Source organism: Acartia tonsa, chromosome 6 (genome assembly GCF_053477335.1).
Source record: "Acartia tonsa isolate MP-2025a chromosome 6, ASM5347733v1, whole genome shotgun sequence".
Lineage (NCBI taxonomy): Eukaryota > Metazoa > Arthropoda > Copepoda > Calanoida > Acartiidae > Acartia > Acartia tonsa.
In genome coordinates this window covers 6,620,454-6,743,625 of record NC_137265.1, presented here as the reverse complement: position 1 = coordinate 6,743,625, position 123,172 = coordinate 6,620,454, and the positions used below count along the sequence as shown (strand labels likewise).

The 123,172-nt window shown below is 32.5% G+C and overlaps 5 protein-coding genes across 26 annotated transcripts; 1 reads left to right on the top strand and 4 right to left on the bottom strand.

The window, feature by feature from the left end:
* Window positions 1-1,549: 1,549 nt before the first annotated feature.
* LOC145321689 (endoplasmic reticulum metallopeptidase 1-like) lies at window positions 1,550-48,653 on the bottom strand. Of its 9 annotated transcripts, none has more exons than XM_080163219.1 (30): window positions 48,541-48,653; window positions 48,364-48,422; window positions 47,823-47,943; window positions 47,429-47,501; window positions 46,945-47,056; window positions 46,094-46,236; window positions 45,630-45,727; window positions 31,762-31,840; window positions 31,170-31,284; window positions 30,882-30,921; window positions 30,773-30,810; window positions 30,007-30,086; window positions 28,424-28,440; window positions 28,282-28,352; window positions 27,493-27,544; window positions 26,300-26,416; window positions 25,925-25,997; window positions 21,829-21,886; window positions 21,323-21,408; window positions 20,055-20,196; window positions 19,081-19,180; window positions 18,517-18,722; window positions 17,565-17,700; window positions 16,049-16,148; window positions 11,960-12,050; window positions 10,672-10,787; window positions 7,765-7,838; window positions 7,139-7,224; window positions 4,909-5,053; window positions 1,550-4,105 (listed from the first exon to the last, which is right to left on the bottom strand). In XM_080163219.1, exons 2-30 carry the CDS (start codon window positions 48,418-48,420, stop codon window positions 3,987-3,989), a joined length of 2,745 nt encoding a protein of 914 aa, XP_080019345.1. In that variant the 5' UTR covers window positions 48,421-48,422; window positions 48,541-48,653; the 3' UTR covers window positions 1,550-3,986. The 9 variants fall into 9 exon arrangements, with proteins under 9 accessions (XP_080019345.1, XP_080019343.1, XP_080019344.1 ...); XM_080163217.1 differs by lacking the exon at window positions 28,282-28,352 and adding an exon at window positions 28,211-28,281; XM_080163218.1 differs by lacking the exon at window positions 28,282-28,352 and adding an exon at window positions 28,140-28,210.
* On the bottom strand, window positions 48,649-68,927 carry LOC145321691 (serrate RNA effector molecule homolog). 10 transcript variants are annotated; one of them, XM_080163234.1, is made up of 24 exons: window positions 68,717-68,927; window positions 68,324-68,468; window positions 66,191-67,262; window positions 65,791-65,863; window positions 65,347-65,442; window positions 64,678-64,746; window positions 63,207-63,299; window positions 62,594-62,692; window positions 62,047-62,100; window positions 61,604-61,663; window positions 61,044-61,130; window positions 60,601-60,684; window positions 60,051-60,128; window positions 59,677-59,724; window positions 59,267-59,407; window positions 58,897-59,033; window positions 58,259-58,307; window positions 57,850-57,939; window positions 55,589-55,651; window positions 55,070-55,162; window positions 53,601-53,687; window positions 52,679-52,771; window positions 52,161-52,232; window positions 48,649-51,387 (listed from the first exon to the last, which is right to left on the bottom strand). In XM_080163234.1, exons 3-24 carry the CDS (start codon window positions 66,220-66,222, stop codon window positions 51,235-51,237), a joined length of 1,851 nt encoding a protein of 616 aa, XP_080019360.1. In that variant the 5' UTR covers window positions 66,223-67,262; window positions 68,324-68,468; window positions 68,717-68,927; the 3' UTR covers window positions 48,649-51,234. The 10 variants fall into 10 exon arrangements, 8 of the variants coding, with proteins under 8 accessions (XP_080019360.1, XP_080019357.1, XP_080019353.1 ...); XM_080163231.1 differs by lacking the exon at window positions 68,717-68,927 and having other exon boundaries at window positions 66,191-66,348; window positions 66,939-67,298; window positions 68,049-68,665; XR_013880378.1 differs by lacking the exon at window positions 68,717-68,927 and having other exon boundaries at window positions 48,649-50,994; window positions 51,104-51,387; window positions 66,191-68,665.
* On the bottom strand, window positions 68,927-71,427 carry LOC145321688 (dual specificity mitogen-activated protein kinase kinase 6-like). Its single transcript, XM_080163212.1, has 5 exons — window positions 71,345-71,427; window positions 70,888-70,984; window positions 69,999-70,076; window positions 69,604-69,686; window positions 68,927-69,005 (listed from the first exon to the last, which is right to left on the bottom strand). Exons 1-5 carry the CDS (start codon window positions 71,425-71,427, stop codon window positions 68,927-68,929), a joined length of 420 nt encoding a protein of 139 aa, XP_080019338.1.
* A 401-nt stretch (window positions 71,428-71,828) lies between these two features.
* On the bottom strand, window positions 71,829-76,456 carry LOC145321692 (dual specificity mitogen-activated protein kinase kinase 3-like). The gene is made up of 7 exons (XM_080163236.1): window positions 76,274-76,456; window positions 74,802-74,920; window positions 74,581-74,648; window positions 74,189-74,264; window positions 73,681-73,807; window positions 73,114-73,197; window positions 71,829-72,009 (listed from the first exon to the last, which is right to left on the bottom strand). Exons 1-7 carry the CDS (start codon window positions 76,312-76,314, stop codon window positions 71,844-71,846), a joined length of 681 nt encoding a protein of 226 aa, XP_080019362.1. The 5' UTR covers window positions 76,315-76,456; the 3' UTR covers window positions 71,829-71,843.
* A 7,168-nt stretch (window positions 76,457-83,624) lies between these two features.
* On the top strand, window positions 83,625-109,299 carry l(3)mbt (lethal (3) malignant brain tumor). 5 transcript variants are annotated; one of them, XM_080163208.1, is made up of 27 exons: window positions 83,625-83,779; window positions 84,279-84,321; window positions 84,773-85,087; window positions 85,272-85,435; window positions 87,405-87,784; window positions 88,473-88,749; window positions 90,114-90,179; window positions 90,557-90,663; window positions 91,720-91,901; window positions 92,214-92,286; window positions 93,262-93,345; window positions 93,695-93,816; window positions 94,251-94,364; window positions 94,562-94,677; window positions 95,153-95,278; window positions 97,059-97,138; window positions 98,293-98,404; window positions 99,028-99,165; window positions 100,394-100,462; window positions 100,770-100,862; window positions 101,564-101,764; window positions 103,861-103,901; window positions 104,180-104,234; window positions 105,056-105,257; window positions 106,324-106,430; window positions 106,774-106,878; window positions 107,269-109,299. In XM_080163208.1, the coding sequence occupies exons 1-27, from the start codon at window positions 83,714-83,716 to the stop codon at window positions 107,356-107,358; spliced, it is 3,528 nt and encodes a 1,175-aa protein (XP_080019334.1). In that variant the 5' UTR covers window positions 83,625-83,713; the 3' UTR covers window positions 107,359-109,299. The 5 variants fall into 5 exon arrangements, with proteins under 5 accessions (XP_080019334.1, XP_080019333.1, XP_080019337.1 ...); XM_080163207.1 differs by having other exon boundaries at window positions 94,556-94,677; XM_080163211.1 differs by lacking the exons at window positions 106,324-106,430; window positions 106,774-106,878; window positions 107,269-109,299 and adding an exon at window positions 106,231-106,317.
* Window positions 109,300-123,172: the final 13,873 nt, after the last annotated feature.

Sequence of the window (123,172 nt, the reverse complement as noted above, 5' to 3'; positions counted from 1 at the left end):
TATTAAATTACGTTGCCTAGACATAAAATTATAACCTTATCTTTGTCAGAAACTTAGATTGCCTGTAACTGATTACATTTTTACAATAAAAACACCACATTTCATAGTCAAAATCTATGAAAAAAATTCGATTTAAATTGCATTTTTAAACGAAAATCATAGCGGAAACGAAGGGGTAAACTAATACAAGCTTAGCTGTGATTGGTTGTTAAGCTGATTCAGCCTTCTGATTGGCTACAGTAAATTCGGTACAACGCAAGTAAAACTTAATTTTTTTTTAATGATTTTGACTATAAAAGTGGGTATTTTTATTGTAAAAATATAATTAGTTACTGGAAACCTAAATTTATGACAAAAATAAGCTTATAATTTTGTTTCTAGGCCACGTAGTTTAATTTTAAAGTTTTCAACATGAGCATTGCAATTCTTTCAAAATTTCAATTGTACATAAAATGTTATTTTAAAATGCCTAGAACTTTTTTGTTATAGAAGCTGAAGGCTTCAAATTTGGGGTATTTGGTCTACTTGTGGCAGTCTTTCAGCAGTTAAAGCGTGGTATTTCTTGCAGGCTTTCTTTAATATTATCCAAATAAATTCATATTCTGTTATATAAATTTAACTCTAACTCGTCATTAAAGAAATTTGATTGTTTACCTGTCCAGAGTAGACCTGGAGGCCTGCAAGACCTGAACTTGGAGGTCGATTTTAATTTTTTCTTCAAAATTGTTAGGGTAAAGCGGGGCGATCTCGGTTTTGAGGTGAAGTCGGTATTTTTTTGACCACCTTCATTAAATGACATTTTTCTCCATGTTCTAATCGACTGACAGAGAAAAACATAAAATCAAATTTGTTCCTTATTAAATTGCCTACAAAAAAGTATAAAATGAAATTTTTGTGAGATGAATTTTTAGGGTACTTATTGGGTCTTAAAGTCGGACGACAAAAAAATTTTTTTTCGATTTTTTTGCTTCGGTCAGAAAAACGGTAAGTTGGACAAAAACTGGTAAGAGCTAGAGCTTAGAGTCTTCAGGGGACTTATTAAGAATCTAATAGGCTATCCATTTCCGTTTAAAACTTTAAAAAAGCTTGTATAGTTTTTTCTTAAATCGACTAAAAGTGAAGCGGGGCGAATTCGGTTTTTTCACTTTTTATACTAACTTTTTCAATTTTATATAAAAAAGTGAAATTTTCGAGAAAAAAAGTCAAATTTCTCGTACTTAGAAAATTTTTTTTTTTTTTGTAGAAAAAATTGTCCGATCTTCATATTTTTTTTTGTGAATGCTCTTTATTACATTTAGCAACTTTAACCTTTAGGGCATGCTGTAATTAAATCACTATGTCATAGGTTTTTTGAAGCTAGAAAATCGACCACAGATTTTGCCAAACTTTTCTCTTTTTTTCAACTTGATTTTTTTAGGAAATTTTGCTAATAGAACTAATTTTTTTTGGCCAAATCTATTCAAAATTGCCTGAATTTTAAGGATCAGGCCTTTAAAGTCATAAAAAGTTATTTTTTCTAGTAGTATTTTTATGTTTTTTATCAAAAAAATTTTCGAAAAAAAAGTCAAATTTCGCGTACTTCGGAAAAATTATTTTTTTTGGTAGAAAAAATTGACCTATCTTAATAAAATTTTTTGTGCATACTCTTTATTACATTTAGCAACTTTTACCTTTTGGGCATGCTGTAATAAAATCAATACGTCATCGATTTTTTGAAGCTTGAAAATGCCCTACCGACTTCGCCTCAAGGCGGGGCGAAGTCGGTGCCGTTTTAGAGATCAATTTTGACAAACTTCCCAATGTCCTAGGTTTACGTCCCTTTAGGACCTGATCGACTTTTCCGAGATCTTTCTACTGGTCTTGGTCCCATTTATAAAAATAATTTTTACGATTTGCAGGTTCAAAAAACCGAAAAAAAGACCGAGTTCGCCCCGCTTTACCCTAGTAACATCCAAAAAGGTACATATTCTGTTTTATAAGTGGACCTCTAACTCCTAAAATAAGAAATTAGATTTTTTACCTGTCCAGAGTGAACCTGGAGGCCTGCAGGACCAGAACTTGGAGGCCTAATTTATTTTTTTCTTCGGATTAGTATGTTAATAAAATCCAAAAAGGTGCATAGGTATTTTGTTTAATAAGTTGATCTCTAACTCTTCAAACAAAATTTTAAATTTTTTTACCTGTCCAGAAACCACCTTCCAGCCTGCAGCACCTGAACCTGGAGACCTATCCAAAAAATCAATCAATATTAGTGAACTATTACCCAAAAGTAAACTTTTATCCCAAATAACCTTTAGTCTTACATTAATACCTAGCCTAATAATCATGGAGTAAGTGAAAGTGGCAAAACTTTTCCCTCCACCTTAAGTTAATTCTTTAATGAAAAATAACTGATATTTAAATCACAATCACAAACAATAATATATTTTAATGGATTTTCTTCATCTCTTTCTTACTGTAGAGCTTTATTCATTTTTGTCGTATCACAGTATCTTTTGATAGGTTATTGAAGGTTAGGTTAGATAAGATAAAGGTCATTGGTTGCCCCGCAGGGCTAGAGCCCCCCGCAGGGGCTAGAAATAGGAGAAAACCAGATGTGAAAATAAGACAAAACACACCTTAAGAGGCGTTATCGCAAAACTGACAATATTCGTTTTTTGTTATATAAATGTAATATTATATAGTATATATAGTAAATTTTGGTCAAATAAAGGTGAAATTATATAGTATATATAGTAAATTTTTGTCATATAGTATGATATAGTATCCAAATTCATCCTATATAGTATAAATAGTATATATAGTATGCAGTGGTCGCCCTGTTGGGAGCAAAGTTTGTTGTTCTTGGGTGCGTGAAAAAAAAAAACACCCAATGGACAACATACCTCCCTTCACTTTGACTAAATTGTGAGCAAACTGTGTAATTATAGATTGTGTCTGGACATACGATACATTTTTAATTTGATTCACTTTTTTGATTTATAACAAATAATATGCCCTTCAATGTAACATTAAACTTTGATAAAATCAGGAAAATAGATTTTTTATCTTATTTTCTAGTGTCCTAATACTAGGGAGTCAAATACAACAAAATTTAAGACGGAACTTTGGTATCTTTTTCATTAAGCTAATTAAAAAAAAAAAAATTTCTCCAAAATTAAGTACCTACAGTTTTAACAAAAATAAAAACATTCAAACAACGAAAAAATCAAAAAAGTTTGTGACTGAGGAAAACTAAACTCTAGAGTATATAATAAAAGAAAAGTTTGTTCTTTTAGATTCAAAATTGCAAGATTTTTAAGATAATTTCAACAAATTAGAATTTTTTAAAGCTAAGACCTGTTTTGATAAAGTAATATAATATATTACTTGAAAAAAGTCCTGTATAGATTGTCTGCAGCTTTTCAGCCAATGAGAGTATAGAAAAAACAGGGTTTAGTACTATAACCTATTTCAAACACTTTTAATAATACATTTTAAAGGATAGAAAAATCAATAGCTACCATATTAATTAATGGCTTCAAAGTGAAAAAAAGGTTTATCTTAATATTCTTTTTCTAAAAATTAATGTATTGTCGCATACAAGAGACATGGTACTTGTTTAGTCCCAGAATAGTTATTTTTCGCATCGTATTATAAACAAATTTCCGCGGATATTAAAATGAGAAATAAATAAGATCAAAGCAAATTTTGGTGGCCCTGAGTGGCCGAAAACCTGGGCTAACAAACTGGTATTAATTTTATGATTTTTCTTTTAATCTTCGTAGATAAATTTATATAATTTGATACGATAAATGATTTTTTTAGTATGGCTGAGAACTGGTTTTAATCCAGCGGATATTAATCGGCAACGTATCCATACTAAAAATAATTAAAATATATATCTAAGAATCTAAAAAAGTTGAGTTTTGTCCTGTATTGATGTGATGATTTCCAAGCTATTCAGCTAGTTGATGTATATAATATGCATATTTGTGAGTATTTCTTTAGAACTTGTAAGCTTTGTATGCCGCGGTCCATCCGACAGTATAGCTCCAGCCAGGGAATTGTGCAAGAAACTCTTTAAACTGGCTGGACTTCATCTGGGGTCCATGGATGTGGTGTCCTAAAAATTTTGTTTATCATAAGTTCTGCAGTATCATTGTCTGTAGGTATGCAGTGATGAGGGTACATTGGGCTGTTATGATACCAGTCCCCAAAGATTTATAATAACACTTTCTTATTCGTTGGCTTAACAACTTTAGGGACTTTTATTGAATTTTTAAAGATTGATTCATTAAGTAAAGCATCCAAACGTTTCAATCACTAATTTGAATCTACCGAAAGGGTAATCAATCGGGATATACATAAATTTATCGGCCATGACTTATCCCTTTAGATCCCTGGTAGGTGTGTCAGTAAATGGTGAGTTACATTTTTAGCACCTTGCGCAAATGCAAATTTTTTTTAATATAAATTAGGTTATTAATAATTCTTAGTAAAAAATAACACTCATACTTTTAACTTTTATAAAGTAAAAACAATAAGTCAAAAAGTTCCGTGAATCACGAAGTTAAATGTTTTGCTAAGTTCAAAAGAACACTTATTACAATCTATAGTATAGTTTAAATTATGTACAGTATACCTATCTATTGTACGTATTTTTTAGTTGAATAATTTATTTATATAAGAAAACAACTACAACTTAATTATTCTGTAGGTACCTAATCTGTGATCTTATTAGTTGCTTCTCCCCTTGCATCTAATGGAAGGTGGGGAGGTTAGGAAAATAGCCTAAAACCACACCAAAGACAATTATAAACCTTCTATGGAAAATAAAACCTATCCGGGCCTGCAATTTCCGAAAAAAAAAAAAAAAAACTTTTTTACACCACCATTATTACAAATTTATTTAAAAGCTGATAATACCTGTAACAGCCATGTCCAGCAGTTCATTGCCTTCATAGTGTGACCTGGGCACCTCCAGGTCCAGCCAGAACTCCCAGGATTCCAGGTTCTTACCCTGGCTGTGGAATATGTAGTACGTTGGCCGGCCAGCTTTCCAATCAGGACCCTGACAATCAATGTATTAAGTATAGATGTATAAACAAGACCACTGGGGACCTTTTCCGGCTGCTAAAAAAATGCTGTTTGCTTATTTGTAGCGAATTAGCTGTGTTAATATTTGCGACGCTATTGGCTGATATTCAAAGACCCTATTAAAAGTCGGCACAGGGTAAACGGGTCGGGACATACAGTTATCTAACTTCTTCCCCATATATTTTGTATTACTTTAACAAAACCATGTTAGCATACAGTTAAAATGCAGCTTTTGCGCTTATTCAAGAAAATATTTTACTTATACCTAAATATAAAAAAAATCACTAAGACAAAATGTTTAATTTTTCTGCATGTTAGTTAGTTTGCCACATAATGCTTTGGTTGATAATGATGTCAATAAATTAAAAAATAGTTCAAATATATATTTTTTTTAAATCGAAACTTTTCTATAATTAGGGTCGGTCCGTCCGTACCGGTTATCTATTTTCGTTAATTTAAACGGGTTACAATTGTCCTATCGATTTCAAACTTTGCATGATGATTCCCATAACAGTTAGGTACGACTCGCGGCAACTCTGTAATCATTACCAGAAAGTAATTACAATTTTGTTTAGTCTTAAGCATTAATATTCTTCTTATTTAGAACCGACACTCAACAAGGGTTAATGTTCGTTTGTCCTTACATTTCAGAGCTTCGCTATGTTGTCATCCTTGTTTGAATATGAATACTAGTCACAAGAAAAACTTCTATAAATTTTTAAAGATTCAATTTTATATTGGTATATACTGTGTTTACAATGCTAAAATGTATTTCTTGACTTGTTTATTTTTCTACTGATAATAGTGTATTTTTCTTCAATTTTCATACTTTTTCCTTCATTTTTTCTTCACAACAAAATAGTGGAAAATAATTTTTCTCGTATTCATTTGAATCCGGTGGATAGGAACCGGTTCTCATGAATACGGAAAAAATATGTCTAGCATCGTATTATATCCAGTTTTCTAAGAATATAAAAATGTACAATCATAAGATTAAAACCAGTTTTTTTAGCCGGTGCCTCCGGCACCTCGGGGCTAAAAAAACTAGTTTTAATCTTATAATTGTACATTCTATATCCGCGGAAAGCCGTTTATAATACGATACGAGAAATAACTATTCTCGTATTCATTCGAATCCGGTGGATAGGAACCGGTTCTCATCCATACGAAAAAACTATGTCTAGCATCGTATTATATCCAGCTTTCTACGAATATAAAAATGTACAATCATAAAATTAAAACCAGTTTTTTAGCCGGTGCCTTCGGCACCTCGGGGCTAAAAAAACTAGTTTTAATCTTATGTTTGTACATTCTATATCCGCGGAAAGCTGTTTATAATACGATGCGAGAAATAACTATTATATTCACTCGATGCGTCAGTAACACTTAATTCTGATAGGATATATGAAGTGTTACTATGAATGCTTTTTGTCGCAAAGAAAAAAATTAAATATGATGTAAATATACCTACAATTTACATTTTTTAACAAATTATAATAAAATAACAGATAAATAAAATATCATACTAGGTATAAAAAATTACTTTTTAAATTTCTTATAAGAAGTAAATAAAATATTTGTATTTTATTTAGGATTAAATCATGTAATGTACTTTTTAGTAACAATGCCTCGCTAAAATTCATATCTGAAAGTCTTTCTGTCTGTGCTTTGAAACTTTCTAATAACTGATATATGTCTGTTGTCTGGTTTTTATACTCTATTTGTATGCTTCGATATTTTTTGGATTCTTTTTCCTTCAGTAGGCTTAAAATTTATTTTTTGAAGAATATTTTTTTATCGCATCGTATTATAAACAGCTTTCCGCGTATATAAAATGTACAATTATTACATTAAAACCAGTTTTGTTAGACCCGAAATGCCGAAGCCATAGATAGTCTAACAAAAATGGTATTAATATTGATTGTATAATTGTACATTTTTATATTCGTAGAAAACTGGATATAATACGATACAATACAAGATTTTTCTGTATGGCTGAGAACCGGTTCTAATCCAGCGGATATTAATCGGTTTCTAAGCCATAATAGAACATTCCTACCTGTAATAGTTCTCCATTAGCAAGGGACCACTTGGTAAGTTGTATTCCAGCAGATGGGGAAATAAACACCCCCATATGGTCAGGGCCTACAAATCATATGTAAACGATTAAATAATTAAAATTAATACTTGCGAGATCTTAACTGAGATTTATTTTGGGAGGGTGGTGGTACCTTCCCCCAAAATAGTTATGAACCTCCCCAGAACCTATGAGGCGCTACACTGTTAAGGAGAACCATATCAGTTCAGTGATTAGCAAGATCCTTAGGGACAGACAAGACACAGAAACTGTTACTTTTATAAAAGGATGATTGCTTCCAGTGGACCAAATTGATCATTGGCACCATTCAATTTAGAAAATTGTGCCTTTTTAATCCTAACACTTACAATATAGGTGGGAAAAAATACACCTAGATGCAAAAATGATAATTTACCATTGATAACCAGGAGGGAGGAGACATTGGACTGTAAATGATACGTGTATCAAAATTCTCTCATTGGTAGGCTTAAAAACTTTAGGTTAAATCTTGATTGGCTGGTTTTTAAAAGCAGTTACAACTAATACTTACAACTAATAATTTAATCTACAGAAGGGTTAGGTTTGTTTATCATCATTAGAGATCTTACCCGAAGCTCTAAAGAGAACTCTTCGCATGTTAACGCTAAGGGCTTCTTGATGGACCAAAGTCAAATTCACAGAGCTAAAATAAAATAAATATTGATTTCTACATTGTGATGTGCATCATTACTTAGTTTTTTAGAGGGGATGGGGGTTACTTGGGCGATTAGGTTCTAGATCATTAACAAGTAAACTCAGTGCTGGAACAATCCTACCTCATCATTGGTTTATATATGTACAAATATTGGTATAAAAGGGCATGCAGCTTTAAGATAATTTCATAAGTCAGCTATAAATAGTTGAATTTCTTAGGATAAAGATGAACTTGAAAAATTTTGACGTCCAAAAATCTGCTACCTATCCTTTTAATTTAAAGGGATAATTTGTCTGACAGGCCATATGGGGTAATGAATCTATTGTTTTAGCCTACAAAAGGGTACTTCCATTCAGGGAGGGACGGGACATTGGGCTGTTTATTACACTAGTCCCCAAAGTTTTACAATAACGTTTCCTTATTCGTAGGCTTAACAAATTTGGGGACTTTTATTGAATTTTATTGTTGGTTTATAAAGTTGAGTATCCAAACGTTTCAACCACTAATTTTAATCTACAAAAGGGGTAATTAGGTTCATGATCATAGGGGATTTAAATCAAGGGGGGGGGGGAAGTTTGTACACTTATAGGAAATGAAATTCAGTACCAAAGATTGGGAGGGCCGTGTGGGCTTGTTTTTAAAGTTATCAACCTAATTCTTTTTGTAGGCTCTCTTATATGACTGGATATACACGTATTTCTTTGAAAATTGAATTTCGACACTTTCCTTCTAGGGGCTTGTGGAGCAATAGACCCCCCAAAACACTAAAAATATGAGTTCTGAACTTATTTTTAAAGATATCAACCTCATTTTTTTTATAATACTTTTTTTAACATAACCGAATCAACGAACCATTACAGATTTCATTTTAGGACTTTCCTTCTAGGGGCTTGTGGAGCAATAGACCACCCAAAACACTAAAAATATGAGTTCTGACCTTATTTTTAAAGATATCAACCTGATTTTTTTTTTATAATACTTTTTTAACATAACCGAATCAACGAACCATTACAGATTTCATTTTGGGACTTTCCTTCTAGGGGTTTGTGGAGCAATAGACCCCCCAAAACACTAAAAATATGAGTTCTGACCTTATTTTTAAAGATATCAACCTGATTTTTTTTTAATAATACTTTTTTAACATAACCGAATCAACAAACCATTACAGATTTCATTTTAGGACTTTCCTTCTAGGGGCTTGTGGAGCAATAGACCCCCCAAAACACTAAAAATATGAGTTCTTACCTTATTTTTAAAGATATCAACCTGATTTTTTTTATAATACTTTTTTAACATAACCGAATCAACAAACCATTACAGATTTCATTTTGGGACTTTCCTTCTAGGGCCTTGTGGAGCAAAAGACCCCAAAAAACACTAAAAATATGAGTTCTGTGCTTATTTTTAAAGATATCAACCTGATTTTTTTATAATACTTTTTTTAACATAACCGAATCAAAGAACCATTACAGATTTCATTTTCGGACTTTCCTTCTAGGGTGTAGTGGAGCAAAAGACCCCTAAAACACTAAAAATATGAGTTCTGACCTTATTTTTAAAGAAATGAAATCCGTAATGGTTTCTTCAATCGGTTATGTTGAAAAAGTATTATTTTTAAAAATAAGCACAGAACTCATATTTTTAGTGTTTTTTGGGGTCTTTTGCTCCACAAGGCCCTAGAAGTAAAGTCCCAAAATGAAATCTGTAATGGTTCGTTGATTCGGTTATGTTAAAAAAGTATTATTAAAAAAATCAGGTTGATATCTTTAAAAATAAGGTAAGAACTCATATTTTTAGTGTTTTGGGGGGTCTATTGCTCCACAAGCCCCTAGAAGGAAAGTCCCAAAATGAAATCTGTAATGGTTCGTTGATTCGGTTATGTTAAAAAAGTATTATTAAAAAAAATCAGGTTGATATATTTAAAAATAAGCTCAGAACTCATATTTTTAGTGTTTTGGGGGGTCTATTGCTCCACAAGCCCCTAGAAGGAAAGTCCCAAAATGAAATCTGTAATGGTCTGTTGATTCGGTTATGTTATAAAAGTATTATAAAAAAAATCAGGTTGATATCTTTAAAAATAAGATCAGAACTCATATTTTTAGTGTTTTGGGGGGTCTATTGCTCCACAAGCCCCTAGAAGGAAAGTCCCAAAATGAAATCCGTAATGGTTTCTTCAATCGGTTATGTTGAAAAAGTATTATTTTTAAAAAATCAGGTAGATATCTTTAAAAATAAGCACAGAACTCATATTTTTAGTGTTTTTTGGGGTCTTTTGCTCCACAAGGCCCTAGAAGGAAAGTCCCAAAATGAAATCTGTAATGGTTCGTTGATTCGGTTATGTTAAAAAAGTATTATTAAAAAAAATCAGGTTGATATCTTTAAAAATAAGGTCAGAACTCATATTTTAGTGTTTTGGGGGGTCTATTGCTCCACTAGGCCCTAGAAGGAAAGTCCCAAAATGAAATCTGTAATGGTTCGTTGATTCGGTTATGTTAAAAAAAGTATTATAAAAAAAATCAGGTTGATATCTTTAAAAATAAGTTCAGAACTCATATTTTTAGTGTTTTGGGGGGTCTATTGCTCCACAAGCCCCTAGAAGGAAAGTGCCGAAATTCAATTTTCAAAGAAATACGTGTATATCCAGTCATATAAGAGAGCCTACAAAAAGAATTAGGTTGATAACTTTAAAAACAAGCCCACACGGCCCTCCCAATCTTTGGTACTGAATTTCATTTCCTATAAGTGTACAAACTCCCCCCCCCCCCTTACTTCCAATGCAATTATATATAGAATTCTAGATGAATAAATGAAAACTACTTACTTGTAAAGTTTGGGCATTGGGGCGGGAAGCCAATGATTTATTCTTAGCATCGACGATGCAGGATAGTAGACAGGCATTCCACAGTATAGGTTGGCATCGCATTGTTTAGTAGTAATCTAAATATATGAATAATAGTATACAGGCATTCCACAGTATAGATTGGCATCGCATTGTTTAGTAGTAATCTAAATATATGAAAAATAGTATACAGGCATTCCACAGTATAGATTAGCATCGCATTGTTTGGTAGAAATCTAAATATATGAATATTAGTAGACAGGCATTCCACAGTATAGATTAGAATCGCATTGTTTAGTAGAAATCTAAATATATGAATATTAGTAGACAGTAGACTATAAAAGTTGGAAAGATTTTTAATCAATATAATAGATTTGAAATCTGTATAAAATTTTAAGGATTTTTTTATAAAATTAGTTTTTTATATAATTCTTTATTTAAAGGCGCAAATACAAATTAAGTTAAATAATTTTGAGATCTGTGATTGGTGGATTGAAAACTATCTGCGCTCTGATTGGAGAAGCTTAAGTGACGTACATCATTCAACCAATTAGAGCGTAGGTAGTTTCCAATCCAGCTATCCTATTGGTCAAAATTTATTAACTTAAATCGTATTTGCGCCTTTAAATAAAGAATTATATAAAAAACGAATTTTATAAAAAATCCTTAAAATTTTATGCAGATTTCAAATCTATTATATTGATTAAAAATCTTTCCAACTTTTATAGTCTAGTAGACAGGCATTCCACAGTATAGATTAGCATCGCATTGTTTAGTAGTAATCTAAATATATGAAAAATAGTAGACAGGCATTCCACAGTATAGATTAGCATCGCATTGTTTAGTAGAAATCTAAATATATGAATAATAGTATACAGGCATTCCACAGTATAGATTGGCATCGCATTGTTTAGTAGTAATCTAAATATATGAATAATAGTATACAGGCATTCCACAGTATAGATTAGCATCGCATTGTTTAGTAGTAATCTAAATATATAAATTATAGTAGACAGTATTTATCACATATTATAAACAGCTTTCCGCGGATATAAAAATGTACATTTACAAGATAAAACCAGATAATTTTAGCTCCAACATGCCAAAGGCACGGGCTAAAAAATAGTTTTAATCTTATGATTGTACATTTTTAAATTCGTAGAAAAATGGATATAATACGTTACTATAAATAATTTTTCAGTATGGCTGAGAAACGGTTCCAATCCACCGGATATTAAGCGATTTCGAAGTGATACTGGAAAATGATTACCTCGATAGCACTGGATATCTCTGGCACCCAGCCACGTAGGATATTTGGAGAATTTCTATCCAAATTCACCATAAAGTAGCCAGAGTCAGAACTGAAAAAGATATATTTTTTAACACAGTCGAGTAAAAATTGTAACATGTTTAACTGACAGGGGAAATACAACTGACAATGGATGTACAGTACAACTACAATCCCAATGATTATAAACTAGTGATGGCAATCCGTCGAATTTTTGGGCCGGATTCGGATTCCGGATTCTTAAAGAATCCGTCAAAAAAAAGTGGCGGATTCCAGATTCTTATTTTTGGCGGATTCCGGATTCTAGCAATATTTTAAAAGGATTTTTAAAAAAAAATTTAAAATTAAGTGCTACATAGTATGTCCTAAAAATCAATGTTCTTGGTGTTCTCTATAATTCACTTCATAGAATCGAACCAGATTTTAAAAGATATTATATATAATGATGAAAATCTTTGCCTACAAAGAGGAGGAGTTGAAAGAAAAAACTCAAGACGTTAATTTTAGCCTACCAAATAAAAATCCGGAATCCGCTATTAAAAAACGGATTCCGGATTCGGATTTCAAAATTGGCCAAAAATTGGGCGGATTCCGGATCCGGATTGCCAACCCTATTATAAACAAAAAGTTATTGAGTTTAAAAACTAACCTCCCAAGATTAAATAAAAAATACACAAATTTTTAAGTCAAAGAATTAGAAAACTGGTATGGCTATTAGTATAATTTTTGTATTGCATTGCATTACTTGTAAAATGATTAATCAAATGAAACTGAGGGGGAGGCGGATTTGACACTGGTACATTTTCACATTGTACCTCATTGAAGAAAATACATTGCCGAATTTAAGTACTGTAACTCTTTTGTTACTTTAGTTTTATGTTTTATTTCAAAAAGTGTAATATCCGCATTCACCCTTTATTAAGAGAATGTTCGTTGCTATTTTTAAAAAAATAAATAAATCTGCTAGGTAAATAAAACTGAAAGCTGTCACCGAAACAAGATTTAATATAAAAAAAACGTGAGAATTGGCAAAATTTGGAGACCATGAAAGGTACAAAATAATTCAAGGATAACATAATCAAAAACTGCAAGGCGAGCTAAAATAATAACTATTGAAGGGCTGTGGTAATATTTCTGTCCAAAAATATTGAATCAACCGAAAAAAAAGTAATTGTAAAGCCTATAAAAACAACCAAGTTTTTAGGTTGTTTTTGTTTAAAGAAAAGCTATCCTATTATATAAAGTAGTAAGATTTTTTTTGTCTGTAGCAAAGGATCTCGCTAACTGCTTAACCGATATGGTTATGACTCCCACCCCCCCTTAAAAAAACCCAAACATTTTCCTTCCTTTTCATTTTAAAAACTAAAATTGAAAGCAAATGTATCATAAAACGAAGTAACAATAATGTAGAAAATCTTCTAAATATATCTACAATTTTTAGAATATTATAAAACCAATAAAAAGAAATATTTATAACAGTTTACTAAGTCAGATATTTCAGAATGGTTTATGGTTCATTTGTCTTTTTGTCAACAAAGCTGCTCTAAAAGTTTTTTATATTTTACATCAAAACCAGGGATTTTAGGGGATAAGAAAATTAACGATAAATTGATAAGCAACCCCTAAAATAAAATAAAAAATATCCCTTCTGTAGATCTGAATTATTCGTTGAAAAGTTTTGACTCTACTATATTGGAATCAACCAATTAATAATCAATAAAAGGGATCTTGGACAAAGTAGCTTCAGACAAAGTAGCTTCAGACAAAGTAGCTTCGGACAAAGTAGCTTTAGGACAAAGTAGCTTGATTGCAAAGTAGCCTCCACTAATAATAAAGGTCATGGCCGCAGCTCGGCCCCCTGGCCTGCCTAACCGCGGGCGCTCGGCCCCCTAGCCTATAACCTAACCTAACCAAAAAATTGTAAAAACATTATTAAAACTTGTAAAAACAATATTAAAAATTGTAAAAATCTATCAACCACTTTTTGTAAAATCCACGAAATTCTAAACCACCTATGTATTATCAGTTGATGATATTTTTCTTAAATAAACATTCTGAGGCTAACATAGGTTAGGTTAGGTTATAGGCTAAAGGGCCGAGCGCCCGCGGCTAGGCAGGCCAGGGGGCCGAGCGCTGCGGCCATATTGGAGACTTTTTTTCTTAGGAAGCTACTTTTCTTAAGTAAATGTCCTGAAGCTACTTTGTCTGAAGCTACTTTGTCCAAGATCCAAAAAAAGTATTTAAAGTTTTAAGTGTCCAATGCCCCCCCCCCTAGATATACCACACTTTTCTGGGATCTTGCTGTGTCAAGTCTCAACTGTTGGGAATATCAAAGGATGACTCCATGCAAAATTTGAGCCGGATCCGGCCAAAACCGGCCGTGAATTTTATGAAAAACCGGTTTTTTCCGGTTTTTAGGGGGTATCTGTAAATCGATTCAGCTGGAGCAAAACCGGTTAGAGGTACAAAAAATTTTACTTCACATGAAATTTAGCCAATGCAATTGCCTACAAAATTGTACTTCATCATAAACTTGATTTCCCCTCCTAAATGTCCATTAAAACCTCGGAAACGGCAAAAATCGCCTAAAATCACGCCTTCGGCGGCAAATAACGGCTAAACGGTCAGCCGGAGGCGAATGAAACATAAATAAAGAAATGTCTGCCTCAAAAAGTTGTTCAACATCAAAGAGATGCTTGAAGTCTCTAAAACGACTCCTTCCCCTCCTTTAAGGGGAAAAACTGAAAAAACGTGATTTTCAAAAGTATGCCCACTTCGTGGGTGTGGGGGGCACTGAACCCGTCACCCCAGGGTCACCAAATATAAAGTCTAGGCGGCCCACAATGCTGAAGTTTCACCAAGTGAAAGTCTTATGTCATTATCTCTTATAAGAAAAAAGTTATTAATTAATTAAAATTTCAAATTGTGATTTTTTGATGGATTTCTTTGATGAAATGACAGGCCGGTCAATTTTTAGGCCATTTTTTGCGGTTTTTGGGCCGTCACGCCCAAACGGTTTGAGATAATCTCACGGGACCTTTTGCCCGACCTAAGCCTGGTTATTTGTAAGGTCTAAGAAAAAAAAAATCCCGGATTGGATGAAGCACGACGTCGCTGCGTGCCGTCAAAAATCGCTGGTCGGCTCATTTTGCCCCCTCAAACCCTCACCTCGTGCCATTTTTCTGTGTAAAGATTATAATTATAATCTTTTGCGTAAGTCTGTTTTTTTAGACTTAGGTTGGGCATTTGAAATTTGAAATTTTAATTAATTAATAACTTTTTTCTCATAAGAGATAATGACACAAGACTTTCATTGATGAAATGACAGGCCGGTCAATTTTTAGGCCTTTTTTTGCGGTTTTTGGGCCGTCACGCCCAAACGGTTTGAGATAATCTCACGGGACCTTTTGCCCAACCTAAGTCTGGTTATTTGTGAGGTCTAGGAAAAAAAAACAGTTTTCCCCTTAAAGGAGGGGAAGGAGTCGTTTTAGAGACTTCAAGCATCTCTTTGATGTTGAACAACTTTTGTTGATGATTTTTGGCGATTTTTGCCGTTTCCGAGGTTTTAATGGACATTTAGGAGGGGAAAGAGTTGTCCAATCAAGTTGATGATGAAGTACATTTTTGTAGGCAATTGCATTGGCTAAATTTCATGTGAAGTAAAATTTTTTGTACCTCCAACCGGTTTTGCTCCAGCTGAATCGATTTACAGATACCCCCTAAAAACCGGGAAAAAACGGTTTTTCATAAAATTCACGGCCGGTTTTGGCCGGATCCGGCTCAAATTTTGCATGGAGTCATCCTTTGATATTCCCAACAGTTGATACTTGACACAGCAAGATCCCAGAAAAGTGTGGTATATCTACCCCCCCCCCCTCCGTCCCTGATCTTAACAGACAAACAAGCAAAGGACATCAGGGATCTAAAGGGATAAGACAATGGCTAATAAATGGATGTACATCCCCGATGAAAATCATATTCGTAGGAAGCGGTTTATAATACGATGCTAGACAAAGTTTTTTCGTATGGGTGAGAACCGGTTCCTATCCACCGGATTCGAATGAAACTTACTTTTCCAGAGTCCCCTGCTTGTTGTAGAATTCTCTGTGGGTGTGCAGCACCAGCCCCCGGTGGGGGGAGTAGTTAGGACCTTCCACAGAATACGGAAATCCTAAAATGTTTTCATATTTAAAAAATCTAGTACAAAACATTAAAGCTGCGGCATGTATAACTGTATGTATATTAAGATATAAGTTGGAAGGAATTTTAATGTTAGAGGGAGATTTAAAATCTGCATCAAATTTTAAGGATTTTTTTTTATAAAATTCGTTTTTTGTATAATTCTTTATCTAAAAGCGGAAATACAATTAAGTTCATTGACCAATTGGATAGGTGGATTGGAAACTACATGCGCTCTAATTGGTTGAATGATGTACGACACTTAAGCTTCTCTAATCAGAGCGCAGATAGTTTTCCATCCACCAATCAAAGATGTCAAAATTAATTAACTTAAATTGTATTTCCGCGTTTAGATAAAGAATTATACAAAAAAAACGAATTTTGTAAAAAAAAATCCTTAAAATTTTATGCAGATTTCAAATCTCCCTCTAACATTTAAATTCTTTCCAACTTATATATCTTAATGTTTATGTATGCGAAAATGGCCGATAAATTAATGTACATTGTACATACCCAATGATGATACACTATCCGTTCTGTAGACACTCTGTTGACACTCAACTTAATGAACCAACCAAACAAATTTCAATAGAGGTCACCAATAAAGGAAACATTAAGAAGAAACGAACAAGCAAACGTTAATAAAAAAACTTTAAGGACTTGTTTATAAATTTACGATCAACATTCAAATGTCCCCTCCCTCCCTGTTTTTTAACCAACTTGAATACCTATCCAAAATTAATCCTAAACTAAACATATTCTTAAATATAAACACTTTAAAATATATATTGTAACTGTATGTCATTATATTTAAAAATTTCAAGAAAAGTAATTTTTAATAAGCAAAAATTAGGATATTAAATACCTAAGTAGAGACACTTACATGGAGTTAAACTAAATTAAAATATTTTATTAAAAAGTACATTAAAATACAGTATAAATAAAATATTTAAAATAAATTTGAAGTTAAATCAAATAGTGATTTAAATTGTTATAAGATAAGTCAGCGTTATTAGCTTCCAAGGGATTAAATATTTTTTATTAAAATCTTCATGTTTATTTCCTTTAAAATGAATTAAGAATGGACCTTACACCAGATTATCATTTAATCTAATAAAGTGAAGAGGAAAAACTTTTACCCTACCATCCCAATCACTTAGAATCAGAGAGAGAGAGGGGACAATGCGCTGTTTATTACACTAGTCCCCAAAGTATTATAATAACGTTCATTTGTTGGCTTAACTACTTTAACTTTAACTACATTAAGTTGAGTGTTCAAACGTTTCAACCACTACTTTTAATGTACTGAAGAGGCTATTTTGTGTATCATCATTGGAGGTGTACATCAATTTATCGGCCATTGTCTTATCCCTTTAGATCCCTGACTTTGAAAAGAAAATATCATTACCTAATTTAGTACCAGAAACAAGGACAACAGTGATCAAAGTTGTCATGTAGAGAGCTGTGATCAGATTCATGGGCTTCCGCATCACCATGGCCAGGGGACACAGGAACGAGATGGTGGCCAGGGTCAACAGAGCGGCCTGAAAAGGGTTGTTCATTTAAGTTTATATGAAGAAAAATGAAGAAAACTTTATTAAAAAAGGTTTTCATTGGAAGATTTTTGTGCAATGTTGACATAGTAAAACATTAGTAAAAATTAGCAGATTTTTTCTTTTTTTATTGGAAGATTTCTTTCTAAATAGCTCAAAACAATGCAACGAATATATAATCTTCATGGGAATCGTTCAAACTTTTTTTCCACAGATATATAAAAAAAATGTCAAACCAAAGATTAAGATAATCTGTATTTACATATATCTAGCATTTATTATACTTATGAAAACCATGTAAAATGAAATACCACCTCACTCAGTAAGATAATGAAGCAAAAAGTGCAAGCCATAAGCAAGAAGGCAACAAGCTATTTTAGGAATAGATATAGAAGATCTAGATTGTCAATCTCGCCCTATAACCCATCAAACCTAAAAAGGGATTCCTAGCTTACTTATATACATATTTTATTTGTATTATCTTATCATGCCTTATATTATACGAGCTAAGAAATTTTACACGATATAATTTACCAAAACAAACCTTTACCCCAAGAAATGCGACTATAATTAGCTGACTATGAACTTATTATCAGAATGAAATTAATAAATATCCAAATATGTACACTTTCTAAAAAATAATATGGCCAGATTGTTCCTTTAATGTTTTCCTATTGGTTTATTTAGAATGCGTGAATCTTGAATTTATGAAACACTTAAGAATTAAATAGAACGGTAAACTCTAATAAAGGAATACTCTGTTTTCAAATGATTAATCATGAAATAGAGTAGGTATAATTTTTTTACCTTATACCCGACAATAATATCTGGATTAAGGGCACTGCCCGCCCTCCCCATGATAGGTATGAACATAGCAAAGGTGGTCAGGATCAAATACATGTTCAGTATCAGGGGTATCAGCAGCGACACCAGGTGGATCAACAGCCAGGTCAGGTCGTGCGGCCGCCGTTTGGCCGGACTACGCTCGTACATGGACTCCAACAGAATGCGTCCTAAACATATGCTTTGTTTTAGGAAGTGATATTATAACTGAGTAAAAATATTAGGGTATAGTCCCTTTCGTGGCAAAGCCCCTTAATCTCGTATTCTTCGTAATTTCACAGTAGTTTTTCTCCTATTTCTAGCCCCTGCAGGGCCAATTGCCTAAATTTGCGGGGCAATCACCTAATTCAGTATAACTTAGCCTAAAATAACATATCAAAAGCCATTTTGAAAATACGACGAATCGCCCCTTAAGGGGCTTTGCCACGAAAGGGACTATACCCAAATATACAAAATGGTAGAAACAATGAATAATTTTCTATAAAGAATAACAAAACAAGTAAAATTATGATAAATAAAACTTCTTACCTAGTGTAGGGAATAGGACCCAGACCATACAGAAAAAGGAAGACTTGAGTTTAAAAATTGTCATCACAAGTGTAAAAAGTGCCCACTCGGCTCTGCTAACCTGTAACAAAAAAAAGTATTAAAAAAATTGAATCCAATATTTTTCTTCAATTCTTTTTACCAACTTCGAAATTAAAAGCGAAGCTTTTCTATAATTAGGGTCGGTCAGTCCGTCCGTAACGGATAGCTTTTTTCGTTAATTAAATTTAGGCATGTTAAAATTGTCCTATCGATTTCAAACTTTGCATGATGATTCCTGTAGTAGTTAAGTACGATTTAGAAAGCGTAGCAACTCTATAATTGTTACCTGAATTTCCGTACGTCCATTTTAAACATGTTGATTTTTTTGTCCTAAAAATGTCAGTATGTCCTTAAACATAATTCTGTTCTTAAGAAGTACAAGAGTTAATGTTCGTTTGTCATACCGTTTCAGAGCTTCGCTTTTAAGGGTGTTGTCGTCCTTGTTTACTCTACAACTTGGTTGGTTTGGAGTCAAACAAGATTTAAGCCAAAACATAAATTCTTTCCAAGACGTTTTTAAAAAGCACCATGGAGAAACCACTTGAAGGAATGGAGAGGGATAAACCTTTATAATGCCTACAAGAAGCTACACTGTAATTGAGAACCATATCAGTCCATCGGTTAGCAAGGTCTATAGTTATATATTACACACAGGCTGACATCATGTTACTTTTATATAAAGATAATACAACTTTTTAATATGATTTAATTAGCTTAATGGTTATAGAATTAAGTGGATAGGTATTATGACAGGGTAAAAATTGTCGTCAAGTTGCTAATCATTTATTGGCCAATTAGGTTCATCCGGAGGAAATTGGGTAAAGGGGGTAGATCTTTATTTTGGCCAACTAAAAGATTCACTTTATTATAGTACATGATAATCTGACGTAATAATAAATCCTTTATTAGCTTACCTCAAAGTAAAGAGACTCAATGACCCAGATACCATCAGTGAACTGGAAATACTTCTTCTGCTTGGGCAGGGCGAATACAAAGACGGCAATTACAGAACATAGAGTTGGAAACATGTAGAGTGGCAGTACCAACCAGGGCTTACTAAACATAGAATAATAATTACAGAAAATAGAGTTGGAAACATGTAGATGTATTCATAATATCCACCATAGTAGCTATGAGGGTCACCACTAGAAAACTAGCAACACTAGCTTACCTATACCAAGACATAAATGTATTCATTATATCCACCATAGTAGCTATGAGGGTCACCACTAGAAAACTAGCAACACTAGCTTACCTATACCAAGACATAGATGCATTCATAATATCCACCATAGTAGCTATGAGAGTCACCACTAGAAAACTAGCAACACTAGCTTACCTATACCAAGACATAAATGTATTCATTATATCCACCATAGTAGCTATGAGGGTCACCACTAGAAAACTAGCAACACTAGCTTACCTATACCAAGACATAGATGCATTCATAATATCCACCATAGTAGCTATGAGAGTCACCACTAGAAAACTAGCAACACTAGCTTACCTATACCAAGACATAGATGTGTTCATAATATCCACTATAGTAGCTATGAGGGTCACCACTAGAAAACTAGCAACACTAGCTTACCTATACCAAGACATAGATGTGTTCATAATATCTATCATAGTAGCTATGAGAGTCACCACTAGAAAACTAGCAACACTAGCTTACCTATACCAAGACATAGATGTGTTCATAATATCTATCATAGTAGCTATGAGAGTCACCACTAGAAAACTAGCAACACTAGCTTACCTATACCCAGACATAGATGCATTCATAATATCTTCCATAGTAGCTATGAGGGTCACCACTAAAAAACTAGCAACACTAGCTTACCTATACCAAGACATAGATGCATTCTTAATATCTACCATAGTAGCTATGAGAGTCACCACTAGAAAACTAGCAACTCAAGCTTACCTATACCAAGACATAGATGTATTCATAATATCCACCATAGTAGCTATGAGAGTCACCACTAAAAAACTAGCAATACTAGCTTACCTATACCAAGACATAGAGGCATTCATAATATCTTCTACCATAGTAGCTATGAAGGTCACCACTAGAAAACTAGCAACACTAGCTTACCTATACCAAGACATAGATGCATTTATAATATCCACTATAGTAGCTATGAGAGTCACCACTAGAAAACTAGCAACACTAGCTTACCTATACCAAGACATAGATGCATTCATAATGTCAACCATGGTAGCTATGAGGGTCACCACTAGAAAGCTTGCCACACAACCACAAACCTAAGATAATAAAATCAAATTGTTTATCATATGCGAAAACACAAGGGGAATAGTAGCGTTCACAATATTGCGTAAAAATGTGAGTAAGATTACAAAAGGCGCTTATTAGGTCAACCTGTTTTTAAATTTGTTTAATTTTACTATGTGTTTAGTCAACATTAAGAACAGTTACACTTAATAAGCGCCTTTGACTGGAATTTACTAACGTAACAACTTTACGCAATATTGTAAAAGCTACTATTCCCTTTTAAATAGTTAACATGTCGTCAATTTGTCTTTACGCTTTTAACTACATCTCATAATTAAATCGAATTATTGGTTTATAAGTTTGGACACTAATAGATTGGAACCAAGCAATTAAAATACAATAAAAGTACCCAAAGTTTTTTGAGCAAACGAATAAAATAAAGTTTGGCTGACCTGTACTCCAAAAGTAAAAAGAAGCTGCTTCACATAGATTGATCTACTCACTCCAAATCTAAATATTAATTTCATAATATAATTTTTAATTATCTTTTAAATTACGTCATGTTGTTAAAAGCGAAGCTATTCTATAATTAGGGTCGGTTAAAAGCGAAGATTTTCTATAATTAGGGTCCGTCCGTAACGGTAAGCTTTTTTTCGTTAATTTAGACATGTTAGAATTGTCCTATCGATTTCAAACTTTGCATGATGATTCCTGTTGTAGTTAGGTATGACTTAGAAAGCGTAGCAACTCTATTATCGGTACCAGAATGTCATTGTCCATACGTCCATGTTCATTTTTAACTATTTTAACAACTTTTTATGCGATATAATAATCCGATTGAACTGATTTTTGGAGTAGTGATTCCTATGCTAACAAAGTACAGTATTATAAACGAAGCATATCTATAATCAAGTCCTAAAAATGTAAGTATGTCCTTTAAACAGTATCCTATAATTAACAGTTTAGCAACAAATTTACGTAAAATTTTGTTATAACTAAAATACTTATATCCTGCTTATTCAGTTCTACGAGAGTTAATATTCATATGTCCTACCGTTTCAGAGCTTGGCTTTTATGGATGTAGTCATTCTTGTTGGTAATACTTTAAATTATATCATCTTTTTAAAGTTTTTTTTCTGATTAAATAAAATATACCTAATAATATTACGTTCTGCAATAAATGCATTAAGTTGCAATTAAATATGGCAATTATATTGAGTGGATACCTTTTAAATGTTTCATATATGACTAGAAAATTTAGTTTCATAATAACAAGGATGACAACATCCATAAAAGCAAATCTCTGAAACGGTAAGACAATCGAGCTGATTAAGAAGAGTATAAATGTAAAGATCTAAATAAGGGGGGGGGGGGAAGTTCTGACACTTTTGCGTAAACAGTGATTATAGGCTTTGTCTTTGGAGATAATGGATAGGTTATTTGGCAAAAAAGTTTCCTTTTGGGATGTAGTTTTCCTATTTTCAAAAAAATTTTGGATTCGGCCTCCAGGTTCCGGTACTCCAGGCCTCCAGGTGGATTCTGGACAGGTAAAAATTAAAAATTCAAGATAGAACATAACTTATTTAACAAAAGTTGGTACTTTTTGGATGGTATGAACTAATTTGAAGAAATTTTTGAAATCGGGCTCCAGGTTCTGGTACTGCAGGGCTCCAGGTGGATCCTGGACAGGTAAAAATTGAAAATTTTTAATTTTAAAGTTAGAACAAAACTTATTTAACAAAAGTTGGTACTTTATGGATGGTATGAACTAATTTGAAGAAATTTTTGGATTCGGCCTCCAGGTTCCGGTACTCCAGGCCTCCAGGTGGATTCTGGACAGGTAAAAATTGAAAATTCAAGATAGAACAAAACTTATTTAACAAAAGTTTGTACTTTATGGATGGTATGGACTAATTTAAAGAAATTTTTGAAATCGGGCTCCAGGTTCTGGTACTGCAGGCCTCCAGGTGGATCCTGGACAGGTAAAAATTGAAAATTTTTAATTTTAAAGTTAGAACAAAACTTATTTAACAAAAGTGGCTTCTTTATGGATGGTATGAACTAATTTGAAGAAAATTTTGAAATCGGGCTCCAGGTTCAGGTTATGCAGGTCTCCAGGTGGATCCTGGACGGGTAAAAATTGATAATTTTTACTTTAAAAGTTAGAACAAAACTTATTTTTACAAAAGTGGCTTCTTTATAGATGGTATTAACTAATCTGAAGAAAATTTTGATATCGGGCTCCAGGTTCAGGTGCTGCAGGCCTCCAGGTGGATCCTGGACAGGTAAAAGTAAAAAATTTTTACTTTAAAAGTTAAAACAAAACTTATTTTTACAAAAGTGGCTTATTTATAGATGGTTTTAACTAATCTGAAGAAAATTTTGAAATCGAGCTCCAGGTTCAGGTACTGCATGCCTCCAGGTGGATCCTGGACAGATAAACAGTAATTTTTTACTTTAATAGTTAGAAAAAAACTTATTTAAAAAAAGTGGCTTCTTTATAGATGGTATGAACTATTTTGAAGAAAATTTTGAAATCGGGCTTCAGGTTCAGGTACTGCAGGCCTCCAGGTAGATCCTGGACAGGTAAAAATTGAAATCCTTTACTTTAAAAGCTAGAACAAAACTTATTTAACAAAAGTGGCTTCTTTATGGATGGTAGGAAGTAATTTGAAGAAAAATTTGAAATTGGGCTCCAGGTTCAGGTACTGCAGGCCTCCAGGTAGATCCTGGACATGTAAAAATTGAATTTTTTCACTTTAAAAGTTAGATCAAAACTTTTTTTACAAAAGTTGATACTTTATGGATGGTATTAACTAATTTGAAGAAAATTTTGAAATTTCAAAATTTTCTTCAAATTACTTCCTACCATCTTTAAAGAAGCCACTTTTGTCAAATAAGTTGTTTTAACTTTTAAAATAAAATTTTTTAATTTTTACCTGTCCAGGATCCACCTGGAGGCCTGCAGTACCTGAACCTAGAGCCCGATTTCAAAATTTTCTTCAAATTACTTCCTACCATCCATAAAGAAGCCACTTTTGTTAAATAAGTTTTGTTCTAACTTTTAAAGTAAAAATTGAAATTTTTACCTAAACCTGGAGCCCGATTTCAAAATTTTTTTCAGATTAGTTAATACCATCTATAAAGAAGCCACTTTTGTTAATTAAGTTTTGTTTTAACTTTTAAAGTAAAAATTTCAGTTTTTACCTGTCCAGGATCCACCTGAAGGCCTGCAGTACCTAAACCTGGAGCCCGATTTCAAAATTTTTCTTCAAATTAGTTAATACTATCTATAAAGAAGCCACTTTTGTCAAATAAGTTTTGTTCTAACTTTTAAAGTAAAAAAATTCAGTTTTTACCTGTCCAGGATCCACCTGGAGGCCTGCAGTACCTGAACCTGGAGCCCAATTTCAAAATTTTCTTCAGATTAGTTAAAATCATCTATAAAGAAGCCACTTTTGTTAAATAAGTTTTGTTCTAACTTTTAAAGTAAAAATTTTCAATTTTTACCTGTCCAGGATCCACCTGGAGGCCTGCAGTACCAGAACCTGGAGCCCGATTTCAAAAATTTCTTCAAATTAGATCATACCATCCATAAAGTAGCAACTTTTGTTAAATAAGTTTTGTTCTAACTTTTAAAGTAAAAATTTTCAATTTTTACCTGTCCAGGATCCACCTGGAGGCCTGCAGCACCTGAACCTGGAGCCCAATTTCAAAAATTTCTTCAAATTAGTTCATACCATCCATAAAGTACAAACTTTTGTTAAATAAGTTATAAGTTTTGTTCTATCTTGAATTTTTAATTTTTACCTGTCCAGAATCCACCTGGAGGCCTGGAGTACCGGAACCTGGAGGCCGAATCCAAAAATTTCTTCAAATTAGTTCATACCATCCATAAAGTACCAACTTTTGTTAAATAAGTTTTGTTCTAACTTTAAAATTAAAAATTTTCAATTTTTACCTGTCCAGGATCCCCCTGGAGGCCTGCAGTACCATAACCTGGAGTCCGATTTCAAAAATTTCTTCAAATTAGTTCATACCATCCATAAAGTACCAACTTTAATTAAATAAGTTTTGTTCTATCTTGAATTTTCAATTTTTACCTGTCCAGAATCCACCTGGAGGCCGAATCCAAAATTTTTTTGAAAATAGGAAAACTACATCCCAAAAGGAAACTTTTTTGCCAAATAACCTATCCATTATCTCCAAAGACAAAGCCTATAATCACTGTTTACGCAAAAGTGTCAGAACTTCCCCCCCCCCCCTTGTACCCAAGTAAAATTTGTTTTAAAACTGCTTAGGTAAACACAGGACTATTTATGAACTCTTTTGGACGTACGGACTTTCCCATAACGATTATAGGGTTGCTATGGTTTCTAAACCTAATAGTTATAGAAATCATCATCCAAAATTCAAAATAGATACGACAATTCTAACATGTTTAAATTAAAATTTCTTTAAATTTTAATAAAAAATTAATTCTGCCGTTTTAAAGATCTTAGTGGACCTACAGAAAGACATTAGGTTAATTTGGTTTTTATATTATACCTGTAACTGTTCTTGATTTTATCAAATAACTTGTAGATGGTGAATAGAACAACTAGCATATTTACAGCCATTCCTAGTTGTATCAAACCTTAGTATTGTGCCAAGGATCTAAAGGGATAAGACAATGGCCCAAAAATTAATGTAGATCCTAAATGATGATACATACATATATATTGCACTTAGTGGTTAAAACGTTTAGATACTCAACTTAATGAACCAACTAATTAAAATTCCATTAATGTCCCTAAAGTTATAATACCAACGAATAAGAAAACGTGCTTATGAAGACTTTCGGGACTTCAACAGCACAATATCCCCTACCTCCATTTTAAAATGTTTCAAGAACTTGTCAATATACTAAGGTTTGCATCCTGCCTATCCATTCTGGGTAGTGGACCAGGACCAGGCCAAGAAAATCAAAGAAAACAACTCCACCCTCACTGTGGGACCCTGTATCTGCTAATACAGAACTCTGAGCTATATGCTGTACAACTAGAATAATGAAAATATAAAATAACTCCACTGTGAGACCCTGTATCTGCTAATACAGAACTCTGAGCTATATGCTGTACAACTAGAATAATGAAAATATAAAATAACTCCACTCTGAGACCCTTTATCTGCTAATACAGAACTCTGGGCTATATGCTGTACAACTAATATAATGAAAATATAAAATAACTCCACTGTGAGACCCTGTATCTGCTAATACAGAACTCTGAGCTATATGCTGTACAACTAGAATAATGAAAATATAAAATAACTCCACTGTGAGACCCTGTATCTGCTAATACAGAACCCTGGGCTATATGCTGTACAACTAGAATAATGAAAATATAAAATAACTCCACTGTGAGACCCTGTATCTGCTAATACAAACTCTGAGCTATATGCTGTACAAATAGAATAAAGAAATTATAATATAACTCCGCTGTGAGACCTTGTATCTGCTAATACAGAACTCTGAGCTATATGCTGTACAACTAGAATATAGAAAATAAAATATAACTCCACTGTGGGACCCTGTATCTGCTAATACAGAACTCTGAGCTATATGCTGTACAACTAGAATATAGAAAATATAATATAACTCCACTGTGGGACCCTGTATCTGCTAATACAGAACTCTGAGCTATATGCTGTACAACTAGAATATAGAAAATATAATATAACTCCACTCTGGGACCCTGTATCTGCTAATACAGAACTCTGAGCTATATGCTGTACAACTAAATACAATTTTGACATCTGTGATTGGTGGCTTGAAAATTATCTTCGCTCTGTTAGGAGAAGCTTAAGTGTCGCACATCATTCAACCAATTAGAGCGCAGGTAGTTTCCAATCCACCCATCCTATTGGTCGAAATTTATTTACTTAAATTGTATTTCCGCTTTTAGGTCAACAATTATACAAAAAACGAATTTTATAAAATTTGATGCAGATTTCAAATCTCCCTCTAACATTAAAATTCCTTCCAACTTATATATCCTATTATATTACATATACCATTACCCATGCCCCTCTATTCTTGCATAACTAGGTAAACAACATGGGATAAAATAAGTTACCTGCAAGCAAATTGTCCCCAGCTCTCTGAATACTTCCAGGTGGTATACTTTCCTGCAAATAAATAATTCAATTTTCACTTTTATTCATAACATGTGACATGTTTAATTGTCGCGAGAATAAATCTATAAATATAGATGTATAACCCTTGAAGGGGACCTTTTTCGTCTGCTAGCAAATTGCTTCATGCTCTTTTCTAGCGACTTGGCTGTGTTGTTATTCTTGATTTTCAAGAAAAGTCGGCAAAAGGTCATCGAGAAGAAGACATACAATTATTTAACCTCTTCCCCTCTCTCTTGGAAAAATTGTTATTGTTTGCAACTGTATGCACATCTCAATTAAGCAAATATGATTTGAAATTGTTACCTCGGTTAGGTATCATACTTTGTATCCATTCTTCATATAGTCAATATCCAGCCCTGGAATCTTACCTCTGTATCATACTTTGTATGGTATACATATGATATCCATTCTTCATGTAGTCAATATCCAGCCCTGGAATCTTACCTCTGTATCATACTTTGTATGGTATACATATCTATTCTTCATGTAGTCAATATCCAGCCCTGGAATCTTACCTCTGTATCATACTTTGTAAGGTATACATATCCATTCTTCATGTAGGCAATATCCAGCCCTGGAATCTTACCTCTGTATCATACTTTGTATGGTATACATATCCATTCTTCATGTAGGCAATATTCAGCCCTGGAATCTTACCTCAGTATCATACTTTGTATGGTATACATATCCATTCTTCATGTAGGCAATATCTAGCCCTGGAATCTTACCTCTGTATCATACTTTGTATGGTAGACATATCCATTCTTCATGTAGTCAATATCCAGCCCTGGAATCTTACCTCTGTATCATACTTTGTATGGTAGACATATCCATTCTTCATGTAAGCAATATCCAGCCCTGGAATCTTACCAAAATCTCGGAAAATCCTAAAAACATTAACTTGATAAATGGTTAGAATATAAGGCATGTATGTCTGTCTGTCTGTACCTATGTTCCTTTAGAAACGGGTTGGCCGATGGAGCTATGCTTATCAGAATAGCTTTATATCATTAAAGGAAGGATTTAGGCTCCCCCCCGACAGAACTATAAACTCGGCACCCTTGCCTGCCTAGCCGCAGCGCTCGGCTCTCTAGCCTGCCTAGCCGCGGGCGCTCGGCTCCCGTCCTGGGGGAGGGGGGGGGGGGGAAGAGGGGGAATATAAAAATGTTATAACGTTGAAAAATAAGAGTATAACGCCGGTTTCTTTTTAATTAAAAAATTAATTTATTTAAATCAGAAAAAGATTAAAAACAAATAATATCATGATATTAAATTTTAATAAAGAAGAAAGATATTATAAAATATTAAATTCATGAATGTATAATATTTAATAATTTCTTATTATTTTTGCGTGGTACAAAAAGATGGATTCATTCTATTATTAATTATAAAAGATTTTTTAATTTAATTTGAAAACTTAGTAATGACGCCTATCGTTTCTTTTCGAGTGTTATTATGTTAATTCATATTTTAACAAGGATGACAACATCCATAAAAGCGAAGCAGTGAAACGGTAGGACAAACGGACATTAACAATTGTATAGTGTCAGAACTGAATAATCATAATATAAATGTATAAGAGTCAAAGCAAAATTGTAAGTAAATTTGTTGAAAAACTGCTTGATTTAGGATAATGTTTATGGACATACTTACATTTTTAGGACTTGATTATAGAGTTGCTTCGCTTATTACATTATACTTTGTTGTCCTAGGAATCAATATACCAAAAATCAGATCAATCGGATGATTAGATCACTTAAAAATTTGTTGTTAAAAAAGTAAAAAAATCAACATGTTTAAAATGGACGTACGGACATTTTGGTGATGATTATAGAGTTGCTACGCTTTCTAAATCGTACCTAACTATTAAAGGAATCACCATACAAAATTTGAAATCGATAGGACAATTCTAACATGCCTAAATTAACGAAAAAAGCTATCCGTTACGGACGTACGGACGGACGTACGGACGTACGGACGTACGGACGGACGGACCGACCCTAATTATAGAAAAGCTTCGCTTTTAAAAATACATTCTCAAGGTATAATACTAAATTATTTAAACTTTGACTAAGAAATGAAAAAAATGAAGCTATAAATAATTCAAAATAAAAAGAGGGAAGCACAAAAAATCACGGATATACATTAGATAAACAGAAAAGTGAGTTTAAGAGCAGGTGTTTTCCGTTGTATTATGATTAAAAAATAAATTAAAATCAAAGAGATTTAATATGCGATGTATCATAGAGAAAAAAGTCATGAGACCTTCATAAAAAAATATTTTAGTAATTTAAAGCATACTTAGCAAGTTGTGTTTTTACTGCATGGTCTTTGGTAAGGGGCATCTTCACGAAGTCTATATTAAATTGCAGTCAGGAAAATCATAACTTCCAATTACGGACAGACGGATAAAATAAATAATAGAGTAACTATACTACTAAAACCTGTCCAACCTGAAATCTGTATCAGCAGGAATGACGCCACTCTGGAATAGTTCTTGTCCAATAACACTTGCAAAGGGATGTGGAGCAACCTAAATAAAAAGAAAGTCACTAAAGTTAGCTTAAACATATGTTAATGGTACTTTTCTATATTATAGTATATAATTTTTTTTTTAAGCCATATTGTACTTGAACGTGGAGCTTGAGCTGGCTCTAGTGGCTATACAAAATTGTCTCAATCGTCCTACTCCAGGACATTACTTAGGTCCAAACACTAAGAAACTATGTTCACACACACACAAAACCAAAACAGGAGGGTCCTAGAAGATTGTTCTTTTTAGGTTAGCTTTATATAGATGGTTTGATATAAAACCTTTACTTTGTTGTTTGAAAAATGAATTCACCTATTGTTAACCAATTAAAAGCTTAACATATGTTTAGGATGTAAAAATATTTTTATAAAGAAAGAAATTATTAGATGGTCATAAAAAATTTGTTTCAGACTATTATTAATTTGATTTATACGACTATACTCAGAAAACGCTATCTCTAAATAAGCTGCCACTAGCCATGAATGTCCAGGTCCTGTCTGGAACACACACACACAAACGCCCACACACATACCTCTGCGTAAGCTGCCACCAGCCATGGATGTCCAGGTCCTGTTTGGAACACACACAAACACATACCTCTGCATAAGCTGCCACCAGCCATGGATGTCCAGGTCCTGTCTGGAACACACGCACACACAAACACACACACACACACACACACAAACCTCTGCATAAGCTGCCACCAGCCATGGATGTCCAGGTCCTGTCTGGAACACACACAAACACACACACATACCTCTGCGTAAGCTGCCACCAGCCATGGATGTCCAGGACCTGTCTGGAACACCAGCTCTCGTCCACCACTTCCACATGCCTTAATAATCATTATATAAACACAGGGATCTAAAGGGAAGGGATAAGAAAAAAGCTGATAAATTGATCGTGTACATTCCGAATGCTAATACACAAAATTACCCCTTCTGTAGATTAATAATAGTGGATGACACGTTTGAACACTTAACTTAATAAATCAACCAATCATCACTCAACTCCCCAAAGTTGTTAGGCCAACGAATAAGAAAATGTTATAGTAAAACTTTGGGTACTTCTTGCCACGCCTACCTCAAGGTTGATGAAGGCTCTAATTTGATCCGCCCACACGTGTTGTGTGATGAAACCATGAGCAGCGGGTAACATATTTTCTTCCGCCCCGTTGAACAGAAATATCAAGTTATGCCTAAAAAAAAACTATTTCTCAGAATGTATTAAGCACTGAAGCAATGCCATTATGTTAGGTGAACTGTTTTAAAGTTAAGCTATTAGAATACAATCTTGGCAGTTAAAGAAGATGATCAAGAGTGTAAGGAAATGTGGCGTCCCTTGACAAGACATACCAGCAATTTTATTTTGGGTGCTACTCCCTTAGTTTTAGAGATAATTGAGTAAAATCTTTTTGGTTGAGTCAACAATTACCCAAGTTTTGGCATCTTTAATAAAAACGGCGTTGGGACAGTTTACCGGTAAACCGCCGTTTTCCGCGTTACGGACGTTCCGATCAAGTGAGTTATAAAGTAGTTCCTTTTCTTAAACTATGTACCTGAACTGCTTGTCAGATTGAGTGATAATCTCCAGGACCTCCAGCATGATTGCACATGATACTCACACACTCACACCTACACACACACACACACACACACACACACAAACTATGTACCTGAACTGCTTGTCAGATTGAGTAATAATCTCCAGGACCTCCAGCATAATTGCACATGATACAGCATCATCACTGGCACCTGAAAAATTTTGATTATTAAGATCTCAAGAAAGTACATACGTAAAGTTTCCACATATAAAACATAATATGCAAAAAAATAATAAAGTGTATATTTATAATCCAATAATCAGAATCCATAAATACAATAGAAATCTGGATAATCAATAATGCATTCGATTTCTCCAGAATGTCACCCCGTATCAAATATTTTTTTGACAGATTTTACTTAAAATTTCAAAATTACCTAATCTAATATTTTTAATTACAATAATTTATAATCTGAATTTTGTGCATTTTATTACTAGGTATTTTAATACATAATTTGGATTAAAGCCGCAGATACATTATGGTTAGGTCCTGTACATTTGAACAAATTGAAAAATGACAAGACACGTCAAACAAAATTATTATATACTTTGAATGTTGATTTAGTAAGTTGATAAATAAATATATTTCTAAATATAATGAAATTGCTACAGCTGTATTCTTTTGAGTCACAAATATTCTTGTTTAAATTTTTCAAATGTTACACAATGTGAACAAAATGCATTTCTAATAAATCTTTTGATGTGGATTAATTAAGTCTGGCAAAATTGTGGAGCTAATTACATTATGACCAATATTTTTCCATAAAAAAGTAAATATATCAAGGTAATTTCATTAAAAGTTACCTAGGAACTTTTCTGTTACTAAGTAGGTAATAACTTAAACACATTTTTTACAACAATCCTTACTTTCTATTTTGTAGTTTTATATTTAAGTATATTAACACAGAAAATTTTAAGAACTCAGAAAATTCTGTCAGTTACAAAAATTTAAAACTTTTGCTTTGAATAATGAATAATAAATAAACACACACGAAGGAAAAATTACTCTTAATCTTGAATGTCAACTAAGATTTTTAAAAGTTGAGCAAAGAAAAAAAGGCAAAAAGAAACTTTGAAGAAGTGTTGAGTATGCAGGGCATAGTAAAACAGCTTTCACGGATATTAAAATGAAAAGTTTTAAGATTATAACCAGTTTTGTTAGCCCCAAGGCGAGAAACGGTTCTAATCCAGCGAATATCAATCAGTTTCAAAGTAATACTGGAATAAAAAATTCTTGCTCTTTATTGTTATATGCATGCGTACTTGCAAATGCTCCTTTCATAATATAAAAATTTTCTAAATAAAAAAAGAAATTTTTTATTCTAATATATCTTTTATACAATAGTTTTGAATTTTGTCAATAAAAAAGCAAGTCATAAAATCTCTCTTCTTTTAATTTAAAAAGAAAGAATGTACACGTGTGTACATGCAAATGTTCCTTTTATAATATAAAATTTTTATAGATGTGACAAGGACCAAAGATGACAACATCCATTAATAAAGAAGCAAAAATGAAATCACAGGTAAAATTACGGACAAGGAGAGTTAAAGAACATTTGGTGGAATCAATAATACATTTTTGGAGAGAGAAAATCACGAAACCTCTCTCATGTAATTTTATAGCTTTTAATATTAATATTTTGTATGATGCCTGACTATGTTTTTTTGTTTGTTTGTCTGTGTGTATGTTTGTCTGTTTGTACCGAAGGATCTCGCTAACTGTTGAACCGATATGGTGTGTGTGTAGCCATAGTTTGGACCTAAGTAGTCATGGAGTTGGACGAGACACTTTTGAATGCTAGCATCAGTACAAGTACTTGACCCGCTGTCTCAAGGGACCTATTCTTTATTACCTCACCCTCGCCAAGTATGGCAGGTGTCCCAAATTAAGTCACCGTAATGAATGACGCTCTCCACAGAGGAGCTTGGGTAAGGGTTGCACTGACATTATGTACTTGACTATTGAGTATCCAAACTACCCAATTATCACCCTTCTTACACAACCAAGGGGAAGTTGCGTGAATGAACTGCGACTGAGAAATTTGAGTCGCCACATGGAGACTTGAACTCGAACTCTCACCACCGTAACTCAGTGCGTTACCACTGAGCTACGACGCCCAATATGGTACTTCTCATAGGACCAGAGAAGATTTTTAACTATTTTGGGATGGGTACCACCACCCTCCCCAGAGAAATCAATAAAAATAAAAAAAACGCCGCCCCTGCGGTCATTTTTGCAATTAGCTAAAAACATAACCAACACAATCTAGAGGCAAAAAAAATATTTTTGGTAGATCGCTGATTTTAAAAATAGATTGAAGAGAAAAAATTTTACATGTCCCTAGAGGCCTCTAGGGGCGTATTCGCTAGTAAATGAATAAAGGAGGAAAACAAGATCTAGACACCAAATACAATGTGTATAAAAGATTTAGAATCGTCATAGCCTACTAAAAAAAGCTCTCTGAATACAAAACTTGGATTTTTTCAACTTCTCATTTTTCAAAGTTTGTAAAGCGTTTGATTAATCAAATCAATGAGAAATAAAGATAAATGATGATATTTCAATGGTATAGAATAAGTCCAGGATTTCAATTGGGCTTTGTAGTACATGTTTATATGAGAATAGGCGAAAAATGTATTTGTTTAGAATATATACTTAATTTTACGGCATAGGTTATGTCACTTTATTTTTCTTTTATCTTTTTAAACTATTATTATCAAATATCAACAATTTAAGTTAAAACACTTAACAGATGTCAGCCGCAAAGTTTTGACGCGTTAGCTCTAAATTCAATAAATATTAACTTCATAAATATTACATGTTGTGTTTTTGCTACTTAAAATAAAAGTATGATCTAATGCAGTAGAAAATACTACTGCCGAGCCCTGTTTCTAACTCTATTATTTTCCTAAGATTTCTCTTTTTAAAATCTCAATATAAGGTGAGAGAGAAAACAACCACTATATCTATAAAAGAATGACTGACAGGAATTTTTAAACTTAAACTACTGTTTGCTTTGGGGATGCGAAGCATCTCTCAAAGTGTAATGTCGCAAAATGCAACTTTTATTAGTGAATATGAAATTGCACCATTATAAAAACTGGTTTGACTATGTTTAGGTTAGGTTAGGGAGCTAATAGATTTGATCCAGTTTGGGGTTGGAATCCCATAGGGTTAGATTTATAATTTATTTTAATTTTAGATTCATAAACTTAATTTCCCCTTTTTTACTTCACATTTAATTTTGTGTTTCTTAAGGTCTGATGCAAAAGTATTTTACGAAATTAATCAGTGAATTATTTGTTACTTGTTGAAATTGTATAGGTATAGTCAGATAAGGACGTGCATGCATTTATATTATCAACACAAACTAGATATACTAATAACTCTATAAAGTACTCGTTTTTATAGTTAGTTAAACTTAATAGCAATATTTCTTTAAGGTTTCTATGAATGCTTTAAAATGGTTAAAGACTAAGTATAAAAGCAGAGTTAATAAGCGCAATTTTCTACCCATTCATTTTCCTTTTACATAAAGTAGTAAAGTTTTTTATCAAGGGGGGGGGGTCGGATCTGACACTTTTGCGTAAACAGGGTGCACAGGCTTTGTCTTAGGAGTGAGAGGTTAGGTTATTAAAGAAAAAGTTTTTACTTTTGGGGTGTATTTTTCTTATATTAAAAATTTTTTGGATTTGGCCCCCAGTTTCAGGTGCTGCAGGCCTCCAGGTTGTCTCTGGACAGGTAAAAATGTAAAAAAAAATTTTTTTTTACCTATCCAGAGACAACCTGGAGGCCTGCATCACCTGAACATGGAGGCTAAGTCCAAATTTTTTTTTAAATATAAGAAAAATACACCCGAGAAGTAAACTTTTTTCTTTAATAACCTATCCTCTCACTCATAAGACAAAGCCTATGCACCCTGTTTACGCAAAATTGTCAGATCTGACCCCTCCCCCCTTGTTTTTTTACATCGGTCTAAATGTCCACTATGATCTCCTTAACGGCTAAAATGATCTACAATTTACAAATTACATTGAGATATAGTATTGAACAATGGCAGGTTGTAAGAAAAAAAACTTTCAAAGTCACTAATTCTCACAATTTTAAGTTTTTAACTAATACGAATTTTCGTTTTTTTTAGTAAAATGTAAAACTAACAATATTCAATATTTCACTCAAGTTAATAACAAGGAGAGCATCATTCAAAAAGACACCAACAGACATATTTTATGTTTATTTTAATAAAAATAGCTGAAAAATATTAACTCATAATTTCTCAATCCTATCACATAAAGTAATAAAGTGTATTTGCCTGTAGCTTAAAAGGGGGGAGGCGGTTGTGACACTTTTTGAAACCAAAACTATAAGTCAAAGGAACTCAACTAAAAAGAGTTACAGCACTGAAATTTGGTATGGCAGTTGCTTTAAAGAGGTACAATTGTGAAGAAACGGCGGTTTCGCCAACTTTTCTTCACAGTTCCACATTGTACCTCTTTAAAGCAACTGTCATTCCAAATTTCAGTGCTGTAGCTCTTTTTTAAGTTGAATTCCTGTAGTTTTGGTTTTAAAAAGTGTCACAACCGCCCCCTCCCTTTCAACACTAATGAACCGACTAATATCTACATTTTAGGGAAGCTTCACTAAAATCCCAGGATAGTTTAAGTGTATTTTATTTATTTTGTGTCCTTATTTTACTATTCAAATGCAGTGCCCCTAGATAGATGCTTTGGGCAAAGCCACAAAGGATATTTTTAAGAAGAATATGTTGAAGAGCGAAATCACTATCGGTCGTTTAAGAAAAAATCAAAAGAGCCAAAAAATCAGCCAAATGAGAATAATTAAAAAAACTAGTTTTTCAGACATCTCAATTAAAGCTGATTTAAGAGTGGCTTTGCTCCTGAGAAAACATGAGTAGAAAAAGCTTGTATAAGGCTTCCGTCATCATAAAGTTTATTAAATTGGCAACATTCTATTTACTAAAATATTTTCTTTATCTCAAGTGTAATATGATTTCATATAAAATTAGTATATTTAATTTTTTTAATTTCTATTGCCACTTAAGTACCTAATTGAGTTTACAAAATGACAATTCTAGTAAATAAGCATAAGAAAAGTCTGTTGTATGAAATATTTGGATATTGTTTAATGACTTGAATAGCAGGAGCAAGGAAAAATTCAGTTAGAAAATTGTAGACATAGATCTCATAAAAACTGACGTTAATGGACTACGTAGATACTGACTTTCTTTAAGCGCATTCTTGCCATTTTAAAATGTTTATATTTTAATTAACTTGTTAGTAAATTGTGTTTTAGCAATAATTCCAATGATGATAAAATTAGTATGCATGTATGTACTTAATGTAATTTAATACATCTCAAATGATAAGCCAAATAAGCCATAGAAATGCTTTAACTTGTGTCTCAATGAAAAAACAAGTAGATAAAGGTTTTAAGATGTAATTAGGTGTAATCTTAAGTCATAAAAAAATCCACAAATTCTGTATTATGTAATTAAGGGACCCTGAAGGGATAAGACAAATGCACATTCCCAATAATGAGGAACAAAATTATCACTTCTGATGATTACAATCATTAATTGAAAAGTTTTGAAACTACTAATGAACTAATAGTTATCAAAAGTAACCAAAGATTTTGATAACTAAGATAACGTGGTTGTAAAACTATGGTAACCAGTGTAATTTATACTCCATTATATTCTCCCTATCTGTATAGATTAGAGTATCAACTTTATTGTTCAATAGCAGAGAAAACTTTATACGAAATAAGAAAATAATTCTTTTCTTCCTTTATCATATATATATATACATACTAGCGGCTACGCCCCTAGAGGCCTCGAGTGGCACTTTAAATGTTTTTGTTTGTTAAAGTCTCTACGATAATTCTTTACGTACGATACCTCTTTATTGTACGTTGAAGTCTCCTGTATTTAAAATTTTTTCGATTTTTTTTGTCATTTCTCTTGGGAGGGTGGTGATACCCTCCCCCAAAATAGTTATAAACCTTCTCGGGACCTATGAGAAGCTACCCTGTAAAGGAGAACCCGATCGGTTCAGCGGTTAGCGAGATCCTTCGCTACAAACAAACAGACAGACATCATTCTACTTTGTATTATAGATATACATATAATTTGTTCATGTTCAATTAAAAAAATATCACTTGCCATTGTCTTTCCCCTCCTTAATTTAGAAAACGTAAAATTTCTAAATTTCTAATGCAACAACTTTGCACAATGAAAGTCAACTTAAAACTGAATAAAGTCAAAGTAAACAAAAGTAATGACATCACATAAAAATAATGGTTTTAGCAACGATTTTAACTACAAAATTACAGCATACTTTCTATCAATTTTGCAATAAAACCCTAATGTAACACTGATATAAATTAAATTTCTTTAGAAAACATCTTAAATTGACATGACCCCTTTCTCACCTTTTCTCTTAACCTCTACCAACTACCCCAATGTCAACTCAGGGAGAGAGGGGACAATGGGTTGTTTTCCTTACACTAGTCCCCAAAGTTTTATGATAAAATTTTCTTATTCATTGGCTAAACAACTTTAAGGACTTCAATAAAACTTAGATTTGTTGGTTAATTAAGTTGAGTGTCCAAACGTTTCAACCACTAATTGTAATCTACAGACGGCGTAATTTTGTGTATTACCGTTGGGGATGTACATCAATTTATTGGCCATTGTCTTATCCCTTTAGATCCCTGATGTCAACTTCATTGTTCTTATCCCCTCAACCACTTAAGCCTAGGGACAGGGTCATATATACTTTGGAAATATAAGGATAGTGGGTTGGTATACTTAACCAGATGGCATAAATAAAGGCATCTAAAGGGAGATAAATTGATAAACATTCACAATGATGCTAAACAAAATTTCAACTTCTTAGATTTAAATCATTGGTTGAAATGTTTGGACCAACCAATCAAATTCAATAAAAGTATCCAAAGTTTTTAAGCCAACAAAAGGCCTACTGTGGTTTTAAAACTTTGGATACCATTGCAATTAATTTACATTCCAATATTTATCTGGCATATATTTTTTGTTTCATTGAAAAAATTGTATTAGTTAAAAAAAGAAGTTTAATTTATTTTCAGATAAATGGTCTCTCTCCTCGTATGAATGAAATGATCAAGTGACATCCTTCCCCCCCCCCCCTCCCAACAATTTTGATACCCTTATTCTAAAACACCGGATTCATTCATTTTATTCTTTTATTTGTTTTTGCAATCAGATTCAACGTTTATTCTAATGATACAAGATTATGATAAATTAATCTTTCTTACTCGTTGGCTCAATAACTTTGGGGACTTCAGTGAATAGTGTTTTTATTAAGTTGAGTGTCTAAACGTTTCAGCCAATAGTTTTAATATACAATATCATTGGGGAGTTACAACCATTATCATCCATTGCTTATCCCTTTAGATCCTTTGCTTTAACCAAATTGCTTAGCTAGCTTCTAATGAAATTTCATTATTGAAATAATATAACCCTTTTGTCGAGTATTGGTTGTCTTTATGATAGATTCTTAAAACCAAGTCAAAAATTATATATAATAAGAAGAAAATAACGAAATAAAATCAAACAAAAAAGAATAAAGACAAAAAAAGAAGATAAAGATGCAGAATTGGGGGGAAAGTGGGAAAGATTTATAATGAAATTGAAAGGGCGTTTGTATTTAGAGTGTCATAACAATTACCCTGCGCCGTTTATTGGCCGGTGTGGCATTAATATCGCCAGACGAAAAAAAGACTAGACTAGTTATTTATCGCATCGTTTGAAAGACAGCTTTCCGCGGATATTAGAATGAAAAAATATAAGATTGATTTCAGTTTTGTTAGCTGCGAGGGACCGAAAGTCCGGGCTTATAACAATGGTAATGATATTATGATTCTTATTTATTATTCGTAGGAAATTAACTAAGGTTTGTTGTGGACTTATTATTGCAACTCTATGGGGCATCATTTAAAGTTGGGACCTCAATTAAGATTAAAGTAGGCGCCACTACGGTGTTCAATCAAAATTACAAAAAAATATCCTTTCGTATGAAGTGTGAAGTTTTTTAGTCTAAAGTTTAATATATCGGTAAATACTGAACATAATGAGTTCTCCTTTTCAGGAAAGCTTCACTTTGGGCCCGTGAAGGTTTTTGGCTATTTCATTTTGGGTTGGTTTTAGTTTATTTTCTTCTTCCTTTAAATGCAGAGCACCTAGATGTTAGGGGTGTATCTACTAGTGTTTTATTTGCAAATTTGCAACAAATAAAATTTCCTGTCTCTGGCTAAAATCATATTGGTATGATTGTATGAACACTATAAATTGTGCGTAGCCTAGTTGGTGCGCCTAGCAATGACAATTACGCGCGTATAGTAAATACAAAGATTCTCAAGAACAAATAAACAATAATAATATCCTATACGCTCCATTTGTCAATTGGCTAAAGATAATTCTACACTGGATAACTAAAGCAAAAAGGAATTCTATAGTAGTAATTTATCGCATCGTATTATACACAGCATTCCGCATCAACCAAATTGTCTGTAATTCGATGCTATACATTTTTTTAGTATGGCTGAGAACCGGTTATAATCCATCGGATATTAATCGGTTTCTATACAATACTGGAAAAGTAAAGTCTGTTCAAAACTCAAAAAGAATGAAATTAAAGTTTAAAAAATAGCCTAAAACCATCTCAGGACATATAAGAAGCTTCACTGTAAAGGGGAACCATACCAGTTCAGCGGTTAGCGAGAGCCTTAGCTGCATAAAAAAGGCTTACTACTTAATAATATAGGATGTAAATGTTGTAACAGAAAGGGGGCTTTAATCACGGTTCAAACAAAATAAATGGGACAATTGGATAAAATTTGTTTGTGCGCACGTCCCCCCAATTTCAGAAACTTAATGGTTTGGGTCGTGAGAAAACACGTACAATTTGTTGCAAAGGATCAAAGAAAGGGATATATCCCCTGAAATAGTTATTTTTAGAATCGTATTATAGACAGCTTTCCGCGGATATCAAAATGAAAAATTGGATTTATTTTTTTTATTTTAATTTTCGTGGAAAATTATCTGTAATACGAAGCCATACACGATTTTTCAATATAGCTTAAAATCGGTTATAATCCAGCGGATACTGTTCGTTTTCGAAGCCATACTACAATCTAGTATTTTGATATTTGAAGGTAAACTAGTAAAACAACATGCAATTTTTGTGATTTTTACCTTTTTATTTTATAAACATAAATTTTTATCCCATTCCCTGCTTACAAGGGGGGGGGAAGTTTTGCCACTTTCGCGTAATCCGTGATTATTAGGCTAGGTATTGATGTGAGACTATAGGTTATTTGGGATAAAAGTTTACTTTTGGGTAGTACTTCACGTATATTTAATCATTTTTTGGATAGGTCTCCAGGTTCAGGTGCTGCAGGCTGGAAGGTGGTTTCTGGACAGGTAAAAAAAAATTAAAATTTTTGTTTGAAGAGTTAGAGATCAAATTATTAAACAAAATATGCATCTTTATGGATATTATTGAAATACCAGAAGAAAAAATTAAAATCGGCCTCCAGGTTCAAGTGCTGCAGGCCTCCAGGTCCACTCTGGACAGGTAAAAAAACAAGTTTTTTATTTGAAGAGTTAGAGGTCAACTTATAAAACAGAATATGCATATTTTTTTATATTATTGGCATATTTGAAGAAATAATTAAAATCGGCCTCCAGGTTCAGGTGCTGCAGGCCTCCAGGTCCACTCTGGACAGGTAAAAAAACAAGTTTTATTTATTTGACGAGTTAGAGATCAACTTATTAAACAGAATATGCATCTTTATGGATATTATTGAAATATCATAAGAAAAAATTAAAATCGGCCTCCAGGTTCAAGTGCTGCAGGCCTCTAGTCCACTCTGGACAGGTAAAAAAACAAGTTTTTTATTTGAAGAGTTAGAGGTCAAATTATTAAACAGAATATGTATATTTTTTTATATTATTGACATATTTAAAGAAAAAATTAAAATCGGCCTCCAGGTTTAGGTGCTGCAGGCCTCCAGGTCCACTCTGGACAGGTAAAAAAACAAATTTTTTATTTGAAGAGTTACAGGTCAACTTATAAAACAGAATATGCATCTTTTTTGATATTATTGACATATAAGAAGAAAAAATTAAAATCGACCTCCAGGTTCAGGTGCTGCAGGCCTCCAGGTCTACTCTGGACAGGTAATAAATCAAATTTTTTATTTGAAGAGTTAGAGGTCAACTTATAAAACAGAATAAGCATATTTTTTTGTTATTATTGACATATTTGAAGAAAAAATTTAAATTGGCCTCCAGGTTCACGTGCTGCAGGCCTCCAGGTGCACTCTGGGCAGGTAAAACAATCAATTTTTTTATTTGAAGAGTTAGAGGTCAGTTTTTAAAACAACATTAGCATCTTTTTAGATGTTACATGTATATTTGAAGAAAAAAATAAAATTGGCGTCCAGGTTCAGGTGCTGCAGGCTTCCAGGTGAACTTTAGAGACTATTTTCAGGTATATTTCCTATTTATTTGATTTCCCCCTTTCTTTTTTTCTATTCTATATTTATTTAAACCTGGTAGTTATCATATTCATTAAAACTTTTTGATGGATCCCAGTGACCGCTGTTGGCCATTGGCCAGGTAAATATCCAGGTAATTTTTGAATTTAGAGGAAAGGTATGTATTTAAAAAATGGCTAAAATAAGATAATATAGTAAAATTAATCATTTAAGGCTTCAAAATGTGTGTCCAGACAGGCTCCAGGTCCTTTAATTTCACTATATTATTATATTTTAAGTTTTAAACTTATTCTATTTCGAAATCTTTCTTCTAAATTCCAAAATAACCATTTGAGATATTCACCTGGCCGGCAACAACCAGCGTTCACCAGGATCCAGGTAAAAGTGTCACTGTCCATATAAAAAAGTAAAAATGTATGATACCTACCTACCATGTTTAAAAACAGGAAAAAAGAAAAAAATACCTGAAAATGTAAGCCTGCAGCACCTAAACTTGAAGGCCGATTCTAATTTTATCTTCAAGTATATTTATTATATCCAAAACAATGCATATTTTGTTTTATAAGTTGACCTGTAACTTTCCAGATAAAAAGACTTCATTTATACCTGTCCAGAGTGGACCTGGAGGCCTGCAGGATCTGAACATGGAGTCCGATTTAAATTTTTTCTTCAAATATGTCAATAATATAAAAAAAGAAGCATATTCTGTTTCATAAGTTGACCTCTAACTCTTCAAATAAATTTTTTTTATTTTTTACCTTTCCAGAGTGGACCTAGAGGCCTACAGCACCTGAACCTTTAGGCTGATTTTAATTTTTTCTTCAAATATGTCAATAACATCAAAAAAGATGCATATTCTGTTTTATAAGTTGTCCTCTAACTCTTTAAATAAAAAATTTTATTTTTTACATGTCCAGAGTGGACCTAAAGGTCTGCAGCACCTGAACCTGGAGACCGATTTTAATTTATTCTTCAAATATGTCAAAAACATCAAAAAAGATGCATATTCTGTTTTGTAAGTTGTCCTCTAACTCTTCAAATAATAAATTTGATTTTTTACCTGTCCAGAGTGGACCTGGAGGCCTGCAGCACCTGAACCTGGGAGCTGATTTAAATTTTTTCTTCAAAAATGTCAATAATACAAAAAAAGATGCATATTCTGTTTTATAAGTCGACCTCTAACTCTTCAAATAAAAAAAATATTTTTTCTTTTCCCTGTCCAGAGTGGACCTGGAGGCCAGCAGCACCTGAACCTGGAGGCCTATTTTAATGTTTTCTTTAAATATGTCAATAATTTTTTTAAAATATGCATATTCTGTTTTATAAGTTGACCTCTAACTCTTCAAATAAAAAACTTGTTTTTTTACCTGTCCAGAGTGGACCTGGAGGCCTGCAGCACTTGAACCTGGAGGCTAATTTTAATTTTTTTTCAAAAATGTCAATAATATAAAAAAAGATGCATATTCTGTTTTGTAAGTTGACCTCTAACTCTTCAAATAAAAAATTTGATTTTTACCTGTCCAGAGTTGACCTGGAGGCCTGCAGCACCTGAACCTGGAGGCCGATTTTAATTTTTTCTTCAAAAATGTCAATAATATAAAAAAAGATGCATATTCTGTTTTGTAAGTTGACCTCTAACTCTTCAAATAAAAAATTTGATTTTTACCTGTCCAGAGTTGACCTGGAGGCCTGCAGCACCTGAACCTGGAGGCCGATTTTAATTTTTTCTTCTTGTATGTCAATAATACCCATAAAGATGCATATTTTGTTTAATAATTTGATCTCTAACTCTTCAAACAAAATCTTAAATTTTTTTTACCTGTCCAGAAACCACCTTCCAGCCTGCAGCACCTGAACCTGGAGACCTATCCAAAAAATGATTAAATATACGTGAAGTACTATCCAAAAGTAAACTTTTATCCCAAATAACTTATAGTCTCACATCAATACCTAGCCTAATAATCACGGATTACGCGAAAGTGGCAAAACTTCCCCCCCCCCCCTTAGTAGAAGCTTTTTCTTTAGTTAAGCGATTAGATTGTCATAATGACTTTACAATTTTCCGTTGTCTTTTTGTACGCCTTATCTATAATACAAAGTAGAACGATGTCTGTCTGTTTGTCTGTCTGTTTGTTTGTTTGTAGCGAAGGATCTCGCTAACCGCCTTTACAGGGTAGCTTCTCATAGGTCCCGGAAGGTGTATAACTATTTTCTTGTGGGGTGGGACACCCCTAACCCCCCCAAAAAATGAAAAATCCCTCCCCTCAATTTTTTTTCTTTAAAATCTAAAACACGAAAAATTAGTTTGATAAAACCTCTTGGGGCAAAGCCACTAAAGTCTAGGGGCGAAGCCGCTAGTATTAACATAATCTACGATATAAACTTGGAAAATCTAAGAAATAGATTAACTGCAGTGACTACAGATTTGATATTTATAGAAACTGTAGAGTTAAGAGAATAGACTTGGATAGATCTGTTGATCCAGTACTTCTTACACAATTATTTTTTAACAAGGATGACAAGAATCCTAAATGCGAAGTTCTGAAATGGTAGGACAAAAGGACATTAACACTGAAAGAGTATAGAGTTGCTACACTTTCTAAACAACTACAGGAATAAAGATGCCAAGTTTAAAATCAATAATTTTAACATTGATACCTAAATAAACGACAAGAGCTATCCGTTACAGACGTACAGATCCTGATGATAGAAAAGCTACGCTTTTAACAATCTTTAAAGTGAGATGGGGCAATATAAACCCTAGGTAGTTAAAATTTGTTACAGTAAAGTGAGGCTGTATCAACCAACTTTAAAACAGATAATGAAAATTTATTGGCAATAAAATAAACTAAAACTTATTTTAATTGTCAATTTCATTTAGAAAAGTAATTAGCAATCATTTTTAAATTATTTTTTTTCTAATTTATGGAATTTATCAAAATAAAGGCTTTTAAAATTGAATTACATGTTTAGGTTATTGTTTTGATACATTCTAAACTAATGAAAATAATTGAATAATAAAAAGGATTTATCAAATTGTTCAAAATGTACAAAATATGACTTTGTAAATTGTGACGCTTGAAAATAATAGAGCGAAGACTTAGAAAATTCATCCTAATTAATCCTTAAAAATCGGTATTTCTACAATATTTTACTGTAGTTATCTATGTATTGTATATGTAAAATAAATTTAAGTCAATCAAATAAATCACGAAACATAAACGTGATTTTCAGCTGTAGTTGGTAGTCAACATTTAATACCTAGAATTTACGACCTTTTTATCTACACCCTAATTATTATTTTAGATTTATTTCGCATGTTAGCTATACCTTATTCATGATATTATAATAAAAATAACTATAAAAAAAGTTATTGCTACCTGGTGACTGAGGAACAGAATCGAAATGACAGTTGACTAGAAGAGCATGCTTCGCTCCTGACCCTGACTCCACTTTGGCAATCACATTCTGGATATTCCTAAATTTAAATTAGCATAAGAATCATTGGACTTCTGGTGATATAATAGTTATTTATCGCATCGTATTATATGTAGACAGCTTTCAGCGGACATTAAAATGAAAAATTATAAGATTAAAACCACTTTTGTTAATCCCGAAGAGCCGAAGTCCCCAAAGTTTCATAATAATATTTTCTTATTTGATTTTGTTGGCTTAACAACTTTGGGGACTAGGTATAGTTTATTTTTATTAGTTGATTCATTAAGTTGAGTGTTCAATCGTTTCAACCATTAATTCTAATCTACCCATTGGATAATTTTTGTGTAAAATCATCCCTCTGTTTTATCCCTTTTAGATCCCTGACTACGACGGCTGCTTATCTTACTTGTAGCTATGGGTAAGTCCGTCACAGAATGGCAGATTAAAGGATCCTCTTGGCCGCTGTACATCGATGCTCAGCTTATGGATAGGCTTCGCTCTTTGTTGTATACTTGTCAATTCTCGTACTAACAGGTCAACTGCCAGCACCTAGGTTTAATAGGATAAAGGAGGTGGAATATGAAAAAAATTACAAAAATAACCAGGGACAGCAATAACAACATGTTAAAAAAGATCAGCATTTTTGGCAGGTTGGTATATTAATAAATCATTCGGTAGAACGCAACGCATTTCCTATTATGATAAGTGGCAAGTTTTATTTGGGTATAGTCCCCGTGGCAACGCCCCTTAATTTTTCCAAGTAACTTTTCTCCTATTTTTAGCCCCTAAGGGGGGCTATAACCCTGCTGGGCCAATTGCCTAACCCTGCGGGGCAATCACCTAACCTGACTTAACCTAACCTAACGTAAAATAACCTATAAAAAGATATCATGAAAATACGACGTATCGCCCCTTAAGGAGCGTTGCCACGAAAGGGACTATTCCCGTTTTTTTAAACTAAAGCTTCACATAGTTTCAGGGACGGTCTTCAGCTATTTCATTATCATATTTAAGCCTTGGCAGGGTTTTAGTCTATTTTTCTGTTCCCTTTTTATACCTACCCACTTTTATGAAGAAAAAAAAGATGCTAGGGGCACAGCCGGTAGTTCAATTATAAGAAATTTTCAAAAATATCAAAAACATTTAAAATGCATCACATTTTCAAGCTAGTTGGAAACATAACTTTTAAAAATTGTATTTAGATTTACATGGCCACTAAGTAGAGATTTTATCTTTTTAGATTTTCAAAACAATCACCTCATTTTCATAGCTGCCGGCAGGACGTGCGCCAACACTGGTTAGAGCGCGCAAAGATTTGCGCGCACGCTCCTCAATAAATCTATCTGGATGGAGTTTGGCATCTGACAATCTATAAAAAAAATATATAGGTAATTCAATTGTTTTTGGATTGCAAAAAAAAGAGAGAGGGAACAATGGGCTGTTGATTAAACTAGTCCCCAAAGCTTTATAATAACATTTTTTTTATTTGTTGGCTTTAAAACTTTGGGGAGTTAATGAATTTTTATTGGTTGGTTAAGTTTATTGTCCAAACGTTTCAACTACTAATTTTAATCTACATAAGGGATAATTTTATGTATCATCATTGGGAATGTCCTCTAAGTCCCAGAAAAAAAACACACAAAAAACTGAACTTAAAATATTCTTATTGGAATATATTTTTTTTTAATAGCAGTAGAGAAAATCTTAATTTAATCTATTTCTTACTATAAAAAAAACTTACTTTAAAGGTTCTGGTAATCGTTGGTCCATATAAACAACGACTAAAAATATTCCAAGGCACCAGGCAGCAACCACTAAATAAAATTAATAATAATAGATTAACCTAGAAAAAATCTGATAGAACAACAATAGAAGGTCTCACTCTCAATTGAAGGTCTCAATTAAAGGCCAATTCTATGAAGCTTTATTGGTAAGGAACAAAAGCATAAAAAATATGTAGGAGGGGGGGGGGGGGGGGATGAAGAAATAAACAGTCGTAAGAACATTTTTACCATTTTTCCCTGAGAGAAAAAAAATATGTGGGAGGTGGAAATTACTACAAATATTTTCCATATGGCCCCTCCTTAGGGGAATATTTTGCAGCAGGGAAAAAAATAAAGGAAAATGTTACTAACCTGCAGCTATCCATGTTGAGAGTTTGTGCTGTTCTTTATAATATTTTTTATCATCAGACTCAACATTTAAATCATTAGTTTCTTCAGACTTGTCTTTCTCTTTTATGGATGGCTCGTCATCCTAAGAAAAACAAGGATGACAACATCCATAAGTAGCGAAGCACTACAAAATCAAGATAAATGACCAACAGACGGATGAACAAAGTAAATAATACACTTGATGCTCATTGATATATTTCTTCACCAAAAAATTTCAGCCGTCTATCTTCAATAGCAGCCGTGAAAATTATATTTCCTCCATAGCTATGAACGGACTGACAGACGGCCAAAGTTAATAATAGAGTAGCTTCGCTACAAAAAAAGTTTTAAGAGAAGGTAAATTTAAATACAAGTTGAGCAGCAACAACAAACTATACTAATAACGTTATTTTTAAGAAAAACCATAAATAAGTTATAATATAAAACTTTAGAAATGGTATAAAGAATTTCATGAAAGGAAATATTATGACATATTCAGTAAATGTAATATTTAATGCATTACCTGCTGTTTTCTCACAAGAGAGATCAATTTTGGCTTCCCAGTTTGGTTCCCAAACATCACTAAAAATACATAAGTAAAATTGCATAATTTTGCAAGTGTAAAATAATTTTTACTGCGAAAATGCACATTTTACAAATTTTGAGAGAAATCAGCTAAAATTTTTAAAAAATAACTTACCAATTTTTAAATTTTCTTGTTACAATAATTTTGAATACTGTATAGAATGACTAGAATGAGGATTCAGTTTGTAAATTTCTTATTTTCTTATAATATTAATATTCATGGTTTCTGAAAAACAGAAAATATAATAAATAATTCATAATTTTAAAATAACATAACAGTAAATTTAAACAATTTCAAAGCAATAGTTTATACATCTAAAATTTTAAATTTTGGAAAATTCAAAGCTTAATGTTAAGATTTATCATTGGTAATATGTGATTAACTTGTAATCTTTATATCTAAAGTATTAAAAATACTTCATTAATGGTTAAAGTTAAAAGTCAAAGGAACTCAACTAAAAAAAGAGTTACAGGTCTGAGATTTTGCATGGCAGTTGCTTTATAGGGGTAAAATATGGAACTGTGAAGAAACGGCGGCGCAACCGCCGAAAACCGCCGTTTCCCGCCGAATTTTTTTTGCCTTTTCTCGGCGGTTTTCGGCGGTTGCGACGCCGTTTCTTCACAGTTCCATATTGTACCCCTATAAAGCAACTGCCATGCAAAATCTCAGACCTGTAACTCTTGTTTTAGTTGAGTTCCTTTGACTTCTAGTTTTGGTTTCGAAAAGTGTCACTTTCGCCCCCCCCCCCTTTAAAATTAACTTTCTTAATTGCCTACACTTAAACATTTTAACAATGAAAAATTAACATTACCATCAACATTTAGGGATCTTAAGGGATAAGACTATGGACGATAAATTCATGTACATCCCCAATTATGATTACAATTACAAAATTACAATTTGTCTACATAGATTAAAATTAATGATTTTTTAGAATAAGAGTTAGAGACCAAGCAATCACAATTCAATATTAGTACGAATTTAAAGTTTTTGAGCCCGCGATTAAGATACCTTAGTTATAAAACTTTGGGTACACGTGTAATTTACAGTCCATTGTCCCCTACCACCCTGCAATATTAAAAAATCTGGCAAAATCTCATAATCAGCATGTTAATAATTTGATCTTCAAACCCCCCCCCCCTTTGAATTTAAAAAAAAGTATTTGTGATGTTTTAAAGGGGGGAGGCGGATGTGCCACTTTTAGAAACCAAAACTAAAAGTCAACAAAGGAACTAAACTAAAAGTCAACAAAGGAACTCAACTAAAAAAAGAGTTACAGGTCTGAGATTTTGCATGGCAGTTGCTTTATAGAGGTACAATATGGAACTGTGAAGAAACGGCGGCGCAACCGCCGAAAACCGCCGTTTCCCGCCGAATTTTTTTTTGCAATTTCTCGGCGGTTTTCGGCGGATGCGCCGCCGTTTCTTCACTGTTCCATATTGTAACCCTATAAAGCAACTGCCATGCAAAATCTCAGACCTGTAACTCTTTTTTTAGTTGAGTTCCTTTGACTTTTAGTTTTGGTTTCAAAAAGTGGCACATCCGCCTCCCCCCTTTAGATAAATTGGTCTATTTAGCTAAAGGAGTTGAGGTTTGATGGGGTAGGGGGACCTAGTAATTAACAGATTGCTAAATACGGGAAACTACCAGTAAGTCACTTAAAATTACATACAAATCGTATCAAATAAAAATAAAATACAATAAATCTTATGTACAAAAATTTCAAGTTTTAACAATATAAAATATTAATTTAGTTTTCTAACTACAAATTGATAACAATTAGGTAAAAACCATTACATAAAAAATACATAAATTTCAAATGCAATAACAAAGTCATATAATTTTACAATAGATTTCTATAAAGTTCAATTTCTTTTAATTTTTACAATTTTTCAAAAGAATTTTCCTGTAAATTTCCTTGTGATTATAAATTATAAATATGTATTAAAACTTTGGAAGATTTAAAACTTTCTATGAAAATTATCACTATACAAGTTAAATAGTTAGAGATTTATATTACACAATAGAATGTTTTAATATATTGATATTATTTCTAGTATGGCTTCAAAACAGTTTAAATCTGCTGGATTAAAACCGGTTCTCAGCCATACTTAAAGTCATGTATAGCATCGTATTACAGACAAGTTTCAACGAATGTTAAAATAAAAATCATAATATTAATACTAGTTTTGTTATAACGGCCCATCAGCGCTAACAAAACTGGTTTTGATATTTTAATTTTTTATTTTAATATCCGTGGAAAGCTGTAGATAATAAGATGCAATAAATAACTATTAAAAAATCTATAATAGTATACAAGCGTTAAGTAATGAAATAACCTAAAAGACAAAAAAGCTTTTAATTAAAGCCAAAGAAATAAAATATTTATTATTGAGTCATACAACGATAAATGATTTATTGGAAGTGAAATAATCTTAAAAGTAAATCATGGTTATATTTTCTTTAAAGTTTTGATGTAAAAAGAATGGGTGTATTCCTAATCGACCAACGATTTCCATAGGCTTATAAAGTAACTTTTAGTTATTTATCGCAAAGTATTATAAACAGCTTTCCGCGGAAATGAATTTGTACAATTATAAGATTAAAACCAGTTTTGTTATATCCATGATGCCAAAGGCAAGGGGTAACAAAACTAGTTTTAGTAATATGATTATACATTTTTATTTACGTAGAAAACTGGATATAATACGATACATGATTTTTCAGTATGGTTTAGAACCGGTTTTAATCCAGCAGATATTAACCGATTTCGAAGCCATACTGGAAAATGCTTTCAACTCCAAATATTCATTCGAATGTATCAAACATGGACAGATCCACATCACTGTAGTCAACCAGACCCCTGGGATCAGTGGTTGCATACGTCACCTTGACAGCTCCTGGGGGTGGTCGCGCTGCTTCCTGCCGGGTTCCCAGCCGCGCGTGTACGCCTGTTTTCGCCTATATTTATTTTAAATTTATTTTTAATACATTACTTACTTTTTTTTTAAGTCTATGCCTTTCCTTACTTAACAATATTTATTATTTAACTCTTATCATTTTTTATTCGTTATCAGTTGCTTCGCCCCTCTCCGGGGCATATTTTCTAACCCTGCGGGGCAATCATTAACATTTACTTAACCTAACCTAACCTTTTAAAAGCTACTGTGAAAATACGATGAAACCCGCAACTTTGTTTTCTTTCCATGACCCCAAAAGCTTAAAACCACCCTAACAGTTGTACAAATCTTCAACGAAAAGTAAAACTTATTTAGACAAGTTATTTAATTTCGAGATCTTATGCTTCAGAGAGAAAAACCTTACTCCTATATATAATAGTATTATAATTTATTATTAGGTAATCCTTATACTAAAGTAACAGGATGTCTGTGTGTTTGTCTGTGTGTTTGTACCGAAGGATCTCGCTAACCACTGAACCGATCGGGTTCTCCCACAAAAAAAAAAAATTCCCCCCCAAAATATTTTTTAAATTTTTCTTTTAAAATCTAAAAAAAGAAAATTGGGTATAAAATTCGACTCTCCTCAAGTGCCCCTAGAGACCTCTAGGGGCGTAGCCGCTAGTTCCCTATAAAATACAAATGGGGTCATTTTTTCGAGAATTTTTAAATTACATAATTAAGCAGTTTGACTTAATAGGAATATTTGACTAAACAGTAACACACAACTTTATGGAAAATGCGCGAAAAAAACTTTTTTTTAAATGATTGACATACCTTGACTGGGCTAGAAGCTTCAACTAGTTGGATAGGTGTTGGTGCAGGTCCTGACAATCGGACTTTCTTGGCCTGTAATAGTTATTCATAGCATCGTATTATTAACATCTTCCGCGGATGTAAAAATGGACAATCATAAGATAAAAAAAAGTTTTTAACACATTTATGCAAAAGCTACTTATGTTTGTACATTTTTCTATTCGTAGAAAACTGGATATAATACGATGAGAACCGGTCCTAAACCGCCGGATATTAATCGGTTTCGAAGCGATACGGAAAAAAATTAAAAAAAAAAAAAATATAAGCAGGGTTACTTTTGTGTTAATAGTAACAGGATGTCTATCTTTCTGTATTTTTGTACCGAAAGACCTAGCTAACTGCTGAACCGATATAGATCCCCTCTCTTTTAAGTACAGCTTCTTTTGTATCATTTTGTAATACTACAATTACGTATGTAATTAAAGCCCTTCCCTAATATAGATAAGAAATCCGGGTATATCAAATACAAAAATTCTCACCATTGGCAGAACTTTTTCTTCTGGAATCTGGGGCCTTTCAGGATCCAGGATGTAGTTGTTGAAAAATTTCACTTCAGTCTTAACTTCATCCACCTTGGTAATAACATTTTCATGTACAAGGTGAAAATTGTAGTAAATTAAGGTTGCTAACATGGTGTCACGTATTGGTGAGTAGGGAGGGGATGGGAGTGTATTGGGGATCGTTATTTTAGCCAGCTACAAGTTTTACTTTATTAGAGTAGATATATAATAATCTGGTGTAAGATCCAAGTAATAATAAATCAATCAACAAGCGGTATAAATCAGAATTTTAAGGTATAAGAAAATGGACGGAATTTGGTGTAAAGTACAACATCCCAAATAATTGAAATTACAAAAAATCCCCTTATGTAGTTTGAAGCACCCAATCAAGATTTTTTAAACTGAGTACCTACCTACTAATATAAGTATTTAGAAAAATCTTACCTTCTTTTATAAGCTGCATGAAGAAAAAAAAATATTTAGGTAAATTAAATAAAACTTAATATATTTACCTACTTTACGTTAATAAACATACTTCAAATATTTATTGATATTCATTGAAAAATATTTGGCCGAAACCGAATTCATTATTTTAAGTATTTAATAATTCTATAAAAGGCAATTTGTCATGTATTCCATACAAAAAAGAACGTTAAAATGTATTACCATAATAAAGCTCAAGTAGATTGTGATATTCGCAGCCCTTAATTAAGTCACTGCGCTAATAACTAAAATTGATTCAAATCAATAATATCATTATCCACCTTATTCATAAACTTGTTGAAGATAATAATTCATTATATTATTTCAACACAAAAGACGACATTTGACTCTTCAATATTTTACGCGGCAATCACATACACATATCATGTATTGCAATCAGCTGATCTTTGTTACTAACCTTATCCATGAACTTGTTGAAGATATGCTTCTTGATAAACTCCATTGCTTTGAACTTCTTCCCAGACAGGGTACACAACCATTTATCCTTAATTATAAAAAGATATTTGTAGCCAGGGATCTAAAGGGATGAGACAATGGCCAATAAATTTATGTACATCCCCAATGATGATACATAAACTTTGAAACGTTTCGACACTCAACTTAATGATCCAACCAATCAGAATTCACTGAAGTCCCCAATGTTTATAATCCAACAAATAAGAAAATGCTATTTTAAAACATTGGGGACTAGTATAATAAACAATCCATTGTCCCCCCACTCTCTCTCTCTTTTGAAGCATTGATCTATTCAGGAAATTGTCAAACGCTTTTATTAAGTCTAAAGAAAGACAGAGGGTTGTTTTGATGTTTCAAAAAGACAAGGATTTAATTTTTACTTGCTATGATCCTTCCCAGAGAGAAACGGGTGACAATGGCCTGTTTATTACACTAGTCCCCAAAGTTATAAACAACGTTTTCTTATTCGTCAATTTTGGAGACTTTTACTCAATTTTGATTGTTTGGTTTTTTAAGATGGGTGTTAAAACGTTTCAACCACTTATCTTAATCTACAGAATGGTTAATTTTGTTTATCATCATTGGGGATGTACATCAATTTATTGTCTTATCCATTTAGATCCCTGACAAATCTTAATGCTTAAAAAAGGTACTTAATGACAATGTTCTCCGATTGTAACAACTAGAGGGGGGGGGGGGGCGTAATAACATATAAACCTAAACAGTGAGCAAAATGGTCTAAATATTGAGCTAGATTCTTGAAACTTGATACATAAGCATAGTCCCATAGGTACTAAATCTAAATGGCAAAAAATCAAATTTTTTATTTTTAGAATAGGTAAGGTAAAAAAAACCCTGCGGAAATGGGCGAAAATGGGGTTTTTAGGCCTTTTTTTGGTCTATTTTTATGTAGAAACTTACATTTAACTGTTTTTTCCGTAGGTTTTTTCCCTTGAATACACTGTGAAAACACAAGGGCATTATTTAAGATGATTCAGCAAGTCGGGGACCGACCCCATCGGGCTAGGTGGGTGGCTCGCAGGAGTAAAGTGCATTTTTCTAAAGTTTGTGTGTCATATATCAAATATAGGTTTTTTGAGTTTTGGTCCCAAATTTGCTGAATCATCTTAAATAATGTCCTTAAGGATACATACAGTATTCAAGGAAAAAACTTAAGAAAAACAATTAAAAGTAAGTTTTTACATCAAATTAAATCCAAAACAGGCCAAAAAGGCCTAACAATCCCATTTCCGCGGGGTTTTCTTGCCTAATTTTTTTTTTCATTTTGCGTACTGTTTAATTTTAGATGTCAATACGCCCCCCTCCCCCCCTCTTAGGTATGTGACGAAACAGTTTTTCTTCAGATAAAATATCCTTACCCACTGAATATTATTGAGCCATAAAAACTACCTTAGACAACTCTTGGCTGTTAGCTGAGATAAACTTGTCTATTTCAAATGTTTCATCCTTCAAACCAAGTTTCTTAGCCTCTACTTCTTCAATCTAAAAATTGTTAGGTAATAATTATTATTGCAACGTATTAAAGACAGCTTTCTGCAAATATTACAATCTGGTATCAATACCTATCATTTTCATTTTAATGTTTGTAGAAAATTGTCTAATATGTTGCTTTACATGATTTTCCAGTAGGGCGGAGAACCGGAAAAAAATCTTCCAATAATTTTTTGAATCTTCCAATATTCTCAAAAAAATCCCAATTTTTTTAAAATCCCCGAATATTATCAATCAATGAGAAACATTAATACTGGCTTATTTTGATTGTTATGTTTAGTTTAACTGTTACCTTCTACTATAGTTTTACTTTAGTGTAACAAGAGCAGGGAGAAATTCGTATAATTGAGAAAAACATAATTTTTTATATGAAAATATAAATATTGTTGTACTTTGAAAAGAAAAAACAGCTGTTACCTCTTTCTTATCCTGTAGCAGATGGTTAAACTTGTCGGATCTTGTGTTCAGAAACTTTTCCACCTATGGCCACACAACAATAAATAAAAGAAAAAAAAGAAGACCTTAATAAACTTTCTGAATTACTTGAATATCTTCATTGTTTTTTTAGATTCTAAAATCTAACCTAAAGCTATAAAGTTAAATATTTTTATGTTTTACTTTTATGTTTTATTTTTATTTATAGCATTAGTAGGTAAATTGTACACTTTAACTCAGACAAATTTCTTTCTTGTAAAAAAGTGCTTTCGTTTTCTCAGCCCCAGGGAAAACCTAAAGATTGCAGGAGGCTAAGCATTGTGTAATGTCCATGTGTATGCTGTATTTCTATCTTAACTTCATAAATATTAACTCACCAAAGATAACCTAACCTAACTTATATAAGTCACTAGAGATTGTTCGCCTCGAATCTAGGTTATCTGGAAGAAAAAAACGTGAAACCAGGCTTTTTAAAAAATAATAGCCTAAAACCATCTCGGGCCCTAAGAGAAGCTTCACTGTAAAGGAGGACCATATTGGTTCAATGATTAGCGAGACTTATCGCTACAGACCAAAAAACTTACTACTTTAGTTTATATAAATCAATTGGTTAATTAATACACACTTAGCATTAATTCGAGTTTAGAGGTAACAAAACGTTTTTAAGATATTTAATATGAGTCCACTCCCTTCACTTGAGTGCCCTGCCCGTGCCCATAGATGTCTCTAGGGGCGTAGCCGCAATTAATTATAATTCGATTGAACCTGATAACTTTTTCACCAAAATCAAAACAAAATCTTTACCATCAATAACGATAAACATAAATTTGTTTTATATGTAGTTTAATAATTTGCCGCTAGGTGTCTCAAATTAAAATCACAATATCTGTAAAAACCTTCAATTTCTATTGTTAGACCATTTTTATTTAAATATTTAATAAATTTATACTTACAGTGTTTGTTTTGGCAGAAATTAGATTAAAGTTTTTAGTAAATTATATATGGTTCTTTAACTTGGTAAATAATTTTCTAATGCATAGTAAAAACGGCCATTTTCCAGTTACAACACATCAATTTATCGGCTATTGTCGCCTGTTGGGACTATAGAGCCCAACAGGCCTTCAATATAATTGATTTTGTCCAGGGATACACTTGTGTGTCCGTTATTCTACATTAACAACTGGAGGCTGCTTGCCTTCAATCTGGGGGCTCATTATTCGTGGATGTATGGAAGGTCAGAAAAAGAGCCAGGCCATTTTTTTTAGTTGGTTAATTTTTCTCTAGGGCGATTTCTTTTGGGTGGGTTGTGGTACCCTCCCCCAAAATAGTTATACATCTTCGCGGGACCTATGAGAAGCTACCCTGTTAAAGAGAACCCGATCGGTTCAGCGGTTAGCGATATCTTTCGGTACAAACAAACAGACACACATCCTGTTACTTTAGTATAAGGATATCACCAAAAAAAAATAGGCCCGCCCCCCCCCCCTCTTTTTCACCACCTCCCCTTTTTCTCTCCACCCAAATGGGGGGTGCCCAAAAGGATCTTATATTAGGCGGCCCATAAGGATCTTATATTGGGCGGCCCAAAACCGCCCGCCCAAAATGACAACCCTGGTACAATCAGGGATTTAAAGGGATAAGACAACTTTTTAAAAAATCCCCAGAGTTGTGGAGCCAACGATTAAGAAAATATTATTAGAGAACTTTTAGGATTAGTCTAATGAACAGCCCATTGTCCGATCTCTATTTCTGCTCTCATGTTTTAAAGGTTGCAATCTCGTGTGGATGCAACGTTCTATTAACAGATCTTTAGTATAAATGTAAATACCGTTACTACCTCCTCCCCTTTCCCAGTGACCTTTGTCGTCTGCTAACAAATTGTTTCTGCAACTTGGCTGTGTTAATATTCCCGACAACATTGGTTGATTTTCAAAGATTCAATGGAGAATCGGCATAATGTCATTGGGATAGGGAAATACAGTTATCTAACACTTTCTACCTCTACTGTTTTACTCTAATGTTCTATTGTTTTTAGTACAAAAGCTAATCTATAATTTGAAATGTCCGTATGTCAGTAAGAAACGTTGTGTGGAAACGTGATTTTCTCAGTTCCTATAAAAGATAGACGGCTGAAACTTCTTGTCAATATTTCTATCAATATGGAGCATAATTAAGCATGAAACATTCTAGGCGGTCGGACTTGTTTTAGGCAGGTTTTAAGCTCTTTTATTATTATTGTGTGCCTGTGGATCATCTTGTTCTGGTTGTTTCTCACTTCTGATATGGATAAATCCACATCTGTTGGGCATTTCATCCTCACCTCGGTACTCTTTCTAAATAATCAGGGATTTTAAGGGATAAGACGATGGGTGATAAACAAAATTACCCCTTTTGTAGTATAGAATAATTGGTAGAAAAGTTTGGAAATTGCTAGAATATACTACCCAATAAAGATTTAATGAAAAATTCTGCAAAGTTTTTATGTTAATAGAAGAGGAAACCACGTAACAGATTAAAAGGATAAATTTACCAAATAATTTTCGATGCTCATTCTTTACAGACAAAAAAACAAATAAAAGGACATACTACATAAATACAGATTAGTGAACATACCAAAGTTATATTAAGCTACACTTTCATTAAAAAAAATACCTGTCCATAAAAGTCAATACTGTGAACCATTCTGAGGTAGATTATTAATCTAAACAAAATATGCAAATATTTAAGCAGGGGTGAATTGTATATTCTGCACAAGATTCATTTTTCCCCTGCTGCAATTTTTTTTTATTTTTTCACCTAGTTTTTTCCAGAAAGGAAGGAGATAAAATAGAAAAATATTTTCAGAACTCTTTATTTTATTCATATTATCTCCACTCCCACATATTCTTTTAGTTTTTTTCACCAAAGAGGGGATAAAAATGGAAAAAATGCTTTCAGTTCTCTTAATTTTCTCCCATCCACTTTTTTTTTTATTTTTTACCACCAAATTGCTAGGGTCAAATTTGCATAATATACACCACTGTATTTAAGTTAAGGTCAATAAAAAAAATATATTAGTAATTGAAAACAGACCATATAGATTTTAATGTTTAACGGATTTTTTACTTTTTTTGGTGGGGAGGGGAATTTTTTCGAGGGCTAATTTTTTTGTTAAAAACATTCCCTAAACCTTCGAGAAGTTTTCCTGAAAAGGAAAACCATATCGGTTTCGCAGTTTTCGAGATCCTTTAGTATCCCAAACAGACTTCCTGTTACTTTTATATAAGGAGCATAAAAAATGTATATTTTACCTGTCTAGAGTCAACTTCAAATCTTCCAACGAGTTGTCTTGCTCAGCCATTAATTTAGCTGTTTCTATCAACAGGGGATTTGTGGCAGCTTCAGCTGCTTTCGCAGTTTCTACAGCATCTGACTGTTTTTCACTACTATTTAAAAGAAAAATTGATGCTTTTACAATGAAAAATCATCAAGGAAAAATTCAAGAATTCGTAGTTTTTGTCCGAACTTTGCAAAAAAAACTGCAACAGATTTAAGTAGATAAAAAATTAAATTAAATAAACTTTCTTTTGAGTCTCATTTTAAAAATATATTAAATAGGTATTTCTTTTCAGTGTTCGAAATAAACATATAAATTTTATTTTCAAGATCATCAACTTTCCTTTCATCCTGAGTGGGAGCATCATCATCTGGGTTAGGTTTCTCATCCTCTACATTTGTTTTATTTGCATCTTCAGTAACTTTGTTCTCTTTATCTTGTTCCTTGTCAGGGCTAGCTTTTTCCCACACTTTTGTTCTTGCATCCTACAAACAAACAAAAAACATTTTTAGTTGAGCATGAGAGTAACTTTCTTATTTGGTAATTGATTTAATTTCTTAAAACCTTAAAACGTATTTTACTCTTGAGTTTTTGTATTGTTAGCTTTATATTTTGCGTAGATACTTGTGGCCATAATTGCTCTTGTCCAAAAACTATAGTAAAGGTTAAGGATAAAAAGACATATTTTTGAAAAATATAGTTAAAAAACATTAGGTATAGAACATTTTTAAAAAATAAAAACTACAGTACATACCTTGAATTTGATGAGATCTATAGCAATATTGATATCCTTCTTTACAACCTTGGATGTCATACATTACAGGTATTACCTTTTAATTGTTTTCAAAACTGAAAAGAAAAAACTGATATGCCTAAAGCTGTATCTAGGTACAAAAGAAAACTCGTTGACACTGATTTGGTAAATATTTAACGATGTCAAAAGACAATAAGTATACACTTGTACGCAATTTTTGTAGTAGTTTCCAAAGTTAAACGTATATTGATTAGAAAGATAATTTTAATGTGTTTGAATATTATTCTTAACTTCTTATATTACCTATTTTAATTTAGAACAGATTAGTTTTCAAATTGTTTAAATGAATAAAATGGAATGCTTGTGATGTATGCCTGTGGATGATTGAGAGCCTCTTCTGGACAAATTCTTGTACGCCTGCTTAAATCTTTGTTCACTACTGCCTGCAGGTCCTAAACATTAGAGACTATTAACAAAACAAATATTACCTACTATGAATCTTTTTCCAGAATGGCTTCGAAACTGATAAATATCCGCAGGATTAGAACAAGTTCTTAGCCATACTGGAAAATCATATATAGCAACGTATTACAGACAGCTTTCCGAGGATTTATAAAAAGTCAATATCAGTTTTGTTAGCCCGGACCTTCGGCTTGGTCAGGGCTAACAAAACTGGTTTTAATTTTATTTCTATATTTCTTTTTTATTTTAATATCCGCGGAAAGCTGTCTATTATACGATGCGATAAATAACTTATTAACTATTCTAAAACAAATATTAGATTATATACTCATACTTCAAATGTATACATAAAAAGGAATGAAAATACAAATCAGAAATATTAACTTTCCTGAAATATATTTTCCAAAACTTTTTATTTTCAAATTATTGTCTGTGAGTTTAGAAACTATTTATTTACAATACCTGTCCATTAATTTGTGAATTATTAATAGCATAGCAGATTTCTCTTATTTTTGCATTTCTCTTGAAGCTTATCCACGCTTTCCTGTTCAAATATAAATATGTCAATAATATTTTTATTTCTTCGTCAAGAAAAGAAGTTTTTGATCATTCATAGACTTTTTTTCCTTCTTTTAATACAGTTAGCACTTTTGTTAAGCATCGATATCAAAGAAAAGGTATTTTTACTTGTTAGAACCACGAAATAAATCGTCTTTAATCAATGTAAGAAACATTTGTAGAATCGCTCCACCATATTGAGAAGCTTAACTATTTGCAATCCCTAATATAATAATATTCACTTTAATATAATAACGAACCCCCCTCCCCCCCCCCCCCACCACCCGAAAAACTTAAAACAATAAACTTTATCCTTATCATAAAAACATATTTTATTATTTTTTCCTTGCAAACTGGTTTTGGGGATCTGTATCTGAGCTGACCGCCAATCTCTGATAGCCGGGGAACTTTTTCACAAGATTTTCCAGGTCATTCTAAAACAAGAAAACTCATTGATCATGGGTAGCGTAGTATACATTTCTGCAACTATAACGAGAGCAAGACAGGTTTAACACCTCCCAGCAGTGATGTAAGGCATTTTTAAGTTGACATACTTGGTTTCTGTTATATAGGACTAAATGACTGAAAAAGATCTACCATAGTCTTATTAGTATTAGACCATCAAATGCTTTGACACAAAAGTTAAGTATACTTTTTAGATGAAAAGTGTACTAATTTGACGATGTTTTGCCGTGTTATTTTATCTTACATTTTAAACTTTACAAAACATTTGATTATAATTTTTTTTTTAATCGCTTAATCTTATATTATATAGAAAACCATAGTGAAAAAACGAACAAGTTTTGTGTTATAGTACCTGCGATAATTAACGGTGCATTTTTGTAATTACAATTTGTTTAAAAACCGATATGAATATTGTATCAAATGAAAAAATGTCTGAACTTACCTGGGTAATACTTTGATGTAAATTTTTTATAAACAGACTTGAAGATTTATGCTTTACACTGAACAATACAATAATAATAATTTCAAACTTCATTAATCTTCATTTAAAAGTAACAGGATGTATGTCTGTCTGTGTTTACCGAAGGATCACGATAAACGCTGAACTGATATGGTTTTCCTTTAAAGTGAAGCTTGTCATAGGTCCTGTAAAGGTTCTTAGCTTTTTTAGGGGGAGATTTCCAACACCCGCCCCACAAAAATAGCTTTAGAAAATAATCTCCATAAAGAAAAGAAAATTAGGGGTGCGGGTTTGACTTCCCACGCCCTCCCCCTCCCTCACATCAAGTGCCCCTAAAGGCCACTAGTAATCAATATAAGTGAGATAACGACAATTGGATTTTTAACTCAAGGACAATTCCATTGAATTTATTATTTGTAGTTCCTATCATTGTTGTTCATCTCAGAGTCTAAATTCTTGATGTCTTCATAGTTTCCACCCTACAACAAACAGTAAAGTATTATGCAGTATAATGGATATTGAACTGTTTAGAGTAAGAAAGCAATATTTTTTTTTTAATTTTCAAACTTTCTCAGGGATCTAAAGGGAAAAGACAATGGCCAATAAAAATTGATGTACATTACCAATACAGATACACAAAATTAACCTTTCTGTAGATTAAAATTAGTGGTTGTAACGTTTTGACACTCAACTTAATGAAACAACTAATAAAAATTCAATAAAAGTCCCCAAAGTTATCATAATGTTATTATAAAACTTTGGGGACTAGTTAAAAAAAAACAGCTTAATTCCTTCTTTCTCCCTGAACTTTCCTTTTTGAATTATGAGTTCATCATTAACACGAATTGTCTTGTTCAAACAGCAAGCTTGTAAAACAAAACAAGAGAATCCAGCATTTTAACAACTTTAGTTTCCTTACCTCTAATAGAATAACAAGAGAATCCAGCATTTAAACAACTTTAGTTTCCTTACCTCTAGCAGAATAACAAGAGAATCCAGCATTTTAACCACTTCAGTTTCCTGGTCCTGGCTACACACAACACCTTCCAGTAAACCTTTCTGTTCCAGCTCCTGATAATTATAATTCCATAAATCCATTGATTTTTTTCCTGTTGTCAGGGACAAAGGGACCAGGATACTGACAAACAATTGTAAGTAAACAAATTTCACCACAACCAACTTCCTAACCCCCCCCCCCCCGCCTTTCTTAACCACTTCCATTTGGTTACAATACAAAACAAGTTTTATGCCAACATTAAGCCACAAAAATATCCAAACTTTTAGCAATTTCAAATTGAATTAATTTGCTGAATTACGGCCCCTGGCTGTTGTGTTGATTATATGGTGATTATATGTTTAGGGATAAGATATTATCATAGGACGGTAAGAACTGTTCATGGTTTTAAGATTAAAGTAGGTAATATGTAATGCATAAAGGAATTTCATGAAAATATTTGACAAACCTCCCAAAATATCTATAGATCGTATTATAGAAAGCTTTCCTCGGATAGAATTTGAAAAAAGATTAAAAGATAAATTCCAATTTTGTTAGCCCACATGCGAAAGGAATACAGAAAATATTTACCTGAAAGATGTCACATCTGCGCTTGACCGCGGCATTTGTGCGAGCCTGGCGGTTAGAGAACTCGGTCGGGTGATACTTTGTCCGGAACCATTCCTGAAACAGTTTTTATTGTCTGTCTTAAATATCATAATGAGAAGTAGCAACGATATAACCTGTATGAAGAGGTATAAGTAAATTGGGGAGAGGGGAGGGGAGTTTATATCTAGATGATTTTTCTCTTGGGAGGATGGTGGTACCCTTCCCCAAATCAGCTATAACCTTCTCAGGTCCTGTGAAAGCTACCCTGTAGAGAAGAACCGTATCGGTTCAGTAGTTAGCAACATCTTTCTGTTCTCACAGACAAAGATCTTTTATATAAAGATTGATTCATAGATGATCTTAATATCAGGGAGAGATGGTGAGATATATTAGGAAATATTCCTTTTTAATTTCTATATAAATTTAAAAGTTTAGAAGGGGGTGGAGGGTTGGAAGAAATTCAACTAGGTTAGAAAATATACAACCCTGATTAATAACTAGTCAATTTATTTGAAAATTTACATTACATTATCGCATTTGTAAATTTGTCGAATTTATGTAGGTAGGTACTGATTTTTTATTGTTTTTTGTTTTGTCATAATAAATAAGTACAACTTCTTTGTTTCAAATCTCAACGTTACTTTAAAGACAGAATATTAAGGGGGGGGGGGGGGGGAAGTTCTGACACATTTGCGTAAACCTGGTGTATAGGCTTTATCTTTGGACTGAGAGGATAGGTTATTAGGGATAAAATCATTCTTATATGATAAATTTCCCCCAGATTTAAGCTTTTTTGGATAGGCCTCCAGGTTCCGGAGCTCCAGGCCTCCAGGTGGTCTCTGTACAGGTAAAAATAAAAAATAAGATTTTTTTTTTGAAGAGTTAGAGGTTAACTTATAAAACAAAATATGCTTCTTTTTGATTGTTATTCATATATTTGAAGAAAAAACATACATATTTTGTCTCATAAGCTGACATCTAACTCTTAAAAAAAAAAACAATTTCATTTTTACCTTTAGAGAGACCACCTGGAGGCCTGGAGCTCCGGAACCTGGAGGCCTATCCAAAAAATCTTAAATCTGGGGGAAATTCATCATATAAGAATGATTTTATCCCTAATAACCTATCCTCTCAGTCTAAAGATGAAGCCTATACACCAGGTTTACGCAAATGTGTCAGAACTTCCCCCCCCCCCTTTATCTTTTCTTCGTATTATAGACAGATTTCTGCGGATAGTAAAAGTAAAAATGATAACATAGATTCCAGTTTTGTTAACCCCGTCCCCGAGGGGTCGAAAGACCGTGCTAACACAACTGTAATTAACTTATTAATTTTATTTTATTGTTCGTAGAAAGTTGTCAGAAATACAATGAGATCCATGTTACATGGCTGAGAACCGGTTCTAATCCAGCAGATGTTAATCCGTTTCAAAGCAATACTGGAAAGAACATACCTGACCCTTGTGAAGGACAAAGAATTCATTGATCTTCTGCCTCCTAAATTCTAACTTGTATTCTCCATACTAAATTAGAACCATTATAAGAAACAACATAACATTTATGTATATCAATGGTTGCCCCAAGAAGGAGGGGGGCAATGGGCTGTTTATTCCACTAGTCCCCAAAGTTTTCTTATTTGTTTGCTTAACAACTTTGAGGACTATTATTAGAATTTGATTGGTTAGTTCAAGAAGATGAGTGTCCAAACGTTTCAACCACTAATTGTAATTGCCTAAACCCCGTCATTGTTAAAAGTTGCACCTACAGCAGCTATGTCAGATGCGCTTTACAATATAAATAATGAGAGTAGTTTGAATGCTTTGAGCCAAAAACAGGTGCAGCTCGTTACCATGCACATTTAAGAATTCCAGACAATGGTCGTTCAATCAAAGGGTTGGTTGTCTGCAACAGACATAATACGAAACGAGATCTTCTTTGTGGTAACTCTGAACCAAATCTTGTTAAATAATGCATTGTCTGGAAGTTCCAACCTGTGCAGTGCATAAAGGGTTGTGCAAGTTTTGGGCCAAGGCATTCCCACTATTCAAGTTTCAAAGGAACCACTTTAACGTCTTTAGTTCTGGCGTGATGTTTGGTCGAGATGATGGGGTTTAATAAACTACCTTGGTGAGAGCCTCCTCATCAGTGATGGAATCGTCCTGTGTCTCTAGGAAAGCCTTGAAGGACATCATCACTGGAAATCTATCCAACTCAGAACCCTGACAAAAACAAAAATATTACAGTTTCAATTTACCAGGGAAGAAGGGGATATTGAAATATAAATTATACTGGTACTCAAAGTTTTATGAAAAAGTTTGGATATTTAACGCATTTTGATTGGTTGGATCACAACTAAGTAGTAGTGACCCATCTATTTAACCAGTAATTTTAATCAACAGATGGGGTAGGTAGTTTTGTTTATTTTCATTAGAATTTGGGAATGTACTTGTTTTTCGTTCATTGTTTTATCCCTTAAAAATTCAAATTGATTGTTACTGTCTCGTTTAATCGTCAATCAATCAATCAATGTTTGTTAAATTAGTATTAGGTTAAAAAATTGCACAAACCTCCTCTCCATCTCTCTGTTTTCTCTTCTTTTCTTCCCTGTCTCGAGCTTCCACGTCATAAGCTTTGGGTAAACTAAAATAGAAGCATGATATTAACAATCGCCAAATTGGATTTCATTGTCAAATAAATTGTTTTACCGTTAGTCGATTTTGTACTCAAATTTTATAAGATTTATTTTTATTTCATAATTTCGGAAAAATCTTGGTACATTTTACTTAAGAGATGTGTCTTTTGTACGTCTGTCCCTTAAGTAGGTTTGTCGGTGTAACAAAAAGCCTAATGCTTTCTTATAAGATAACGTACAGAATGAATTTATCTTATGTTATGTGAAATCGATAACTTCTAAACTGATTTGGTTCTCCTTTTTTGGTTACAAAGCCACAATGAAAATAACAATACCTGACTTTTCGTTCCTCACCACGGTCCGACATTTTTAATTTTTCAGAGAGGCATCCACTGGACAAAATGTTCTGGAATAATCAATTTATTTAATTAGGTATAATATTTGAATATTAATAATAATAATAATATTTGTCTGATGAATGATGATCCAAAAACTGGATGAAAATTAACCTCCAACATTTGAAATATAATCATGTTGAAGGAATGAAAGGTTGTAAGAGCAGGGAGGGAAAGGACAATGGTAGGTTATCTAATATTGCCCCATTTCACTTTAAAGTATGAGAATTTGGGGAAATATTCTTTAATCTGTCATTGTCATATCTCTTTACACCTGTTTGAAAAGGGGCTTTCAGAGACAAGGACAAGTAAACAAAAAAGAAGAAAAAATGTTTTTCGAAGTTCTGTTCTTAAATATTTTCTGTTCTGCTCTTAAAGGGAACTATGCATGAAAAGAGCAAGTGATGTTTGGCGTCTTCCAGTAGTGAAACTAATCATAGTATTGCATTTATTTTAAGCAATGGCCATTATAACACTAATCCGGGAATAAAAATAAATTTTCACAATGTTTTTTTTTATGAAATAATACATAGGTTCATTGCTAGTAGATATTTGTTCTCTTTCGTGCATAGTCCCCCTTGAGCTTAGTTAGCACTTGTCCTTGTGCTCTAATTAGGACACTAGTTATATTTATCAAATATGACAGGTGTCCCATCTGAGGTGAATGGAGAGGGTTGAAACAAAATGCCTAGCTGTATATCATTATCACTGACTTTTGAAGATAAAAAAATAATTAAAATCACAATAATAATGCATTAAAAGTCAGGGTTGCAGAAATAGGACAATGAAAAAAGTTATCGTTCTCACAAATTTTGGAGTACAAAATTTTTTGTTTGGTAGGTTAAAATTGATGGGAAAATGGTTATTTTCTCATCCATTGTCCTTTCCTTCCCTGATTGATAATATAACAATTCAGGTTCAAATCTGGTATTATTAATTCAATAAAATTGTTGTTAAAACTTTTAAAAAGTTGGGGATCTATGTTAACTTGATGTATACAAAAAAATGTTCTCTAAAAAATGGTTGTACAAATAATAACTAAAACTTGCTAAAAATGATTTGATGATAAACTTATTATTTTGAGGGAGTTTATAGATTCGGCAAAATTGATCACAATTAATTAACCCTAGAAATCATCTATTAATATGGTTTGAAAGATAAGATATTATTTTTTGGTGTTATGTTAAAAGTGAAATAAAACTCAATGATTAATGCATATGTTGTTTTCCTACTTTATGCTGGTTATTGTTACAAAATTAATGATGAAAATGAATGTATGACTCCAGTATTTAAGCATAATATCATAATTCAAAACTAATAAAAATATCAAAAGAGAGCAAACTTTGCCTTATTAAATAAGTTATATAGAAAATGTTTGATTTGATTTAAAATTTTATTATTTAGGCATTTAATAAGAGATAGCTATGAAAAATGTATTGAGTATGTACAGCAATTTTGTTTATTGTTTAGCTTGAGATAAAATTCAAAGATTGTCCCAGAGTCTTTGTTTTGATTTTAGTGAGTTCAAAATGCCCAGCAGATTGGAAAATTTAAAGGTAATCACTTCGTTTTAGTATTAGAATTTGATTTTTTTATGTATTGAAACTAGCTACATTTTTTGATAAATGGAAAGGGGGGATAGGGATTGGAGATTGAAATGAATTTTTAGAGATAAATAGAAAAAGAGGGCTAAAGAGCTAAACTTTTTAATATGTTGCAAAGAGTAAAAATCCCTTTTTCTTTAAAAAATATCTGATAAGAAGTGAAACAACTACTATTAAGGGCTTTATCATCATGCCTATTTGTCTATTTTAGCGAAGTTGAATTATATTTAGTGGTTGATTTATCAAAAAGTTCTTGAAATACATAAACAAAAAAGAAATGTTTGGATCTAAGTTGAAACTTTACTTTCCGGCCGTGTAATTAAAAAAGTAGGGGGGGGGGGGGGGGTATATAACTATCTCGTAATATTAGGCAAACAACACCTTGTTGAGCTTTTAAAAAGTCATCTTAATCTTAAAAAGTCATTTGCATACTTATCTCAAGATAAGTTATTTGCCAACCAAAACCCACTTAGGTATAATTTTTGTTTTTTTAACATCGTAGACACAAAAATAAAAATAAAAACTACGACACATTAAAACCATTTAAACCATGAGTTCAGCTTCAAAAATGAAAAGAAACCTTGAAATGATTAGGTCACAGCATATTTAAAACTCTCAAGTACAAAGAGAAAAGTAAACACTCCAAAAAGTCATTTTGAAATTTCAAAATAGCATTTTCTTTGTCTATCTTTTTTAGATAAACTTCAGCAACAATGCAAGGAAAAATTCTGAAATTTTCACATAAATGCACGAAAAAAATCAATTTACCAAAATAAAAGTGTATTTTTGCATAACAACCTTGGCTTTTTGATTTAAAAGAATGTGACATGTTGTTCAGAAGCATTTACTTATCCCTTTCCACCTGACTAAGACAATGCAAAGGGGGGGGGGGGGGGGCAGAACAAGGGCGTACAAACAAACTTGAAAAGGGCTAGAAGAGCGCGAAGCGCGTAGAAAAATTTAATAAACCCTTTGTGCACGCCCCCGGAGGCAGAAGAATGATTCTACAGCAGTGTTGTGTTGGGGAAAAGTTCTTGGACTGAATGTTCCACAGGCGGTGCGGTGGTGGGACTCAATCCTGAGCCGGCTGCGTCTCTTCTTTCGGCTCGGGTTCCTCCTGGTTGGCCAGCGACAGGATCTCAGTCACAAAACTGAAAATACAAATATTTCATTAAACAAATAACAATTACCATGGGTGTGTATAGTTTGCATGTGAACTTCTGCTATGAAGAGGACGTGGGGAAGAAGAAAGGGGTGGGTGGAAAAAATAAATAAAGGCCATATAATTTATAAACGACGGTAAAGCATTTAAAAATGGTGGAAATATTGTACATTAGATACCTTTTTCTTTTTTTTTAAAAATGAAGTGTACTAAAAAATTCTGCTAAGCCATAGGTATGAAAAAAATACTCAAGTGAAATGGAATTCTTGTAATTGAGTGTTATTAATCTGTAATTTTTGCAAGTAGTTTTTAATAAAACCCGTCCCCCATCCATCCCCCAATCTTTGTTGATTTATTAAAGCTCAAGGAAAGGGACATAGAACTATAAATTGCACAGTTACCCACAGTTTTTAATTAGTTGGCTTAAGACTACTTAAGTTACATTTAAATTAGAAGTGTACAAAATTTTCAACCAATAAATTCAATCTACAGATAAAATAATTTTTTTGATCGTCGTTGGTGATGTTGTACTTACATCAATTTATTGTTCTATGTCTTATCCCTTGAGATCTTTGAGTAAACTTTACCTTGACATTTCATCTAGTGGAGGTCTTTTTTCTAGGAAAGGATGGCTAAGTAGGTCTGAGTAAGTTGCCCGGGCAGTCACATCCTGGTCACAATCAAATAAAAGTTTATCAAAATATAGGTGAGGGTTGGAACATTGGGGTGTTTATTACACTAGTCCCCAAAGTTTTATAAAAAAAGTTTTCTTTATCGTTAGCTCAACAACATTGGGAAATTCTATTGAATTTTGATTGGTAGGCTCCAGTTTTGTTAGCCCGGGCCTTCGGTCTCTCAGGGCTATCAAAACTGGTTTTACTCTTATAATTTTTCATTTTAATATCCGCGGAGAGATGTCTATGCTACGATGCGTTAAATAACTATTCTCAACTTCTCAATTTTGCATAAACTTTTCCTTGACAAGACTGCTGCAGATGAACTGTTCAAATTCTTGAGAGAACTGATTGGGAGGCAGGCGCGGGGCATCCTCTTTTACCACCTGCATTAAAATTGCATATTAACCTCATAAAAAAAGTAATAAGATGTCTTTAAGTCTGTCTGTACGTCTGAAGCGTATGATCTCGATAACCGTTGTACCGGTTGTGCTCTGATTTTCAGGGATCATAGATACAACTATGTCTGTAAATTTTGGGTCTGTGATTATTTTAAATTAAAATTGAGATATTAGAAAAAACGGGTTTAGTCCCTTTCGTGGCAACGCACCTTAAGACGATTCTTCGTATTTTTCACAGTAGCTTTTCTCCTATTTCTAGCCCCTGCGGGGGGCTCTAACCCTGCGGGGCCAATAGCATAACCCTCTGGGACAATCACCTAACCCAATATAACCTAACCTAACCTAAAATAACCTATAAAAGGTCATCTTAAAAATACGACGAATCGCCCCATAAGGGGAGATGCCACGAAAGGGACTATTCCCGAAAAACATCTTTGGTCTATACACTAGGTACTTATCATATGAATAATGAACTGTAAAAATTTTTAACTTAATTTTAAGTTTGATTGACATTAAGAATGAGCTTAATACTTGTGAAATAACCAGAAATCTTCATGTTTCCCAGTGTGCAGGACAATAAATGTATAAGAATAGACGTATAACCCAGACGACTACCTGGTTCCGGTGGTGTAGGGACCTTTTCAGTCTGTTAGCAAATGGCTTTCTTCTCTTTTGTAGCGACTTGGCTTATATTCAAAGACCCAATTGAAAGTTCGCACAGAGTCCCCACCCCGTAAACATAAAGTTATCTAACCCCAGGTCCCCTCTATTCTGTTACTTTAATTGCAGGACTAACCTGTCTGAGTTGTTCAAAGGGAGTGGCCCAAAGTTTGTAGGGAAATCTTCCTGTGGCTATTTCAATCATCGAAATACCAAAACTCCAAACGTCGGATCTAAATATTCAAAATATTTTAACATAGGACCTAAAACCATTCGATATGAATAGGGTGAGAAAAAAGAAGATGCTTTCTCTTCAAGTGAGATCCTTTCCCTCCATATTTTAAAAGTATAAATAGAGAATAATGGTTATATTCCTGCATGGCAGTTTCGCTCTATAAAATAACTTACTAAAACTGCGTTAGACTAACCATACAAGCTTCCCCTTATCCAACAAAACCTAACCGAAAACAAGAAAAATTTACCCCCCCCACCCCATCCTTATTTTCAATCTATTACAATGTAGGATTTTCTGTTGGTTATAGGCGCACTACTAAAGAATATAGCTGTCATTGTTATAACTAAAAGCTATCCACCTGACATCATAGTTGGAAGGGTTGCCAGATGGATCTATCCTCTCTGGGGCCATGTATGGTTTACAGCCTGTTACATTGGACATTTTAGCATGATTGATTATTCTTAATTTTCAACGATAAAAACTTAAAAAGAAAATTCCATAAAACTTTACAATTAAAAATTTAATTATTGTAATATTAAAACCAAATTTCAGGGATCTAAATAAGACAATAGCCGATAAATTGATTTACATCCACAATGATGATACACAAAATTACCCCTTCTTTACATTACAATTAGTGGTTGTGACGTTTGGACGCACACCTTAATAAACCAACCAATTAAAATCAATATTTATCCCCATAGTTATGGAGCCAACGAATAAGAAAATTTGATCATAAAACTTTGGGGACCAGTGTAGGTAATCAACAGCCCAAGGTTCCCTAACTCCTTGAAAGGTAGGTATGAATCATATTTTCAAAAACTACGTAGGTAATAGACATTACAATGACATAATTGTTATACATTTAAGTAATGGATTTTATGAAAATTGTGCATTCTAAAAGTGTCCATCCCTGCGTCGACAGTTTTAGCGACAGAGTCCACGAGATAACCAGAGATGCCAAAGTCACACATCTTCACCTTGCCACTCCGAGATATCAAGATATTGGACGGCTTCACGTCTCTGAAATTTAGAAATTTATGTTTAAACCCTATCAAAGCAATTATTTTCTATAAAAGTACAAAAGGGGAGTTGCACGAAATACTTAATTCATAAAAAATTATAATTATTTAGCTTTCAAAATATCAATACTTGAAAATCATAGGTATTCTACTTTTATATAGTTTTAATCAAATAAAAAAATATTTTATATTATTTATTTTATTTTATCAAATTCAATAATGAACAAAAATTGATATATTAATTTTAAGGTAGGAGCCGGAGCCGGAGCTGGAGCCGGTGCCGTATTTCCAGATACGTCTCCGCGGGGCCGGAGCCGCATCAAAAATAAACGGCTTCGAAACGCTGTATGTCAGAATAAATCAGAAAACATTCACCGCTTTCTAAGAACAGCTTCAGGTTTTTTAATCAAAAAATATCGGATTTAAGTATGGCAGGTGTCACGGAATAATAGAGTGCCTACCTCTATGGAATAGGTACCTTATACGGCCACGGGTAAAGCTGCTGATCATGACACTCTAACGTCAGGTCCAACAGCCAAAGATAACTAAGGGGACTAAGGGGATCTATTCGCTATTTTCTGTCAAAACAAACGGGGTATTACTATTAGGTTAAGTAAGTATGGTAATAGGGTATCCGATTAAATAAAAATACTGCATATCTTACCTGTGTATAACTCTGTAATTTGTGTGTAGATAATGAAGTGTGCTAACAACACTGAATATTTACCTGTGTATAACTCTGAGATTTGTGTGTAGATAATGAAGTGCGCTAGCAACACTGAATATTTACCTGTGTATAACTCTGAGATTTGTGTGTAGATAATGAAGTGCGCTAACAACACTGAATATTTACCTGTGTATAACTCTGAGATTTGTGTGTAGATAATGAAGTGCGCTAACAACACTGAATATTTACCTGTGTATAACTCTGAGATTTGTGTGTAGATAATGAAGTGCGCTAACAACACTGAATATTTACCTGTGTATAACTCTGAGATTTGTGTGTAGATAATGAAGTGCGCTAACAACACTGAATATTTACCTGTGTATAACTCTGAGATTTGTGTGTAGATAATGAAGTGCGCTAACAACACTGAATATTTACCTGTGTATAACTCTGAGATTTGTGTGTAGATAATGAAGTGCGCTAACAACACTGAATGCTATCTGTGCTAGGACCGGCTCTGTACAAATTATATAACTTTTTTAGAGTATAAAAAAATAATTCATAGTTAATGCCTCATACGTAAGGAATAGAAACTAACTTTGGGTTACTACTTCCAAACACAACAACTTTTTGTATTTCTATGTATAGGGATCATTTAAAAATTTAAATAATCAGTTGCCCTGAACAATATAATTCGCCATAAGGAGAGGACCCTACCTTACAATAATGCCAAAAAGGAATTTATTCAATACCATGTTTTTGTGGCTAGATGTGAGCTATCTATCCCATGAAATTAAGGTAGCATCCTCAAGGAAGAATCTCCACTTTAAACTTTATTTTATGCTCACCTTTTAAAGCAACAGTGAGTTTACAATGTGTGTGTGTGTGAGTGTGTGGAGACATTGGTTCTTCGTGTTTGGGCCCAAGTAATTATGAAGTAAAACGAAACACTTTTGTTTACAATCTTCAAATGATATTTGAGTCATTAAAAAGTATATTCCTGTAAGTTTTCTGCCATGTTTGCATGCCAAGGCGTAGAACTTATCTACACTTGTGTCCATCACCTCCATACAGATCCACACGTCTCCCTCACGGAACATGGCCCCGTAAAACAAAACTGTGTATTCACAACCTAAACAAGAAAAGAGAATTAATACCAATATAAAAAAAAACAAGAAGCACAGCAACAATAATTTTTTTTATATTTAAAAGAAAAGTTTATAGCAAAACAATAATTTATGTTTGTAATTTATAATTTCTTTAATTTGGCATATAGGTAATGCCCTTCCCACCCTTTATTTATGCTACTTTAGACTGGGGATTGGCTCAAACCCGGGAATCTAAAGGGATAAGATAATGGCCGATAAATTGAAGTACACCCTCAATGATGATACACAAAATAACCAATATATCAAAATAGTCCCCAAATTTGTTGACCCAACGAATGAGAAAATTATAAAACTTTAGGAACTAGTGAAATTAACTGCCTTATCCCTTCCTCCCTGGCACAAACCTGAAGATCTCATGCTGACATCCAAGTCCATAATTAATCTTCTCTGTTCTTCTGTATTAACTGTTGCTGTTATTCTCTAAAAATGATAATTTATTTTCAATCAGAATGTAGAATAAAAACGTAGATTAACATAATAATTTGATTTTGCAATGCCTATTTCCAAGAAGGTGGAAAAAACACTATTTTGATCTAAATAATACAAAAGATTTGCATCATATAACATTAGGTACTTTCTTTGTAGAAAATTTGATACCTATCTATAGTCTAGAAAAATAGGTAAAAACTATTTCTCAAAAATTATTTTTAATGGTAGGTAGGTAGGTATACAATTAGGAGAAAATCCTATTTGAATGATAAATTCATATAAAACTAAATTATCTCGACATATTTACCTTAACAGCAAGAGTAGTTTCAGACTTTTTATGATACATTTTCTCTACTACACCGTATGCACCTCGCCCTGAGTATAAAAAATTCAATCAAATCAAAATATTCAAATAGTTACAAAATAAATTGAATCTTACATAGAATTTTGATGGTTCCTCACCCTTGGGAATACCTTATACTCAATACAACCTATCCTAAACTAAACAAAAGTAAAAAGAATTATTACCTAACTCTTCTATGACTTCTAAATCATCTGCTTCTATGACAAAAGTTTGATTATTGATGGTTATGTTGGTGTACGTCTCTAAATCTGCGGGAACTGATGGAGGGGGCTCTGGTGGTGGGCTGAAATCATAATAGTTATTTAACATAAAGTATTATAAACAGCTTTCCGCGGATATAAAAATGTACATTGTACAATTATAAGCTTAAAACCAATTTTTTAGACCCCAAGATGCTGACGGCACGGGCTAAAAAAATGGATTTTTAATCTTATGATTGTAGGTATATTTTTATACTAGTAGATTATATTACTACTAGCGGCTTCGCCCCTAGCCTCTAGGGGCTTTGCCCCAGGAGGTTTGATCAAACCAATTTTCGTATTTTCGATTTAAAATAAAAAAAAGAAAAAAAATTTGGGGGGGAATTATTTTTTTTTTTTTTTGGGGGGGGGGTTAGTCGACCCTACTATTTTATTTTTAGTTTTAAAAAGAATTTTTTTTTAGGGGGGGGGGTATTTTTCATTTTTGGGGGGGTTAGGGGTATCCCACCCCCCAAGAAAATAGTTATAACCCTTCCCGGGAACTATGAGAAGCTACCCTGTAAAGGAGAACCCGATCGGTTGAGCGGTTAGCGAGATCCTTCGCTACAAACAGACAAACAAACACACAAACAGATAAACAAACACACAAACAGACAGACATCGTTCTACTTTGTATTATAGATACATGATTTTTCAGTAGGTATAGCTTCGAACAGAGGTAGATTCTTTAAAAAATTAGGGTCACACTTAGTGAGGCAAAATTGTTTTTATAAAAAAAATTGGATCTACTGCAGTTCACGGTAAAATATTGCTGGTAAGCAATATTTCCAAAAATCTATGAATTTTAAAGGCTGCTAGCTGCCAAACGGCTGAACGTACAGATCATGCCCGCACACTGTATTAAGCGGCATAAGAAGGCCTACAAATAATCTGGAATAACCATAAATCAATAATGCATAATTATCTCGCAGTGCATGGATCTTGGCTATTCCAGATTATTTGTAGGCCTTCTTATGCCTCTTAAAATAGTGTGCGGGTATGATCTGTACATTTAGCCGTATGGCAGCTAGCAGCCTTTAAAATTCATAGATTTTTGGAAATATTGCTTGCAAGCAATATTTTACCGTGAACTGCAGTAGATCCAAAAAATTCTCCAAAATCACATACAAATCTTTAAAAAAATAAACAAAATCTTATGTTATTAACCCTTTTATGATTTTATTTAATTATTGTAGATTTTTTAGGCGATTTTGGAGGATTTTTCAAGAAAATAATTTTGCCTCACTCAGTGACCCTAATTCCAAACCATGCAGCGGATATTAATCGGTTCTAAAAGTAGATTTTTGAAATATCACAAATATTAATAAAATTATATTATATAATCTGATTTTAAAAGAATTGCAGTTCATCAATTAACTAAAAAAATAGCAACAAACCTGTTAATGGATAATTTTATAACTGGTGGACGCTTAGGCATCTTGATTTATTCCTTGTTATTTACTTTTTAAGGAATAATATAAAGGATTTTATGAGATCCTTTTTAATTCACTAACAAACAGGTTTTTAACTATTTATATTTTTGGGTTAAATTTCTCTACTCACATTACATTATTTCTATCTGAAACAAGGATTAATTGATAAATAAAATATCATCTTTGTTATAGAAAATTCTAAGGTGGTAAGGGGGATTTAAATAACCAATACATTGGAACTAAGCCTCCAATATGGATACACCAATAAGAAATTTTACCTAGCAGCAATTGCAGAAATGTAATAAAATGTTAAACTAAGCAGATCGGCGTTGAAAATGTCACTCCTGCCGAAAAAACCTTCATATCGACTTGTGCAGACATGAATTGTCTAAAAATTACAGAAGTAAATTGTAGTTTTACAGCCGTTTTTACACTGTTATAAATTCTACAATATTAAAGCAAATATCAAGGAAAATATTAGTGATATAAATTCCTTTGTGATGGTTTTACAAAAAGTGGCTAATCCGCCTCCCACTGCAATCCAGCAGGCATTATGAATAATAGGTTAAATGTATGTATGTATTCTTCTAATTAAAGCAAAAGTTAGTCCGGTCTAGGGATTACAGAGTAAGATTACGTACTAGCATATGATTGAACTTAGAATTAAATGAAGTTTGTGAGTAAGACATTCTTTATATGTATATCTATTTGTTTTCTATTGCATGTATGAACAAAAGATAGTTAAGCCATTTTGTTGTGATTATCTAATGATAACTAATAATACATACCATGTCTATGGTTTATTTTTTTTACTAATGTACGTCTATTGTGGTTTTTTAGGTGCAAAATTATATTACTGTTTCGAGATAGATTAGGTTGTTAATTATCTTTGATATATACTAGACTAACAATGTCGTGCGTAGCAGTGATGATTGGTTGATACAAACTAGGTAGGTACGTAGAAAGGTAGTATACTGATTTCCTCAGTTTGATGGCTATAATCAAAAGTTACCTACAAAACTACAATAGAATTATTAATAAGCACCTAGAAGTAGAATAAATGAGAATGCGCTGTACCCGGCCAAAAATTGGGTTCACAACTTCACACACCACACTCAGCTACAGAGGGGAAAGCAATTATTTAGCTTTCTCATTCTTATATTATTATTAGATTCTACATTATATCTGTCAGGGGAAATACGAACAATTCATTCACTAAATCACAAAAAATGCCAGTAACATATCCCTTTTTTATTCATAAAAAAACAGTATATATTAAAAATTTTATAAACAAAATAGATTTATGACTTTGATTAAATATTTCAACTTTTATTTACTAAACAGAACAGAAGAGAAATTAAGGATAAGGGGTGAAAATTTAGAGGTAGCAACTTTTTTTATAATATTTTTTATTTTAAAATTACTTAACAGTTTAAACAACAACAAAAAGAAAACAAAATTTCTTTTCTCACAAAATCAATATTATTTTCATTCCAAAGTATGTTTCCATGAAAAATAATCTAAATAAATGAAAAAAAAATAAAACTAAATAAAAAGTTGTTAGTTTTGTTAAATAAAATTTGGCTGAGAATGCCGCAATATTTTTTAAATGATAAAGGTCGTCTTTGTAAATGGTGTATAAGGATTATGAGATTATGATCACAATTATGAGAAATTCCATAATAGAAGTAACAACGAAGATCCAATTACATAAAGTAGTAAGTTTTTAAAGTAACACAGTAGTAAGTAACACAGGATCTCTCTGACCACTGTATCGATATGGTTTTCCTTTACAATGTACCTATCCATAGGGTCAGTAAAGGTTCATAATTATTTTGGGGGAGGGTTGAATCCCCTTACCTTAGAGACCTCTAGGGGCGTAACCGCTAGTAATGACATACAGACCTAGTTTTCATCTTATGAAGGATGAGCTTTTTGATCAAATTTTATTTTTTTTATAGGGAAAGTGTACAGTAAAAAAATTATAAATACTTCAAAGCCCTTATTTTTCAAATCAGGACATCTATTGAAGTAACATTTATTTTTCCTATAAACTTAGCTTTTGTTTCAGAATTACTTATTAAATTTATTTTTTTGACACCTGTGACTATCATAAAAAAATATATAGGTGTTAATTAACTGGAAATTCCATTAGATTTTTTATCCTAATCAATGTACTTTTCATAAACCTGACTTTCTTTAGGTTTTATTTTATTTGTGCATTTACTTTAACACTTGGGCATAATAGTACATTTATCATTGATTATAAAAATTATTTTATTATTTAGATTTTCACTTTTTAGTAGCTTCAATAATAAAATAAGGATATAACAAGCTAAATTATTTATTTCCTTTTAAATGACAAAGTTTGGCAAGAAGAATAGTTGATTTTAATAATGTTAAAAATGAATTTTAAAAACTTCATATGAAATTTGGTTACTGCATAATCACAAAACAAAAGTTATTTATTCATTAGCAGTATCCTTCCCCTGGATCTTTTTTTTGTCCAAGCACACCAACAAGTAACAACTTGAAGGATAGTATCAAAAATACTAAGAGCACTTAAACCCAACGACGTCACCGAAACTGTCCCAATTTTGTATAACTTTTGCGGAACAAGTTCCAATTATGTCATATTTTTCTTTCCCGAAAAAGAGAAGGGGGAAAGAAAAAAAAGGGAAGGGGGGAAGAAAAAAGAGATGGGAGAAAAGGGGGTTTTCCCCATCTCTTTTGAAGAGATTTTCTTCCCCCCCCCCTCCCTTTTTCGGGAAAGAAAAATATGACGTAATTGGAACTTGTTCGGCAAAAGTTATACAAAATTGGGACAGTTTCGGTGACGTCAAACCCAACCACAAGCCCAGAGCACTCCCAAGATCAACAATGAGACTTAACATATCATAGGCTATGACATCAGTGTGAACAACAACTTCATCATTGATGGATATCTCAGCACCTCCAACACCAACCTTGTATGATATTTGATGAACTAATCTTAGTTTTAGATCCATGGTTATGCAAGGTTTCAAACATGAAGAAAATATACTTAATTCTTGCCCAGATTCCAACATATAAAGTTGATCAACAGCATTGACCATAGCCATCTCATTAGTTATGTTTATTTCTAAATCTTCTTCACACATCAGACTTGTGTTCTTGGGGAACCATGGTGCAACACATCCATACCATTTAGTTAGCTTTTCTTTCAAAATGTTTTCAATGCATTCACCATAACTAATTTCTATCTTGCTGTAGTCTTGACATTCTGATCCCTCAAATATATTAGCATCGTATAAATGAATATCCATACGGTAGGTGTTATATTCAAAGGTATTATCATGTTTTTTTCTCAATGTATCTCTTCCGTTTCCCATGTGAGATATTTTTAGTGTGTTCTCTGTGGATGGATCTGCAATGAAAAAATTAAATTTTGTTTAGTTTCAAGTGCTATTAAAGTTGTACTATTTTGCTTCATTTTCATGCAAAATCCATAGGCAGGAATGAACACCAATTCTAGCCCATGGTCAACTTCTTTCCAACTTTTATTCACATATTCCCAGTAAACTAAAGTAGTATTGCTATAGTTGTAATCAAAAAGATGATTTTGTAACTCTCTGTATGTCATGTTTCCATGTATACCCTTCCATGAAAATTTACCATTTCCAATGTTCCCTGAATTAAAATCAGGCAAGAATTGATATCCAAATTTTGAAGATTCTGAGTATTTAAAGGGCGAATATAGGTTGGATATGATATGAGCTTATATCAAAGGTGCAAGTATATACATTATGAATAACTCAAGCAAATAAAGATAGTCCATTGGATAAGGCCGTTATAGCTAAAAACCTAGCCAATTGGGCTAATTTGTGACGTCAGAGGAGTGGTTCCCTAACATATTCAAATACCCATATTCACAACAGGATGCGTGTAGAGTTTGCCTAAATACTGTTGTTATTTTGCAGTACAAATAAATGAGAAAAAGGTTTCGGGAATTAATCAGGGGTAAATATACCCTCCTTCTACCTTCATACAAAATATATAAAGTAAAATATTTAAAAGTTAAAAAAACATCAAATAATGTAAAAAGTAAAATAAAAAATAATCAATAAAATTCTCTTGGAGGAAGAATGATTTCAAATCCCTGTTTTTTGTGGCCGTGTGTGTGTGTGTGTTGAAAATGCGTAATCAGGGATGTTTATACCATCATGAATTAATCAAAGATCTCTGTACAGAAAATAAACTTTAAGACGTATTATTTACCCTAGTCAATAGTCCTGACGCCCTTCTACGCAAATTATTTTTATGCTTTTTAAAAATTAAATAAACTAGTATATAATCTAAAATAATAAACATTTAAATTATCTTTTAAGGTGCGTGCCAATGTAATAGTCAATCAAACTTAAGCAAAATAGTAAAAAAAAGTCTTGTAAAGGGCTAAAATAAACGGTTTGTCGTCAATCTGATTTATCATATGTTCAATTGAAACAGAAAATTGCAAAATCTACTTAAGGATTTTTTTGAATTTTTAAATTTGGCATGGATATTCTAAAAGTATGAAATGGCACCTTTCATATAAGCTCATATCATATCGAACCTATATTCGCCCTTTAAACTGATTTTCTTGACAAACATAGATAATAGGTCTCTCAATATCATGCAAAGATGTTTTTGAAGTTTGTTGTACAATTGGCTTGCTCAGGTATTTCCACAGTGAATTTTGCATTTGAAAGACAAACAGCCAAAGCAAAACAAGTAGAATAAATATTCTCAATACTTCCAGTCTTTTCATTGTCACAACAGCAGAGATCCCACTCTTTTTATTGTCCAAAGTATACTAGACTACTATGGACTACTTATGCATAGGAAATTATACTCATAATTTTCCATTGTTTTCAACTGGATTTTTCAAGTTTTTTTGGCAAACAAAATGAGACGTTTACCAAGCAATTAAACCCAGTAAAGTGAGAGAATCCAAATTTTATTTGTAATAACCTGTAATAAGCTGTATAATAATTTCCATTACAGTAAAAAACCATGTTTGGTATTCACTGTAGGGAGGCAACTCAAAAAGTTAAAGTCTGAATGTTTATTTAGTTAAATACGACATAAATGGAAGCATGATTCTTAGGACAAAAAGATGCAATGTTAAAGTAAAGCCTCTCTAAAATCAAGTCCTAAAAATGTAAGAATGTTTATAAACAATTTTATTTTTGCATTTAAATCATTTTTCTACTTATTAGGTTTTGACACTCTACAAGTGTTCATGTTTGTTTGGTTTTCTAATTTATTTCAGAGCTTTGCTTTTATGAAAGCTGTCTTCCTTGTTTATTTTATTTGAACAACCATTCAATCCATTAATATGTAGCGGGTAGGCAAACAATGTAATTAATATATATATTTTTTATTGGAAACATGGGCTTTTACACAGTCATAAGAATTAAGTAAATAATATATATTTTAAACAACAATTATATGTTTATTTTATTACTCACAATTTACTATTGTGGTCTATATACTATGTAGGAACTTAATAAGCAAAGGTTCTGCTAAATTTTCTAGATTGATAAAAGGTATGTCTTATCAAGACATATAAAGCATTGTCATGTTTGTTACTTTTTAAATTCCTCTTTGTACTATTTATAATACTAGGAACTTTTTTTTGTCATACCATTTTGCTTTGATGAATTCAAAGAAAACCCATTATTAGACATAAAGTTGATGGATATTAATGTAAGGCTACACTTTGCCAAATAACTTGTCCTTGTTTTAATCTTTTTTGTATCGCAGCTATCGATAAAAATTATACATTTTTATAAGTAGCGCAGCTTAGGGCTTTGCTGAGCTGTACGTCGCAAGGTCACAAGCTTCTTTTAAGAAGCTACGCTCTTTAAAAAACATCCCAGTAGCGCGAAGCACAAGAAAATCATGGTTAGACAAACTGTATATAGTTATATAGAGCAGATGTTCTTTGGTTAAAATAATAAAACATATAAAAAGTATAAAATATGTATATTCTCGCAGTATGACAGACATACAGACATATACAGGAGGATTATAAATAATAAAGAAAATCATTGCATAAAAATTTAAACGTCTATCTTGAATGGCAGCAATGAAATACACGTTTACCCCATTTACCCACATAGACGTTTCGATTTATAGAGAAGCTTTGCTACTGTTAAACCCCCACATTGACATACAAAAATATATCTACATTAGTTACTTATTGCACCGTATTATTGAGTGCTTTCCGAGGATATTAAAATGAAATATGATAAGATTTAAACCAGTTTTGTTAGCCCCTATGGGGTCTCAGATCAGGGCTGACAATAATGTATTAATTTAATAATTTTTTACTTTACTAGTCATGGAAAATTCATTGTAATACAATGTTATACATAAGTTTTCACTATAGCTTAGAGCCGGTTCTAATCCAGCGGAAGTCAATCAGTTTCAAAGCCATAAAAAATATAAACAAATGTATCAGGAAAGAAAGGGAGGGGATAATGAAAGTAAAATTAATCTGCTGGCATTCCCCTCCCCCCATTTGCGCCTTATTTATAAGATACTAAAGGCTATATCTTATAATAATTAGAAGGATTATTAATTTACCTTCCATTGTCCTATCCCTGCATCTAGTTGATCCCTCCCCTCGCTATACCAACAGTAACACTCTCATCTGCCCGGGGAGGAAGGGAACATTGGACTGTAAATTATATAATTGTACCCAAAGTTATAAAAACTCAGTTGCTTAGTAGTGACTTAAAATCTTGATTGATAGTAGCTTATAAAGTAGTAAGTTTGTCTGTAGCAAAGGATCTCGCTTACCACACTACCGATGTCCGATATGGTTTTTCTTTACAGTGCAGGTCTTCTTATAGTTCCTGAGATGGTTTTAGGCAATTTAATTTTCATAAAAAAATTCTGGGTAAGGTTCCAGGTTTTTTTCTTGAACTTCCATATCCCTTTGAATGTAAAGCTCCTAGATGCTAGGAACTCAGCAGCAAGTGTCTTAAATAGAAGCTAAAAAATATCAGACGGACCAAAAAATCCCCTTATTCAAATAAGTTTCTTTGGGAATGTCGTCGTAGTTTTAACCAAAATAAAAACGCGGCATATCTTGTCTGCTGCGCATCACAACAATTTAAGCTTCGTAAACAACAATGTCAATAAAGTATAAAACAATCTTTCATGCAGGATATTTCATACTTTTGACCAAAAAATTATCAATAACTAATTTTAAAGAGTTTGAGATTAAATCTTTTCTTATGCTTTGATCCTAGAAATAATAGTAATGACAATTGTAATTAATAGATAGTTTATTTGTTTAGAAATAGGTTGAAAAAACCAACTTTAAAATAAAAAATTATTTTTCAGAAAAATGAATTAATTTATATTGTGTGAAAGATGGACATTGACGACGCTATCATGGAAACAGATAGTTCTGATACTACAATCAATGCTAAGACAAAGGTATATTAAATTGTTATCAGTTTGTTTCTCTGCATATTTTTGCATATTTAATTTTTTAATGCTTTTTATTAGTTTTAATTAATTGTTAAATGCCGGGTGTAGCTTCATTTTGTTTTTTTTTCGTTTGAGAGACAGCTATATGAGCCGGAATAAATAATGAATCTTAATTAGGTATGTTCCTCTTTATCTAGGTATAATACCAAATTTATATATCTATGTCTGTCCCTTTGTCTGACTGAATAATAAAAAAAAACCTTTGTAACCGTTCAAACGATGGAAATCAATTATTTGCTGCATCGAAAATTAATAATGTAAAAATTGGGAAAATTGTGGCTGGCTGTAAGCTATTTGTTGAGGGTTGGACTGGACATCCATTCGCACAAGAAGTAAATAATCCTGTACCTTAATTTTTTGATGAAGAATAAATTAAGACTTAACGTGGTGCATCATAATTTTATTTGTTTATTTGTTGTTAATAATAAAAAATTGTATTGTTTAGGTTATAGTTATGGCTGATAGTTCAACAGCTGTTTCTGATAGAGGTAACAAATATAATATTCTAATATGTGAGCATGAATTGGTTGTCTGAAGTTTGTACTTTAAGATCTCATTAACGGAAAATATATATCTATATCAAATCTGGCAAGTCTAAGCCTATTTCAAAAGAAGAATGGTAGGTTAACAATTTAGATGCTAAAATATTATAAAGTTGCAATTATTGTGTGTTTTTTATACTTTGAATAGGTTATATTGGGTATTTAATAGCCCCGCGGGGTTAATGATTCATGGATCAAACACATGCAGGGTTTTGGCCCCCCAACAGGGGTTAGGGTGTAAGAAAAACTAACTAACCCCTTTTTTTCAATTTATTTAAGAAGATTAAGGGGGGTGTGTCAGTTCTCGATAGGCACTTTAAGAGAAAGCAAAGAACCTTGCATCTTTTTTTTTATATACTTTTAAAGTTGCAATTCATATATATCGGTTTATTTCTAGACACACGTGAAACAAAAGATGAGCTAAACCCCTCACCTCCAAACGAGGCTGAAAACACATCACCAACAAACCCAGAAAAATCCACCAAACCCTCAGATTCTGACGACGATTCTGACATAACAATTGTACGGGAATCAGTGCCCAATCCAGGTGGTATGATGATGCAGGGTTCTAGTCCCAGCAACCTCTATCATTCAGTGCCACACAGTGTTTCGTCAAGTGTAATTTTTCCACACACACGCCAACAACAATCGCCCAATAAATTGCTGCAGATGCAACCTTTTTCTGTTACCAATTCTGGCCAAATGCCACCAGGTAATGAGCTGTCTTTTTTTCATGAACCTCAAGCAAGATCAAGAATTTGAATGTTTTACTTTTATGAGTAATTAGAGGTAGATTAGTATGTATGTTTATCTTTTCATTCAATTCTTTCTGAAGAAAAAAAGTGTAAAAATATTTTCTTTCAATATATCTACCTAATTTTATCTGACAATTTCAGGAGTATCAACAATTATGCAGCTGCCTGTTATTCGGCCGCAGCCAGGCAGCCAATTTCATATGGTTTCACATGCTACTTCTCCAGCAGGTGTACAACAATTGACCGCCCCCAACTCAGGAGGGAATTCAACGGGAGTTTCTATGATGTTTCAATCTATTATACAGGTTGGTAATTTGTTGATTTAGTTAGCAAATTAACTCAGAGGTATATATTCTGTATGAGATCCTAGGCTAAAGGGGGGGGGGGTGAAAAATGTTTGATAGGGGGGGGGGGGTGGTTATTTGTTTCTGAAAACATCAGATGATGCTTATATCCAGAAATATTTTGAAAATCGTACCACCTACGAAATGAGAAAATATTTGAAAAATCGGAAAAAAAGACACAAAAATCCCTTAAAATGATGTGACATTTAATTTTAACAAAACTCTTCCTTAATGTTATATGAAAAAATTAGATAGTTAATTAAGATATGCAAATAACAATTGCGTTTAAAGCTAAAAAAATAGATATTGTTAATAACCAAAGTCTAGCTGTAATTCTATGTAAACTAGGTAAAAAAAACTTTTTTAGGTAGGGTGAGGCGGGGCTGAACCGGTAATTTTTTCGGTTTTTTGAAAACAATGGGGTAAATATTAATATTTTTAAATTGGACCAAGACCATTAGAACGCTTACGGAAGGGACTATCAGGTCCTAAAAGGACGTTGTCCTAGGACTTTTAGAAGTTTGTCATAATTGGACTCAAAGAAATTACCGATAAATGCCCCATGGTGGGGCATTGTGGGTAACGTCTTTTCAACCTAAAAAAAATCGATGAAAAACGGCCAAACGGCCAGTCAAACATAAATAATCATAATTAGTATAGGTTATAGGAATTATCCATAAAAATTTTCATAAAGATCGGACTATTCCTTCTATGTCAAAAATCATTTTTTTAAAAAGACGATAAATTTCGATTTTTTTTCACAAAAATTTTCTTAAAAAATAAAATTTAAATTTTTTATATAAAAAAAATCTGTTCTTTTCACTTTTTGGCCTAATTCTTAAAAAGCCCATATTGAATTTTAAATTTTACCAAAGAAAACCTGAAAATTGAAAATTGATCTTAAAAATCGAATTTGAATTTTTTTTTTACGTTACCGAAAAATACCCCGCGCGAACTTTGGTCATTTTGAAAAAAATATTAACTCTACATTTAAGCTCTCAACGGATTTGGAAAGAGCGGGCAATTCTTAGTTCAAAAGTTTTGTACGGATCAGTTCTAGGTCTTACCAATTTTTGTGTAGGTCGATCTTTATACACCTAGGTGAAAAAATTTTTGGAAAAAAAAAATTTCGTCCGACTTTGAGACCCAAAAAGTACCCTTAAAATTCATATCACAAAAATTTAATTTTTTACTTTTTTGTATGCAATTTAATAAGGAACAAAGGGAGAGGTCATTTTCTAGTAAATCCCGTAAAGGTGTGTGTTATAAGGCCTAAAAATAGTAGTAGAACGATAAGGTGCTCTATATATTTGTATTTCCTATTGAATAGAACAATAGGGAAGAAATTTTTTTTTTTTTTTTTTGATAACCGTACCTGGAATATCTGAAATTTCTATCAAACGCTTTGTTTGGCTCAAACTGACACAAATAAAAAAAAATATAATTATAATAAATCAACCTGTAAAGAATGACTTATTCCTTTGTTTAATGGTATAGATTGTTCTTAACCTTTACCTTGTACCTATAGAAAACATTATTATTATAATTATATTTTTTTTTAATTTTTGTCAGTTTGAGCCAAACAAAGCGTTTGATAGAAATTTCGTATTTTTTTTAGATAATCCAGGTACGGTTATCAAAAAAAAAAAAAAAATTTCCCTATTGTTCTATTCAATAGGGAATACATATATCTAGAGCACCTTATCGTTCTACTACTATTTTTAGGCCTTATAACACACACCTTTACGGGATTTACTAGAAAATGACCTCTCCCTTTGTTTTTATGTTTTTTTTTCTGTCAGTCGATTAGAACATGGAGAAAAATGTAATTTTCTAAAGGTGGGTAAAAAATTACCGGTAATGCCCCGCTTGACCCTATCTACATTTAAAATTTATTGTTAATGTTTTACAATATGTGTTAAATTTTTAGGGAGGTCACGGTGGCAATAATGTAGTGCAACCAGGACTTGGCAGTGTCATGACTATAGGATCTCCTGTACAATTGATCCAACCAAACATTTCCATCACGCCTAAACCAGCGGGAGCACCAAGTAACTCATCACCCAAGCCAATACCAATGCCGGCTGTAACAATAAATCCTGTAGACGCCTCTACGCTGCAAAAGAAAAATATCTTAATAAAAAATCCACCAAACATGACGTTTAAATCATTGCCGTCTCCTGAGAATGTAAAGCCATTCACTGGCAAAATTGTTCGATTGTCGTCACCAGTAATCACTGAAAATCCTGCCAGTATTGCTGCTTTACACAAGACCACACATCCAGATGTAGAAATTACATCTGTCAGCAGGCAAGGAGAAAGATTATTTTTGAATGCTATAATAAAGTTGTTTATCGCATTGTATTATAAACAGCTTTCCGAGGATATAAAAATGTACAGTTATAAGATTAAAACCAATTTTGATAGCCCCGGGATGCTGAATGGTGAATAAAACTGGTTTTAATATTATGATTGTACATTTTTATATTCGTAGAAAACTGGACATAATATGGGACGATACATGATTTTTCAGTTAGGCTTAGATCCGGTTCAAAGCCAACGGATATTAATCGGTTTCACTTTCGAAGCAAAACTGGAAAAAAAGTTTATTTACCTAAAATATATTCTTTAGGTATGAGAGTTAATGTTATAAATCTTAGATTATTACATTGATAAATAGATCATTTACATATTTTTTATCAGAAAAATTTTTTACCTAGTGAATAGGAAATGCATTTCGATACCTAGTATTCTGCTAGGTTCTGTAAGTTAGTGGTTACATTATCTTCAAATAGTGTTTCATTCTACATTTTAGACAATAGTTTAAATTAATAATGCTTTACCTAGTAACAAAACTATAAAAATGATTAGATCATGGGTGTATGTTTTCAATATCTCCCCTCCCTCCCAGGAAAGAAATAGAGATAGGTGGGAGGAAGAAATTCAGTTAGCTTAGAAAATATACACCCCTGAAATATATCTTACTCCTTGTGATTAGGAAACTCGAGCTTAACGATGAAGAGGACGCATTATCTCTGCAGTGTAATGAACAGTTTGATGACAGCTTTGAAAAGAAAAGCACCGCTGACGCAAACAAGGACGACATGGATGAAATACAATTCATAGGGGAGCGATTTAAAGAAACAAAACCCAATGTTGATCTTCTGAAGCCCCTGGAAACTGAGGAAGATAGAGAGAGCAAAGAAATTAAACTAAAAACAAATGAGTTCGGTATGGTGGAGTTAGAGGATCTTGGCCTGGGTTTGAAAAAGAAGGTACCTACAAAATATTTATTAAAATCTTACAATCAATTTTTATAAAAGACGTAACTTATGGGAATTGGATGTACTAAACGTGGATATATTGTCAGGGAAAATTTGGGGAATAGTCCCTTTCGTAACATCGCCCCATAAGGGGCGATTCGTCGTATTATTAAAATGGCTTTTTATAGGTTATTTTAGGTTAGGTTATACTGGGTTAGGTGATTGCCCCACAGGGTTAGGTAATTGGCCCCACAGGGGCTAGAAATAGGAGAAAAGCTACTGTGAAAAATACGAAGAATCGCCCCATAAGGTGCGATGTTACGAAAGGGACTATACCCAAAATTTGTCGTAAATTTGGGTTGCTAATATGGACCTAATATATTGGTCATTTCGTTTATCCAGTAGGAGGGGATGGGTTGGGATAAAGTAGAATAATGTTTTTTTGTTGGTTATTTGAAAATATGGTGCAACATCTAAATAATTTTATTATCGATTGTAATAGGGCACCTTCACCCGGCCTCCCACGAGTAAGATTAACAAAATTAAACTGTTAACATTTTGAACCAGAATCATTTTATACAGGGTGTTTCAATAGAAACGTTTTTTTTTTTAATTTCTTAATTATGCATAGAAAATAAAACAATTAGGTATATAAAATGCTTTATATATTTGGAAAACCTATTCTGGGACATTTTTGTTTAAAATATATAAAAGTGATTTTTTCAACAAATTGTGTCTTATAACCGGTTTTTCCATAAGCCTTATTTTTGAAGATTTGCGGATTTATAGGTTGTTGAAAAAATGCGCACAATTAAAATTCAAATTGCGCGCCTTGTATTTATAGTAGAAAAACGTTTTGCATACCATTAGAATCGTCAAAAACTCTACTTTTTGGAAATATAAGTACTATTCTTGTGCTATTTGTAGTTTATGACCTAAGTTGATAAAATGTGAGAAAGGTTGAAAAGCTTTAAGTAAGTTGGAACATTTTACCACGTAGCTTCTATACTATACGTAGCACAGAAATGGTACTTATATATCCAAAAACTAGAGTTTAAGACTATTCTAATGGTATGCATATCATTTTTCTATTATTAATACAAGCCGCGCAATTTGAATTTTGTGCTTTTTTCCACAACCTATAAATCCGCAAATCTTTAAAAATAAGGCCTTTGGAAAAACCGGTTTTTAAGGCATAATTTGTTGAAAAAATCATTGCTAAATATTTTAAACATAAATGTCCCAGAACAGGTTTTCCAAATATATAAAGCATTTTATATAATTGATTTATTTTCTATGCATAATTAAGAAATAAAAAAAACGTTTCTATTGAAACACCCTGTAGTTATAAAAATTATGTTGTTGATCATTTGCAGGAATTATCAATAATACCGAAAGTTCATGCCAGCCCTAGAAAAGACTCCATGACAAGAAAAATTCAGGTAGATTTTTTTTTATTAAAAAAGTATAGGTACCTAAGAGATTACTAATAGACTTGCATTTTTAAATACCTATCCTATTAAATAAAGTAGTAGGTAAGGCTTTTTTTGTCTTTAGCTTAAGATCTCAATAACTAGTGGACTGATGGGGTTCTCAATTTAAGGTAAGCTTCATATAGATCCTGTGTTGGTTTTAGTCTTTTTATTTTCGGGTTTGAGTTCTTTTTTTCTAGCCCCTTCTGCTCCTTTAAATAAATAGCCTCTAAAAAAAAGAAAAAAAGAAAAACTATGATTTAGATTACATTTCTTTGTCTTAAACTGCAAAATTGCGCAAGTTGTCGATAATTGCATATGACGTTTTTAAAATGATCAAAATTTAGGATGACGAGATATTGTACTGCGAGGGTTGTGGCTGCTATGGCATGGCGGGAGAATTTGTAGCGCAAAATAGCTGTAGCAACACTTGTAACAATATCATTTCTGCCAGGTAAGTTTATGCTATAATCAATATTTTCTATTTTAAAGGGGAAGTTTCACGAAATGCATTTAAACTTAATTTAATGAACCGCATATTTTTTTTGCTAGTTAATGGGTTAAACTATATTTATATGGCATATATTAGAAAGAATTTCAATTTTCTACCACGTAGTTTTGAAAATATCAAGACTTGAAAATCGTTTTTTTTGTGATATATGCAATTTAAAAAGACGATTTTCAAGTCTTGATATTTAAAAACTACATGGTAGAAAATTGAAATTCTTTCAATTATATGCCATATAAATGCAATTTAACCTATTAAGCAGGAAAAAATATGCGGTTCACTAAATTAAGTTCAAATGCATTTCGTGAAACTACCCCTTTAGTACATTTTTTTAGCAATCCTAATATATAAAGAAGCAAGCTTTTTTTTTGTCTGTAGCGAAGGATCTCGCTGAACCGATATGGTTCTCCTTTACAGTGAGGCTTTTTATAAATCCAGAGAAAGTTTTTAACGATTTTTTTGAGAGATGGTATCTCTACTCTCCCACAAAAGGCCTCCTACCCCCCAAAAAATTCTTTTAAAAGAAACTTAAATTTAAAATTGGGGCGTGGACTTCTCCATTCCTAATAGGCCCCTAGAGGCTTCTAGGGTGTATAGCCGCTAGTTTTGATAAATCAATAGAGTTTTTTTTGTGTACTTGCTTTCTTTGTTTGTTCGTCTGTCAATTTACCTGATATATTTGACTTTACTTTTATGGATTAGTTCATCCTTGTTTTCTAGATACTGACTAGGTATAATTTTTTAAAGAGGAACTTTTCTATAATTAGGCCGGCTCATCCATCCGTCCGTAACGGTTAGAATTTTATTTAGGCATGTTAGAATTGTCCTATTGATTTCAAAATTTGCATGATGATTCCTGTAGTAGTTATAACTTTATAAAGTCAAAACATTTATATTTATATTTTGCATATTCAGTTCTGCCACTCTACAAAAGTTAATGTTCGTCTGTCCTACCGTTTCAGAGCTTCGCTTTTATGGATAATGTCATCCATGTCATTCTAGGATAAAGGATCGACACAGAAAAGAGAAAGAATTACAAATATTAAAGAAGAAAAGAATGGAAAAGAAAGCTGCCCAACTGAAACCTGTAAAAAAGAAAGGAAATTATGAGGAGGATATCAAACCGGTTCCCGTCCACACATGGACAGACCAGAAGAAAGGGTTTTTATGGTCCAAATATTTAGGTAATCATTAACTCTGTTATCTTAACAATATAGGTTAGTTATAATATTTTACAGTCTTAATGAAAAAATATGAAAAATTATTTCTATTCTGGCTATGAATCCAAAAAATGTCCACTTGAGTTCTTTGTCATACTGAAAACTCATGTATCGAATTTTCCATGTAAAAAAATAAGATATAGAATCAATTCCTACCGGAATTAGTGTCCTTGTCTTAGGCCCCTAGGTTCCAAGAAAACTGGAATATTATTACTGAGGGGCTAACCCTTCATAAAAGTAACCTGATCCTCCTAGAAATAATCCATTTATTTTTAGAATATTGTGGGGCACGTTCGGCTCCAGTGAGACTTTTTGCCAGAGACCCGTTTCCAGAACCACATGGATTTAAGTAAGAAATATTTTTCTACCTTTTTATTTGGGTATTAGTATGTTTAAGTGTTTGTCCCACGCTTGAATCTTAAGTATGGTCGAAAATTGTCTGCAGGACATACACAAAACTCTACAAGGGTGACAACATCAAAAAGTAGCGAAGCACAAAATAATCATGGATTGGACACATGTATTTATAGATTTGATGTGCATATGTCATAAGTATTTTCACCAAAGATTACAGCGGTCTATCTTTCATAGCTAGGCTAGTAAAAAAAGTTTATATACCTAGGTAATGTTTTTATTTTAATTCAAATAATACTTTGTCTATTTATTTATGACTAGGTATTTATTTTCAAAACATTCATAAAATTAAAATCGAAAACATGAAAAAGGACTTTTTACAAAAATAAAATAAGAATTCTTACCTACCAAATCAATAACACTTTAAATTGCCTAAATCCCTATTTTAAAGTAACAGGATGTCTGTGTGTCAGTAACTTAAGATCTTGTTAAATGCTTAAATGATATAGTTCTCTTTTATAGTAAAATTTATTATAGTTTCATGCAAGGGAGGTTTATAATTATTTTGCAGGTGGGCACCTCCAAGTTCCCAAGAGAAAAAGACCCCTGGAAATTTTTTTTCTCGTATTAATTTGAATCCGGTGGATAGGAACCGGTTCTTATCCATACGAAAAAACTATGTCTAGCATGGTATTATATCCAGCTTTCTAATGATATAAAAATGTACAATTAAAAGATTATAACCAGTTTTTTTTAATCTTATAATTGTACATTCTATATCCGCGAAAAGCTGTTTATATATCCTTCGGCACCTCAGGGCTAAAAAACTGATTTTAATCTTAAAATTGTACATTCTATATCCGCGGAAAGCTGTTTATAATACGATGCGTGAAATAACAATTATTTCTCTAAAGTGCCCTAGAAGCATCTAGGGTTGTAGTCGCTAGTTTCAAATAAAATATTATTTCAGAGAAGGTATGAAATTGGAAGCTATAGACCCACAGCATCAGTCTCTATTTTGTGTTGTTACTGTTGCAGAAGTACTAGGAGCCAGGTAGCATTTATATATCCTTATAATAAAGTAACAGGATGTCTATCTGTTTTTTTTTGTCTGTTTGTATCGAAGGATCTGGCTAACAGCTGAACCGATCGGGTTCTCCTTTATAGGATGGCTTCTCATAGGTCCCGGGAAGGTCTATAACTAATTTGGGAGAGGATACCGCCATCCTCCCAAGAGAAATCACACCTAGATAAAAATTATCCACCAAAGAAGGTATTTTTTGAACTGGGTTTCTTAACTTTCTAATCAAAATAATGTACTAACTAGGTACTAAATTCTCATACCTACTAATAATAAACTCAAATCTAAATACCTATTGTATAAAACTACGTATTTTTTTCAGGCTACGGTTACATTTCGATGGTTACGGTGACAGCCATGACTTCTGGGAGAACTGCGACAGTGAAAATCTTTTCCCAGCTGGATGGTGTTCCAAAAATAATCAGAAACTATCTCCTCCAAAAGGTGACCAATATTTCGTTATATTGTTCTTAAAAGCGAAGCTTTTCTATAATTAGGATCGGTCCGTATGTACGTCCGTTTGTAACAGATAACTCTCATCGTTTAATTGAACTTGTTAGAAATGTTCAATAGACTTCAAACTCTCAAACATGGTGATTCCTTTAATAGTAAGGTACGATTTAAAAAGCAACCCTAAAATTGTCTGTACTTCGATATAAAACATAATTAATCATACAGTTTTTAAAATAAAAGTACTACAAAACAACAACAAAGATAATATGCTGCAAAATTAATATTAGGTTATCATGGAAATGTAATGATGCTTTTTTCATATCTCATATGATATGGCCATTATTAAAATCTCATTAAACTGCTAATTTATGGTTGTATTTAAATCTGTACAACGCTACTTATGGATACATTTGTTATTGATTCAGGTTACTCTCGTCGTTATTTCAACTGGGCAACCTACCTAAGCCAGACCGACTCTGTAGCTGCCCCAGATAATATTTTCAAAGTGACGGAACAGGCTAAAGAAGCGGAACACGCAGGTAGGGCATCTTACGTTTTTGCGTTTAAATCTATTGGTGGTTCCCCCAAAGTTTCTAAAGAACCCCCATTTAAAAAAAATAATTTTGCATAAGATGTGGGATAGGTTAGCTTGCTTATTATTTTAGGTCAGATTAGGTTAGAAGTGAAAGTTAAAATTTTCGTTTCATTTTTAAGCGTTTTTGCTGTTAAGGTTCAGCTACTGCAGCCGACTCTAGCGCCCTGCAGGGTTGGAAGGTTGGTATGAAGCTGGAGGCCTGTGACAGACAGAATAAATCTTTGGTTTGTGTCGCAACTGTCGCCAATATCGTCCAGGTAGATTACTAAGTATATCTGCTCGTCGTCTGGAATGTAATTCGTTCGAATCTCGGCTTAACACCGTGTCATAACTAAAGACGCTAAAAATGGTTCCAACTGCTGCTATGTCAGGTGAGCGAAATAAATAGTTGGGGAATGCCTTGGTCCCAAACAGGCACAACTCTTTACCATCCAATTGCATAGTTAGGACTTCTTAGGCAAAGGCTGTGCAATAAAATGGTTGGTTGTCTGTTGGATGTTACTTAACCTAATATCCTTGAAGTAGAGTATTGCATCCCATTACATGTGGATGATGCTCTAGATTCTCTAGATGAAGTATATAAATTAGACAACCGACACTTTGATTGGAAGACCTTTACTAACAGCCTATCTGCTTTGTTTTATGTTGTGCATTAAAGTGAACAAGAATTGCGTTCATAAATTATGGATATAAAAATATATTTATTATTTATATCTTAATTGATACATTTAGGGTCGTGTGTTATTACATTTTGATGGCTGGGAGATGGACTATGATTACTGGACATTGCCTACCAGTCAGAATGTAAAACCTGTAGGCTGGTGTTCCAAGAATAAGAAACAGCTCAATCCACCTAAGGTATATACTGTTATTTTTTGGTTAGGGTTGGAATTTTTAAAATGAAAAAAAGAGAGGAGTAGGTTTCGCTAAAAATCCGTAAAGGTTGTGAGTTTTAAGTTAAAAACAGTAGCAGAACGTTAAAAATGTAAGTTAACTTTAAAATTTTTTTTGTCTATAGTTCTTTTCAATAAGAAATACACTTATTTAGTGAATATTACCGTTCTACAACTTATTTTAAGCCTTATTATATTAATTTTAACTAGTATGAAGCTTGCTGTTTTCTTAAGAATTTTTGCAAATATGGTTATTGTTTTATAGAATTGAGAAGGCTTGAATAAAGCGAAATATGTTTTCTACAAAGAAGTGTGTTCTTACTGTGTAGTTAGCTCTAGCCGCGCGTTTTTTGAGATTAAGTCTTAAAACTCACACTTTTACGGATTTTAAGCGCAACCTACTCCCTTTATTTTTTTTGGAGGAGGGGGGGGGGAATTTTTTTCTATTGGCAAATTCTCTTGGGAGGACGATGTTACCATCCCCTCTAAAAGTTTATGAGAAGATACCCTGTAAAGGAGAACCCGATCTGTTTAGCGGTTACCGAGATCCTTCGTACAGACAGATAGACATATATACATTCATCCTGTTACTTTATTTTAAGAATATGTATATCTTAATAATAAATAATATTTATCACTGTTAATAGTAAAATTAAATATAAATTAAATCCTTCTAGTAGGTAGTAATTAAGTTTGACATAAATACACAGGTTTTAACTAAAGAAGGTGTATCAACTTTTTTTTTATAGCTAGCCGGTTCTTTTAGTAAGTAGTAGATGTAAAATTTTTCATAGAATTCAGATATGCAATCGGTTTTTTTTGTAGACCTCTTATTTTTTAAGTAATTTAAGTTTAAAAAAAAAAATTAAGTCGATTTTAAGGTACTAAAATGCAACAAAAAAAAGAAAGAAAATGGCCACAAAAATAGTAAGATCTTTAATTTGACACCTTACTTTTTCAATTCTGTCAGGTAATTATTGAAAAAATCGATTTTTTTAAACCCACAAGAATAAAAACTTTGAACTTAATTTTATTATTTCACATATAAAAAAATATGGTTTCATATATATCTTTAGAATCAGAAAAATATTACGAATTCATTGTAAGCAAAATTGAAAAAAAAAGTTTACAATATAGTATATAAACTACAATAAAAGGAATTACATGAAAATATCATATTATATTGTACAGGCAACGTCTTAATTCTTGAATTGAGTATAAAAATGGGAAGGGGGTAAAGAGGGGGTAAAAAAGGGAAGACGATAGTGTTGCCTGAACAAAAAATACAATTGGCCATTTGTTTAATTTTTATTTTTTTTACTTTTTTTCAATTTTGCTTACAATGGATTCGTAATATTTTTCTGATTCTAAAGGTATATATGAACCCATGTTTTTTATGTCTGTTTGAGAAAATATTTAGGTCTAAAGTTTTTATTAAACCGAGGTTAAAAAAATAGATTTTTTCAATAATTACTCAACAGAATTTTAAAAGTAAGGTGTCAAATTAAAGATCTTACTATTTTTGTTCTTACTGGCCATTTTCTTCTTTTATTTTGTTGCGTTTTAGTACCTTAAAACCGACTTAATTATTTTTAAAAAAAACTTAAATTACTTAAAAAATAAGAGGTCTACAAAAAAACCGATTGCATATCTGAATTCTATGAAAAATTTTACATCTACTACTTACTAAAAGAACCGGCTAGCTATAAAAAAAATAGTTGATACACCTTCTTTCCGTTATTTAGGGAAATCATCCGTCAGCTTTCTCATGGTCAGAATATTTGCAAGTCAACAAGGCAAAATCAGTCCCAGCTTGGGCCTTCAGGTACAATTTATTTTGTGGATCATGGAAAGAAAACGAAGTAGCGGGTTACGTCGTACTTTCACAATAGCTTTTGATAGGTTAGGTAAATGTTAACGATTGCCATGCTGGGTTATGAAATTGGCCCTGCAGTAGAAATAGGAAAAAAACTACTGTGAAAATACGACGAAACCCGCTACTTTGTTTTCTTTCTATGATCCAAATTTATTATTGAGGTATTTTATTAGGTTTTGACATATAAAAGCAAAGTTGTTGTTAAAAAGTATAGAAAAATCTTATTGTAATAAAAGGTTTTTATTCAATATGGCCCAAACCCTAACTGTAACCTAAAAAAGGTAAGAAAGAAAATAGAAATAAGGTTTAAAAAAGGGTGTTTGTTGTTGTCATTATGGGATGGTGGCTATTAATATAAGATACACAGGGTTCTAAGGGGATAAGACAATGGCCGATAAATTTATGTCGTATAACGCCACTTGAACAGACAGACTTAAGTTCTAGAATAGTTTTACTTCTATAACAATGATAAATGCACCATAAATAGGTTTTAAAAATATATTTACATAACAATAAGAATGCACATATAAATAACGGGTGGGGGGGGGGGGTTAATGCAACCATCTCGTAATCAGTGATTAAATGGCACTTAGAATTCGAATTTCGATCAGAAATTTTGCATGAATAATCCTTGGTAGGTCTATTTTCCCTAAATCGAACAAAAAGTTGGAAAAGTAACGGCTGGCTGCTCAGCTGTTTAGCCGTTTTTTGCCTATTTTCAGGGCAAATTCATCATTAATTACGTAGGAATCAACTTTTTAAAACATATTTTTGGTTTAATTCATGTTAAATGATAGCAATAACCAATTTTTAAATTTCTAGTACCAACAGCTACCGGCTAGAACCGTTTGATAAGGTTTTTGAGTGAGAAAAAGTATTATGTGAAAATAAGTTTCGTGACTTTTTTGCTCTTAAGATAGTAATAAAATGGCAAAACAGCTGAGCCGCCAGCCGTTAGCCGTTACTTTTCCAACTTTTTGTTCGATTTAGGGAAAATAGACCTACCAAGGATTATTCATACAAAATTTTGGGGACAAGTAAAATTAACAGCCCAATGCCCCCTCACTCACTGCTATTAATATGTGACAGCTGTGATTATTTAGGAGTCCTGGTTCCTACCAGAATGATACAGACTTCCAGGAAGGTATGCGTCTAGAGGCTGTGGATGTTTATAATCCCAGAATACTCAGGGTGGCTTCGGTTGTTAGCACAGAAGTAAGTTATTTTTGTTTTGTATAAAACAGGACAAATATTTTAATATTTTTGGGGAAAAAAACAATGTTAGGTACAGTCTATTTTATTGACTAAGATTGAAGTTTTATTTCACATAGTTAAATTAGTAGATTGTTTGAATATGGTAGGGATTGTGAATTATTTGTTGTGAAACCATATAGGAGAAAATTGGTAGAACTAGACAGGCCTTTCAAATATTTAAATTTTAAGGGAGGGTGTTGAGTGTTGACGCCCCCCTAGCGCACGCCATTGACCTGGATTCTCATATATTCTACGTTAACCCGCGACCGTGTTTCAACACGTAGCGCATCTACTCTTTGACAGGGAGGTGAAAGGTTCGAATCTCGGCTAAACACCGTGTCATACCCAAAGACGTTAAAAATAGTTCCTACCGCTGCTATGCCAGGTGCGCGATATTAAAAGTTGGAGTAGGGACTCCTCAGACAAAGGTCGTGCAATCAAATAGTTTGTCTGATACCCTGGGTGTTTGGACAGAAAAGTATTTATTTGGCTCCACTTAGTAATCTTGGGTTGTTGGAACTGACGTTAGAGTGTCCTGATGGACAGCAGCCTCGCCCGTATGATAATATGTTATCCTTGTTCAGGGCAGACAATTGGAGCTTCATTATGATGGTTGGCCAGACGAACTGAACCACTGGGTCGAGGATGAGGACCCTAATATCCATCCCTGTGGGTGGGCCGCTAAAACAGGACACCCTCTCAGCCCCCCTTTAACTGCACAGGTTAGAGAATAGAATCAGGGGTGTATATTCTGCACTGGATCACCTATTTAGGAAGGGGGGGGGGGATTAAAAATAAACAGCACTGAAAACATTAGGGAAAAAACTAGGGGGGAGGGGGAGTTTAAATTAGTTTGCAGCCGGGAAAAAATAGAATATAAAAAAATTATATGTATTATCGCGTCGCAGCTACTTTATAACTTTGTGTTTCATATGTTCGTTTCACTGTAAAATCTTTGTTTCTACACATAATATAAAATTGACTAAAGTAGCAAAATTATTAATGGTATGCACTTTTCAATATCCATTGAAATGATACTTACATTTACTAGAAACGTCATAAGATTTCATAATAGAAATAGAAGAGTAGAAGAATATTCTGAACCCTTTTTTCGTCAAATCTAAGAGAGAACATTCCTAGCAGACAAAAGTATTGTTTACTTTCGACTCAAGCTGATGTGGATTCTTAAAAAATGATAGACTCGCTATTCGATAGTGAGGCAAAATTATTTTTGTGAAAAATCATCCAAAAGCACATTAAAAATCTACAAAAATTAAACAAAATCATATGTTAATAACCCTCTTAAGATTTTATTTCATTTTTGTAAATTTTTTTATTCGATTTTGGAGGATTTTTCACAAAAATAATTTTGCCTCACCAGCGAGTTGCCAGCCTAACTTTTTTTTTTTAAGAATCCAACTTTGTTTCAAGCTTTCAAATTGTAAACGAAATTTTTGGGCAATTAATTCTGATTCCGCAAAGCTTTCTACTAAGAAAATATACTGTTAACAGCTGACTTTTATGTATGTAAGAAATGAAAAAAAAACATGCCTTCGTAGGAAAATGTGTACATAATTTCAACCAATGAGATCCAATGTAAATTCCGATGCGATTCTCCTATTGGCTCAATCAGACATTCCCTCTCTTTCTTAGTACCTTTATTGATTTCATATTAAACCACTGTAAAATGTTGTTTCTCAATTCTTGATAATATTATTAGAATGTTGCTGCTGCACTACTTATGGGTAAATTTGTCCTAATTAATGTTTTAACAGAACTATAAGAAAATCAGTTAAGATATCTATAGGAGAATACTAGTAGATTTTTGTTAATATGTTACACAAATTGGATTAATTTAATAATAAATAATTAAAAATTGAAAATAATAGATAATGTAGCGTAATAAAGAAAATGATGAGACAATAGATGGAATATAAATGTTTTATTCAGGAAGTATCTAACTGGACAGACCGTGGAGGTTGTAGTATACCTGGCTGCAGGGGCATTGGGCATGTCAAGGTATTTTCCCCCTTATCTGAACATAGTGAGCCTTGAGATGACATGTCGAGCTAGTAATCGAGGATGTAACGGCTTCATATTAAAAGATGTTAAAAATAGTTTCTGCTTCTGCTACTTAGGGGCGCGGCGTTAAAGGAAAATAGAAGAACATTCCTTGATTCATGACAATCATTATCATGCATACCGAACAATTGGGCATTGTATATTGTAGATGAATTAATTGTCATGCAAAAATGAATCAACAAATTAAACGAAGTCAGCAAAAATTAAATATCCTAAAAAATGAAACATATGTTAAATTTTCTAGGGAGCAAAGTATCTGAGCCACCATTCCATATCAGCATGTCCGTATGCACCACAAAATTTAGAAAGCAACAACCATATCTCAGATAGATTACAGGTAGTATATCATTTAGTACCTAGTGCTTTTTCACTTTTTTTGGGTTTTGTATTTTCCGTACATGCGACTAAAAAAAATTCTGTTGGCACTGTTAGATTTCAAGTTAGAGGTCAAATGGAAAAGTAGCCTTAAAGTTATAACCTATAAGTCAAATGGAAACTCAAATTGATCTAAAGCTAAGAATTTTTAAAAATTTCTATGATTAGGGTCAGTTCATACGTCCGTCCGTCGGTCCGAAACGGATAGCTTTTTAATTTAGGCATGTTAGAATTAACCTATCGATTTCAAACTTTGCATGATGATTCCTATAGTAAATTAGGTACGATTAGACTTTATAATCGTTACTAGAATGTCTGTACGTCCATTTTAAACATGTTGATTTTTAACTTTTTTAACAACAATTTTTTATGTGATAATATCATCCGATTGATTTGATTTTTGGAGTACTGGTTCCTATTACAATATGGTACACTATTACAAGCGAAGCATCTCAATAATCAAGTCCTAAAAATGGCAGTATGTCCTTAAACAGAATTCTGTTTATAAGAGATTTTGCAACAAATTTACGTATAATTTTGTCAAAACTTATATATTTATATTTTGCAAATTTAGTTCTGACACTCTACAAGAGTTAATGTCTGTCTGTCATACCGTTGTTTAATAATATTTAGGTTCAGTTGTTTTTTAACAATGATTTTTAGGGGATGGACTTAGAAGGAGATGAGGGAAGTCTGTACAACAATATTGCAGAAGAAGGGGGAGAGGGAGATGTGGAGGGGGACAGTGAGGCACTGGGAAGGGGAAATAGGAGGCGGAAAAAGAGAAAGTTTTTCGATGAAGATGGGGGAGGGGAGGAGCAAGGGGGCGGGGCTAGGAAGAAGAGAGGATCTTTGGAAGATGAGGTAATGTACAGATTTTAATTTTTCTTAACTTGTTAGGTACCTAGCTTATTATTATGTCATGCTTAATATTTTTTATTAAAAAGAAAGTTTGCTGGCTTTAACTTACAAGATTTATTAAACATTTCCTTTTGACCATTTTGTGTCCCACCTTTATATTTTAACTTATTATTGACAAAGAGGGAGGTCATTTTCTAGTAAATCCCGTAAAGGTGTGTGTTATAAGGCCTAAAAATAGTAGTAGAACGATAAGGTGCTCTATATATTTGTATTCCCTATTGAATAGAACAATAGGGGAATTTTTTTTTTTTTTGATAACCGTACATGGAATATCTTAAAAAAATACGAAATTTCTATCAAACGCTTTGTTTGGCTCAAACTGACAAAAATTGAAAAAAATATAATTATAATAATAATGTTTTCTATAGGTACAAGGTAAAGGTTAAGAACAATCTATACCACTAAACAAAGGAAGAAGCCATTCTTTACAGGTTGATTTATTCAAGGTGACAAAAATTAGTTTTATGTTTGTTGAATTTCATGTTTGTTTGCTTTGAAGTAGAAGGTTTCAATGTGCATTGTTTCGTTTCAATTTCACTACAGTGAACAACTACATTTTAGAACATTTTTTTCTATCAATTAAACTTTCATTATCAAAAAACTAACTTGTTTTTCAACTATATTTTGGTCAATCTTTATTATAAAAAAAAATATTCTGGCTTTAAAATAGGATTTGAAATTAAAAATGACATACTACACAACAAGCGAAGAAAAAATATAAAACTCAAAGAAACCTTGATGAAAAGAAAAGACAATTTATACGTTTAGATAGTCCATATGACCCCATTTTTCATCAAACTTTATAAGGTATTTTTTAGACATAAACCTTTGTATACTTTTAGTTATAAAAGAGGAAGGTCCGGCATTATTTGCGACGAAATTATTCAATGATATAATTTAGGCTAATTTTATTAAAAGAAATTTAACTATTCATAACTGACTTTTTATATGATTTGTCATATGCTCTACATTATATGAATAATTTACCCAAGATAAGCGACAATTTATAGATGTCTCATAATACAAACTAGATAAAAAAATATGCCCTTAGGTAGGTACCAATATCTGTAAAAATGTCTCAATCAATGAGATACATTGAATGTACCTTTAGTATTGGCTGATTTAGATAATATGTCTCTAGGTTATCTGTATTATTAAAAGCCAGAATATTTACCCAGGAAATATGTTGACTATCGTCATTTAAGAAATAATTATTATTATTATCTTTAGTGGCGCAAACATAATGCCCCTCATTACTATTAGGTCTAAAAAAATACCTTATAAAGTTTAATGAAAAATGGGGTCATATGGACTATCTAAATGTATAAATTGTCTTTTCTTTTCATCAAGGTTTCTTTAAGTCGTATATTCTTTCTTTGCTTGTTGTGTAGTATGTCATTTTTAGTTTCAAATCCTATTTTAAAGCCAGAATATTTTTTTTTATAATAAAGATTGACCAAAATATAGTTGAAAAACAAGTTATTGTTTTGATAATGAAAGTTTAATTTACAGAAAAAAATGTTCTAAAATGTAGTTGAAATAAAACAATGCACATTGAAACCTTCTACTTCAAAGCAAACAAACATGAAATTCCACAAACATAAAACTAATTTTTGTCACCTTGAATAAATCAACCTGTAAAGAATGGCTTCTTCCTTTGTTTAGTGGTATAGATTGTTCTTAACCTTTACCTTGTACCTATAGAAAACATTATTATTATAACTATATTTTTTTAAAATTTTTGTCAGTTTGAGCCAAACAAAGCGTTTGATAGAAATTTCGTATTTTTTAAAGATATTCCAGGTACGGTTATCAAAAAAAAAAATAATTTCCCTATTGTTCTATTCAATAGGGAATACAAATATATAGAGCACCTTATCGTTCTACTACTATTTTTAGGCCTTATAACACACACCTTTACAGGATTTACTAGAAAATGACCTCCCTCTTTTAGGTTTGTTTTGATCTGATTGTAAATCAAGCTGTTATATTATATCTAGATTTAATTTTAATAACGAATTTTTATTTATTTTCTTTAGGATGAAACTCAGATAAAAGAAAAATCACAAGCGGATTCAAAGTAAGATTAATTTTTATTAAACTTTTTTTCAACCATTTGATTTTAATCACATTATTCTTAAAATATAAAATAAAAAAAATACCTAACCTGAACCACCTCCCATATTTAATTTTTATTGGTTTTTAAGGTTAGTTTGTTATTTAAATTTAATTTTAAAATGCTTTTACCAAGGGCTGATAAAAGGAAAAAGCGGGGTATGCTAGGCTTTGTCAATTTCAATAGGGGTGTCAATAGGGTGTTTTTTTTTTAAATTGTTATATAAAAAGAGTTATTTTTAGGCCTGAAATACCTGCAAAAATTACAAGAAGGAAAAGCAATTCTACAGAAATTAAGGTAAGGCTTAGTTTAAAGAGGACTATCCACGGACCAGAGCAAGTGATTCTAAGCACCTTCCAGCATTGATCCAATGCATTTTTTTAGTTAATATACTAGGTTTATGTTTAATATTTGGTTTATCGACTAAAAAGTTAGGTTTCACCATGGTTTTATATGAAAAAAAAACTTTGAAAAGTAATGCATTTTTTGGTGCAATATCATCAAATGTTTTGATGAGTTCAAACTGTTTTTTAAAAGCTTTAACACAAAAGTATATTATTTTGATTATAAATGTATATTTAGAAAAAGGGTTGGTAACTTGTAATATTGTAAACAGTTTAATTAGAGTTCTTTTGTAATTTACAGCATTTGATGCTTTTCTGCCGTGTTATTTTATTTTGTCCTTTGAACTCAACAAAGCATTCGATGATATTGCATCAAAAAACGATTTACATTTCAAGGTTTTTTCATATAAAACCATGGTAAAACCCAACTTTTTATTTGATAAACCAAATATTAAACATAAACCTAGTATATTCACTAAAAGAATACTATGGATCAATGCTGGAAGGTGCTTAGAATCACTTGCTCTCGTTCGTGGAAAGTTCCCTTTTTCAAAGCAGGGTCCTTAAAAGTAAATAAAAACAGTTTAAAAGATTTTTAACAGAATTATTTTGGAACGAAAAGCTAATTTTGAAAAATCATTTATTTCTAATCTTACATCATTATGTTGTTCTGTGAACAAAAATGTTGTGGAAAATGGAATAAACTGTATCCAAACATTGAACAAACTGTTGCAGCTGTGGCAATTAATCACTGCTGAATTATGATTGATTTAGAATGACCCCGATATTAAAGAAGAACCTTTGGATTTTTCAAAAGATTCCAAACCTCCAGCTGTTGGGGGTATTAAGGTACCCAAAGAGGATGTTGGTATCCAAACTAGATCCCCTACACCCCCCACCTTTGCAACCGAGTGGGAGGAGGGTGTAAGAAGCACAGTTTGGAATCCTGGATACCTACCCCAGCCTTTCCCAACAGGTAAATAAGACAGGGTTCTAAAGGGATATGACAATGGTCAATTTAAAAGATTATTCTCAAAATTACAATTGGTGGTTGATTCAAACACTTAACTTAATAAACCAACAAATTAAAATACAGTGAAAGTCATCAAAGTTGTTAAGTTAACGAGTAAGCTAACGTTATCATAAAACTTTGGGGACTAGTGTAATAAACAGCCTATTGTCACCTCTCTCTTTGTAAATAATAAGAACTTTGATCATATAACCTTTGTTATGAAGTACTAACTTTTGAAATATGTTCCGCCTCTTTTAGGCCAAGGCATCTTCTTATCTTAACGTCATGCTTCTTAAATTACTTTAACTATCTTGATATTTAAAAAAAATAATGGCAGAAATTGAAATTTAAAAAGAGGAAAAGTAAAATTTAAAGATATACTTAAATACTTATAGGGATGATGATATAGACTCATTTACCTATGCTTTACATAAAAACAAAACTTTTTTAAATTTTTTTTCTTGCAATTGTTTCACTAATTTGATACATAGACAATCAGTTCCATTTAAGATGTAAAAAAAAAAACAATTAACAAAATATATATCATAGCATTTTGAATCTTTTCTGAGAGTCTGAGTGGAGATTGAAATTGCCTCTAATTGTGCATATAAACTTAAATACGTATTTACCAGAATTAATCAATACACATTTATTCCAGGATCACTACCTTACTGCTGGAGGGAGCATAGTCAGATCTTAGTTGGTAGTAAACAGTATACAAAAGACCTTACCTAATATATATTTATTCCAGGATCACTACCTTACTGCTGGAGGGAGCATAGTCAGATCTTAGTTGGTAGTAAACAGTATACAAAAGACCTTACCTAATATATATTTATTCCAGGATCACTACCTTACTGCTGGAGGGAGCATAGTCAGATCTTAGTTGGTAGTAATCAGTATACAAAAGACCTTACCTAATATATATTTACTCCAGGATCACTACCTTACTGCTGGAGAGAGCATAGTCAGATCTTACTTGGTAGTAAACAGTATACTCAAGACCTTACCTAATATATATTTACTCTAGGCTCACTACCTTACTGCTGGAGAGAGCATAGTCAGATCTTACTTGGTAGTAAACAGTATACACAAGACCTTACCTTTACCAAAGCTAAGCATTGGTCAATAGATGAGGTAAGTTCTACAAGTCAAGATTGTTTTAAATGGGTCATCTCAAAAAACGCAAATCTTTTATAATTTTCTTTGTAGATTTGTGTACTTCTGATAATTAAACATTAGATAAACAATAGAGGGGGGAGGAGTTAAATAATTGTATGTCCCCTTCCCGAGGACCCTTTGCCGACTTTTAATTTATTGGTCCTTGAAAATCAACCAATAGCGTCGGAAATATTGACACAGCCAAGTCGCTACAAAATAACAGAAAGTAAGCAGACGAAAAAGGTCCTCAACTGGGGGATCCAGGTAGTTATACATGTATATTTATAGATTTATTATTTAGACTTATTTTGATTGTAAGGTTATTGATTTCCTCGGAGGTATACCTAACCTGGACACAGGTATCTTGGAGCCAGCTATCAGGGATCAGGAGATTGATGGAGAAGCTCTACTTCTTCTAACACAGGTAAATAATGTTGCTAACAAAAGTTAGCTAATAATGGATCATGAAAAAAAACGAAGTAGTGAGTTTTGTCGTATTATCTGTTTTTAAGCTATTTTAAGAGTTTTTAAAAGCGAAGCTTTTCTACATTAGGGTCGGTTCGTCCGTTTGTACGTACATCCGTCTGTAGGATCTAGGAAGCTTAGCAACTCTATAATCGTTACCAGAAAGTCCATACGTCCATTTAAAACATATTTTTTACCGACAACATTTTTGTATGTCAGAATTATCCAATTCGTCTGATTTTTGGAATACTGATTCCTATTACAACCAGGTAAATATTTTAAGCGAAGCATCTCTATACCTAATCAAGTCCTAAAAATATAAGTAGGAAAATTATTTTGTTTTATTCAGAATGACATAACTGAGATACTAGGGGTGAAGCTTGGACCCGCAATAAAGATATACAATGCTATCATGACCATCAGAATTAGAAGAGAATGACAAATAGTTCCATCTGATATTTGTACAGACAGTACAGTACAATGTACAGACAGTACATTACACCCAGAACAAGGTGTACACAGTAAGAGTAATCTCTTGAGAGCTTTTCTTTAAATTGAAACACAGTGGTTTTTTTATATAAAGTTTAAAGTATTTCTAAATTTGACCCACTTATCCTTACTAGAAATTATTCATGTATGTCTCATTTTCTTCTTTGCTTTTGAGTGTTTTCTATCAGAAAAAAAATATTTTACGAATTTCAACTTATTATGCCTTAAAACTTCGTTTGCCAATGTAGTTTACTTTTGTAATATTGTTGGATCTATAATGATCATTGTTTCGAAAAAGCCACGAAGAAAATAAGTTATTAATATAAAACTCCTCTTACGGGTAAGTGGATAAGAAAACCCCTAAAAAAGAGATGGATAATCTCTCATTTTTATGACGTCACATGTCTGATTTACTTTTATGAATAATGGCATGATATTATTTCATGAATATTTCAGATTATCTAATGATTTTAATGATTTTTGCTTTTCTTTTTTATATCCCACCATCCATATCTATAGTACAGTTGTATATACAGATAACTACCTTCCCCCTTTTCCAATGACCTCTTTCGCTTGCTAGCAAATTGTTGTCCGCTACTTGGCTGTGTTAATGTCCCGACATCCTTGGTGGATTTTCAAAGACCTAATTAAGAGTCGACACAAGGTCATTGCAATAGGGAAATACAGTTATTTAACCCCTTCCCTCTTTAGTGTTTTACCACCATTCTTCAATAGAATTAAAACATTTCCAGTAATATTGTTTACACTTTGACACAAAAAAGAGTTGTATTAATTGTCATATTTTTACCATTTTTTTATATCTGTATCAGATGTTGGTGAAATGTTAATATTGTCATCCGGGGCGGGTAGTGATTTAGCCGATTAATTCCATTTGAAATTAATTACAGAAAATTAAATATGTTATTGGCATAGAGTTGGCGTAGAACTTTTTATTTAGCTGAAGGAAAGTGGGTAAGAAGGGGTAGAAATAAGGAAAGAATTCACTTCAGAATTGTTTGTCTGAATCATATTTTCTGGCCCTGATTGTCATATCAAGAATATTTGTAATCATTTGATAATTAGTATTATAGACAGATTTCTGCGGATAGTAAAATAAAACAAATATTAAGATGTCTATTTTATGGTTCATAACTTCATTTAAAATTGGTTGTAGTACGTGATTTTTCAGTATTGCTTATAAGATTATCAATTTCATTCAGATATATAATATTATAATTTTAAAAATACTGGGTATTTGTTTCAAGTTGGTAATGTCTTGGGATGGCAATCCGTCTAATTTTTGGACCGGATTCGGATTCTTACAAGAATCCGTCCAACAATAAAACGGATTGTCTGTGGATTCAGGATCCGGATTCCAGATTCCAGCAATATTTTAAAAGGCTTTGAAAACAAAATTAAGGGATTAAATTTTACCGGATACTGGGAAAAATCTAAAGCTGCGTTTTTTCATATTTTAACACTAGCTTTTCTTCTATTTCTAGACCCTACAGTGGCCAAAATGACTATTAAAAATTAAAATATATATTCGGACCAAAAAACTCAATGCGCTAATTTTAGCCTAACAATTAAGAATCCGAATCCGCTATTTATAAACGGATTCCGGATTCGTATTCCAAAATTGGCCAAAAATTGGATGGATTCCAGATCCCGGATTCGGATTGCCAACCCTAATAATGTCAAAATTATTTTGCTCTTTAAAATAGCCAAAAATGCTACAAATATAAATGAATATCATATTAAATGTTGTAAAATTGCATTATGTTGTTAAAAATTGTTTTCTGATTGTATTGTTTTGTGTTAATGTTTTTTTAATTAATTTGCTAAAAAAATTCTCATTGATATGTATTGTATTCAATAAATTTTTACCTTTTAAGATTTTGCTATCCAAAGCAGTTTTTCTTTTATTCATCTAAATATTTTTTTGACAAAAAAAAAACAATGTATCGTTATAATAAAGTAAAAGGATCTCTGTCTGTCTGTGTGTACCAAAGGATCTTGCTAACCATTGAACCGATATGGTTCTTCTTTACAGGATAGCTTCTCATAGGTCCTGGAAAGGTTTATAACTATTTTTTTTTTTTTGGGGGGGGGGGAGGTACCTCTACCTTCCCAAGAGAAATCGACTTCCCATCTGAGGCTGAGGGACAAGAGGCTGAATCTGTGTGTCCGATTCTTCCATCAAGCTGTTTAGCTTTTTCGAATTCGGCGAATAAGTATTACAGATGCTATACAGCCGCTTGCTAAGGTCAGCTGTGGCTGGTGGTGGCTTAGATTGACTGTGCCACAAGCTACGCTACGCTTGCAGATTTAAAATTATAAATTTTTTATAGATGTGATTTTTTTTGACGAAATATAATATCCCAACTAGCGAAATAAATCTAAACAAGGATGACAACATCCATAAGTAGCGAAGCTAAAAAATTATGAATGGAAATAAGAAAAAATTACTATAGAGCAGTGTCATACAATAAACATTAAAACTGGTGAATAGGGAAATCGCCAAACCTTTAAAATCACGCAACCTTTCTAAAAATCTAAAACTCGATCTAGCACCGCAGTTAAAAGAAAAATCTTAATAAAACTTGATGGAAATATGTAGAACATGAGCATATTCAATCCCTGATAATTTTAGCCATCAATCCTGAATAGGAATAGAAAAAATCACGAAAACTTAGAAATCGATCCAGCACCCCAATAAAAAGACAAATCTTACTAAAACTTTGTGGAATTATGCAGAATGTAAATTAATTAACCTCTGAAAGTTTCAGCCCTCTATCTTGCAAAGGAGTTGACAAAATCACGAAAACTTGAAAATCTAGGAATCTATCTAAAAATCCCAGCTGTCTATCTTTAATAGGAGCTGTGAAAATCACGTTTCCCCCACTTCGTGATTGAAGGACGGACATACATTGTGAATTATAGAGTAGCTTCGCTACTAATGAATTATAGAGTAGCTTCGCTTCTAATAACTGGGGGACAGATAAAAAGGTCGTCAACTTTTCTATGTGTTGCCCCCTTAAGCGACAGGTGAAAACCACGTACAGGTTTCGCGATTTTTTTGAATTAATTTATCTCCATTTTAATAATCTTTTTTCATGTTTTCTTTATAAGCTAAAAGTAATGTGTCATACGTAAATAAGAGAATCATATATAAACATAAAAACATGATTTGTAGCAGAAGATTATTGGAAAAAAATAATAAAACTAATACTAGATGTAAGATCTCCGATATGTAAATACATAAAACATATTAATGGATCCCTAACTAAAGATCATATATCAAAATCCCCCCCATTTATATCATATCAATAATCCTTATACTAAAGTAACAGGATGTCTGTGTGTCTGTATCGAAGGATCTCGCTAACCGCTGAACCGATCGGGTTCTCCTTAACAGGGTTCTCATGGGTCCCGGGAAAGTTTATAACTATTTTGGGGGAGGGTACCACCACCCTCCCAAGAGAAATGACTAAAAATCGATTTTTTAAAAATATTGGGGAGACTTCAACGTTTCACAAAGAGATATCGTAACATAAATAGTTATCGTAGAGACTTTAACAAACAAAAACATTTAAAGTGCCACTAGAGGCCTCTAGGGGGCGTGGCCGCTAGTAAGTATATACAGTCTTAGTGGAATAACGTTGGTTCCCGTATCGGTTCGAAACCGATTAATATCCGCTGGATTAGAACTGGTTCTCGGCCTTACTGAAAAATTTTGTCTAGCATCGTATCATATCCAGTTTTCTATGAAAATAATCTTATAATTGTACATATTATATCCGCGGATAGCTGTGTATAATACGATGCAAGAAATAACCATTATTAAACTAGTGGCTGCGCTCCTATCATTTATCATTAATAACTTGTATTCGACATAAAGAATTAAAATAAAGACTAAAAAAGACTATTTTGATTTTAGTTTAGATTGGTTGATCCATTAAGTTGATATTGTTCAAAGGTTTCAACCACTTATTGTAATCTACAGAAGAGATAATTTTGTGTATCATTATTTGGGGATGTACATCAATTTGTCGGCCATTGTATTAACACTTTAGATCACTGTAATAAAGGAATTATGCATTACTTTTTAATATTAACAGTCAGGACAAAGGTTATGCGATCAAAGAGTGATTTGGTTATTGCTCTTGTTTATTATATTATATGTTTTTCATGTTTGGTTGTATGGTAGAAAATATCAGCAAACACATACAAATAGTGTTACTTTTATTCATAGAATAATACATGGTAGAATATGATAGGAAATATTAGCATACACATATACAAATAGTGTTACTTTTATACATAGAATACTACATAGTAGAATATAGTAAAAATATTAGCTTACATATACAAATAGTGTTACTTTTATACATAGAATACTACATAGTAAAATATGATAGGAAATATTAGCATACACATACAAATAGTGTTACTTTTATACATAGAATACTACATAGTAGAATATGATAGGAAATATTAGCAAACACATACAAATAGTGTTACTTTTATACATAGAATACTACATAGTAAAATATGATAGGAAATATTAGCAAACACATACAAATAGTGTTACTTTTATACATAGAATACTACATAGTAAAATATGATAGGAAATATTAGCAAACACATACAAATAGTGTTACTTTTATACATAGAATACTACATTGTAGAATATAATAGAAAATATCGGCAAACATATACAAATAGTGTTACTTTTATACATAGAATACTACATAGTAGAATATGATAGGAAATATTAGCATACACATATACAAATAGTGTTACTTTTATACATAGAATACTAAAAGGTAGAATTTAGGGAGTGGATACAAAACGGCGATTCCTAAAACGGCGAATGTTACAAAAAGGCGAAATCACAAAACGGCAAAATTACAAAACGGCAAATGTTACAATATAATAAAAAAATGGCGAATGTTACTAATCTGCGAGATTACAAAATGCAAAAATATAATTATGTATTTATTAATTAAAACTAATGAAATATACATTGAATCTATGAACAATTTATGAATTCAAAAACCAAAGTAAGTAAATTTTAAACAGTGTCACAGTTTCCTAATAGGAATTCCTTCATGTTTTCTGGCTTATAACTCTGGAGGGACAACTTCAACATTTCCAGCCTCTCTGTCCTCCTGCCCTTCCTCAATGGGTTAGGATTGGAATACCAAATAGAAAAGGTATGTTTCCACCTTTGTACGACGGAATAAACGTTGCAACGTCCATGATTTAGCCGTTACTAAAATTGGAAGATTTTCTTTTTGGATTTTTTTTTATTTTTAATAGGTCCTATTTATAGTATAATATTTTTTGCCGTTTTGTTACATTCGCTATTTTGTGATTTCGCCGTTTTGTAACATTTGCCGTTTTGTAACAGTCGCTGTATTGTGATTTCGCTGTTTTGTAATATTCGCCGTTTTGTATCCACTCCGAATTTAGTAAGGTTACCTGTATAGATAGTAATTGGTAATGGAATATACACGACTATTGTGACAGGGAAAAATTATCGTCCAGTTTTGTTGCAACCATGGACATCATTTATTGGTCAGTTGGATCATTTAGTTAGGAGGGGATGGGATGGTTTGGTATAGTTATTTTAGCCAACTACAAGATGCATTTTATTAGAGTACATGATAATTTGGTGTAATTTGATACTAGATGGTAGCAAATCATATCATAAATAGTAGAATAATAATTGAACATAGAAATGATTCTAATATTCGTATTCTGTGGTTGATTCTGTTTTCCCTTTGCATAATATCTGTCTTTCCAGTTTTCATCATATCTAATTTGTCTGTGTGAGTGTGTTTGATGTCGTCAGGGAGGGAGGGGACACTGGGCTTTTTATTACACTAGTACCCAAAGTTTTATAATGAAAGTTTTTTATTTGTTAGCTTGACACTTTGGGGACTTTTATTGAATTTTGATTGGGTGGTTCATTAAGTTGAGTGTCCAAGCATTTCAACCACTAATTGTAATATAAAGAAGGGGTAATTTTGTTTATCATCTTTTTTGGATGTACATCAAATAATCGGCCATTGTCTTATCCCTTTAGAAGCCTGTTTTGTTGTGGTTTCCATGTTAAAACTTGTTCCCGTCATTATTCTTATATTAAAGTAACAGGATGTCTACCTGTCTGTGCCTGCCAAAGGATCTTGCTAACCGCTGAACCGATTTGGTTTTCATTTACTATAAAGCTCCTTATACGTTAAGAGAAAGTTTAAAACTACTTTGGGGGAGGGTAGCTGCACCATCCTAAAGGAAATCTCTCCTTGGAAAAATCCCCCCCCCCCATATTTTTTTTGTCAAAAATTAAAATTGATTTTGGACTTCGACTTCACCTTCAGCTCCCTGTAAGTCGTTTGTAAATAATAAAGTAGTAAGTTTTCTGTTTATCCGTTAAATCTTATTTTTGTCCCTTCCTACAGTCATAAGTGCTGCGCCCCTAGATGCTAGGGATTCAGCCGCAAGTAAACAGCATGAATACGATAGTAAAACTTATTCTCGTATTTATTCGAAACCGATTTTTATCCGGTGGAATAGAACCGGTTCTCAGCTATGCGTAAAAATTATGTCTATAATCGTTTTATATCCAGTTTTCTACAAATATAAAAATGTACAACCATAAGATTAAAACCAGTTCTTAATAATTGTACATTTTATATCCGCTGAAAGCTGTTTATAATACGATGCGAGAAATAACTTTAATTGTATTATAAATTTATTGTCAAATATCATATACAAATACATTTTATGTCAATGTTATGTTTCCAAATTCAACAGGTATGCGTGTGAGTGCAGAGATCTAAAGGGATAAGACAATGACCTATTAACTAATGTATATCCCAAATGATTATACACAAAATTACCCTTCTTTAGATTACAATTAGGGGTTGACACGTTTATAATTAAATAAGAACAAGTTCTCAAAGTTGTCAAGTCAACGAGTAAGAAAACGTTATTATAAAACTAGTGCAATAAATAGCTCAATGTACCCTCTCTCCCTGGTGTGTGTGTTTGTAATATTAATGGTGTGTGGAGCCCGATATTCAATAATTGTTTCTCCGGAAACCTAATTTGTATATTCCATGAGAATCCATTACCTGGTGGCCTAACAATTCAACCAATAAATTGTTGCACAATTTGTATTTTGGTAGCCCCACAAGTTTAGGGTAAGTTTAAACATAGGCAGGGCATTGATGAAAACAATAGTAGAATGTTATACATACAGTTTGAATTTTAATTGCTGATTTTATTTTCCTAAGTAGAGCAATAATAGTTATTTATCGCATTGTGTTATATATAGCTTTCAGCAGATTTTATAATGAAAAATTATAATATTAAAACCATTTTGTTAGCTCCAAAGGGCCCAGGCTATCAAAACTGTTTTCAATTTTATGATTTTTTTAATATTCGTGGAAAATTGTCTGTAATACATGATTTTTCAGTATGGCTGAGAATAAAATTTATTATCTGGTATTCTAACAAGACAAGCTAAAGTTTGGCTATAAATAGCACAATAATCAGCTAAAATTGGTATTAGAAAAGAAAAGCTAAAATATTAGGAGTGTGGTAGGCCGACAGAGAAGTTTTGCTGCGAGCTAAATTTAGATACACTATCATGTTTCCATCTCCTCACAATGATCCCTCAGACAAAGACCATTGTTTATCAACATTCCAGCGGCGAATTAGCAAGCGGTCAACTTCTACCGGTAGAAAGGGGGTAGGGGTTCCCCCCCTCCCTCCTTCCAGCGTAGCTACCTACCCTTTCTCAAGCTACACCAGTCCACCCCCTCAGATGGCCTACCCTTCTCCCTTACACCTGGATGAAGCTTCCCCATTAATCTGCACCCCTTTTGATTGCCTACCCAATTTATCTATCTATTCTGTAATATGTGTATATAAACTGCATTTTTGTAACCTATAGTTAGTTTTGAATAAATCTTCAATCTGTAAACACTTGAAGTACCTCTTTGGATAGAATCACTAGCTAGGGGCTCTGTCGGGAACTTCCGCCATTTAGGGGTTGAAACGCTTCACCCCTATTACAAGAGCATTCATTGAGAGATAAAAATTGTTAAAATTGATAGTTATCAAAATCTTAAGCTACAAAAGAACATTAATACTTTATAATATAAAGTTTATATAAAAGGATGTACAGCTCTGCCATAAAGGTGAATTTGGTAGCTGGACAAAGTGTCTAAAAAAATCAGACATGTGACGTCATAAAAATGAGGGATATGTATCTCTTTTTTAGGGGTTTTCTTTCCCACTTCTCCTCTCATCTTCCTAATTTTTATGATGTTATTTGACTGATTTCTGAGACACTTTGTCCAACTACTGAATTTAAAATTTTATGACATTGGCAATTGTAATTTTATATCAAAAGTGCTATTTTTGTTTTTCTTTTTGCTTTATAAGAACACCCCAGGCCGATATAGTAAGGTTAGTAAGGGTTGGAAAATATTCCCAGGGAAGGGGGGGGGGGAGATTAGGCTGTTTATTACACTAGTCCCCAAAGTTTTATAATAATTCCTATTCGTTGGCTTACCAACCTTGGGGGCTTTAGATGAATATTTATTGGTTGGTCTTTTAAGTTCAGTGTCCAAACGTTTTAGCCATTGTAATCTACAGAAGGGGTAATTTTGGGTATTATTATTAGAGATGTACATAAATTTATCGGCCATTGGCTTATCCCTTTAGATCCCTGAAATATTCCAGTAAGGGAGAGGACAATAGAATTAAATTATCCATTAGAGGAAGAAAATAATTGGGGTATAGTTCCTTTCGTGACAACGGCTCTTAAGGGGCGTTTCGCCGTATTTTCAGAAAAGATTTTCTCCTATTTCTAGCATCTGCGGGGGGCTTTTACCCTGCGGGCCCAATTGCCTAACATTGTTATTAGTAACGAAACTCTATAATTCGAAATGTCTGTCCGTCCGTCTGAGACATAAAGGAGGAAACGTGTTTTCTCTTCTCTTATAAAAGATAGAAGGCTGAATTTCTAGGGATTAAATATGTTAACATTTTTCATATTTTCACCAAGTTTCTTTAATATTCGTCAATTAATTAGGGTGCTAGATCGATTCCTACATTTTAAAGTTTTCATGATTTTCTCAACTCCTATTGGATATAAACGGCTAAAATTTTCAGGGATTAAATACTTTAATATTCTGCATACTTTTATAAAGTTTTATTGAGATTCGTCAATTGGTTGGGGTGCTAGTTCGATTCCTAGATTTTTAAGTCTTCATGATTTCTTTACTCCTATTCAAGACAGACGGCTGATATTTTTAGGGATTAAATAAGTTCACAATTACATATCTCCACAAAGTTTCATGAAGATTTGCTTATTGGTTGAGGTGCTAGATCAATTCCTAGATTTTCTTGTTATTAATCTTACAAGGTTTTGTCATTTTTTTTAGTTTAATGTTTTTAAAAGCGAAACTTTTCTATAATTAGGGTCGGTCCGTCCGTCCGTCCGTCCGTCCGTCCGTACGTCCGTCCGAGATAGTTAGCTTTTATTCGTTAATTTAGGCATGTTAGAATTGCTTTATCGATTTCAAACCTTGCATGGGGATTCTTGTAGTAGTTAGGTACGATTTTGAAAGCGTAGCAACTCTATAATCGTTACCAGAATGTCCATACGTCCATTTTAAACATGTTGATTTTTTTACTTTTTTAATAACAATTTTTTATGTGATAAAATCATCCGATTGATCTGATTGTTTGATTACTGATTCCTATTACAATAAGGTACATTATTATGAGCGAAGCATCTCTATAATCAAATATTAAAAATGTCCGTATGTCCTTAAACAGAATTCTGTATTTAAGAAGTTTTGCAACAAATTTACGTATAATTTTGTCAAACCTTATATTTTCATATTTTGTATATTCAGTTCTGACACTCAACAAAAGTTAATGTTCGTCTATCATATCGTTTCAGAGCTTCGCTTTTATGGATGTTGTCATCCTTGCTTTTATGAAACTGCTCTATAGTTCATTTTTCCCGGATATCCATCCATAATTTTTGAGCTTCGCTACTTATGTATGTTGTCATCCTTGTTTTTAAGGCTATAAAAGTAACGATCTCGGTAACCGCTAAAATGAGATTGTTCTCCTTTATATGGTAGCTTCTAATAGGTCTTTGGAAGGTTTATAACTATTATGGGGGTTTATTAACTTTTACCTTTCTAAAGAGCTCCTAGAGGCCTCTAGGGGGCGTAGCCACTAGTTATATGAAGGGTGTAATCTAATCTAGTAAGGGATCGAAGAAAAAAGAAGGAGAGATGGGAAAATACGATTTCTCGTATTCATTCGAATCCGGTGGATAGGAACCGGTTCTCATCCATACGAAAAAACTATTTCTAGCATCGAATTATATCCAGATTTCTACGAATATAAAAATGTAAAATCATAAGATTAAAACCAGTTTTTTTAGCCGGTGCCTTCAGCACCTCGGGGCTAAAAAAACTAGTTTTAATCTTATAATTGTACATCTTATATCCGCGGAAAGCCGTTTATAATACGTTGCGAGAAATAACTAAAATGAACCAAAGAGAGAGGGGACAATGGACTGTTTATAATATTAGTCCCAAAAGTTTTATAATAACGTTTTCTAACTCGTTGGCTTAATAACTTTGAGGACTTTTACTGAATTATGATTGGTTGGTTTATTAAGTTTAGTGTTCAAGCGTTTTAACAGTAAATTTTAATTTACAGAAGAGTAATTTTGTGTGTCATCATTGAAGATGTACATCAATTTATCGGCAATTGTTTTATCCCTTTAAATAATCGGTCATTTGTTGTTTATAACATTGTCCTAGGAATCACCATGCAAAGTTTAAAATCGATATGACAATTCTAACATGGCTAAAAAGCTATCTGTTACCGACTAACGGACCGACCCTAATTATAGAAAAGCTTCGCATATAAAATGGGTGATGTATAAATAGTTAGAAATGAAGGTGTTAGCAAATTAAAACACGTCGCTAATATTAAAGAAATAGATACAGATATATTCAATACAAGCTGCTACGCCCTTTGCATCTAGGAGCTCTGTATTTAAAGGGGTAAAGATGGGCTACGAAAATAGCTTTAAACCAACCCATTCCTAAGATTTAAATCTGAAAATAAAATAGCCTAAAACCATCACAAGATCTATGTGAAGGTTACCGAAATAGAGAACCTAATCGGTTCATTAGTTATTGAGATCTTAAGCTTCCGACACTAATTTAATAAATAGGATAGTCGAAGCTATTATCAAAGTTACGGAGGAAGTAAGGGAGATTAAGCTTTATAGAATGCGCTATGTGTGTCTTTACTGGAAATTTAATATTAGATTTCTTGAGGCAAAGGTCAAGTTTTATGGCTTATATTGACGGGTTTGATTATTTAAATTAAGCATCTTATACTTTTCGAAATGCTTTGACAAAGCATTCTTTTAGCCCGTGCCTTCGGCATCTCGGGGCTAAAAAACTTATTTTAATCGTATAATTGTACATTTTATATCTGCGGAAAACTGTTTATAATACGACGCAAGAAATAACCATTCTCTCTTTTGTCTTTTGGTACTTTTGAGTATGGTTTTTATTTAAAGGTGTGTATAGGTGCTTTTTGTCTTGTCAATTATGAAATGGATTCTTAAAAAACGAATTAGGGTCGCTGCTCGCTGGCGAGGCAAAATTGTTTTATATAAAAATCCTCCAAAATCACATAAAAAATCTACAAAAATTAAACGAAATCTTATGTCAATAATAATTTTATGACTTTTAAAATTTTGGAGAATTTTTCACAATAAAAATTTTGCCTTACCAGCGAGCAGCGACACTACTATTTATTTTTATAATCCACCTCTGATTTTAAAACATTTTTAGATCCATATAGATGCAGAATATGTCGACAACTTTGAAAGATTCAATTATTGCCAAGGAAAATTGTTTTTAAATAAATACCAATGAGGGAGAGGATATGGGGGTGAATAGATCTACAATTAAATAAAAGAATATACATTTTGGGTAACATTTTAGTAGCGATAATGTAGCATAATTAAGTAGAAAACATCCATAGCGGTCGGACCGTTTTAATCAGCTTTTTAGCTACTTTTCTTTTTACAACTTTTAAAGACATAACATTATTTTTTTTGTAAGGATTTGTGATTTCAGCATATTCTCCCTCTTTATTTTAATTGTAAAGATAACAGATAATCTGCACTATAACACACTGTCTATTTCATAATAAATTTTGTGCTTCGCTTCTTATGGATGTTGTCATCCTTGTTTAAGTATTTTTGAATGGGTTAGGATACAGACACCCCAGCTTTAGATAGCCAGTAATAAAGTGAAAGAATAAATATGTTGGGGTAACTTTTAAAAGTATTTTTAAAAATTATTTCAATCAATTTGACATGTAAAAGTAAGTAGACCACTTTGCTGGCAGAAAGTTGTTTATTCAAAAATTTCCACAAGTGTTAGCTGTGAATAAGATTAAAAAATTATAAAATAAAATATTTGGTGTTTGCATAGTGAGTGGCATCATTGTTATTGATTACAATAAATAATTACACCAAAAATTATGTTGTTTTCTTTTATTATTTACCAGGGGCTAAGCCCCTAGAGGCCTCAAGGGGGCACTTAGGGAGGGGGGAGTTGCATTTGATAACCAAATTTTTAAAAGCAAAGCTTTTCTATAACTATGGTCTGTCCATAGGTCCATTCGTCCGTCCATCTTGACTGGATATAATAATCAAGTACTAAACATGTAGGTATGTCATTAAACGTTATCTTGAATTTAACAGTTTTGCAACAAATTTACTTAATAATTTTGTTTTGACTGTTATACATTTATATACTGATTATTCAGTTCTGACAATCTACAAGTGTTGGTGTTTGTTTGTCTTACTGTTTTAGAGCTTTGTTTTTATGGATGTTGTAATCCTTGTTTAAAAAGATAATTATTATCTTGATCACGGGGCTTGGTTCATAAAAAACTACTACAGACAACCTACCTAGATATATTAACTGATGATTTTTTTTTTGTCAATATAGCTTGCTATTTAGGAACTCATTTGTCAGTTCGTTCATCCAGTAGGAAGGTTAATTTAGCCAGCTGCTAGTAACTAGAACATATTTGCCCATCACATCTCACAGACACACAATGTTATTCTCAGAGTTATATTTGTGAAGAAAGTGATTTTAAATACTTATTAAAAGCGAAGGTTTTCTATAATTAGCGTCGCTCCGTCCGTTAAAAGCGAAGCAACTCTTTAATCAAGTCATAAATATGTAAGTATGTCCATAAACATTATCATGTATCAAGCAATTTTACTTCAACTCTATATACATCTATATTCTGATTATTCAGGTCTGACACTCTACAGGTGTTAATGTCCGTTTGTCCTACCGTTTCAGAGCTTCGCTTTTATGGATGTTATCATCCTTGTTTTTATAAATAGATTGTATTTTTAGACCAGAAAGAAAAAACAGAAATTAAAGATTATGATTTGGCCTAAATATGTACATATAGAAATAGTATAAATCATTTTTTCGTATTCATTCGAATCCGGTGGATAGGAACCGGTTCTCACAAATACGAAAAAACTATGTCTAGCATCGTATTATATCCAGTTTTCTACGAATATAGAAATGTACAATCATAAGATTAAAACTAGTTTTTTAGCCGGTGCCTTCGGCACCACGGGGCTAAAAAAACTAGTTTTAATCTTATAATTGTACATTCTATATGCACGGAAAGCCGTTTATAATACGATACGAGAAATAACTATTCCCTTCATGTTAGCCTTACTCAAAATCTGAAAGTTACTTTATTTTTCTTACTAATACCACTTCGAGGCTTGAATCTAAAAAATGGCTTAAAACCACCCCAGGACCTATATGAAACTTCCCAAAAAGGAAGACCTTAACTAGATCTTTTGATAACAAAGCCTTACTACTTTATATAATAGTATATATACATATATTAAGTTTGAAGCAGTTAATTTGAAAGCCAAAAAATTCTGTTAAGAACGTAAATAAAACAGAACTAGCTTTTGCTAGTTTTGCCTACTTAGTAAGGTAGTTCGTGTAGTATTCTTTTTAGTAGCGAAGCTACTCTATAATTCACTTTCGGATTTGCTCAGCTCCTATAAAAGATAGAATGCTGAAATTTAACATTTTTCTCCATATCTTCAGTGTTTATGGTCCGATTTTCAAATTTTTTTCAGTTATAGATATCAAAATTAAATTTCCCGTGTTTAAAGAAAACAACCATGACGGCCAGACTGCCTTTTTAGCAGGTTTTAGGCTATTTTTATATTTTTCTCTATATCTTCAGTGTTTATGGTCCAATTTTCAAAAAAATTTTGGTTATAAAAATAAAACAAGGTTTGATGTTTATTTTATCCAATAAATCTATTCTTGATTTTAATAAATACACTTTAAATCTAGTTGTACATATTCCCATCCATGATTTTTGTGCTTCGCTACTTATGGATGTTGTCATCCTTGTTTTTTCAATAATATATGCGTTGATGGTTAGGGATGAAAATCAGTCAATGAGCTATACAGACAGACTGACAGACTTGAAAAGTAAAACGTTACTTATCTTTTTTCGAGCCATTCTAGCATACAACATCACGGAGGGAGGGGATATTACAATAATTCCCAAAGTTCATTAGATGAGTGTTCAAACGTTTCAACCTTTAAATGTAATCTACAGAAAGGGTAATTTGTGTTTCATTATGGGGATGTACATCAGTCAATCGGCCATTGTCTTATCCCTTTAGATACCTGATACAACATACATAATGCACATAATCGTTGTACATATTCTTACAAGAACAGTTATTTTCATAAGTTATGCGACGAAATCAGTAATCCTTATGATAAAGGATGTTTGTCTGTCTATCTGTCTGTCTTTTAATACCAAAGGATCTCGCTAACCGTTGAACCAATATGGTTCTCCTTTATAGTGTAGATTCTCATAGGTTCTGGGAAGGTTTAAATATTTTGGGGGAGGGTACTGCCACCCCCCCCCCCCCAAGAGAAAACTCTCTAGATTTAAAAACTAAAACTTTAAATCTTAATCTAAAATAAAATAATGGGTTATCGAATTCAACTCCCCCCTCCTTAAATGCCCCTAAAGGCCTCTGGGGGCATAGCCACTAGTGTGAAATAAAGTCTTAAAAAATAAAATCCGCCAACAATTAAGGTTTTTTCCTTTACATAGAGACCGACAGACGGACGAACCGATAAAGAATAAAATAGCTTCGCTTATGATAATCTGACAATCCTTCAATATTGGATATACAATATATATATACATATATGTACATATAGAAATAAATAAATATGTTTTTTATTCTTTTTTCCCTTTACCAATCATAAATTAAGAATAAAGCTTTAATGCTTTTAGGGTGTGACGTTGCGTCATACAAGTCTTATTTAATTGATTAATTTATTTTAATAAAATATCAAAATCAGTTTTGTTTTAATGACTATAATGACTCAATGAATATATTATTACTTTAATCTTACACCAAATTTCCATATTCTCTGATAAAGTTAAACATGCAGCAGGCTAAAATAACGATTACCTCTTTTGACTCATCCCCTCCACTTCTACTGGATGATCGAACTGACCAATACCCGAGTTCCATGTTAGCAAGCCAATTTGACGACATTTTTCCCCTGTCATAATATCCGTTGATCATATATGGTATCCGT

Coding starts and splice junctions, on each gene's coding strand:
- LOC145321691 (XM_080163227.1), bottom strand. CDS start 66,222: ATGTCGGACCGTGGTGAGGAACGAAAAGTCAG. Junction 61,131..61,603: donor TACATCAAAGTATTACCCAG/GTAAGTTCAGAC, acceptor TTCTTGTTTTAG/AATGACCTGGAAAATCTTGT. Junction 59,034..59,266: donor ATGCTCCCACTCAGGATGAA/AGGAAAGTTGAT, acceptor TTTCTTTTAAAT/AGTAGTGAAAAACAGTCAGA.
- LOC145321692 (XM_080163236.1), bottom strand. CDS start 76,314: ATGCCTAAGCGTCCACCAGTTATAAAATTATCCATTAACAG. Junction 74,649..74,801: donor AGAAGTCATAGAAGAGTTAG/GTAATAATTCTT, acceptor TTTTATACTCAG/GGCGAGGTGCATACGGTGTA. Junction 72,010..73,113: donor AATCTCAGAGTTATACACAG/GTAAATATTCAG, acceptor TCTAAATTTCAG/AGACGTGAAGCCGTCCAATA.
- LOC145321688 (XM_080163212.1), bottom strand. CDS start 71,427: ATGTCCAATGTAACAGGCTGTAAACCATACATGGCCCCAGAGAGGATA. Junction 70,985..71,344: donor CCTTCCAACTATGATGTCAG/GTGGATAGCTTT, acceptor TTGAATATTTAG/ATCCGACGTTTGGAGTTTTG. Junction 69,006..69,603: donor CCACTAGATGAAATGTCAAG/GTAAAGTTTACT, acceptor TTGTATTTTCAG/TTTTGTGACTGAGATCCTGT.
- LOC145321689 (XM_080163216.1), bottom strand. CDS start 48,420: ATGTTTGGGAACCAAACTGGGAAGCCAAAATTGATCTCTCTTGTGAGA. Junction 47,502..47,822: donor CTCAACATGGATAGCTGCAG/GTTAGTAACATT, acceptor AATTTTATTTAG/TGGTTGCTGCCTGGTGCCTT. Junction 5,054..7,138: donor CTAATGGAGAACTATTACAG/GTAGGAATGTTC, acceptor ATTGATTGTCAG/GGTCCTGATTGGAAAGCTGG.